We start from the raw sequence: 144,179 nt of genomic DNA, 5'->3' as shown, positions 1-144,179 counted from the left end.
CCCGAAGTCACAGAGCGGAAGCTCCGCAATCACCTTGAAGAAAAACTCAAAATTGCTAAAGAAACAGCTGATGCCATGCGTTTTGAGCGTGTGCACCGGTCACCATCACATCCGGTCCATGGTAAAGTGCGAAATATAATCGCAAAGTTTACGTTTTTTAAGGACAGGGAATTAGTAAGAAAACAGTGGAAACATCTTACAGGTACAAACTACCAAATGCACGAACAGTTTCCACCGGAAGTGCTAGAGAAACGGCGCAAACTGGTTCCCCACATGAAAGATGCCAGAAAGGAGGGTAAACGTGCGTGGATCGCATACGATACCCTGTACGTCGATGGCAAGCCGGTACGTCCCTAGGAACACGGCGAGGGTGAGCTATCGATACTTTCGTGGAACGTACATAGACTGACGAGAGACAAAAAAAAGTATCTGACGATTTTGTAAATATTCTTAAAAATTATGACATATGTTTTCTGTATGAATCTTGGTGTGACTCGACAAGTAATGTTCAGTTTAACGGATATTTATCTCACAATTTTTATCGTAAATTCAAACATAAAAATGCCAAACGTAATAGTGGTAGAATTGTTTTACTTTACAAAGAATATTTAAAGAATGGAATACATATAATAAAAAACCATTACGACACTATAATTTGGTTGAAATTTGATCGGTCCTTTTTTAATACTGCAAAAGATATATATTTATGTGGATCATATATTTGGGGTGATGATTCGCCTATATATAATATTTTTAACGTTGATTTATTTGAGATTTTAGAGCATGATATATGTTTATATGATAATCTTGGTTGTGTGTATATATGTGGAGATTTTAACAGTAGAGTTGGTGATAAGAAAGATTATATTGTTTGTGACAAATTTAATAGTTGTATCGATAGCAACGATTATACTTCAGATTGTATCCCTGACAGGGCCTCATTAGATAAATCACTCAACAGTCACGGGATAAAATTGCTCGATATTTGTAAAGGCTCGTCTTTTCGTATTGTAAATGGTCGCATTGGTAATAGTGATCAGTATACATTTTTGTCAAATAACGGCTGTTCAGTGATCGATTATCTTTTAACAAAAGAAAACTACTTTTCACACATACAACAATTTTGTATACAAAGTTTTAATGAATGGAGTGACCATGCACCGCTCTGCTTTTCATTGTTATGCAATAATAGATTTCATAGCGAAGAAAGCCAATCAGGTATTAAATATAAATGGAATGATTCCCTGCGGGAACAATTTCGATCAGGAATTATTCGAATTATACCAACTTTTAATGATATTGTGCGTAATACCAACTGCCCTGACAGGGACTCAATTAATGTTTTGATTGATAAGTTTTCAAATACTATCCGCGATGTTGCGGATCCATTGTATGCCAAAGAATGTTTTTATTCAAATGATGTTTATTTTGAGGGTTACAGTAAAAGAGATAAAGATTGGTTTGATCATGATTGTAGAGTTGCGCGTAATATGTATTTAGAAGCGCTAAGGTTGTTTAATGTAGACAAGAGTAATACAAACAGGTCTATTTTGTGTGATGCAAAAACTTATTACAAAAATATTGTTAGAAAAAAAAAGCACGCCAATTATAATAAACGTATGTCCGAGTTAGCTAATCTACGCAAAAGTAGGCCAAGAGACTTTTGGAAACATTTTAAATCTAGATCTTCCAAAACATCTTCCAAAATTTCTCTAGATGAATTTAAACATTATTTTGAAAATTTAAGCGCAGACATTGCTACGGATAAGAATAATGATGCTGAAAGTTTTAATAGTTTTTATAACTTTGATAATCCTAATACTGTTTACCCGGAGCTTGATGATCCAATTACAGTTCAAGAAATAATAAATGCTGTTAAGCTACTGAAGCGGAACAAATCTTGTGGCAGTGATAATCTTTTGAACGAGTATTTTATTGAAAGTGTTGATATATTAGCCTTACATATATGTGATTTATTTAATTGTGTATTGAACTCAGGATATTATCCTGAAAAGTGGACCGAGGGAATTATTGTCCCTCTACACAAGAAAGGTTCAAAAGAAGATGTAAATAATTATAGAGGGATTACTTAAGTAAGCTGTTTATCTAAGCTCTTTACAACCGTTTTAAACAATCGCATTGAAAATATTTGTTACGAAAATAATACTATTTCGGACGCCCAATTCGGATTTCGGAAAGGGCGGTCTACGACAGATGCAATATTTATTCTTCATTCTCTTGTTCAAAACTTTTTATTTGAAAATAAGAGATTATATGTAATTTTTGTGGACATGATGAAATGTTTTGATACTATATATAGAAATGCATTATGGTTAAAAATGTATAAATGTGGCATACAGGGTAAAATTCTTAGAATTGTTAGGGACATGTATCAAAAAGTTAAATCTTGTGTTAAGTCATTGTCTTCATATTCTGACTATTTTTCTTACGCAGTGGGGCTCAGACAGGGCGAAGTTATGTCCCCCTTATTATTTTCTTTGTTTGTAGAAGATCTTGAGTTGTTTTTACAAAATGATTTACAATCCGGATTGAATATTGACGACATTGTATTGATTTTACTGTTATTTGCTGATGATATGGCTATTGTAGGTAAAACGCCCAATGAAATTCAAAACCACTTAGATAATCTATATTATTATTGTAATTTATGGGGATTGAAAGTAAATACAGAGAAAACAAAAATTACAGTATTTCGGAAAAGAGGCGGATTATTGCCAAATGAAAAATGGACCTACAATGGCCATGACATACAAGTTGTGAATGATTTTAATTATCTTGGGGTTGTTTTTAATTATACTGGGAGTTTCACATTGAATCAGGAACACCTAACGGGTAAAGCTTTAAAAGCAATGAATATTTTATTGTCTAAATGTAATGACTACGATTTAAAACCCAAGATACTTTGTCAATTATTTGACGCATTTGTTGGATCCATTTTAAATTATGCTTCGGAAGTCTGGGGCTATACTAAAAGTAAGGAACTTGAAAGAATCCATTTGAAATTTTTCAAACGATTACTAAAGGTAAAACTTAACACATGTAATGCTTGTGTTTATGGTGAGCTGGGTAGATATCCGATGTATATACATAGATATGTACGTGTAATTAAATATTGGTTTAAGATATGTAGATCTGAAAATATCATTATTAAAACCATATATAATTTGGCCGTCTCAGATTATCATAAAGGCTGTCATAATTGGATATTTAATGTTAAAAAAATGTTTGATGACTTTGGTTTTAGTTATACATTTGATGATATAAACACTATTAATATTGAGATTAACTCATTTGTAGAGGAATTTAAACGGAGAGTTTATGATAACTTCACACAGGACTGGTATAGAACCTTAAATAATAGTTCGATGTTAGATGTTTATCGAAATTTTAAAATCAATTTTGAATATGAGTCGTACTTAGACATTTTACCAAGAAGTTTAAGATACTTTTTTACCAGATTAAGATTCTCAGCCCATCCACTGCATATTCAAACCGGTCGTTATGCAAGAGACGTCGCTAGAAATCAGCGTCACTGCATGTGTTGCAATTCGACCGATATTGAAGATGAATTTCATTTTATTTGCATTTGCCCGGCGTTTAGAAACATTAGAAAAAAATACATAAAACCATGTTATTACAAAAGGCCATCTATGTATAAATATTTAAGTTTACTGCAATCGAATAATAAAATAGAACTTATAAAAGTATGTCTCTTTGTTAAAGAATCACTTAAAGTTCGAACATCTATTATTAACGCAATAATGCTTTAGATCATCATCCTCTTTTCTTTGTTCTTTTTCCTTTTTTCTGTCTTTGTTGTTTTTATATTTAATTTACTTTGTTAGCTAAGTAGATCATTTGTAAATACGTGTAAAAGTGTGTACCTATCACAATTGACATTGTACTGTTTTCATAATGTGTTGTTGACGATGTACATTGTATAAGTCAAAATAAACTGTCTGTCTGTCTGTCTGTCTATAAAAAGGATCTCGGTAATTCTTGAAGCTTCCATTCGCTCTTGTAAAGACCGCATTGCCGCGTTGGAAATGGTATAAATTAAATTCATCTAACTTATCTTTCTGGATACCAAGTGTCAGAGTTGCATTAACCCTTTTTACACCGTTTTTGCCATATTCCATTTCCGTTTTTCAATCCGAACAAAATAAACGAAACTCGTTTATAAAATGAGATCTAGGCATTCGAGATCCTAGTGTGGATTAAAAGCGTTTATTGGTGACACCACATGAATGCAAATGTGTAGATACCGTTAATAAGATAATATATCACATGTCACCTTCAAATAACATGTATGAGGTCAATTAAGTGCATTACTATCAGAGTAATAAAACACAGCATGAATTAGGCTTCATGCTGGGTTTTATATCTCTTTAAGTAATGCAGATGAACCTCGCTTCTGACCTAGTAACTGATAAAACTATTTTTAAAGAAGTGAAATATTATGTGATAATCAGATCGATAACATAAACTATTTAAATCTGCTAGTATATCCAATAAAAATATATTATAATTGTCTTTGACAGTGTTGACGTTAAGTTGTTCGTGGTGACGACCGCATGTATTTATACATCTCTTGTATTTCTCAAGATCTCTTTTCGGCTTTGGAAACGATATAAATTAATTGTCACCAACAAATCTTTCAGGATATCGATTGTCCGAGTTACATAATCCCCATTGACACCGTTTAACCATTCTTAATCGTTTTTTAAGAGGAAAACAAAAGAAACTCGTTGGAATAAAAGTGAACCTAAACATGTAGCTTGTCTAGAAAATGGCGGACAGGTCGTTGCTAACGAGTGCGCCCGATTAATCGATCGCTGATTGGTGGATCAATTCTAGTGGGCGGAGCGATCCTAGATTAGGCGTCATGTCAATTCCCCGATAGTTATTTGGATCTGATATGTCACCACGTTTATGAATTGGTATTATAATACCAGATGACCAGCTGCGCGGAAAACGCTTTTTATCAAGTATGTAGTTAAACAATATTTCTAACGGCCTGACGATTACATCGATTGTTTCAGTAAAATATTCATAAATGATATTGTCATGCGCATCAGCTTTATTGTTTTTCAACCGTTTGGTTGCCCTTATAATTTCTTCTGTCGATATAGGATTATCGAGTTCGGGGTACGAGGGTTCTGTGTTTAACCTATTGTAAAATTCATGTAAAAAAAGTATCGGAATCAAACGAATTTATATTTAGGTCACCTTCGTCCGCTAATTTACTGAACTAATCGTGGAATTCGATTAACGGTATCGTATTTGAGTTTTGTGTTGTAGTTTTACGTTTAAATATTTTCCAAAACTCACGGGTTGATTTCCTTCGCATAGTGTTCATATGCTTGCTTTGATCAGTGTTGTACTTTAATTTAGTTTTTCTACAAGTATACTTAAAATCCTTTTTCGATGCAATCATTTGTTCTCGTGTACGCTCGTTTTGTTAAGATTATACTCGTATATAGCTCTGGTACATGAGATTGTTTGGTTTTACATTCTTCGTTAAACCACCTTTGTTTATTTTTATCATTATCTATAAACCATTTACTTTCAAGATTTATAATGCGCTTTAAATACTTCTCTCCTTTAGAATTTAAGTAATTCGAAAATTCTCCCACTAGGATATCCGGATCAGAGTTTGAATTAATTTTTGATAATAACATGTGTTCCAGATTATGTACATCGCACGAAACAGCACGAAGAAAGTCGCTTTTGTTCTCGGGTTTCCATTTAAAATAAACAATCGGATTAATATTACTAGTTGAAACAGCGTTATTCGTGCGGAGAGCAAATGTAAGCGGCGCATGGTTTGAGAATTCCGTGAAATCGTTAACGGTTTAATCTAAAATTGGTGTGCGCAGTTAATAAATAATCAACTAAGCTTTCACCAGTATGTGTATAGCACGTCATTTACCTATATTTTGATCGTTATGTAAACATCCATTCACAATACAAATATTAGTCGCTTTACAAATATCTCCAAATCGATTCGTATTAAGGTCACAAGTTGAGCGTGGGATTAAGGTTTCAATATCTGGGACAGTATCAAAATCGTTTGTCCGGATACCGTTTATTTCGTGGTCTATTTGTAGAAAATCATCATCGTTTAGTATTTTTATTTTTTCTAGAGAAACATAAAGCAACCCTAACATAATGTCATCGTCAGTGCTTGTTAAATGTTTGGAAATTTTAAGCCATAAGTCGTATTCACTATTAGATTTGTTAGTTTTTGTCGAATGAAGAATGTCATTTTTTATGAATACTCATTTACCACCAGATTTTCTCTGGTGGGGTTGATTTCATTTTTGGCTATAAATATGAAATTATTCTCGGTTTGATAAATACGGTATAGTATGGTTTATTACGTGTTATTCAGAAGAGAGATTATGGTAATGGTTTAGCGCGAATAATGCACGGTTTTGTGTGCATGTTTTAGCGCGAAAGCGCACGAGTTTTTCGTTTTGGGGTAGATATGATATGCACATCTATTGAGTCGCCATTCGAGGGTGTATTTGACAGGCAAACGTTATGGAACAAGAAAACAAAAGGGTGATAAAGTAGTTTAGGCGTTCATTTGCGAAATACATAGTATTCGGAAGAAGATTTTCGATGAGAGGACTGATTCCTTGCTAGAAGCGGAATGGTGAGCTGGAACTTCGAACAAAGGTCAGACTTGTTGGTTCTGTTTATTGTAATAACACTGGCAACAACATTCCGATTGAAATTAACACAGGTTGTGTTCCTTGTTAACTTTTATGATAAGTATATTCAATAACATGCTCCATATCTTTTTTTGTGCTGTTGTTTTTGTTTAGTTCCAACTATTCAGATACATCAATTGATTTGATTATTGGGTAAAAATGAAACTATTTAAGTTCAAAAAGAGGTCGCAAATGTAATGGTCTGGTAGGATTATATATAGGTAAGGCCACATAGTGTGTCACTCCAGGTTGTTTTGATAGCAGAGTTATCTCACTCTCCCTCATGTTTTTACGAACACCTTGCTTTATTTTTATTGTTTTTAAGATATAACACTTTATATGGTAATACAAGTGTTACAAGTTTGTGTATTAGTTCCAAACGTATAATTCAACAAACGATTAATAACAATTAACTGCCGTTTTCCTTATAATTCAGCACGATGGTTGTGTGCGATATATGACGTGGTATGATAATGAGCGGATGAAAATTTATGCGAACATATCTTTAAACTATTCAGGTATTCCAATTGTGAATTAAGAATGTAACATCAAAAATCGATACATTACGGAAATATATATTCTATTCATCTATGAAACAGCTATAGTGACTTGTCTTGTAAACTTTTTTCGAAACATGTTTGTGTTTTGCATATATTACATCTCGTTCGCTGGATATTGAATAAACAGTTTATATGTTATTGTTGTATACAATTAAAAAATTTCTCTAAATTGAATTAAAACATTAAGAGTTATTATATTTTTCATAATAATTTAAGACGTTAAGTTTTTCCTGCAAGGTTGGTGTCAATAATGGTGCATGCATATGTGCTAATCAATTTACGATATTTTGGATAAACTGTGGTATAAATTTGGTTTGAAAAGAGAGTTAACAATAAGACTGTTGTTTTAAACTTAGATGAAAGGCATTTATCGGTTTTGTTAAATTTAGTTTCGTCATAGTTAAATGCATTTTTAGCTCATCTATTTTTTGAAAAAAAAATGAGCTATTGTCATCACCTTGGCGTCGGCGTCTGCGTCGGCGTCGTCGTCCTGTTAAGTTTTGCGTTTAGGTCCACTTTTCTCAGAAAGTGTCAATGCTATTGCATTCAAACTTGGTACACTTACTTACTATCATGAGGGGACTGGGCAGGCAAAGTAAGATAACTCTGGCGTGCATTTTGACTGAATTATGTGCCCTTTTTATACTTAGAAAATTGAAAATTTTGGTTAAGTTTTGCGTTTAGGTCCACTTTTTTCAGAAAGTATCAAAGCTATTGCATTCAAACTTGGTACACTTACTTACTTTTATGAGGGGACTGGGCAGGCAAAGTTAGATAACTCTGGCGTGCATTTTGACAGAATTATGTGCCCTTTTTATACTTAGAAAATCGAAAATTTTGGTTAAGTTTTGTGTTTAGGTCCATTTTATTCCTTAAGTATCAAAGCTATTGCTTTCATACTTGCAACACTTACTAACTATCATAAGGGGACTGTGCAGGCAAAGTAATGTAACTCTGACTGGCATTTTGACAGAATTATGTGCCCTTTTTATACTCAGAAAATTGAAAATTTGGTTATGTTTTGTGTTTAGGTCCTCTTTATTCCTACCGTATCAAAGCTATTGCTTTCATACTTGCAACACTTATTAACTATCGTAAGGGGACTGTGCAGGCAAAGTTATGTAACTCTGACTGGCATTTGGACGAAATTATGGGCCCTTTATACTTAGAAAATTGAAAGTTTGGTTAAGTTTTGTGTTTTGGTCCACTTTACCCCTAAAGTATAATAGATATTGCTTTCATACTTGGAACACTCTCAAACTATCATAAGGGTACAGTAAGTTGCATAACTCTGGATGTCATTTTTACGGAATTATGGCCCTTTTTTACTTAGTAACTTTGAATATATGGTTAAATTTTGTGTTTCGATCCACTTTACTTCTTAAGTATCAAGGCTATAGCTTTCAAACTTCAAATACTTTTATGCTATCATGAGGTTACTGTACCTGGCAAGTTGAATTTTACCTTGACCTTTGAATGACCTTGACTCTCAAGGTCAAATTAATAAATTTTGCTAAAATTGCCATAACTTCTTTATTTATGATTAGATTTGATTGATACTTTGACAAAACTACTCTTAACTGACATACCACAATAGACTCCACCCAAACCATTGCCCGTGCCCCCCAGCCCCCCGAATCCCCCCGCCCATTTTTTTTTAAACATCATCTCACAAATGACCACCACACCCTCACACTATACCCCCCCCCCCCACCTCTCCCCCCCCCCAATTTTTTTTTTGAAACGGTTAAAAAACACAAATATTTATTTTTATTATTTTATGTTTGAAATACCGTCTAACCATCGCACCCAAGAATCCCCACCCCCACCCCCCCCCACCCCGATTTTTTTTTTCCTTTTTTCGCATTTTTGGAAGATAATGTAATAAATGTCCACACCCCCACACAATGCACCCCTCTTCACTCCACCCCTCCCTCCTTTGTGATTGAAAATGAGAGTCCCTTCACCTTTAAAAAGAAAATAGATGAGCGGTCTGCACCCGCAAGGCGGTGCTCTTGTTAAAGATTAGGTACTGTAATGATAACAAAAGAAGACCGGATTTATTTGCAATATAAGTCATTTTGTTTTCGTGATAGTTTTTGTTCTTGTTTGGTGGCCTGTTGGCTTGATGTGTAAAGAGATTTTGCTTTTATGGTGTTTGGTCGTTTTTTGAATGCCAGTTAACATGTGTAATTTGTTTATTGTTTTGGTGAAAGCCAGTTGACCAGATGTGGATAAACCCAGTTAGCGCGTGTAGTTTGTTAACCAAACTTGTTAAAAAAGTGCGTTTACATTTACATTTTTGTTTTTATTTAATGTTAAGATTGTACTGTTCGAAGAATATTATATATTTTGGAGAACATTAAATGTATGTTATTAAGGGCCAGATTGGCTTATGTAAATTAACCGGTTGGCTCGGGTTGTCCGTTGAAAGTTTGTTGAAAGCAGATTTTTTCAGATGCGTATAAGCCAGTTTGCTTGCGTGTCAGTTTACTAAAATGTCTCAAAACACATGTTGAAATTGCATTTACACATGTTTGCGAAGTTTATTTTTTCAGAAGCTGGACAGTTCGAAGAATAAATAATGAATAGTGTAACATTATAGTAAGAGGGCAGCTCGAAAGGTATAATTTGTTGTTGTTGTTTTTTTTTGTAATTATGTGTTAGAAAATAACTTGTTAAGATTAATAATGATGATTTTATTGATGATTATGTTATAAATGTTGATGATTATGCTAATGTTATTGATGATGAGGAGGAATAGTTGACAGTATTTTGTGAATGGATAATACTACATTAACGAATTTTGAGTGAATGAAATTATTTTAGGTTTGATAAATACCGAATGATGTTGGTCTATACATATTATTTAGAAGAGAAAGAGAGTATGGTTATGGTTTAGCACGTAAAAATGAATGAGTTTCTAGGTTTTGCGTTCAATTGAACAAAAACAAATAACGGTTCAGCAACAGGGATTATTCTCAGATGGTACATGTATTCCTTTTAGAGTCACAGAAATTCAACTTTGCATCAATATCGGTTTTCTTTGAGATTTGTTTGATGGGTTAAAATTCCAAAAATTGACGAATTTTGCAGCCGACCAAGTACCTATAGCTTTGTATTTGAGTGTGTTAAGCATTTTGTTGTTTTCAAATTAGTAAATCAAAATTAATACGGTGTTCTAGTATATCAATTGAGCCTATGCTATTGCCATGGAAATTTGAGCCAGGGTTCGATCAGTAGCTTAAAGTATGTCTGTGTTGGTGAATTGAACCTAAAAACAAATGTCAAGTCGGTAGTTTTAATTTTAAGAGCAGAACATACGTATTGATTGTGAGAACATTAGTAAAATGTGTTTGGTATTTGTGCATGTCTCTTGTGGTCATTGGACCAAGTTGTTTAAGGCCAATTGGCCTGATTTTGAAAGCCAGTTGGCTTGTATGGTCAGTTGACCGTTTTTAAAGCCAGTCTATATGATGTGTGAAAGCCTGTTGGCTTGTGTTGTCAGGTTACCGAACTTTCTTAGAACGAAAGTCTCATAGAATTAACAATATTTGCAAGTTTATTGTTTGCAATGCAGTAACTGGACAGTTCGAATAGTATATTAAGTATTGAAGAACATAAAGGTATGGTTTATGTAGTATGTTATTATTAGTACTAGGATTATTATGATGTATTTTATTTGGGTGCATTCGGATAAATGCAAAGCCGGTAGTTAAAAAAGAGCCTATTACATCAGATATATTAAAGAAATTTTATCACACTTTTGTTTCTGAGAGCGATTGTTCTTTGGGGTATTTAAGAGACGTTACAATCTTTTTCTTATCTTATGCTGTTTTTTTAGGATAAGTGACATTTTGTCTGTTAAAAGATCAGATGTTGTATTTTTATATACGCATTGTGATATTAAAGTCGAAAAGTCAAAAACGGACATTTTAAGAGAGGGTAATACTGTTCTGATTGCAAAAACTAATACAGACACATGTCCTGTGAAATTGTTTGAAAAGTATTTGTGGGTTGCAGATATTGCATGTTCATCTACTGATTATGTGTTTAGACCAGTTTATTTGTGTAATGTTAATACTGTTTCAAATTGATTTCTAATAATAAGCATATGAGTTATTCTACTATAAATGATAGTTTTAAGAAGAAGTTAAGTCTATTGGGTTATGTTTCTTCTAAATATGGACTTCATTCTTTTCGTGCTGGTGGAGCATCTATAAGTGCCAATAATAAGACTGTGGATAGACTTTGGCAAAGACATGGTAGATGAAAAAGTGTTCCACTAAGGACGGATATGTTAAAGATTCTTTGAAAGACAGATTATCCTTGTCGCTAAATTTAGATTTGTGAAAAGTCATTATTAATGTATGTGTGATTTGAAATGTATGATGTGTTGTTCGTTGCACATTTAAAGACACTAGAATATATTATTATATAAATGGTTTGGAAATGCTTTTGAGTATTATTAAGTTCTGTGTTTGTGTTGTGTGTATGTTCCTTGGGGTCATTGGACCAATTTGTTTACGGCCATTTGGCCTCATTTGGTAAGCCAGTTGGCTTGTATGGTCAGTTGACCGTTTTTTAAAGCAAGTTGATCTGATGTGTGAAAGCCGGTTGGCTTTTGTGAGTTGACCTTATTTTCTTAAAAAGCATGTTCACATGGAATTAACAATCTTTGCAAGTTTATTTTTTGCAGTGCAGTAACTGGAAAGTACGAATGGTATAATATAGGGGTTCCGCTGTCGATCGCGATTGGCGCCAAATGGTGCTATTTTTAGCTCATCTATTTTTTGAAAAAAAATTATGAGCTATTGTCATCACCTTGGCGTCGGCGTCGGCGTCGGCGTCGGCGTTGGCGTTGGCGTTGGCGTCGGCGTCCGGTTAAGTTTTGCGTTTAGGTCCACTTTTCTCAGAAAGTATCAATGCTATTGCATTCAAACTTGGTACACTTACTTACTATCATGAGGGGACTGGGCAGGCAAAGTTAGATAACTCTGGCGTGCATTTTGACACAATTATGTGGCCTTTTTATACATAAAAAATTGAAAATTTTGGTTAAGTTTTGCGTTTAGTTCCACTTTTCTCAGTGAGTATCAATGCTATTGCATTCAAACTTGGTACACTTACTTACTATCATGAGGGGACTGGGCAGGCAAAGTTAGATAACTCTGGCATGCATTTTGACAGAATTATGTGCCCTTTTTATACTTAGAAAATTGACAATTTTGGTTAAGTTTTGTGTTTAGGTCCATTTTATTCCTTAAGCATCAAAGCTATTGCTTTCATACTTGCAACACTTACTAACTATCATAAGGGGACTGTGCAGGCAAAGTAATGTAACTCTGACTGGCATTTTGACAGAATTATGTGCCCTTTTTATACTTAGAAAATTGAAAATTTGATTAAGTTTTGTGTTTAGGTCCACTTTATTCCTACAGTATCAAAGCTATTGCTTTCATACTTGCAAGATTTATGAACTATCATAAGGGGACGGTGCAGGCAAAGTTATGTAGCTCTGACTGGCATTTGGACGGAATTATGGGCCCTTTATACTTAGAAAATTTAAAATTTGGTTAAGATTTATGTTTTGGTCCACTTTACCCCTAAAGTATCATAGATATTGCTTTCATACTTGGAACACTCACAAACTATCATAAGGGTACAGTAAAAGGACAAGTTGCATAACTCTGGTTGTCATTGTTATGGAATTATGGCCCTTTTTTGACTTAGTAACTTTTAATATATGGTTAAATTTTGTGTTTCGATCCACTCGAAGTATCAAGGCTATTGCTTTCAAACTTCAAATACTTACATGCTATCATGAGGTTACTGTACCTGGCAACTTGAATTTTACTTTGACCTTTGAATGACCTTGACTCTCAAGGTCAAATTATTAAATTTTGCTAAAATTGCCATAACTTCTTTATTTATGATTAGATTTGATTGATACTTTGATGAAACTACTCTTACCTGACATACCACAATAGACTTCACCCAAACCATCCCCCGTGCCCTCCCCCCTCCCCCTCCCCCCCTATTTTTTTTTCTTTTTTTTTAAGATCATCTCACAAATGACCACCACACCCTCACACTATACCCCCCCCACCCCCCCCCACCCCCCCCCAATTTTTTTTTTTGATTTTTTTTTTTTTTTTTTTTTTTTTTTTTAAGATCATCTCACAAATTATCACCACACCCTCACACTATACCCCCCCCCCATTTTTTTAAAACGGTTATGTTTGAAATACCGTCCAACCATCACACCCAAAACCCCCCCCCCCCCCCCCCCCGATTTTTTTTTTTTTTTTTTTTTTTTTCGCTTTTTTGGAAGATAATGTAATAAATGTCCACAACCCCACACTATACACCCTTCTTCACTCCACTCCTCCCTCCTTTGTGATTGAAAATGAGAGTCCCTTCACCTTTAAAAAGAAAATAGATGAGCGGTCTGCACCCGCAAGGCGGTGCTCTTGTTTTTTAAGTGGCTCCAATTTTTTTAAAGTGGCGAATTTCAAAAAATCGGTAAAATCCTATCCGAAAATGTACTGCGAGTCGAAAAGCGCGCGACCGAGCATAAGCGGCCAGCGTCTGTCAGTTGTAAATATTGATTTACGACGATGTAAGCGACCTACAGTGTAGAGTGCACTGAAATCACGGAAGCGTGAAAGTGTTACAGTCGGTGTTCTTACTGCTATTGTCAAGTTTTATTGGGGTTATTATCGGATTAACGGTTCTTTTATGATAAAGAACACTCAAATATGTAACACTTAGGCCACAACAAATTGATGATTTGTTCTACGGATTTTTGCTACCCAAAAATGGAGCGAGCGAGCGAAATAAAAATAAATTTATTTTTATTCTATTTTTTGTTAAATCACAGGCGAGCGAAAAGCGAAAAATAAAAATACATATATTGTCTATGTAAATTGATATATTTTGTCTAATATATGCATGATATCTGCAAAATACCATTACAAGATCATTGAGAAGTATTAATTGAGTTTAAGCCCTTATCAAATGTTTGTAAAAATATATAAAAAAAAGTCTCTAATAGCTGTTCTGCTCACTCACACGAGGTAGTGATTACTTAAAGTGTACATGGTACATGTAGTCTTCATTATCAAAGTTATATAAGAAGCTTAGTTTTCTGTCAATGATGGTTTAATAACATGACACAATAAATAATAAATTAAATATCAAGCATAAGCAGTGATTTTTCTTCGCGTCATGTTTTACAGCCTGTTCCATTTTGAATGGGGATAACGTGCGATAAACCATGAAATTGGGAATATTTAATAATATATATTATTATTATGATTATAGATAACAGTATTCCAATTGTTAATAAGTGCATGTTTAACTGCTTTCTGAAGTGTATATTATAAAGTGCTAGGGCATTAAATTGCTGTATGATAAACTCAATAAACCCATTAAGTTTATTTAAAAAATGTGATTTATGTTTTGAAAATTTTGGCGAGACTTTTAAAAGAAAAAAGTTTCTTTTTGCGAAACAGCGTCTTTACCATTTTCAATTTGGACACAGCCTATAAGAGTCTGTAATTTGGGGCAAAAAACACGGATACGAAATATCTCGAATTTGTATTAGTTCTAAATATCACAGGTTATGGTATTATACAATACTCGATGTGTTACTTTTGTTATTTTAACACTGTTAAATGAGAAATGAGAAGTTTAAAGTTTTGTAAATTAAAAAAACAACAACTTCCTAATGAAAGAAAAATAAGAAATGGGTAGTAAAAGTTTTGTATTTTAATATAAAAAAGTCAATCAAATGCCAGTAAAGTTGTTCAGGTCAAGAAAGTGTCTTCACTTTCTTACTGATGTTAAATTATGTTTTAGGAGCATAATGTACACATTGCATTCAGCCATCAACAGTTTGAAATAGTAGATAGGTGGCTCGTACAATTTATATAATACTCGACATTTTTGTCCAGTTCAACGGCGACCCTCCTTTGAATGTTAATTTTTAATATTTTAACTTAATCAATACCAACAAGTTTATTGCAGATTTTTACCAATCGAACGCATACCGGCGACATTTCATATACTGATGTTGTAACACTTTTTCTGTCCTAGTAAACTATCATGCATATAAGAGTACATGCACCGTCATACGCTGGGATGATCTATACATGTAGGACTCGGACCATCATAGGATGAGGTGCTCTAGGCGGTCACACTGGTGTTGACCAGGACATACACTGGACATCAAAGAGACAGACCCATGTTTACTGAACTCAATTTGAACTGTGTTCCGTCGGAAGCGGACATGAATTTTTTGCTGCGGGCGCAAAATAAAAATAAAAATATTTTTATTTAGTTTTAAGATTTTTAGGTGCGGCGAATCCATCGAACATTTAATCAATTTGTTGTGGCCTTAGAACAATTATTGAAAGAACGACATATACTTATCAAAATAATTTACGATAAGTGTATCCGGTTTATACCAGAGTTCCAAATTTTGTTAAAGCGGGTAAATAATGCTTACGCAAAGTTAACCTTGATCCGCCAGTTTGTAACCCAAACGAACGGATTATTTACAAAGGCACACATGGCTTATTAACGGGATATTCCTTAAAGCAGTTCACATTTTATCGACTTTCACGTGCTTTTCATGAATCTCAGAAGGCTATGAACACTTTTTGTCAATTAATAACTGATTGTCGATTGTATATTCTGTATCACAAAAGATATAACCTGTCAATCCTTAGGCCACAACAAATTGATGATTTGTTCTACGGATTTTTGCTACCCAAAAATGGAGCGAGCGAGCGAAATAAAAATAAATTTATTTTTATTCTATTTTTTGTTAAATCACAGGCGAGCGAAAAGCGAAAAATAAAAATACATATATTGTCTATGTAAATTGATATATTTTGTCTAATATATGCATGATATCTGCAAAATACCATTACAAGATCATTGAGAAGTATTAATTGAGTTTAAGCCCTTATCAAATGTTTGTAAAAATATATAAAAAAAAGTCTCTAATAGCTGTTCTGCTCACTCACACGAGGTAGTGATTACTTAAAGTGTACATGGTACATGTAGTCTTCATTATCAAAGTTATATAAGAAGCTTAGTTTTCTGTCAATGATGGTTTAATAACATGACACAATAAATAATAAATTAAATATCAAGCATAAGCAGTGATTTTTCTTCGCGTCATGTTTTACAGCCTGTGCCATTTTGAATGGGGATAACGTGCGATAAACCATGAAATTGGGAATATTTAATAATATATATTATTATTATGATTATAGATAACAGTATTCCAATTGTTAATAAGTGCATGTTTAACTGCTTTCTGAAGTGTATATTATAAAGTGCTAGGGCATTAAATTGCTGTATGATAAACTCAATAAACCCATTAAGTTTATTTAAAAAATGTGATTTATGTTTTGAAAATTTTGGCGAGACTTTTAAAAGAAAAAAGTTTCTTTTTGCGAAACAGCGTCTTTACCATTTTCAATTTGGACACAGCCTATAAGAGTCTGTAATTTGGGGCAAAAAACACGGATACGAAATATCTCGAATTTGTATTAGTTCTAAATATCACAGGTTATGGTATTATACAATACTCGATGTGTTACTTTTGTTATTTTAACACTGTTAAATGAGAAATGAGAAGTTTAAAGTTTTGTAAATTAAAAAAACAACAACTTCCTAATGAAAGAAAAATAAGAAATGGGTAGTAAAAGTTTTGTATTTTAATATAAAAAAGTCAATCAAATGCCAGTAAAGTTGTTCAGGTCAAGAAAGTGTCTTCACTTTCTTACTGATGTTAAATTATGTTTTAGGAGCATAATGTACACATTGCATTCAGCCATCAACAGTTTGAAATAGTAGATAGGTGGCTCGTACAATTTATATAATACTCGACATTTTTTGTCCAGTTCAACGGCGACCCTCCTTTGAATGTTAATTTTTAATATTTTAACTTAATCAATACCAACAAGTTTATTGCAGATTTTTACCAATCGAACGCATACCGGCGAAATTTCATATACTGATGTTGTAACACTTTTTCTGTCCTAGTAAACTATCATGCATATAAGAGTACATGCACCGTCATACGCTGGGATGATCTATACATGTAGGACTCGGACCATCATAGGATGAGGTGCTCTAGGCGGTCACACTGGTGTTGACCAGGACATAAACTGGACATCAAAGAGACAGACCCATGTTTACTGAACTCAATTTGAACTGTGTTCCGTCGGAAGCGGACATGAATTTTTTGCTGCGGGCGCAAAATAAAAATAAAAATATTTTTATTTAGTTTTAAGATTTTTAGGTGCGGCGAATCCATCGAACATTTAATCAATTTGTTGTGGCCTTACAAATAACACTATTTTGTATAACACCATGCAGATAATATCCATACCTCTACAATTTCAGATCTGCTTTGTCAGGTATGCACAGCCCATAACGTTTGTTTTAGAAATACAATGCATATTGTTTTACTATGTATACCGATATTTATACCAACTTTTACTCAGTAATCCTCAATGCAATTTTGTTTCATTATGGGTGAAACGGCAGCTTGAAAAACACTTCCTTTTCTTATAATGAGTGAACCACCGGTATTACATATTGTTTCTCTTAATGCCCAAGGCTTAAGAGACCGCTCAAAACGTGCAAGAGTAAACCAATACCTACTATGTCAAAACACGGACATTGCATTTTTACAAGAGACACATTTTTCATCTGATCTACACTGTTCTTTAATTGAAGATTTTTCAGACTGGGACATGTATCACTCATACGGTGAACGAAACAGTAAAGGGGTCTAATTTTTAATAAAAAACAATTACAATTCGAAATCCTTGACATATATAGTGATACGAATGGCAGATATGTTTTAATGAGCATCGATATTAAAACTAATATATATACATTATTAAACATATACGCACCTAACGAAAAGAAATCGCGAAATGTCTTTTTTGATACATTATCTGAATTATTAATACAAAAAGCACAAGGAGTAAAGGTGATAGGTGGAGACTTTAACGAAATAAATGACCAAATAGACAGGAAAACTATATCAAAAAGTAAAATAACACTTAACACGCATTTAAAAAATCTAATTAAAAATAATAAATTAACAGACATATGGCGAGTAATAAATCCTTCAAAGCTGCATTTCACATGGAGAAGAAAAAACAAAACCGAAATGAGTCGCATCGATTTTTGGCTTATAGATTCGAATATTGTCCCTTTAGTATACTCCACCGATATTAGACCAGCAATAATCCAGACAACGGATCACATGGCTATTTCTATTAAACTTAAATTGCCTGGCACTAGAGGGCCTGGATTCTGGAAACTAAACAATTCATTACTATCAGATACTGGCTACATTGTATTGATAAACAAAATAATTGACGATTGCTCGAATTTAAACATATTTAATAGTTCCATTTGTTGGGAAATTTGCAAACATGAAGTAAAACTAGCTTCAATTCATTATTCTAAATCAAAAGCGCGCGAACGCCATGAAAAACTAGTATTCCTCGAGGAACAACTCAAAATCCTTCTAATTCAAAACTCGAATTCCCAACATGATAATTCGAGAATAGTTGAACTTGAAAACGAAATTAAACAAATATACGACCTTAAAGCGACTGGAGCACGTATACGATCTAGATTGCAATTTATAGAAGAAGGCGAGCGTAATACAAAATATTTTCTAGGTATAGAAAAATCGCGTCAAAACAAAAAACTTATTACATCCCTGCGAACTGAAAGCAAAACAATATATAACTTGAATGACATTTTAAAATACGAAGTTGAATTCTATGAAACACTTTATAAATCCTGCGCTGCCGATAGTCAGGAAATAGAATCGTATTTAAACAACTCGTCCTTCGCAAACGCATTATCGGACAATGACGCTAACCTATGCGAAGGAAATATATACTTAAATGAACTGACCGATGCACTTAACTCAATGAAGCTAAATAAAAGTCCAGGCTTAGACGGACTAACTGTTGAATTTTACAAAACATTTTGGGAAAAAATATCACCACTTCTTTTTAACTGTATTTTTGAAAGCTCTGCGCGCGGCGAATTATCAAGATCACAAAACAATGCATTTTCTCACTACTTTACAAAAAAGGTGACCCAGAAAACCTGGAAAACTGGCGCCCTATATCGTTACTGAACACCGATTATAAACTAATAGCAAAAGTACTAGCACAACGTCTACAAAAAGTATTACCAAAAATTATCAGTTTGGATCAACAAGGTTTTATTAAAAATAGATTTATTGGATGCAACATACGCCAGATCCAAGATATAATCGACTATGCTGATACTTTTGACATAGATGGCGCAATCCTATTTCTAGACTTCAAAAAAGCCTTTGACACCGTAGAATGGAATCTTATGGTAGAGACATTAAGAAAATTTGGTTTCAAACACGATTTCATCCATTTGGTCAAAATCTTATACACTAATATTTCCTCCTCAATTACAAACAACGGCTGGATTTCAGATTTCTTTAAAGTATCTAGGGGAATCAGACAAGGTTGTCCACTTTCATCCCTATTATTCATAATTGTAGCTGAGGTTCTTGCACATATGATAAGATCAAGTGACGATGTCCAAGGCATACACATTACACAGGAACATAAACAAATAAAATTAACACAACTAGCCGACGACACAACTATATTCCTTAAAAATGTTCATGAAATTCCAAAAGTACTTAAAATAGTCGACACATTTGGAAATATGTCAGGTTTAAAACTTAACAAAAATAAAACAGAGGGCATATTAATCGGTAAATCTAAATGTAACTCAATCACTAACATACATGATGTAACATTCAAACCGACTGTTAAGGCTCTGGGAACTGTTTTTGGAACAAACCGTGACGAATGCGAACTCCTCAACTGGGAAAATAAAATATCTGGTTGTCAAACCTTAATAAATGAATTTAACAAACGAAACTTAACTATCTTCGGAAAAGTAACGGTTATCAAATCTTTATTGTTACCAAAGTTAGCATATTTAGTACAAAACATATGCATCTCTAAAAAAAGGCTAAACGAAATCAACTCAATGCTGTTTAGGTTTTTATGGAATAACAAACCTGAAAAGATAAAGCGATCAATATTGATTGGCAACAAGCAAGAAGGCGGTATAGAAATGCCTGATTTTGAAACTTACTCCAAATGTTTAAAAATTAAGTGGATTAAACTTTTATGTCATAACGATGAGGCCAATTGGAAAGTTATTCCAAAATTATTTTTAAACAAATTCGGAAATGACCTTTTAATCTTTAAAATGAATTTAGATTCGTTTAAATCATTACCGAGTGTCCATAAAACAATTCCACCTTTTTACACAGATCTTATTAAGAACTACATTGAACTAAACAATATTAAACCCAAATCGAAACCCAAAACCTTTCATGATATAAGATCTGAAATGCTGTGGGGTAACAGATTTATTAAATACAAAGGAAAATGTTTACTATTCGTTAACTGGATCGAATCCGGGATATTATACATAAACGACATTATAACAAACAATGGACATATCTCAGAAACTGTTATCTTACAAAAACTGATATCAAAACGACACTGGTTATCAGAAACGAACATCATTAAATTAGCTATACCTACACCATGGAAGGAAATACTCAAATCAGATGAATCGATTAACTCAAACGTAAACATTAAAACTACATACCCTTACGGCAAAAACCATGACTTGAAGACTCTTAGCAGCAAAGACATAAGGTCTGTACTTATAACAAAACACTTCAACTCACCTTACCTGCACAAGTTTTGGGAAACAAGGTTAAACAAAAAAATAAACTGGCACTCACTATATTTTACTATACACAAATTAATTGTAAATACGAAAGTTCGACAACTGAAATACAAAATTTTAAACCGAATAATCCCCACGAATGAAAATCTTTTTAAATGGCACATATATATCTCTCCATGCTGCTTATTTTGCCAGGAAGTAGAAACATTCGAACACTTTTTCTTAGAATGCCCGTTTATCACCCAATTCTGGACATATATTAATCACATATTTAAGGGTATAGGACTAAACAAACCTATGAATACTATACACAGCATAACTATAGGTTACAAAACACAATACGCCGCATATAATGATATAAATATAATTTTAAGTGAAATATGTTACACAATCTACAAAGCGTATATGAAAAGTGAAAGACGAGCACGTCAAATTAATATGTCCAGCATACTCTTGGACGGTCTACTAGTATTGGAAATACATAACAAAAAAAGTGATACCAAGCACCAGTTATTATCTAAGTTCATAGCCCTTCTAAAAGAACTGATGAATAATTAACGCATAATGCCTCATTAACCTATAGTGCTTATTTATATATATATTTTTTTTAAATCCCAAAACAGGAACTCCGCCCTAACCGAAAGACACTATTCTTTTTCGCTTTTGCTTTGAATGCTGCCGTATTTCGGTTATAGGATGTTTTGTCTAAATCTTTTAAATTGTAGCATTGTATACATCGCTGTTCCCTATGCTACCACATAGGGCTTACGCAATGATGTAATGGCTTGATGTGCTTTACATTTTGACATATTTCTTACTTCTATATGCATCATTATTGCTTTACCATAGTTTTTTTTTTGTATTTTTCACATACTTTCTGTTGCTTGTTTGTTCTTTTTTTTGCATTATTCCAAGACAATATGCGTTATAATGTGAAGCCACTTTAATACGATTATTTATATTGCTTTGCTATGTCAACGTGATCTTTGACCTTACATACATAATCACTCTTCTCTGTTAATGTACTAATTTTAATAAGCATAATGTAAACCAACTGAAATTGATCTTGCAAAGAAAATTATGTTTGTGTATGTAATGTGTATAAATATGTTCTTGTTTATTGTAAACCTTGTTAATAAAAGTGTACAAAGTCAAAAAAAAACAAAAAACAAAAAAACCTCTTTCCACTCTGTTGGGATTTCTTATTCTTCCCATATCTTGCTGAAGAGCGGGTGTAGTAGGTTCACACTGTTCTCCACCTCAGCCTTAAGCGCTTCTGCCGGTATGCTGTCAGGTCCTGCAGATTTGCCGTTCTTCAATTGTTTGATGGCGCTGCTGATCTCTTCCTTTGTGGGAGTGCAGCATTTGATTGGCAGATCGCTTGTAGCTGGCAGAATCTCTGGTGCGTTCACAGGGGCTGGCCTGTTGAGTAGCTCCTAGAAGTGCTCAATCCACCTCTTCTTCTGCCTTTCATCATCTGGTATTACTCCTCCATTTTTGTCCCTTACTGGCCTTTATGGCTTGGCAAACTTTCCTGCTAATCTCTTGGTGATGGAGTACAGATCTTTAGTTCTGTTCTGATAGGTTGCCTCTTCCGCCTCTGTTGCATGCGTCTCTAGGAAGTTCCTCTTGTCTTCTCTGATACTTCGCTATACGCTCCTATTTGCTTCGGTGTACTCTTCTTGTGCTTTTACTTTTGCGGCTCGTCGACGTGTTCTGCTGTTGTTTACACTTGCCTTCTTTTCTCGTCTTTCCTCAACTTTCTGAAGCGTCTCTGCTGACATCCACTACTTGTGGGTGTAAGACTTGGGGCCCAGTACTTCTTGGCATGTTGAAATCACTGCTTCTTTCACGTTCTGCCACTTCTGCACTATTGTCCCTTCTTCAAGCAGCTCCTCTAGGACCTGAAACTTGTTGGAGAGAGTGACCTTGAACTCTTCTTGCTTCCAGGTGTCTTTCATAGTAGCAGTGTTGTACCGTTGGCGTTGGTTGGGCCCCCCTGTCCAACTCTTCTTCAGCTTTAGTTTCAATCGGGCGACAAGGAGATGATGGTCCGAAGCAACGTCTGCTCCTCGCTTGACACGTACATCCTGAAGAGAGCGACGAAAACTCCTTGCGATGCACAAGTGGTCAATCTGGTTCTCCGTTGACAGGTCTGGTGACACCCAAGTTGCCTTGTGTATCCTTCTGTGGTGGAAAACATTTCCTCCAATGACCAGGTTACTTGTGGCGCACAGGTCGGCGTATCTCTTCCCGTCGTCGTTCATCTCGCCTAACCCTTGCTTTTCCATGATCTCCTCATATCCTCGGTTGTCACTGCCGATCTTTGCGTTGAAGTAACCCATTAGAATAATGATGTTTCTCTTAAGTCTGTCTTGTATGATGGTTGACAGTCTATTGTAGAAGTTGTCCTTCTCATCCTCTGTACTGTCGTTTGTTGGGGCGTAGCACTGGATTATGTCCATGTTGATCCTCTTCTTCTTTGGAAGGAAAAAGCCGTCATGATCCGAGGTCCGTGTGCCTCCCACCCTATGAGCGCTCTCTGTGCCGACTTGGAAAGCATTACGGCTACTTCCTTTGTGTGTGCTGCATCCTCCTGCTCATGCCCCGAGAACAACAGTTACTCACCGGAAGTCAGTCGCTTCTGCCCAGAGCCAGTCCATCTTGATTCACTGATCCCTAGGATGGTGAGGTTGAACTTCCTCATCTCTGCGGCCACTTGTGCTGTCTTCCCGGTCTCATACATGGTTCGGACATTCCATGTACCGATGGTGGTAGTGGTCCTGGTGGAGATGATGGTCTTCGGTCTGATGGCTTCCAGTTGACACTTGCTTTCACCGTCTGGCGTCATACGTCCTCCAGCTGGATGTCCACCTTCTCCCAGGTCCGTGATGTCTGTTGTTATTCTGTTTGGCGTTTCTGTAGCAAAAAATAAGGTTTCAACAGGGTAGGGTAGCTAGCCCTACGCCCAACCCTCCTCCTTTTTCAGCGCGGGCTTGTGACCGTTCTTGGCGGAGTTCACTTAAGCCAAGGGTAACCAAACGAACAAATATTATTGTTGCTATATACAATAGTGTGAATTCCGCATTGTGAGTTATGCAAACAAATAGAAGAACGTTGCATTCAAATTCTACTACTTAAACTGTACTGTGTACTTTAAAAATGTGAGGCAATGTAGTTTTTAAAATATCAATATTGAGTTCAGTATTCTTGCGTTACATTTGCATATCATAGACTATTAGGTTCTTATATTTCAACAACTTGTAATAGATAAAGAAGTTTGTGTATGTAGTGAATGTTTTTGCTGAATACATACATCTCATTTGTCTTCTGTAGTCTCTAGTGACATAAACACTTTTTAATGTATGAAAAGTTTTCATAAAAAAATGAAATACTTGTGTTTGATTATGTTTATTTCGTACACAAACAGTGTATAAACAAGTGTTTTGTGTATACATGTTGTTTACAATTCTAAAAATATGTTGTTGCTAATATGCATAAATATGTAATATGCATTGGTCATGTCTTTTCAATAATTTAATTTTATACCGTTGATATGCCCCTTTAAGTTTTTGTTATACATCTTGTTTTTAGTTGGCTACACTATCAATTTACTTAACTGATCTAGCTACACATTATTAATTATTTGTGTTTTTATTGAAATTCAAATATTCTTTTGAATTCGCATACAGTAGTAGATTGGTCAAGTTGTGTGAAGAATTACACTTAATACCTTTGATATGCCCCTTTAATATATTGTATACATATTGTTTTCAGTTATTTACTGTATTATTCTTCTTTTACTCATCTTGCTACACATAATTAGTGTTTTCATTTACATTTAAATCTACTTTTTCATTGGCATACAACAATACATGTACTAGTATGTGTTTGACCTGCAACATGTACATGGTTTTCACTGTGTTTTTAAATTGTATTTTAATACATGCAGTTAAACTGCATTTGTGAACAAACGACCCTGGTGACCTATTGTTTTCTTTTTATATTTGTATTAAATCATAAATCATTTAACATTAAGGTAAATTTGGAAAAAATCTAAGTGGAGGAAGGCATGTTAAAATAAAAATGACTTTGATGCATTATATTTATTTTCAAATGTGAAATTCTGTTGTTTTTGTTTATGTTTTAAAATTGATAATAAAAACATGAATCAATCGATTCGTGTTTAATTTTTTTTTAATTTGTAGTCAAATTGAATCAGTATTACATATTTTGTGAGAAATAGAGGTTGTTTTCAACACATTTCTCATTAATTTACTCTAGTTTTTATGTTATTACCTTATTTGTGAATTGTTATTGTGCTGAAATATGCTTGTTGTTCAAGTGCGAATAAAAATGATCAACACTCAGGTGACCCATGTTTTTTATTTTATTTTTCTATCCACAACAGATGGTTCTACCTAAATACCAAAACTTATCAAATTCTAAGTGGTGCAAAATTTCCATTAAAACTGCAGCATACGTCCTAAAAAGTGTAATTTTGTAACGAGTCGAGGATCGAGTATAATTGATCAAGTTATTTTTACACCGTTGTTATTTTAGTGTATAGGTCAGTTAAGAGAACTTTATCCGACTTTATAATCTACGGAATCCGGATAGTGCCATCTATAATCTCGCTTTTCTTTCATCAAGGGCGACACTAGACACATGAAGCGATACACGATGTTTTTCGCGACAGTCAAGGCAACGCACGATATTTTGCGCGACAGTCGCGGCGACGCACGATATTTTGCGCGAAAGTCGCGGCGACGCGCAATATATTTAACACGATATATCGTCCTTGTGTAGGTATCCCAAAAGGCGATATATCGTGATTAATATATCATGCGTCGCCGCGACTGTCGCGCAAAATTTCGTGCGTCGCCGCGACTGTCGCGAAAAATATCGTGCGCCGCCGCGACTATCGCGAAAAATCTCTCTCTCTTAGAGAGAGAGAGAGAGAGGAGAGAGAAGCGAGCGAGCGTATCGCGCGCGCGCTTAGCGAGAGAACGAGCGAGCAGATGAGCGAGAACGAGAATAGCATAGCGCGAGAGCAGTGACAAGAGAGCTATATTATAGTCATATATCGATCTATATCCTTCCTTCTTCCTCTATATAGCTCTCTCTCTATCCTCTCTCTCTCCTCTCTCTCTCTCTCTCTCCTCTCTCTTCTCTTCTATCTCTCTCTCTCTCTCTCTCAACATATGGGACCAACAAAATGGAAATACGAAAAAAGTACGTACTGGTCCATGATAAAAAATAAAGGCCATTTTGAAAAATATTCTAAATGGTTAAGATCAACTCCAATGGTAATACCAAAACATTAACAGAAAAAAGAAATACCGAATGAAAATATCGATCAGAAATCAGTTAGAGAAAGGGCCGTATTGAATGACTTCAATATCCAAACAGAATTGCAGTCATTACGTGCTTCTTCAAACTGTGAGAAATTCAAGCGCATCGACGAAGAAAATATTCAAATTGATAAATTCAAAATGCAACGGAAGAACAGCACGGACCACTGTCAGAACTTGGAAAACGGAAACGCAACGAAATGAAGAAATTTCACATAAAAGATGGGGAAACAATGAAAAATGGCTTTCAAAATACGAAGAAGAATTCATAAAGGAACATGAAAATAAAAATCCATTCTTTAAAAAACAAAACTTCGTAAACAAAAATCAACCCTCTTCATATGCGGATGCTGTCCGAAAAGATACCACCAACTACCAAAATCTGAAAACAACATACAACTACAACAGTCAAGAAAGAAACACCAATAAACAATATTCGCAAAGAAGAAATCTGCAACAAAATCAAACAAGCTGTTTACAAAATATAGATGTGGAAAGTATTGTAAGAGAAGTTCTTTTAAAAATTAATAATACCAACATCGAATTACATAACAATTTCCAAAGAAACAATTCCACTTCAAACAGAAGCAATATAAGAGATAACACAAGGTCTTCATACAGAAGAAACTATAGAAACAACAACAATACGAGCGACGACATATTGCAAAATAACGACGACAAACCAAACGAATTTAACGTTGATTTTTTAGAAGGAGGCAGGGAGTGGAGCAGTCCAACATAGAAACTTTAGGTAACCTAGCTGAAAATTCAAAATTATTTACAAAAATTTACAATTTTTCAAAAAGATCATTATCTCAAACTGAAATTGACGTCTTATTGAGGGGTTTTAAATTTACACCAACACCTAAATATAAAAATGATTCTTATGATCAAATAAAAGATGTGGATGATTTTCATAGATCACTTAGGCTTAAAGAGTTTTTTAATAATAGTGATCATAATAATACAAACAATTCTATTGTAAAAAATAAAACGTCCTTTTATCCACCTAAACATAGAAATAATACACTAGACCATTATATAAATGTTACTCGAACACTTTGCCTTCAACATTCTCAAATGGAAAATGACACTAAACATAACATATCATTAAAAGAAAGAAAAGCTATAGATTTATTAGCAGAAGACAAATCCATAACTATTAAAGAAGCAGATAAGGGTGGCGGAATTGTTATAATGAATACAGACTTTTATAGAAGAAACTTATTAGCAATGTTAAATGACGTTGAATATTATAAACCAATCCCTGATAATGGTAGTCAAATAACACTTTCAAAAATACGCAATTTACTAAAGGAAAATAATAAACTAACTAAACAGGAAAATGATTTCTTAGTAAAATTCGAATGGAAAACAAGCCTATTTTATGGTCTTCCAAAAATTCATAAAAGTAAAATCATTCAGGATGCAATTAAACACAGCAATTCAGAATATATAGAGTTAATGGATCCAGACGATTTAAACTTTCGCCCAATAGTCGCTGGAACTAACTGTGAAACAAGTCGTTTAAGTTCTTTATTGGATATCTTGTTAAAACCGTTTGTAAAATATGTCAATAGCAATATAACAAATAACATAGATTTCCTAAAACATATACCTTCACAAGTTCCAGAGTCAAGTACATTAGTATCATTTGATGTAATTAATTTATATTCTAATATACCGCATACTCTTGGTTTAGAAGCTATTGATTATTGGCTTCAAAAATATCCAGATTCGGTTAGTGAAAGGTTTTCGCAACGGTTTATAAAAGAAGGCATAAAAATAATACTTGAAAATAATAACTTCAATTTTGATGATAAGTACTACAACCAATCTAAAGGGACTGCAATGGGTACTAAATTCGCGCCAACATACGCTACATTGGTAGTGGGATTTTTAGAACAAAAACTATATGCAAGAATTGGATCAATTTATAATGATGAATTTCTTTCTTTTATAAAAACATTTTGGAAAAGATTTCTAGACGATTGCTTTATTTTCTGGACAAAATTTCCCCATGAACTTCAAAACTTTTATACTATTTTAAACAACTTACATTCGGATATCAAGTTTACAATGCAAACAAGCACACTCGAGTTACCATTTCTTGATATATTGATTATAAAAAACAATACTGAAATTAATACTGATATATATTACAAAGAAACTGATTCTAAACAATATCTTAATTTTACCTCGTGTCATAATAAACACACAAAGATAAATATTCCTTTCACTTTAGCGAAACGGATCTGCACCATAGTTTCGAATGATAAACTTAAACTAAAACGTTTAAATGAACTTAAGCCTTCACTTATTCAAAGAAAATATCCACAATCTATTATAAATACAGGTATTAAAAAAGAACTTTCCATCCCTAAACTTGAATTACTTTCAAAATCAACACAAAAAGACAAGAGTAATATAATTCCATTTATTTCAACACAAAATCCAAAAAATAAAGAACTGTTTGGCGTATTAAAAAACAACATTGACATTTTACAAACAGACCCGGTTATGAATAAAATAATTTCAAATCAGAAGATAATAAAATGTAAGCGACAGCCACCTAATTTAAAACGTCTGTTAACCAAATCTTACTTTTCATCTCAAGAACCAAGAGTATCCAAATGTAATGACTCTAGATGCGCCCTGTGTGGTTATATTATTGAAGGGAATTCTTTTGATTTTAATGGCAAAATGTTCAAACTAAAAAAACTAATATGTCATGTGATATACAAAATGTGATTTATGTATTATTATGCAATGGATGCAAACAATATTATATAGGTCAAACTGGCGATAAACTTAGAAATAGGCGATCTGTCCATGAACAACAAATGCGAGACCCCTCAACAAGACAGATGCCTTTAAGTAAACATTTAGATGAATGTTCACATAATGAACCAAAATTTAAAATATTTCCATTTTATAAGCTATTTTCGAACAATATTTCAGCTAGGTTAGCAAAAGAACAACATTTTATACATGTATTTAAACCCAAATTAAATTTCATTTAATATTTATTGACGTTATGACGTCATAATTGATATGACGTTATCTCCATGACATTTTGACGTTGTAATATATTGTATTATGCCCTGATGAGCTATGCGAAACGCGTTGGCTAAATCAATATATATTTAAAATCCCAGACACGTGTTTTTACTTTTATTATATATATATATATATATATATATATATATATATATATATATATATATATATATATATATATATATATATCCGCTGATAAAGACCGTGAGGTCAAAAGCTTCGGCATAAAATAAATACAGCGTTTTGGTTTAAATAATACAAGGCTTATAGATATATATAAAGGGCAGGTCGGATGAAAAGAGAATGTTGATGGTTCAATCCCGGAGCAGCTATAAATGTTAGTTAGAAAAAACAAGGGCTGTTTGTAAAACATGCATGCCCCCATACGGGTTGTCAGTTGTAGTGGCAGCCATTGTGTCAATACGTTTTTTGTCACTGTGACCTTGATCTTTGACCTAATGTAAGTTATCATCCGGAAACCATTGTACTATTTCGAGTCACTGTGACCTTGACCTTTGACCTAGTGACCTGAAAATCAATAGGGGTCATCTGCCAGTCATGATCAAGGGGGAGTGAGAGGGGGGTATAATGTGGGGTGTGGTAATTTATAAGTTAAAAAAAAAAAAAATGGGGTTGGGGGGTGGGGATGAGATGGGGGTATAATGTGGGGTGTGGTAATTTATAAGATGTTTAAAAAATGGGGGGTTGGGGGTGGGGGTGAGAGGGGGGTATAATGTGGGGTGTGGTATTTATAATATGTTTTAAAAAAATTGGAGGGGTGGGGGGGGGGTAAGTGGGGTGGGGGGTGGAGAGGGGGTGTAATAATGTGGGGTGGGGTTAATTTTATTAGATGTTTAAAAAAAATTGGGGGGTGGGGGGTGGGGGGTAGGGGGGTTGGGGTGAGAGGGGGGTTTATAATGTGGGATGTGGTAATTTATAAGATGTTTAAAAAAAATGGGGGTTGGGGGTAGGGGGGTGAGAGTGGGTGAGAGGGTGGTAATAATGTGGAGTGTGGTTATTTATTAGATGTTTAAAAAAACTGGGGGTGGGGGGTGGGGGGTGGGGGTGGGGGGTTAGGGGGGAGTGAGAGGGGGGTATAATGTGGGGTGTGGTAATTTATTAAATGTTTAAAAAAAATTGAGGGGGTGGGGAGGGTGGGGGGTAGGGGGATGAGAGGGGGGTATTATGTGGGGTGTGGTAATATATAAGATGTTTTAAAAAAAATTGGGGGTTGGGGAGGAAGGGGGGGGGTAATAATGTGGGTGGGTAATTTATAAGATGTTTAAAAAAAATTGGTGGGGGGTGGGGGATGGAAGGGTGGGGGGTAGGGGGGAGTGAGAGGGGGGTATAATGTGGGGTGTGGTTATTTATAAGATGTATAAAAAATGTTTTTTTTTGGGGGGTGGTGTGGGGGGGTGGGGGGTAGGGGGGTAGGGGGGTAGGGGGGGTGGGGGGTGGGGGGTAGGGGGATGGGTGGGGGGGGAAGGGGGGGTGAGAGGGTGGTATATTGTGGGGTGTGGAATTTATAAGATGTGTAAAAAAAATTAGGGGGTGGGGGGGTGGGGGGTAGGGGGTGGTTGAGGAGGTGAGAGGGGGTAATAATGTGGGGGTGGTGTAATTATTAAGATGATTAAAAAAAATAATTTTTTTTTGGGGGGGATGGGGGAGTTAGGGGGATGGGGGGTAGGGGGAGGTGAGAGGGGGGGTATACTGTGGGGTGTGGTAATTTATAAGATGTTTAAAAAAATAAAATTGGGGGGAGGGATGGGGGGTGCTGGGGGGTAGGGGGGGGGGTGGGGGTGAGAGGGGGTAATAATGATGGTTGGGGTAATTTATTAGATTTTTTTTAATGGGGGGGAAGGGGGTGGGGGTGGGGGGGTGGGGAGTAGGGGGTGGGGTTAGAGGGGTAGGGGGTGAGAGGGGGGGTATAATGTGGGGTGTGGTAATTTATAAGATGTTTTAAAATAGGGGGGTGGGGATGGGGGGTAGGGGGTTGGGGGTAGGGGGGTAGGGGGGTGGGGCTAGGGGGGGTGGGGGATAGGGGGTAGGGGGGGTTGGGGGTGAGAGGGGGGTATAATGTGGGTGTGGTAATTTATAAGAGGTTTAAAAAAAATTGGGGGGTGGGGGGGTAGGGGTAGGGGGATGGGGGGAGGTGTAGGCGGGGGTGAGAGGGGGTAATAATGTGGGGTGTGGTAATTTATGAGATGTTTTAAAAAGGGTGGGCGGGGGGTGTGGGGGTAGGGGGTGGGGGGTAGGGAGGTGGGGTGAGAGGGGGTAATAGTGTTTGGGGGGGGGTAATTTATTAGAAGGAAAAAAAAAATTTGGGGGGGTTGGGGGTTGGGGGGTAGGGGGTAGGGGGGTGAGAGGGAGTATAATGTGGGGTGTGGTAATTTATAAGATGTTTAAAAAAAACTTGGGGGGTGGGGGTGGGGTGGGGGGTTGGGGGTAGGGGGGCTGAGAGGGTGGTATAATGTGGAGTGTGGAATTTATAAGATGTTTAAAAAAATGGGGGGTGGGGGGTGGGGTAGGGGGCTGAGGAGGTGACAGGGGGTAATAATGTGGGATGGGGTAATTTATTAGATGTTTTAAAAAAAATGGGGGGCTTGGGGGGTGGAAGGGTGGGGGGTAGGGGTGGGAGTGAGAGGGGGGTATTTTATAATGTGGGGTGGGGTTATTTATAAGATGTCTAAAAAAATGGGGGGTTGGTGTGGGGGTGGGGGGTAGGGGTGGGGGGTAGGGGGGTAGGGGGTGAGAGGGGGGGTATAATGTGGGGTGTGGTTATTTATTAGATGTTAAAAAAAATATTTTTTTAGGGGGGTGGGGGGGGGTGGGGGGTGGTAGGGGGTGAGAGGGGGTATAATGTGGGGTGTGGTAATTTATAAGATGTTTTAAAAAAAATGGGGGGATGGGGGGGTAGGGGGCAGGGGGTGAGAGGGGGAAATAATGTGGGGTGGGGTAATTTATTGGATGTTTTAAAAAAAATGGTGGGGTTGGGGTGGGGGTAGGAGGGGAGTGAGAGGGGGGTTATAATGTGGGGTGTGGTAATTTATAAGATGTTTAAAAAATATATATTATTTTTTTTTTGTGGGGTGGGGGGTTGGGGGTGTGGCGGTAGGGGGGTGAGAGGGGGGTATAATGTGGGGTGTGGTAATTTATAAGATGTATATAAAAAATTGGGGGGGTGGTCGGGGTGGGGGGTGGGGGGGGTGGGTAGCGAGGTCGGGGGTAGGGGGTTGAGAGGGGGGTAAACTGTGGGGTGTGGAATTTATAAGATGTTTAAAAAAAATTAGGGGGTGGGGGGTGAGGGGTAGGGGGGGTGGTGGTGAGAGGGGGTAATAATGAGGGGTGGGGTAATTTATTAGATGTTCAAAAAAATTTGGGGGTGGGGGGGTGGGGGGGGTAGGGGGGTGGGGGTGGGGGGTAGGGGAGTGGGGGTGAGATGGAGTATAATGTGGGGGTTGTGGTATTTATAAGATGTTTAAAAAAATTGGGGGGGTGGGGGGTGGGGGTAGGGGAGTGTGGTGTGGGGTAGGGGGGTAGGGGGATGAGAGGGGGTTATAATGTGGGGTGGGGTTATTTATAAGATGTTTAAAAATAATGGGGGGAGTTTGGGGGGTGGGGGGTAGGGGGTTGGGGGTGTGAGAGGGGGTCATAATGTGGGGTGGGGTAATTTATTAGATGTTTAAAAAAAATTGGGGGGTGGGGGTAGGGGTTTGGGGGAAGGGGGGTGTGGGGTAGGGGGGTTGGGGGTTAGGGTGTGTGGGGTAGGGGGTGAGAGGGGGTATAATGTGGGGTGGGGTAATTTATAAGATGTTTAAAAAAAATGGGGGGTGGGGGATGGTAGGGGGGGGGTGGGGGGGTAGGGGGGTGAGAGGGGGGTATAATGTGGGGTTTTGGTTATTTATAAGATGTTTTTTTAAAAAAATTGGGGAGGGGGTGGGGGGTGGGGGGTAGGGGGTGGGGGGTGGTAGGGGGTGGGGGGTGAGACGGGGTAATAATGTTGGGTGGGGTAATTTATTAGATATTCAAAAACAAATTATTATTAAATTAATTTGGGGGGTGGGGGGATGGGGGTAGGTGGGGGTGGGGGTGAGAGGGGGTATAATGTGGGGTGTGGTAATTTATAAGATGTTTAAAATAATAAATTGGGGGGTTGGGGGTGGGGGTTGGGGGGGTACGGGGGTGGGGGTGAGAGGGGGTAATAAAGTGGGTTGGGTAATTTATTAGATGTTTAAAAAAAATTGGGGGTGGAGGGGTAGGGGGTGAGTGAGAGGGGGGTATAATAAATTTATTAGATGTTTAAAAAAAGGGGGTGGGGGTAGGAAGGGGTAGGGGGGAGTGAGAGGGGGTAAAATGTGGGTGGGGTTATTTATTAGATGTTTAAAAATTGGGGGGGTTGGTGTGGGGGTGGGGGGATAGGGGTGGGGTGTAGGGGGGATGGGGAGGTAGGGGGGGTTGGGGGTAGGGGGGGTGTGGTGTAGGGGGGTGGGGGAGTGAGAGGGGGGTGGGGTGAGAAGAGGGTTTAATATGAGGTGTGGTAATTTATTACATGATGTTTAAAAAATAATCATTAAACATGAAATTCAAACTTATTGCATTTGTTTCCCCTGTATATAAGAAAGATATTATAGTGTATTATCTCCCCTGTCCTGCTTATATTTATATTAATAAACAAAATTAAACATTAACACAATATTTAATATACAAAATATACAAAAAATCTCATATTCTGATAATATTTTTACTGATCCACTGTATTGTACTCAAAGGATGATGTTACATTGGACTGATAATTATAGATTTAGGATTACAGACCAGTTGCTTCAGTAATATTGTTCAGAGTTTGCCCTGTTGGCCGCGTATGCATTCTTGAGTTATCATTCAAAAACCATTTTACTATTTCGGGTCACCGTGACCTTGACCTTTGACCTAGTGAACTCAAAATCAATAGGGGTCATCTGCGAATCATGATCAATGTACCTATGAAGTTTCATGATCCTAGGCCCAAGCGTTCTTGAGTTATCATCTGACAACCACCTGGTGGACGGACCGACAGACCGACAGACCGACAGACCGACCGACAGACCGACATGAGCAAAGCAATTTACCCCCTCTTCTTCGAAGGGGGGCATAATAAATAAAATGTATGATTCCGAGCAGACAAATATTTTAGAACATAATCGATTTTTAGATGCAAAACATATTGACTGTTATTAAAAGGATCAATAAAGACTTGCAAGTCAGAAAAATTAAAGACTGATTTTTTTTTGCGATACCTTACATCCATTTATTATCCTGATACACATTTTTATCAGCTAGATAAAGACATTCTGTATTATAATGAAAGATACTTAAATGAGGAAATTCAAGTTATGTCTGATGATTTAATATTGAAATACCAGAAGATAAAATAAAAAAGGCATTTACAACTTAAAAAAGAAAATCTGCTGATCCTGATTACGTTTAAAACGAGTTTCTTAAACACGGTGTTCGTCATGAACACTTTCTAAGGGTATTAGATTAACTTTTTGATAATGTTTATACTGTTTGCGTTAACTCGTTTTAGAGTATCTGCCCAAAGATTTGAAGTGGAAGCAGGGAGATGGTACAAACCTGCAATGACACTGTTTTAAAACAGAAAATGCAAACACTGTAACTTTCTTAATTACGAATTTCATTTTTTACTTGGATTTCCAATGTTAATTTATTCACGCGAGAAGTACTAGTATATAAATAAATTACTGGAAGAACACAAACATGATCAAGTTTGTTTTCCTCTTACAGGCTGACAATGAAAAAATGTACGAAATCTATCCATTTTTGTTGTTAAGGTTTTTAAATTGAGGGCTGACTTAAAGCATCAATAGTTTCTCTCCTTGTACTTACATTTATTTATCTATCTAATATACAAAATACGATAGAGTGTATACAAATTTTTGTATTCAGACATTGATCTAGGTTATTTTAAAAATTCTTTGCGTCATTGAACATTTGTACATATATTTATTGTGTTGTAATATGTGTGTACATACGGGCTTAAAGCCTAATGTATGTTGACGTCATAGTCAAAGTTGCTGTAACAAGAGTATTTATACATGCCAGAAAGCATTATCAGCCCATAAAATTACACTGATGATACCGCAGTATGTTCATATCTGCAATTCATACACGTTTCAAAGTTGATACAAATTGCTCACATAAACAAGGCGACAAACTCTAGCAAACGCTATGATCGAATAAATAACTCGATATGTATAGGTCGCCGTGGCGTAGAGGTTCTGGTGTACGCCTAGCGACCGGGAGGTCACGGGTTCAATTCCCATTGTGGGAGCGTTCTTTAGATCTTCCCCATAGACACCAAGAACTAGTTTTAGGCCCATGAAACGAACCCGTAAGCGTTTCAAATAAGCCGATAAGCGGCAAAATGGGTCAAAATGTGAAACAACAAGCAGATTCAAGTTAGGATACATAATAAGGTGCACGTCGTTCTAATACCTTTTCAAACGTGTCTGTTAGATAAATGTTTTATTGATATATACTGTATTACAAATAAGCGTGCGAAGTGGTACGTAATTTTTACGTGACTTTATTCAATAACAATTATTAGCAGAATGGCTATGTTGTTTAATCTACTACAATAGCACTCAAGAAAACAATAAAAAGGGCATTATCACTTCATTCAGTAAAACCACAAATTGTGAAATTGAAAATATGAGCACAATTGCAATCGCACGAAAGCAAATAATCTATCACTGAAAAAACGTTATGTGAAAGAAATGAGCAATGGTTCGAATTGCCTAGTCGCCCGTTCATGTATAGAGACCATTGTAAACGGTCGACTTTCACTGAATGGAGTGATAATGCCCATTAATTGTTTTAATTATTTTAAGTGAGTGTTATTGTAGTAGATTCGTCTTTTACAGGAACCACATTTAAATGGAATCAACAGTTAAGAGATCACTTTCGATCGGGTGGTATTGCAAATCTATCAAAGTTTGATGCGGTTGTTAATAGCGAATAGAAAATTCGGTCGGAAAACAGCATAAACTGGATGAACAGTAAACATTTCAACAAAATAAAACTACTTAGAAATATTGCAAGAAATTGTTTGATATTCCAGCATGTAGAGTAAGCTCTGTGCTTTAAATACTGAACATTTGATAGTATTCAATGAAACATTAACGAAGATAGAGCATGTTTTAATATGTGGTATTCATGAAGTTTCGGATTCTTTGATTCCCGATATAGGGCAACAAATTGGGCACTCTGATTACCGAGTTTTATCTTGTCCCTGAAATGCATATATGTATATTATGGCTATTCTTACCAAACATTTTGAAGTACGAATCAATTTGCATTGTAAAGCCCGACACATTGTGAACATACGCATAACGTAATTACATGCACATGTAAAATATAACATATGGCGTTGTTCGTTTTCAAAAATCTTATTACTATTAATTTATATAATTAATATTTTAAGTGCAAATTTAAAAAAAAAAGATTAAAATGCTTATTTCTGAAGTAATATATTTCAAGTGATGACCGAAAATAATTGTCTAAATAATAAACTTGTTTTTAAGTGGTAAATTGAGAATTGAAAATACAACGGTTCATGTGGATCAACACGACTGTGTTCAATTGAACTTATAGCAGGGCTCTAGATAAGGGGAGCAAGGGGTCTTGAAACGACCAATACACCTCATAAAATCCTTTGTCATTGGTGCTCATTAGAATCGCATCATGAAGACGATACTAATGCGTAGCCACACAATTTAAAAAAGATTGGAAAACTCGCTTTATATTGAGCTTTACACTTCCCTTTCCCTTTTATTATCATATTCCAAAGGGATAAGAACATGTTTCAGTAATTCGTTTTTTTTAACGTCAGAACATACATTTTTATTTATTGCCTGCTTACTATAGCATTATTCCACAGTGAATTCTGCATTTCTGATTCACTAAATAGAGTGTGCTATATCTGGTAAAAAGTGTCGAGTTATCTAGAATCGAATTGCCATTGTCTTTGAGATGATCGGAAAAAGAAGTATCCATGAAAATTTGATATCCGACTCTTAAAACATTTGAATTTCCTCAAATACGTTATTCACCTAAAATTTAACATGTTGTAAAGTTAATGGACATATTGATCTTTAATTTCGATAAGTTGACACGTTCTTGATTTATTTCCAAGTATTTTTATGTTGTTGAAATACGTACTTATCATCGAATTCATGGCGATTATCGATGAAATTTTATCTCTTTTTATATAATCCACTGTTTTTCTTCACGACTTTCTTGCTCCGCAATACGAAGTACTATACCATTAATCGACCAAACAATGTTAAGTGTCTGAAAACCAAATAAACAGAACATATAGGCAAAAAAGCTGAAGAACTCAACTCTCGCGCGTGGCTTGTGTTGTTATCTGGTATCGAAGTGTCATCTGTTATCAAAGTATCCGCATACCCGGCGTGAGACAGCACGTATTTTTATGAGTGTAAGCGCTTTGATAATAATAATAATAATAAAAATAATAATAATTATTATAATAATAATAAAAGCTTTATTTACAGAAGGTAACACATTAAGACAATGACACATTATACATATTATGCAGATGAATCAATACTTTTTTACAATCTGGCCTTCTTACACTAACATACATAAATAGGTCTTTAATAAGTAAAACATTCAAACAATATTTTCTTACACCAATAAATAACACACATTTTACCTTTTAGACAGACACACATGAAATATCATTGATTAGAAAAAACAACAACAACAACACATGACATATTATTGATTAGAAAATAAATGTGCTTTTTAATGCATTTTAAAAGAAGAGATAGAGCATGCCGTTCTTATTCCAATTGGTATACTGTTCCAAATATCCATGCTATGGTATGAAAAAGCTCGTTTCTTATAACCTGTATTAGCTTTGGTATTAACAATATCGTTATGGGTGGCAGATCTTAAGTTATATTTGTGATTTTGAGAAAAAGTTATAATATTATTTAAATATACTGGAGTCTGATTGTTGACACATTTACAGTCGTCGAAATTCGCACTAGTCCGTCAGCAAAAAACTAGTATTTTTTCTTTCGGGCTTGTAGGAAGTCCACTATTACAAGCCCGACGTGCTTGTACAATTCATTAAACAGAAAACGAGTTCCACTGTGACTTTCATTTTCAATATTTGTAAACAAAGTTTTGAGCAGCTTAAATCAACAGCCGCTTATGTTTTATCACACACTGCACACATGTGCTGGGCAATCAGCTGATAATTGGATTACTGCGCATAAAGCGCATGTTTTGTGGTTCCCGGATAACTATTATAATGTAAAATAAATGTTTTGCGTTGCGTTCGGGACAGAGAGTAATGGTCGAACAGTTGTCATTCAAGTACGTTGTTGAGGAATGCGAATCTGAGGTAACTGTGATTGACGCATTTGTCAACTGGCTTTTTGTAGAATAACCTGGCACTTAATTGCTTATATATTTTCTGGTGGTTCAGGTTTGCTCTCTCTTTCACATAGATATATGTGATACATTTCTGCTAATTTTTTACCTAAACTTTATGTATATATTTATAATTGTGATTTGATTGAAATCTTTGTGTAAAATTAATTTCTTCTTATTTCAGGATCCGAAACAGGCTGGCTCAGATGATGAGGAAGCTAACTTGGATGAAGATGAAATTAAAAAGAGATTTGTATTGAATTCTAAAGATTGAATAAATGAATGCTTCTTTGGATGTTTTATGGTATGTTTATCTGCATTTTTAACAAAAATGTTTGGGCTAGTAAAATCTGACTCGGGCTTGTTCAAATTCCCATAGTACTAACCCGACTTGCTTGAAGATTTAAATCTGAATTTCAATGACTGCATTTATATATCAAGATTGCCGCGATACAAAATGGTTTGATACTGAATGCACACTCGATAGAGATATTTATATTAACGCCTTAAATAGTTTTAATAATGAAAATCGGAACTGAATAAAATTAGTTTATGTGAATGTAACACAAATTATAAACAAATAATACGGAAGAAAAAGAATGCTGACTTTAAGGAGCAAATGCGTGAACTTGAACGTATGACAACCAGTCAACAAAAGAATTTTTGGAAACACCTAAAATCATTTTCAAGTAAAAACAATGGAAAATACAGTTAATGATTTTCGAGATTATTTTACGAGTTTAGGAGAAAGTGGCATTTATTCGATTGTGTAAATGAAGAGGCAGAGAATTCAATATTTACAATGATTTTAATATACTTTATATACCCAATACTGTTTACCCTGAACCTGATAATCCTGTCACCACAGAAGAAATCATAACTGCTGTCAAATCGCTGAAACGCAACAAATATTATGGATGTGATAACTTGTTAAACGAGTACTTTATTGAAACTATTGATATTTTATCAGTTCATCTGTGTGAGATATTTAGCATAATTATTGATTCGGGCTTTTCCCCGATAAAAAGGAACTTATCGACAAAGGCGTTGGAGGCGTCATGATTATGGTACGTCCAGAACTTCCCGCTGGGGAGTGTTTAGACTTCCGACTGACTAATGAAGTTGTTTACCCTCGGGACTTCGGTTAAAACCCATTTCCCGAACACACTGCGTAACATAAATACTATGCGTTAAAACGGTCGAATACGGCCATATGGTCAGTCCGATTTTACTGGGCTGAACCATAAATATAATAGGGTACTTTGCAGTGTTGGTGCGGTGCTTTAATAAAAATCTAATAATTTTTGGCATGTATTAAAGCATATCATTAAATTCTTTATATTGAAAAATTTAAACATTTTACCTAAAAATCTCCAGTAAAAAATACAATTTCAAAAAAATAAAAAAAGGTAAACCTCAACAGGGCTCGAACCACTGACCCATGGAGTCCTGGAGTAAAAAGTCTCCCGCCTAAACCACTCGACCATCCATGCTTGTGCGTAGAGCGTATGTATTTTTATACCTATATAAGCAATCCTCGTAGTTTCCCAAAATATGACTACAACAACAGAACTTTCCAAATTATTAAATCGTTTCGCGCGTTTTCAAATCGTCAAAAGATGCATATAATGGATATTTAAGAGCATGGTAAATTGTCAGTATTACTATTTCCTAAAAAATATAACAGAATGAATATTTGAAACAACTTTTTTTAATTTTGTCAATTTACCAATCTGTTGGACGGCCCCTTAAAACCAATTATCAGCAAGAAAACCCCAAAAACTGTCTTCAACTACAAAGAAGCAGATTGGATTAAAATACGGAAAGATATGTCAGATTTTGGTGTCACTTATCTCCAACCGGCTTCAACCCAAAATGTAGAAGAAAACTGGACTAACTTCAAAGATGCATTATTCTTGTCCATGGAAAAAAAACATTCCGAAAAAAGTACTAAAAGGTAAACCAGACATACCATGGATGACACATAAATTAAAACGCATGATACGTAAAAAAACTAAAACTGTACAATAGGGCCAGGGATTCCCAAAGCGACCAAAACAAAGAAACCTTTCTTAAATACAGCAAAACTGTCAGAAACGATTTACACACATCTTACTATAATTACATCAGTAGACTGATAGACTCGGAAAATGACAGAGCTGGTAAAAACTTTTATAAGTACATTAAGTCTAGGAAACAGGACACTATGAGCATAGGAACTTTATAAAACAACGGACGTATTGGTGAAAGACAAAGCCGAGATGCTCGACGAACAATTCTGCTCTGTATTCACTAAAGAAGACCTTGATAACATTCCAAAGAAAGGCTGTTCACCACACCCAACCATGCCAAATATCCAAGTTACCGCCCAAGGAGTGTCAAACTGCATCAAACGGCTGCACGTAAAAAAGCAAGTGGTCCAGATAAAATGCCAATCATAGCGCTGAAAGAAACATCGGAGGAGATAACACCAATCCTACAGAACTTATACCAACAATCACTACATATCCATGATATACCAAAAGACTTGAAGCAGGCCAATATAGTACCAATCTTTAAGAAAGGCGACCGAACAAAACCGTCAAATTACAGACCTGTTAACCTGACTGCAGTTGTCTCAAAAATGCTTGAACACAAAGTTGTCTCTCAAATTATGAAACATCTAGATAGTAACAACATACTTCATGAAAATCAACGCGGGTCCCGTGCTAAAAGATCGTGCGACTCTCAATTACTACTGACAACTGACAAAATTTCCAGATATATTAACCAAGGCCTCCAGGTGGACATGGCGATACTCGATTTTGCTAAAGCGTTCGACAAGATACCCCATCGTAGACTAGCCGAAAAAATGTCTTTCTACGGCATACGTAACAACACCTTGTCCTGGGTGAGTAACTTTTTAAATGACCGATTACAACAAGTTTTCATAGATGGCGAATCTTCTAACCTATCCCGGGTAACTTCAGGAGTACCGCAGGGAACCGTTCTAGGACCAACATTATTTCTTCTGTTTATAGACGACATTTCCATCAACATATCTTCGTCCATTCGTCTATTTGCCGATGACTGTCGTATATACACCCATAAGATCCCAAGCTGTTCACAGTTTGCTTCAGAACGATTTAAACACCCTGGTCGATTGGAGTACTACCTGGCAGATGCAATTCAACATTGACAAATGTGCAATTATGAATATAACTACAAAGAGAAACATCTTAAAATATGACTATATAATGCAAGGTAAGGCCCTTGAAAAACTGAAATTTAACCTGCACATTGACAATATGACAGCAAAGGCCTCCAGTGCCTTAAGATTCTTGAAACGCAATCTAAGCCATTTCCAAAACAAGTTAAAGAACGTGCCTACCACACATTAGTGAGACCGAAATTGGAATACAGTTCTGCAATTTAGAATCCTAAACAGAAATCGCGAGGTTCACAAATTGAACAAATACAACGAAATGCTGCCAGATTCGTCCTTGGTAAACCTTTTAATTAACAGAATCCTAGTAGTGTTACATTAATGACCCAGCAGTTGAATTGGTCTTCTATGGAAAAACGAAGATATAACGGTGACTTAATACTTATGTATAAAGTTGTGCACAGCCTAGTGGCAGTACCAACATTGATTCTGTCCGTCCCATCGGCTCGACACGATATGAAATTCATCCCTTACCACTGTAATGCTAATCAACATTCTCTCTTCCCGCGAGTAAATGTTCCGTGGAATTGTCTACATGACCAAGTGCTTCAGCTAGACGCAGTAGACAGTTTTAAGGCTGCTCTACAGCCGGCTGTGGTGGTGCAACTTCCTATCATTAACAGTGTATATTGTACATACAAGTTGGACATTTTAAGTCACGTTTTATTTTGGAAGCACATGTACAGTCACCCGCACCTTTACCCGATGTCCAATAGGATTTTGTAAAGTATTTCATTTAAGTAGCAGTCGAAGTAGACAAATGGAATTATTATCCCATTACATAAAAACAGGCTTAACTGCTGACGTTAATAATAACAGGTGCATAACTCCTATTAGTTGATTATCTAACATATTTACTACAGATTTAAATAAACGTTTCGAACATGTACGAGAACAAAATATTATAATTTCCTACGCTCAATTTTGATTTTGCATGGGGCGCTCTTCAGTTGACAGTATATATTTTCGTGTGTAACTTGTTCAGCATTATTTGTTTCAAAATAAAAGGCTTCACGTTATATTTATTTATATGATGTTTTGTTTTGGTTTTTAATCAGAGTTTATTTACAGGTCCTACCGACCTCTTCACGAGGTCTTTGAGGTCCGACCTGCATTTTATTTATATGATGAAATGTTTTTATTCAATTTATATAAATAGTATGTGGCTAAAATTGTATAAGTCTGGAATACTGGGCAAAATTTTAAGAATTGTTAAGGATATGTATTGTAATGTAAAATCATGCTCTAACTACTCTGATTATTTTAATTACGCCGTTGGTTTACGTCAATGGGAGGTAATGTCCCCGTTATTGTTTTCCCTATTTGTTGAAGATTTAGAAATGTTCCTTCAACAAGATGTTCAATCTGGTATGCCTATTGATGACATTGTTTTAATACTTTTTTCGTTTTTTTGCCGATAATATGGCGATTATAGGCAAAACACCTAGTGAAATTCCGTATCTTTTAAATAAGCTATATCAATATTGTGATTCATGAGGTTTCTATGTTAACATTGAAAAAAATGTTTTTTTTGGAAACGTGGAGGTCTATTAGAATCTGAAAATTGGCATTATACTTGGCACAAATTGAAGTACTTAATGCTTTTAAGTACCTAGGTAATGCGTTTAACTATACTGGTAATTTGTATCTGAATCAAGAGCACTTAGTGGGTAAGGCCTTTACAGCCATGAATGTTTTATTAAGTATGTGTAATAAATTTGATGTGAAAAATAATTATAATAAAAAAATGCATTACAAAATAATAATTATCCAATAATTTCTTAAATGAGCTTTAACAGAGGCGATCAAGACATAATTGCCGATCATAAGTAAACAAAACATAAATAAAAAGTACATGAACAACACAATAATCATCAAAACAAGCGGAGAAGCTTTTAATAGAGGCGATCAAGATATAGTTGCCGATCACTCAGTATGAGCATATAAACGCATCATAATTTTCTTTGTACGTTGGATACATTGAAACGTATGAAAAAAACAGTATTATGAACACTAGCAAAACATAGATAAGTCCTTTTTTATATTAATTTCTTAATTATACAGGGTAAGTAACTTAAGTTAAGTTAAACAATTCGTAATGAAATATGTCGAACTATACATGTATAGGAGCTTTAATTTAACGAATGACTACTTATATAAATGATTAAGGTGTTAATTCTTAACTTTAATACCAAGAATGTTACGCACCAGTGCAATTTCATCTTCATTAAAACATGGGTTTCGACGTGGTTATATGAAGTGACATAAAATAATACATTATTCAACACAACTTGGAATATGATATATACAGTCAAACCTGAATTCAGCGGTCAGTCAAGGGAAATGACCAAAGTGACCGTTGTCCACAGGTGACCGTTGAATTCGGATCACAATTTTAAGATAGTTTGTCAATTGGTAGTATTGCTACGTCGTTACCCCACCCAGTCGTTTGCATACAGTGTTAAACAAATGCTCATGCCGTTAACTAAGCATAATAACAGAATTTACTTACATTGAATAATACAAAATAATATTTTATAGATTGATTTATTTTTATTGTTATTAAATTAAAGCAATGACTTTATCAACGCTAGTATAATTGTTTAATCATGCATCTCGATCATTCAGTTAATAAAACTTGTCATGTGCTGTTGACGTCACGTCCGTACAAGTCTAAAAAGCGGATTCGCTTTCATAAACTGATAGTACGGTGATATTGTACCGTTCTAATTCAAAGAAAAAGACGCAACAAGTTTGTTTAAATTTATTCGTACGCAAACATCACACAAAAAGCATTTTAATTCAACAACCTCATACAAAACACAACGCTTCAAACTCACATTTGCATTCGAATCATACTCCTCCATAATTTCTCGCTTACGCTTCAGCACACTCTGCATTTGCGTACGTCCGACACAGAGCTCACTTGCTATTACACGTGAACTTTTTCCAGATTCAAATAGTTTCAAACACTTGACTCGCTCCTCTTATGTGAGGAACTTCCCAGCAAACATGCCCATATCGGCCCGATATCGGCTAAATGATGGAATATCGGCAGAGATTTGCCGATGTTGGGCCGACATCGGACCGACATTTATGTTAAACAAAAAATATTTTGTTAAGAGATGAGAACTTTTTGCAATTTTCCATTTTAGTGAATCCATCTTGTTTAATAACGTTTAATTAGGTCGCATATTATTCAATTTATATTTATAGGACAATGTCGGCCCGATGTCGGCCCGTTGTTATAAAAAATACTTATAACTCCACAGTTCAAAGTATGATATCGGCCCAACATAGGCCCGATATCATAATTAACACTCAAGAGAAAAGGTAACTTTGATTATTTTCTTTTTAATTTCTTGTTGCGTTAAATTTAATTGTCTATGTCTCTTTTAAAAACCGTGAAAGATAGGTCGCATATTATACAATTTATATTTATAGGACAATGTCGGCCCGATGTCGGCCCGTTGTTATAAAAATACTTATAACTCAACAGTTCAAAGTATGATATCGGCCCAACATAGGCCCGATATCATAATTAACACTCAAGAGAAAAGGTAACTTTTATAATTTTCTTTTTAATTTCTTGTTATTAAATTTAATTATTATGTCTCTTTTAAAAACCGTGTAAGATACTTGATATAAAATCAATATTATCATGTCCAGGAAGAGTAACCGTTGTTAAAAGGAAATACACAGGTTGCTTCCCTTGGCTCTTGTGCAGTGAATCTGCCCAGGCTTATGAAGTAAACAAAATAAAGTATGTCAACTAAATTTATATCACATAATGTTATAAAATACCTTTCATTTAATTAATATATTTGTCATATTACTTTTTATGTAAATATGCGTTTGAAATATTTGACTTTAAAATATATTCATTCCTGTATGATCATACAAATAGGGGGCGCGCGACAAAGCTGCATTGACTCAATTTCGAAATTATCAAGGTAGAACTATTCTGTCCTGGACTTTTTTATTTATTTTTGTTCGGAAACAATTTTATTTCTTTATTCACAAGATCAGACCATTTTTAGTGTGCTTTTTTTCTGAAATTGCTATCTGTCATCAAATGTCACATGTTTTCGCGACTGTTCAATGTTTGTTTAATTTCATGAATGAATAGCTAGTCAGCTATAAGTTGTTTCATAAAATTCTTTCTAATAAATTTTGGTGAAACTGAGAACACTCCGTGTATTATATTAGCAATGTCAAAATCAAGGGATAAAACATACTGGCACTCGTACAGACAGGTAAAAAAAATGTTTCACTTAAATCATGTTTACAATGCTAAGGGAATCATGTTCCAGTACACCCAATGCAACAGGCCATTTGGCAGCTATTTCTTAGGTAATTACTTATTGTTCTTTTAGTATACAACATAAATTAATGAACTGAGAACTGTGTACAGATGCTTTGTGTTTCTTTTCAGGTGAGCCATTTGTCTGTATTGGGTGGCCGAAACCGCGCTGATGTGTGCCGGCGCATTCTGAAGCATTGCATGTCAAATGAGGTGGCCAACCAGTACAGCTGGCATGGGAGGAAGAAAAAGGCAGTATTTGGAAAACTTTCTATTGGCTGATGCTGTGCAGAGTAAGTTGTCATAGTATGTGTAAAAAGATAAGGTCACAGTTAGAACTAATTCATAGTGCCAGTTACGCGGTCTTGGTAGTTTTCAGACTATACCTAAGGGGTCAATATAAAAAACCGGGTCTGTATACAACCACGCGTTCTAGGCACCTTTAATTACTATGAGGGGGGTGTAGGGGAGGTAATGCAATCAAATGTCGCAATAAGGTCTTATATCGAAAACCACAATCACGTCTGAAATTGAAATTTCATGAACCTAGCAATTAATGTCGCTATATATTTCCTTGTATGAGACGTAAAATAAATGACGTATTTATATATAATACTATATAAGGTACCCCTATACACCTTAATTCGTGTTAATATCGGGTAAAAAAGGGTATGGAGATACATGTATTTAAAGTGGGAACCCCATGACCTATTTCTTAATCAGAGACCCCGTAACTGGCCATATGTGTGAATATATATATACATACAGAATTACATCCGGCTGTTTTCCTTTTTCAAAAGTAGTCTTCATATTGTAATTTAAAAAGGGTTAAGAAATAATATTGGTTTATAAACTGCCCAGTATCGTTAATTCTTGCAACACTGTTTGAACATATAATGGATATAGAATAATATGAGCCTACATGTCATTACCATTTTCAGAAGCTGTCATGCGGTCCTTGAAATGCACAGCTGCAGAAGTTGAACATGAGTGCAGGGAATGGTTTAGAACAGCCTCTGACCGTGACGGTGGAAGAAAAAAGAGGACAGCCAAAATAAGTGATGAACCGTCCCAATGAATTTTAACTCGTGTGTGTTTTAACTTTTAATTTAGTCTCCTGCTGCAATTTGTTATGATGTAAAGGTCTCTTTGAACTTGAAATTAATGATTTTACACAACTTTTCTTTTAATATGTATACTGATGGAAGCAGTGTATATTTTTTTTGTTTTTTTTTTTGCCTTTATTACCTAAATAGCTGTAACTCTGTGTGTTACTTAGGTAAACGTAACTTTTCAATATATTCTTGTTCTAATTGTTTCATTTGTCATTTTTGAAGAAAACAAGTTTCATGTAGTTTGTATTAATATTGAAGACAATTTTCTTGTAATATTTTTTATTCAAAACTTTCTAGAAATGCCCATAATTTATGTCTAAGTTCAGGGGACATACAAGGTGTTTATTTCTGAAAATACTCAATTATAAAAATCAATTCCCTCAATTCATTTTGAATTTGATAAGTGACAGAACTCAATTATTTTTATTTTCAAGTGATCATTTCCTGGTGAAAACAACAAATAATTTTAATATATGTTAGTTTAAGGTATTTATAACCATATGTAAATAAGTCCCAGTAAACTACTCAATTATATATCATTCAGCAATATATTGCTCTGTCCTACTGCAATGTATTCATTAACAAATACTGGCTGCTTTATACTGCATATCATTATTAGTTCTCTTTAAAGGAATGGTCTGACTTAATGGCTTTTTTTTCAGTATTTTGGGGATGTGATCCCATTCCATGAAATTGGGAAATGTTGTGTCAATATATATATTTACATGCAATTCAGAAAAAGTACAACTGATAACTACAAGTCTTATTCCACATTTCATAGCTAGTATTTACCATTTAAGACTATTCAACAATGAGGAATTGCTTGACTTGATTTAGGGGGAAAAAATGTGTTCTGCCATTGACAACATGGCCCATTACCTTAAATTGAGATTTCTAGTCACTTGTACATTTACATTTTGTGCCATTACTATGTTTTGTTTTTTTTGCTGGATAGCAATTTCCTGAATTTACTTGTTACAATTTTTGTGTATTGTATGACTGCTATGTTGTATTTTGCTGACTAGTCTTGTTACTATTTTTTGTGTATCATATGACTACATTGTTGTATTTTGCTGACTAGTCTTACTTGTTACTATTTATTGTGTATCGTATGACTACTATGTTGTATTTTGCTGACTAGTCTTATTTGTTACTATGTTTTGTGTATCGTATGACTACTATGTTGTACTTTGCTGACTAGTCTTACTTGTTACTATTTTTTTGTGTAAGGTATGACTACTTTGTTGTATTTTGCTGACTAGTCTTATTTGTTCTTATTTTGTGTGTATCTTATGACTACTATGTTGTATTTTGCTAACTAGTCTTAATTGTTACTATTTTATGGGTATCATACGCTATCCATTTTAAAGAAAGGGTTATTTTATTAATTGCCAGGGTATATAGACCAGTTTTGATAATATGGGTGATATGAACCATTTATACATGCATGTTTGGTAATTTTCCATGTATACAATATGCGTGTTGGATACGTTGGTTTTCTTCATAATTCTCTTATTTTATTTTCATTTGCTGAATATTCTATTACCAAAATACAAAACTCAAGTCATTTGGTCATTTAACATTTTGTTTCAATGTGTTACTTTTTCAGTTTCTGTACCTGTAGAATTATAGAGTCTGTTTAAATAATTTCTTTTACATTTGTTGTTAGTCAATGTATATATTAATTAATTTTACCCCATTAGAATAAAAATGTTGGAATTAGTAATAAATAAGTTTAATATTTTCAGTTTCAAGACAGTAGTATAATTAGCAAATACTGTATTCCAGTTTGGTTGAAAAGAATGTAAAAATAAAATGTTGTCTGAAGAAAATGTTCTTTCATTTATTTAAGAAACTGTTTTAGGCCCTTAACACTACCAACAACAATTAAAAACAATTGAGGCTAGACAGGGACTGAGGAATGGTTAAAAGTATGTCGGCACCATGCTGGCTCAAGAAGGTATCGCCGATATACATACCAATGTCGGGCCAACATCGAGCCGTGTTGCACTCCCGATCTCGGGCCGATATACATACCAATGTCGGGCCAACATCGAGCCGTGTTGCACTCCCGATCTCGGGCCGATGTAATTACCGATGTCGGGCCGATATACATACCGATGTCGGGCCAACATTGCGCCGTGTTGCACTCCCGTTGTCGGGCCGATGTAATTACCGATGTCGGGCCGATATTGAAATAAATATCGGGCCGACATCGGACCGATTTAAAATGTTTGCTGGGTTACGTTTACCACTCATTGTTATTCCGTGATTTATTATTTCGATTGCTTTTAGAAGTGTTGTGAACGCTAGAAAGCTCTTTTAAAGAATGATCCGAAATGGTATTTTAAAATCGATACTCAATGTTGTAAGTACAATGTACTAATTAGCGGTCATTTAATTAGCGATTATTACTTTAAACGTGTCAAAAACTCTGACATATTTTCTGTTCAAGAAACCCCCACAATTTTCCCCGAGAAACAAAACTTCTCAACACCTTATTATTTGTTTACTCGCAGCGAGCCGCTTTTATAATATCAAATGCAATTACCGCTATAAAACGCTTTAACCGCAACATAGACGGACAAATGATGTGCAGTGTTTTTAATTTTCGCGACTCGAGACGACTGACGCGTGACCGTTGATTTCAGTTCAAACATGAATTTCGGAGTTGAATAACTATGGCCGTTGGCCGTTATGGACAGGTGGCCGTTAAATTCAGGTGTAATATAAAGTGTTTTTCGTCGGGGGGATTCAAGACTGACCGTTGTCTGCAGGTGACCGGTAAATTCAGGTGGCCGTTAGGTCAGTTTCGACTGTAAACCATACCTAATATAAGTACCCTACAGGTGTAGCCGACTCGGGGAGGATTATAGGTTAACCCTCGGTACGGCGACTTGTCTGTTGGTCCATGTGTCCGTCTGTCCATCTGGAAATGGATCCTGTGATCAGTTAAAACGTACGTAACTATGTTGATGAAACTTGGTATAAAAATATGTCGATATGAGGAAGGCGGTATGAGGAAAGAACGTTATTTAAGATACTTTGTGGATAAATGTCGATCTGGTTACGGAAATTATTGAAAACTACTACTCGTTAGTAAGTAAACGATCTCCATTAATTTTATATTGCATACCCAAACAAAATCACGTGTATATATAACTACCCGGTATATGGCATCATATCAACATGGAGAGTTTCACTCAACTAGCGTACCTATTGTAAGTGTCGTCACTTGTTGCTTTGTAAAGATTATATTATTGTTGCTATAAACATTGATTGATTTTACAAGAGTGTAACATCTCATGTTGTACATTGACCACTTACTTTTCAACGGATATTGACGTATAATTGTACTGATATTTTCTTTAATGAATACATAGGTCGCGCAGTTGTTAGTTGATCCACAGAGATTGACCTGCTTATATAAACTTTTTTTAAAGGAAAAGGATGGATGCATTGTATATACCGCATGCATAATTTCACCTAATTATGGAGGCCGCAAAGAATAGACAAAACAATAGAATGATAGAATACAAAAACTTTCATATATTTGATCTTGCTAAGCTCAAATGCAAGCAAATTTAAGATCAGCATGTAAGGTGCATACACATGTTTTTTTAATGTCTCCATTTAAACAGAAGTTATACAACACAAACTTTTATATGGAAGCAGCGACCTTGACATTAAACCGACTGGCCCCAAATGTAAGGTCTCCATGCAAGCTTGACATATCTTAGAAAGGTTTCATCAAGATTGATCAATGCAAACATTGGTTTTTATATTTTAACACAAACATATACCTATATTTTTATACGTACTTTGTAAGTTTTAACGGAACAGTATTTTGATATATTGCAGGTCAATAGTAAAATTTCAAGTTGATGATTGATATTTTCAACCTTCATAATTCAAGTTATCACAGTGGCAAGGTTCTATTAAGTGCCGATAGAAATGTTTTATCAAAGACAGTGACCGACCTGGCATGACAATCACAAAGACATGTGAGAAGTTTCATTCTAATATAAAATTTTCTAACATTTTGCGATTTTTTCAGACGGCCACTGCATGGGAATGTTTAAGTTTTTCCTCAATTGGAGAAGTAACTAGATACAAAGCCTTTTTCGAGTACATCATCATCATCAGCATCATCATCATCATCATCATCATCATCATCATCATCATCATCATCATCATCATCATCATCATCATCATCATCATCATCATCATCGTCGTCGTCGTCGTCGTCATCATCATCATCATCATCATCAATCCCTTGACCCCTCGACCGGTTTGCCGTTTTGGGGAGATGAGGGACGACGAAACAGAAACTTCATCCAGTCAGTTAATATTTGCCATATTTTCTGATTGTATATACAGTTTAAATAATAAGAAAGCAGTGCGTTTCTACTAATGGATACCTTTGAGTATGTGTGCATGTTTTAGAAAATGACACAATGAAAACACAGCGTGGCAATGTACAATGTAACAGAATTGCATTCACTTATTACGTGGTCCGTTTATAAAAGATCTATGAATAAGCAGACAGATCTTTGTTTCATAACGCGGGTTTGTGGTGGGTCCAAGCTAAAGCTTATAGCCTAAAAAGTACTACTAATCAAGAAGTATAGTTGGATATCCAGATTCCAATTGACAATCCCAGAAATTGATAACTCCCGGATTACCGCCCCTGAATTTTTGAACGCGCCTCGAGTACGGAACTGCTAGCATAAACGCTTTTATTAATCCAAACTTGGGACATCGCCTCCCATTGAGCGAATGCATTCACTCATCTATCGCAGATATGTTTTTCTTTCAAGATAATTATCTTACTAAAATTGATAATCCGTAATTAATAAATTAATAAAGAAAAAAATCACGTATTTTTTCGTTCTTTTAAGTTTTGTATCGCAATTTTATACTGTATAACGAAAATTTAATAAAGACATGTTTGGGAAATGTAGACAGTTTACTTTAGGCTCCAGTTATTCTTGCTGAACATTTTTATCGTAAATTAAGATTTTATTAAGATATTAGTTTAGTAAATATTGAGAATATAAACAAAATTCATTTTAGGCTATTGACTCTGATATAACATGTTATACTCAATTTAAATGATAAACGAAAAGTAGATTAATAGACAAAAGCTGATAATGTACTTTTATACAGTACATGTATTTAAAAAAGTTTGACACCTTACACCGCTTTGCTAATGAATAGCTCATATTATTAATTTAACATCACAAAATTCATTTTCGGCTAGAGATTTTTGTATAAGCGATAAATAAAAAACATCAACACTTCAGTTTTAGACTTATGTAGCAGGGTTCGGTATAAGGAGAACTTTTATACTGCCTTGCTATATGAGCTAACTTTTATAGCGACGCAGTAGAGTGTCTGTCTGATTTGGAACCGGGAGGTTCCGGGTTCGATCCCCATGGTGATCGGGGATTTTTCTGGCTTGGTTAACCTTAACTTGATATATACTCTTAATAAAAAAATTTGCTTCTACCAAAAAAAAAAAAAAAACAACAAACACCAACTTGGCATTAGTAATCCCGGGAATATTTTAGCACAGTTTCCGTACCCGGGTATATTGTAGTATACTTAAGAGTACCCGGGGTACTTTTAAGTAGTACCTGAGCTGAGAATAACCCATCGAACCTGACTGTAGGTCTCGTCTTACTATTTTGTTTTTTGTTTTAAATTATAAATTGGCAGGTAGTGATAACCTTTCATGGAATGATGACGCGTATCATCGCCCGAGCAAGCATTTGTATCTTCAGCCCCATAATGTACGGCCAAATCGTACCCTGTCGTCGATGAAGCCGATTTGTCACAAAGAGCGGCGTTCATACCGCACAGTGTAGATGACATTTTACCATTACCGGTAATCATAATGCGCAGTATTTCGATCAATATTTACAGACATTCTCGTCGCTCTGGTATGTAGCTGCGTATGTTGTGCGTGGTGTTTTCGCTCTTTCATGATGATCTTCGTCTAGTTCTTTATGTTCAGCAAGATTTATGGACTATCTAAACAGGACTTCCATTATAGAGATGCTCGGTCGAAAATGTTATTACAGAAGATTAGAAAGATAGGCAATATGTCAGACTTGTATAACTATTAAGACTCATACATGAAATCAGTGAAGATACATTTAAGCCAGAATTTAAGACTTTCTTAGCAAACTGGCAGGTTTTTCTGGGTTATAAGGTTTATTATTAACGTTAGTAAGGTATTGTGACATTAAGAGAGCATAGTAATTATTTTATTTAGTGATCTCTTACACATGCGCAGTCCACAGCCAATACGAGTGCACGTGATAGCTAGTACGTACGTGCCCACGCTATAGTAATGAAGAGCGCACGCGATACGTATATTTGCAATGTGAGCGCGCGATTGCTATTTACGTGCCTTAGCGATAGCTGGCCAATTAGAATACGTATCCGATCACCAATTATAAAATATAAACTTACGGTCTTAGTGCGCATTTTTAAAAAGTGATGACATACTCACCCATTATCAAATATTAACTTAAGGTCTTAGTGCGCATTAAACAAAAGTGATGACATTATCATTGTGACGACATGGGTGATGACATTATCACCCATTATCAAATATTAACTTAAGGTCTTAGTGTGCATTTAAAAAAAGTGATGCCATTTTAACAAGTTCCATCGGTAAAATACGATTGTAGACCTGTTAGCTATTGTGTGCGTATGGGATACATATCGCGTACCTGCGAACCTGAGAGATGCCGCAGGCATACGACAAAACAATCACGTCCACGTTTGAAAGCGTGAGCGTGCGCGCATTATACGACCACGCCGATGTTATCATTGAGCTAGTTGACAAATGGCTAACAATTCGAACGCACATCATATTCACGGGTGGTTAGCGTGTGGCTATGATATTAATTAGTAAAATCATCATTTTAAATACAAAAAAAAAATATATAACGAAAACTCAACTTCTCTGAAAAAAAATCACTATGTATATATATTTGATAGTGAATTTGTTTTTCAGAACAGTTGAATTTTCGTTATAATTTTATTCTTTTTCATTCAAAATGATGGTTTTACTAATTAGTATCATAGACATACGCTAACCACCTGTAGTCCTAACTATTGCGTCAACACGTCATATATCGAGTGCGCACGTTACAGATCTCGCTTGTGTGCGCAATAACTGTCTCGTGAGAACATAAGGGTGATATGTCCTTTCACTCCACCGTAGTAAGCACTTTGAAATTGAAATTGAATAGCTAGTAATCAGCAAAATTCATGGTGCACTGTCGTACAGCCTTCTGTATAAAAGCGCCATAAATTCAATAAGCAGGTATATTGGACAGTAGAAAGGGAAGCTACTGTTATACACTGTATATCTTCAGGATATTTTTCTTTTTTCATTTATGAAAATTCTATTTTGGCTTCAGTTTTTTTCATTAAATTTGTAATGCAGCTTAAATCTGACACTGCATATTGTGTAAACCACAAAAGGAATTTCAAGAATGGGATTAATATGTTCTAAACAGGTTATTTAAATGTTCTACTTTCGCTTTACAAACATTAATATCGATATGAATCTTTATAATTGATGATTAACCAATAAATAATGATGTTTCCGTTTGTCTCGAAAAAAAGTTATATTCATATGATATTGCTTATTTTATATCTGAAACTTTTAAATACTGTGTATCTATATTCTTGTTACATGAACTTAGCAAAACTTGTTACCTAGCTGACACTGACATAAATCTTAAGAAAATTATTATTTGCCGGACGAATGTCATTAAATGTGACAACTAGAATATTAATGATACAGCCATTCATCTTTAAATTGTACTTGCAATCGTCTGAACATTTAATGTTGAACATAAGGCTTTTTATCTATAACACAAAAGATTATAAAACTGCGCAATTAGAAAATATATCATCAACAATGATTGCAATGAACAAGCTGGCTCTTAAAACATGATAATACTATTATCACGCCGGGTATGCGGATACTTTGATAACAGATGGCACTTCGATACCAGATAACAACAAAAGCCACGCGCTAGAGTTGAGTTCTTCAGCTTTTTTGCATTTATGTTCTGTTCATTTGGTTTTCAGACACGTAACATTGTTTGGTTGATTAATGGTATAGTACTTCGTATTGCGGAGCAAGAAAGTCATGAAAAAACAGTGGATTGTAAAAAAAGAGATAAAATTGCATCGATGCTCGTTATGAATTCGATGATCAGTACGTATTTCAGCAAAATAAAAATACTTGGAAATAAATCAAGAACGTGCCAACTATTCCAAATAAAAGATCAATATGTCCATTAATGTTACAACATGTTAAATTTTAGTTGAATAACGTATTTGAGGAAATTAAAATGTTTTAAGAGTCGGATGCCAAATTTTCATGGACACTTCTTTTACCGATCATCTCAAAGACAATGACACTTCGATTCCAGATAACTCGACACTTTTTACCAGATATAACACACTCTATTTAGTGACTCAGAAATGCAGAATTCGCTGTGGAATACTGCTATAGTAAGCAGGCAATAAATAAAAATGTATGTACTTACGTAAATTAAAAACAAATCACCGAAACATGTTCTTATCCCTTTGGAATATGATAATGAAAAGGGAAAGGGAAGTGTAGAGCTCAATATAAAGGGAGTTTTCCAATCTCTTTTCAATTATGTGGCTACGCATTAGTATCGACTTCATGATGCGATTCTAATGAGCACCAATGACAAAGGATTTAATGAGGTGTATTTGCCGCTTTAAGACCCCTTGCTCCCCTTATCTAGAGTCCTGCTATAAGTACAATTGAACACAGTTGTGTTGATCCACATGCTCCGTTGTATTTTCAATTCTCTTAATCCTAGTTTACCACTTAAACACAAGTTTATTATTTTATTATCTTCGGTCGTCACTTGATACATATTACTTCAGAAATAAGCATTTGTATCTTATTAAAAATTTGCACTTATAATATTAGTTATATAAATTAATAGTAATAAGATTTTTGAAAACGACCAACGCCATTGGTTATATTTTACATGTGTATGTAATTCAGTTATGCATAGATTCCCAATGTGTCGGGCTTGACAATGCAAATTGATTCGTACTTCAAAATGTTTGGTAAGAATAGCCATAATATACATAAATGCATTTCGTGTAGAAGATAAAACTCGATAATCAGAGTGCCCAATTGTTGAAAGTCTCTGGTATCCGAAGTGCCCTATATCGGGAATCAAAGTATCTGTAACTTCATGAATACCACCTATTAAAACATGCTCTATCTTCATTTATATTTCATTGAATACTATCAAAATTTCAGTATTTGAAGCACAGTGATTACTCTATATGCTGGAATATCAGAAATTTCTTGCAATATTTTTAAGTAGTTTTATTTTGTTGAAATGTTTACTGTTCATCCAGTTTATGCTGTTTTCCGACCGATTTTTCTTTTTTTGGGGAAAAATCTACCATTCTTTTGTGATGTTTTTCTTTGCAATAGAAAAGGACACACCATTTATAAACTCGATCATGCGCCTTGTCTAAAAAACTAATCTTTATGATGCAGCTTAAACAAAACTGATGAACTTACCTCTCGCGCGTGGCTTTTGTTGTTATCTGGTATCGAAGTGCCATCTGTTATCAAAGTATCCGCATACCCAGCGTGATTATTCGGACCAATATGTTATCACGAAGATTTAAGGATATGCATGGAAGTTCGCCTTAATCTTTAATATAAGTAAGTATGCTGGACTTGCTTTTTCTATTTAAGGAAAACATGTAATTATTTCCAGTGGATGGGTAGATAGATACATACATAATGATACACACAATGCATTGAAACAACATGTACATAAAACAATATGAAGTAAAAAACAATCATAATTGAAAAGTACATGCATAGAATGCACTATGACATGCACACTAACGCCAAGGATTACACAAAAAAGAGCAATATACCTTATTTCCATTGTGGTCCTTGAAAGAACCAAGGTGTAAAGAATACTATAAAAATGCACTCAAAAGCATATGGCTGTACGATAATGTTTCCAATTATGGTTTATTGTTATATCATGATTTGACAAAACGAAGGACCGCGCACAATATTGTGAATTTGCAATAGTAACTTAAGTTTGGAAGTTTCATTCAGTTTATGTATCCATATCTAGATAATGCAACTTTAGTAACATTTCAAATGAAGCGCGTGTTAGTGTTTTTATTTAAATAATTTTGTCTCATTGGTAGTTTATTTTTCTAAAGCGTATAGTGTTTTTATATGTAAAATTATTACTTGGTAATGATATTTTCTTTGCATATTAAGCTTAAAATTCTGAAATATTCATTTGAAATAGTACGATGGCATATCTTAAGCTTAAAATCTTGAGATATTCATTTGAAATAGTACGATGGCATATCTTAAGCTTAAAATTCTGAAATATTCATTTAAAATAGTTCGATGGTATATCTTAAGCTTAAAATTCTGAAATATTCATTTGAAATAGTACGATGACATATCTTAAGCTTAAAATTCTGAAATACTCATTTGAAATAGTACGATGGTATATCTTAAGCTTAAAATTCTGAAATATTCATTTGAAATAGTACGATGACATATCTTAAGCTTAAAATTCTGAAATACTCATTTGAAATAGTACGATGGCATATCTTAAGCTTAAAATTCTGAAACATTCATTTGAAATAGTACGATGGCATTTCATTTTCTTATATATAATGCGCTTATAATTGTCAGTGTTTTCGAATCAAAAAGACTAAACCTGTGAAACTGTTATGTTCAATAAACAAGTTATTTTTTTAAATATAAAGTATATTATCATTTTAGTAAGGAAGACCCTTTTCTAAACGTATTAAAATTGTTTTCTTGAAGTCATAAAAGTAAGATTACTCTTTAAGTCTTCGACTATTTAAGTCCCGGTCATAGCTATATATATGGGACAGAATCGTAAGAAAACGTGTTTTATTGAGGATATCACTGAAAATCCGGTTGAAATCGGTTGAACACAAACAATATAGCGATTTTTATTTTGGGGTCGAGTACGGTAAAGTACGAAAACGACCCAATTAATATTCATGATTCGACACGTTAATTCAAACCTAAACAAACAAAATTGCGGATACGGGCGAATTTAGCGGAGAGAATATAAGAACAAATGCAAATACATCTGTTACAGACGGAAACTGAGATGCAACGCTACGTTTTTGCTTAATCTATGTATTTATCTTCCATATGTTAAAAATGTTCTATCCTTCTATGAAGATGTTATGGAAAAGTCATTCCATTTTAACATGGAGCAAATAGTTAAGATCCCAACTAGAGGCCATAACATACTTGACCTATTTTTTACAAATCAGCCATCACATGCCAATTAGATTCAATCTCTACCAAGCCTTGCCACCTCAGATCATGATATTATTTTTCATGAAATGAACCAAAACAGGGACCGCCATATCCAACCTAGGCGTTTGATCAAAATCTATAAGAAGACTAACCCTGACTTAGCTTGGAACTCTTGTAAGGACACACCAAATGAGTCCTGCTCCAAAAATATTCCTTCCAAAATGTCTAAGCCCGAGGCTGACATGCCATGGCTTACTCCCCGCATAACTAGGCTTATCCACAAGCGTGATAAGCTTTACCATGAGACGAAACAGTCGCTAAAAAGACCGTAAAAATACGTTCAAACTTCTCAAGCCATCTATACAGAAACAATCAGGGCCCAATATTGGTCTTACAAGGAATCTGTCATATTTGACCATGACTCTAAACCTGGGAGCAACAGAAGGTTTTACAGCTTCATAAAGCACAATCAAATGGAAAATGTAGGTAAAATCCCCATTAAATCAGATGGTGTAACCCATACTGATCCATTCAACAAAGCTAATATCCTTAATAAACAGTTTGAGTCAGTATTCCCCCCCCCCGAAAAAAAAAACCCACTAAGCTTAAAGCAAATATGCTCTAGAATACTGTCATCCCCGGTCTCTTAGATGGACAAAATAGAAGCCACCACAGCAGATGTGGATAAATTGCTTGCAGGTCTATCCCACCATAAAGCTTCTGGACCAGACGAAATATCAACACGCAACCCCAAAGAGCTCCACTTTGAAATTGCCCATATCCTCTCCCACATTTTCAGACTGTCCATTTAAACTGGTATAGTACCCAATGATTGGAAGAAAGCAACTGTGTTCCCAGTATTTAAAAAAGGTCAAAAATCGAAAACGTGCAATGACAGACCTATCTCACTTACTTGCATAGCATCCAAACTCCTTGTAGTCTCTAACCTCATGACCTACTTTGATAAGCACCAGCTCCTTAGTCAGTACCAACATTGCTCCAGGTCAAGCCACAGTTGTGAAACAAATTAATAAATTTTACCCAGGAATTCTTCAACAACACTGAACAAGGTCAACAAACAGATGTAGTCGTCATGGATTTCTCCAAGGCTTTCTACAAGGTCGATCACATCAGGCTAAATTATTAACTCCAAAGCCTTGGAGTCGATCCCCAAACCACCCACTGGGTCAAATTTTTCCTCTCAAACCGCTCGCAGAAAGTCGCCGTTGAATGTCACGTCTTCGATGAACTGCCAGTTCTCTCTGGAGTTTCTCACGGGTGTCCTCGGGCCATGTCCTAGCCTACATAAACGACTTACCCGACTCCGTCAAATGCAACGTAAGGATGTTCGCAATGATACCATTATTTATCTTACCATTAATTCCAACTCTGACAGCCTATCCCTCCAATATGACCTCAAACATTTAGAAACCTGGAATGAAAAACTTGGTCAATGGAGTTTATCTCGGACAAATACGAAATCCTCAGAATTACTATGAAAAAGAACCCAATCATCTTCCCCTACAAACTTCACAACACTGAGTTAAAACCCACTAAAGCTGCAAAATATATAGGCGTCACCATCTCCAAAGATTTAAACTGTCAAAACAAATAGACAGTATTACTTCTAAAGCAACCACCACCCTCCGATTCATCCAACGCAATGTCACAACTGAAAATCAAAAGGTTAAAACTGCTGCATACAATACTTTCGTCCGCCCCCAACTTGACTACTGCTCTAGCGCACAGGTGGTTAGCGTGTGGCTATGATATTAATTAGTGAAATTATCATTTTGATTGATAAATAATCATATTATAACGAAATCAACTTTTCTGACAAAAACTATTTCACTATCAAATATATATATAACAAGGTATCCATCTCAAAATCACCCGTAAACGGGATGCATCGCTTTAAACAGTCATAACTTTATCAATTGTGCAGCGATTTTCACGATCTCGGTCTTATTCAACGCAGAAATGAATTTGCCTTACTGGAAATGTACATGTCTTGCAATATTTTAACAAATGCTGGGTCAACTTTTAAGAACTAACACGATACACAACTAGCATGATCTACTTAACATCGATCAGACAGGTTAAATGAATGAAATCTTCACAGAGTAAAGAGCATTTTCCCTGCAAAGTTCACGGACCTCGATACCATAATTCAATAAAACGTATGAAAAAACATTCTTACCGTGCTGGTCGTTGTATTATGCATCAAAACTTACTGTCCAGCGCCGTTTGAAACCTTTGTTTACATACATATCAACTAACCGACATTTTAAACACACGAACGATTTGATTCATTGGTCCAATGCGAAGGTGTGTCTTTACAACTGAAGATTGAATTCATTAATTATGTCTGATCGGTGTCAAGTAGGTTACGCGAGTTGTGTATCGTGTTAGTTCATAAAATTTGACCCACCATTTGTAGAAATATAACAAAATATATACATTTCTAAAAAGGAAATTCATTTCTGCGATGAATAAGACCAAGATAGTGAAAATCGCTGCACAATTGATGAAGTAATGGCTGTTCAAAGCGATGCACCCCGTTTTCGGGTGATTTTGAGTTGTATACCTTGTTATATATATATATATATATATATATATATATATATATATATATATATATATATATATATATATATATATATATATATTTGATAGTGAAATATTTTTTTTCATAAAAGTTGATTGTTCGTTATAATATGATTATTTATCATTCAAAATGATGTTTTCACTAATTAATATCATAGCCACACGCTAACCACCTGCAGTGCTCTAGCGTCTGGCATCCATGGCAGAAAACCCTTACCAACAAATAAGAAGGTGTCCAAAGGTTAGCCGCTAGATACGTCCTCAATAAGTTCAGTTACACCAGTAGTGTCACCATCATGCTACAAATATTAGTTTGGAAAACTCTCCAATATATAAGGTCATATAACTCCCGGGTCATGTTCTACAAAGTAAGTGCCCGCCCAGCAAACATTATATATTGGACCCATAAGGGCCCCATCAGGGCGTCTATATGGGTCCCAACTGGGCACCCCATATGGGGCCCACGTGGGATTTGCAACCGGGAAAAATGAGGTACCCATGTGGGCTTGCTATATGGGTAAAATATGGGTCCCTTAACTGCCATCTGGGTATAATATGGGCCCTATATGGGTCCCTTGCCTGACATCTGGGTATTATATGGGACCTATATGGGTCCCTTAACTGACATCTGAGTATAATATGGGTCCCTTGTCTGTCATCGGAGTATTACATGGGCCCGATATGGGTCCCATAACTGACATCTGGGTATAATATTGGCCCCATATGGGTCAACTTGTCTGACATCTGGGTATTATATGGGCCCTATATGGGTCCCTCGCACGACATCTGGTTGGTAAATGGGCCATATATGACATCCGGTCAATAACAAGGTTCAATATGGGTGTCTACAAAGGACATATGGGTCTCCATTGTTATCCCAACCTAAGAATGAAACTGATGTTAAAATGATAGGGATTCTATTTAGATACAACAAAAATAATAATTTTTTATGACATTTAATAAGTGAAAAAAATGTACATAACAAATGGTTACAAGCAAATCTGTCAAAGGTGTGATTCAAACATCACAACTATAAGTCACTGCAGCATTTTGTGCACACGGTCTTTGCATATACACGTACAGATGCATTAACACCACTTACAGTAAGAATGAAGACTTTTTATCAAGCATATGTCATAAATTACAATGCAACAAACACAATGGTAAACATACACGCAGACATTACACACTTAAAGATACACAGGGATTTTGACGTATATACATGTATGTTTTAAAAACGCTCACACAAATGAACTTGATCGAAGCCTTAAATGTACATGTATTTAATTGAGTCTATCATGAGATGACTTACTACTAACCGTTCAATTAGATAAATATGATGACCAACTTTGAGGATCAGTGTATAGACAAAGGTTGCCATATTATATGATAGAATCAAGACTTTTAAATCTAATTTTGCACACAAAAATGTTACTAGTATTTCCTATATCAGTCTATACGAAATATTCATAAAAGGTTGCTAACAATTAAGCCCAAAACAGCTATTTATAACTAAAAAATCAAACTTTTTAATTTTATAATTAACAAGACATTAAACCAAGTTTATGTAAGATTTTCTATGGTGATCTAGGTTTTTTTTTACCTAGATTCAAATTCGCCTTAGATATTGTTAGACTAATATTCTAATTACTTTTGCTGCTTTAAAGATATGTGAACTATGCATGTAGCCCACAGAGTCCATTGGAGCTAATGTGTTGAGTCAGTGTCGCATAGGTTAGCTGCAAAAATTCCTATGCACTATATGAACACGCAACAGTTCGGTGGTAAGTTGTAGCGATCAAAACAGTTCAAGCGCCGCACCACGCCGTCCATCCGAATGCGCCCCAGTTGTACACAAACTAATGTTGAACCCATATCGATCGCTTGTGAGAATGGTGCCGGCGCCGGCACGCTGAGCCTTCAATTACTTGGAATTACCCGAAAAGACTAGGATGATAATCTAAGCATTCAGTCCACCGAGTACATTCGAGCAAATGTGCTTAGTCATTGTCGCTTAGGTAGCGGTAAAAGTTCTGTGCACTATATGAGCACGCTACAGTTCGTTGGTCAGTTGAAGCCACTCAATACATTCCAAGTGCCGCGCCATGCTGTCCGCCGGAATGCGCTCCAGTTGGACAGGACCTAATGTTGGACCCATCTCGATCGGTTGTGAGGAAGTTGCCTGGCCCCGGCACATACATGCGCTTGGAAGTCGGTTATGGGATTTTAGGAGCCCGCCAGTAGCCGGTGTACATTTACTGGAAATAAAGAACTTTTCGGCAGAATCATATATCAAAAACATTTAAGAAAATGTCATCTCTCTAGCGACAGAGCACATTTAATCTTAAACAAACAAACTCTCTCTCTCGAAAACTGAAAGCTGTGTTTCTTCACATTGGCCTGTACAGTCTGTTAATTCGGACAAATTAAAATAAAACTCTCCAATTTTTTTACAGAAGTGTGAGGAATCGAATCACTTCCTTGGTAGATTGCAGATATATGACCTTCGACATAAGAACGATCTTTTCTGTACGAATACCAATAAGCAGCTTTTCGTTTGTCCGCCATTGCGAAGCAATGTTGAAATTTCTGATTATCGCGAAAATATGTGACATATACATTTCATAGTTCTTCTTGAATGCTCTGAGCTTTTATGAGTACATACGTACAGCTCCCAGGACCCGAAGGGTCAATAGCTGGGAGTTGGATTATTGCAACTAATACATTACAACGCTCTTACAACTGCAATTACAATGGAACAGCCCTTTAGATATTTATTTTTCTAAAAAAGAGACATGCCCAGCAAACATGCACATATGGGTCCCATATGGGCTGTTTCTGGGCAAACCCATATGGGTAAGCCCATATGGGAGTCATTTGGGACCAATATGGGCTAGCCCATATGGGAATGCCCACAAGGGTCCCATATAGGTCCCATATGATTGCGCTATCGGGAAAAATATGTAAACTTGTATTTATTTGATAAAAAACTCATTTCTTAAAACGTATGTAGGACTAACATGATCTAAACTGCTAATATTCTACCCAAAAATAGAAAATCAATGCATAAGCAAATAATATGCGGCCCATATGGGTCCCATACGGGTCCCATATGGGACTCATTTGGGAGCTATATGGGCTTGCCCATGTGGGAATGGCGATAAGGGTCCCATATAGGTCCCATATTATTGCGCTATCACGAAAAAGATGTAAACTTGTATTTATTTGATTAAAAACTCATTTCTTAAAACGTATGCTGGACTAACTTGATCTAAACTGCTAATATTTTACCCAAAAATAGAAAATCAATGGATAAGCAAATAATATGCTGTCCATATAGGTCCCATATGGGTCCCATTTGTGCCGCCCAACAAAAGACAAAATCAGCTACCGGGCTGTTCCTGGGCAAACCCATATGGGTAAGCCCAAATGGGAGTCATTTGGGACCTATATGGGTTAGCCCATATGGGAATGCCCTTAAGGGTCCCATATAGGTCCCATATTATTGAGTTATCAGGAAAAAGATATAAACTTTTATTTATTTGATTAAAAACTAATTTCTTAAAACGTATGTATGATAAATTTGATCTCAACTGCTAATATTTTATCCAAAAATATCAACTCAATGCATAAGCAAATAATATGCAGCCCATATGGGTCCCATACCGGTCCCATTTTGGCCGCCCAACAAAGGACAAAATCAGCTATCGGGCTCACTTTTTTTTTTGAAAATTCTGTTTTTGATATGGCTTTGTTTTAAATAATGTATATACTATGATTAATATGAAGTTATTTTCAAGAGATAATTTCAATTTAAATAATCGCGCAGAAAAATAAAGAATTTAAATAATATGCGCATGCGCAGATGTTAATTCCGCCTCGCAAAAACATTCAAAACAAAAACACTCGAAACGGTAAGTTGTTAAATTGTGATATTATACACGTAATTATATATTTCTTTTGAAATCAGATATATATTGCTGATCACTCATTATTTATTTATCTGTTACTTCAATGAATGCCTGTGTGTTTAATAATTTAAATTGCAAATTATTAGATTTCTTCATCGCTTTGCCTTTGTCATGTATTTTCGCGACGTAAGTCGTAACGTTCGTTTGTCGCCATAGATCAATCTCTTAGTTAAACTGCTTAATTCAACTTGATTCTGCCTAAAATTCAATACAAACTATTATAGCAGACAGGCGCATGTCTGAAAAAATGGAACACTAAATTAGTAATCATGCTAATGCATGAGAATCTTACTTATCTCATACATTGATAATATTATTATTAATTTAAACGTATAATATAATGTTTTTTTTATAGGTCTTTGATTACTTGCACGCAAGCCAAGGTTGTCTGCCTGTGGACAAATTTTAATGATTATTTAAACACATATTTGCAGAATATTTAAAAAGTCTCTGTATTAAGAAATAATTAAATTCGTAATGTTTATTGTACACATTTATTTCAGAAAATAAAATATTCACCACCACCTGGTTTGCCAACATCGTCTTTATAAGGAATGTCCAGCAGTGCATGACAGAGGCCGGTCACTCCCATTAAGTCCAGCTGAAGAGCCTTCCCAGTTCATAGGACAAAGTAACTAATTTTTGTGCTTGAAACTTTAACTTAAAATAATTTCAGTTTTGGAATTACTGCTTATAAAATGATAGTTAATTACATAAATAATTAATGTAAACAGATAATCCAACTGAAAAAAAATATAAAATACACAGTCATTTAGTGATCTATAATAATACATACTTCTACTAATAAAAGAAACAAATTGAAGTTGACCGGCATTTAGGTGCAAGTTGCTATAATCAGCCCTAGCCGTACAACAGCTGTTGGGACAAATCGGGCCCGCCGCCGTTATATCGGCACACATCCGATATAATTATATAAGACCCAGCTGTGATATATATTATTGTCAACATAATTTTAGGTAAAGTTTTTTTTACTCTGTCTTCAGATGTAGTTACACAGATTTTAACGGTGTTGGAAACAATGAGAGACGAGAACAGGGAAATGAAGTGGATGCTGCAGCGGCTCTTGGCTAGGTCAGCTACTGATGACGAGCCAATGCAACTGCCAGAGAACATCAGTCTTCCAATTGGAACATTTGAGCAAATGGATGAGTTTGAAGAGCATCTTGGTGATGAAGCTACGATCCATCTTTTCTAGGACTGCTGCATAGTTCAAGCTTTTTTATCAAATATATTAAGCAATGTTGTAAATGTATTTGACAGTTCTTTCTCCATTGATCCTAAACCATTCCAGGGGTGGCGAAATCAAATGTCCGAGTTGCCCGAGTCGTACATTTGCTTGTCTGGGCAACTGATTTTTTTCAATTAAGTTGTCCGTGGACAACAAGTTTTTTTAAAGTCTGGTCCAGGTATACAAAAACAATACACTGTATTAAAGCCGTAATTAAGTTTTAAAAAACCGGATGTTGACACGCGATAACATTGTCAGTGCTATTTGCGGAGCGATCAAGCTAAAATACGGGCACTCTCCTGCGCAGTGATCTCCCTTATTCTATAAGAGACCGGGAGCATGCTGTATTTTCAACATTCGGCCTGACTGTTAGACAGTGTACAGACTGGTCTCTTTATATTTACAATCAGACGGAAATCAAAAGTATCAAACTAAGATAATCAAAACACGGTCTACCTTGTTATTTGAGACGACTTTAATGGTAAAGATGGAACATTTTGTTTGTTTTTAATCTTCAACAACAGAGCAGAAACACGAAGCTTTGAGCAGTCCACCTCCCATAAATACTAAGAAAGATTATGATACAAAATATGATCTAAGTAAACGCACCAGAACTTTAAAAAAAACTTGGCTAACAGATTTTCAATGGTTACCAGTTGATGATAATCAAATTGCTACCAGTAGCGTTGCAGAGCCTCAGTCTGATGAGGTCGACATATTGGACTAGTTTAATTTGTTAAGATTACCATGTACTTTTGTTCAACACATGTTTTAATAGCACTAGCTTTGCAAGATTAAAAGTTTGATAAAGTCTTTATATTGTTTATAATATACTGCTATAATGAATGTACCATTGAAATACAACTATAAACAAAACAAGCAAATCATACTCATTTTGATATATTCCACATTATTTTACATTAATCAATAAATGCGTTTATAATTTAAATAAACATTAACGGACAAGTATAGTTCAGCAACGGACAAGTTAAATTTCCTAAATGGTTGTCCGTGGACAAGTATAGTTTTTTTAGATTTCGCCAACCCTGCATTCCTTTAAGGCTCATCTTCTAAGAAAGCATACAATCTTTTTTATCTGGAAATGAAATGGTATATATTCCTTTGCAAAAGAAGAAACAGCATTCCAGTTTTTGAAGGTTTTAAAAGACATATATATATATCATGTGCAATTATGAAATACACTAGAATGTATGAAGATATCAAAGATAATAATATGGACTTAATCTTGAACAAGGATTTGCCATTTATTTGAGTTTTGGATTTTTTTGCAGGGTTTTTAATTTCTAGTTTTTATTTAATGCTTTCCGGTGGTTTATAGAGAAATATCAGTGAATTAAAACTGGTTCAAACAGTGAAAATTATCAGTGAGAATTATCGATAATTTTCATTGTTTACTGTGAAATGATGTCATTTTTTGACGAAATGACGTCATTATCCCAGCAAAATTCTTTAGTTAAACTCTTTAACAATGTATATAAACGGTGAAAAATGCATTAAATAAAAAGAAAATTTGTTGGATTCGGTGGATTATCGATTTTAATTAACTCGTGTTCATAGAGAATATATATTTTCTATGATCACTCGTGAATTAAAATCGATAATCCACCGGATCCAACAAATATCCTCTATATAAAATATTTTGTTTAGTCTTGCAAGTATGTTTTCTACAAATGTTCTTTGAGTACATGGTGTATTATTTGTATTTATTTTATACTTTCCGGTGGTTTATAGAGAAATATCAGTGAATTAAAACTGATAATTTCACTGTTTCAAACAATGAAAATTATCAGTGAAAATTATCGATAATTTTCACTGTTTATGTTAAATGACGTCATTTTTTGGACGAAATGACGTCATTTTCCCAACGTAATTCTTTAGTTAAACTCTTTAACAATGTATATAAACTGTGAAATAAAGCATAAAATAAAAAGAAAATTTGTTGGGTTCGGTGGATTATCGATTTTAATTCACTCGTGATCATATAAAATGTATATTTTCACTCGTGGCTGCGCCACTCGTGAAAATATTATTTTCTATGATCACTCGTGAATTAAAATCGATAATCCATCGAATCCAACAAATATCCTCTATTGGTTAGAGATTTTATATGCAAGGGTATGCTTTTGAGTAATGTGTAGTACATCAGGAAAATACTTGAAGGTATTTTGTATATGTAATATATATTTATTATCAAAATAATAGAAGTCCTTAATTCTATAGTTGTGTAACTGGTCAACATATATAATGTTATAGAAAAACGTCTTATTGTTTCAAGTTATGTCTTTATTGTTCCATGAAATAGTTTTACTGTTGGTTTGGGTTTATAGATTATGAGTTTCATTACTCCTTGCAGATAGAACATTAGATAGAAACATGTGTTTGTAAGCAACTTCATGTAAAAGCGGATAGAACATTAGATAGAAACATGTTTTCGTTAGCAACTTCATGTAAAATATTTTTGCTGATGTTACATTCAAAAAGTTAGGAATCACCATATTATTTTAGAATTCTCTGGTAGAATAGTTAACTTGGGATCCTCCTGCTATGTATGTATGTATCCATGTATATGTGTGTAATACTTTATGTGAATAAAAGTTGAGAGTACTTTAATAAATTGTTAAGTCTTTTAACAAAAACCTTGTATTTCTTGCAGGATAATGCTATTTAGCTCTTGAACCCTTTGATATCGCTCTGTTCCAGCAAGAAGAAATAGATAAAACATTAAAAAAATGAAATTGGAAGTACATGTACAAGAATCTTTTGTCTTATGTTCAATTTGAACACAGTATTTCATGTTTGCAGCCTACATATTATTTCTAACATGACCTGAATTTCCATTAATGCGTTGTCCAAAATTTTACAGGCTCTGTGTACCCATATTGAATACAATGCTACCAGTTTGTAGCCCATATTTAGTACAATGCTGCCCGTATGTAGCCCATATTGAGTAAAAGGGCTACCCGTATGTAGCCAATATTGAGTAAAAGGGCTGCCTGTATGTAGCCCATATTGAGTAAAAGGGATGCCCATGTTGGACCTATATGGGTCCCATGTGGGCAACTATATGGGCCCCATGTGGGCTGCCAACATGGGACCCAGATGGGTAGTGCAACCGGGCTCCACATGGGTCCTATCTGGGCTTCCCCATATACTTTCATGGGGCAGCCCAGATGGGACCCATGTGGAGCCCGGTTGCACTTCCCATCTGGGTCCCATGTTGGCAGCCCACATGGGGCCCATATAGGTGCCCACATGGGACCCATATGGGTCCCATATATATTGTTTGCTGGGTGGTGCCAGAAATTCGTTAGAAAACATATAGGCCTACTGTATGTAAATTCGTTCATAAAGCTTTCTTTTTTCGCAATTTCACTGCCAATTTTCTCCAACAGACATCTAGTCCATATAAACGGACTCCCAGAGCCTTTGATAATATTTGCTATGGCGGCTCTCAGCCTAAGCTAAGAGTTGAATTATTGCAACTAACAGACATACAACTTCCAAGAACCGTTAGAAAGAGCGCCCAGACAGAACTTTCGCGCGCAAACATGTTTTTTTTTATAAACTTGTGTTTTTTTAAATGTCGATTTCATTATATAATATTATCATAACATACCTCTTTTAATGCAATCGAGGCGCCAGAAAAAGCTATTTATATTTTTTTTAAAGACAATCCATCTTTCATTAAACACATGCTTAATTACGTCCCTTACAGTACTGTAACGTGTAATATGGGTCCTAAATGGGCACATATGGACAAGCCCATATACATTTGGGTAGTTCAATTGGACATATAAAGTACATGGGTCCCATATGGGTTCTGTATGGGCAAACCCATATGGGCTTGCCCGGATTTAGCCCATATGGGACCCATATATGCATGTTTGCTGGGCGGACTGTTGCAGTCGATCAATATCATCTAATCTCCATTAGAAATATGAATTATCTCATCCCTCATTCCCAAACTCAGTACCATTCTAACTCTTACTTCCCTAGGACCATAAGACTCTGGAATACTCTACCAACCTATGTCAAATCCAGCCCCAGCCTCGATATCTTCGCAGAGAGGCTGGCGGTGGTCAACATGTAATCTATCTGTTGTCCTATTTTAACTGTGAAATACTGTTTTAAGCTTTTACTTTTTAACTTACTAAATTTTCTATTTAACAACTGTTTCTCTGACAGCGGCGCCCAGTGATAATCGGTAATCGATTGTTGGGACGTAAACATGTAGATGTAGATGTTTAGCGAAATCTTGATATAGATGTAAGTTGCATAACTCGCGACGCTGCAATGATTTTCGCCTATTGCATGTATTTATGATCATTTATATTTTATGTTATCGATTCAAAACCGATTTTGACCAGGTTTTCGATGTCAACTTCGATCAAAAATATATTTCAATGAATTTCTGTAAAGTTAAAATCTCGCTTTACGAATTATATGCAAAACAACGATCTATTCCGCGAACTGAGACTTTAAAAGATGCAAGCTAAATAACTGCTATTCTGTTTGCACCACACTGTTTACACACGCATACAATCATTGTACATTTCACGATGTTCAATTAACAACAATGCCATTTTTTGCAATAACTTTCTTTGTAACCTAATTTTCACAGCAGTTTAATCTTATTACGGTTTCGAGTGGTTTTAGCGCATATACTAAAATCTGATAAAGACATACTTATGTGTAACCTCGTGAAATAACATCTAGTTATCTCCCTTCGTTCTTTCGATTCGGTTTGTTACTGAATTTTTTACTTGTTTTGATTTTTGAATGAACGAAGCTTACTGTCTATTTGATGGATTTTAAGTGTTTCAAATGCCACTGATTTATTTGGAAATGCCTATATAAGCACATCAGTTTTTGTAGATGTTCAATATTAAACGATTAAAAAAAACGATATATCTAAGTCAATACTGTCGTAATTGCTCAATAACAAAAGCAATAAGGCCGCTTGTGTTGAGGCCATTTTTCTTAATATTGACAAAAATATGAACATTATTACACTGTAGCTCCAATATAACGCGGATGACTGGGTCCAAGCCACGCAACAGCGTTATAAACGGACAACGTTATAAGTTTTGAGCTTATTTATTTAAGGGGCTATAAAATCAGGTAAAGTATAGCCTATAATATAGGTCCTGTGTATCGTCATGCTGTGATGTCATCCGCAAATACATGCATGTAAACCGAATCGAACGATAACAGTATAACTACCGCTTTTCTAATGTGCACATTTATCCGATAATCCAATATAATTACATCACTTACGAAAAAATAATGTTTAACATTTATGACAAGAAATATGTTTACGAACTTCGTAAACAAATTCATATGCCTACGCCATTTTTCAGAAAAATGAGTACAGTGCATTATGGGACACAGCTTTCATTGGACTAGCGAATTTTAATTTAGATTGAATGCAATACGATACATGTACAAAGAAATGTTTTATTGCGTCATACCCAGCATGTAAAAAAACGTGCTTTCCGTGGACTTTCTGATAACGGGCAAAAATTTTAGTGCATCTCTGTTAACTATTACACTGCGTTAGCATGTAAATAAATAGTCAGGATTTTAACATTTATTATTCGTATACGTACTGAAACATTAAACACACACAAAGATATTTTTATTTATCAAGCATGTGTAGCATATAATAAACGATAACACACTTACACAGCCATAGTTTATACAATGAAATACAATTCACGATAAATACAAAACATAAACAGGTAATCGTTTTAAATAACTTTAATTTGATAATTATTCCGCTTGCACTTGCCTTATTGAAATTAGCGCATTGAACCGCTCTAATAGGGAATACATGTAATAAACACCGACTCACGAGTTTTCACACCTTTATTGACATTACAAAACAGATTAACACCAATTAGCTGTCGAGTGTCGTTTAACCTCTAATCGTTTAAAATCAGTTAAACGGACGGATAAAGCAATCAAGCTGTGATCGCCGGCTTCTTTGAATTTATGAAAATACATGAAGTTGCTTAACATGGATTTGAATCAGAAATGAAAGGTTGGAGAAAAAACGGGATCCAAGGACCCCCCGCGTTATATTGGACACAGCGTTATAACAGACCGCACTATATTGGAGTTACAGTGTAGTTTGAAAAAAAGCCCGCAATGACCAATTTAGCGTTACCATTCCTGGGTATGTTTCAGTATATTCTATGTACAAGGGGTACATTGTAGTATACTTAAGTGAACCTAGGGAACATTTAAGTAGTACCCTAGCCAGTGCCCCAGATAAGCTGTGTATCTGCATCTTTCACCCTATTTAAATGTGTACAAACGCAAAGAAATACAATATCATGCATATTGAAAACGCAACCAATTTGACTTTTCCGCAATTTCGTCAAATTTAATGCGTACAATACAATAGCTGTGATCAAAAATGCTTTGCTTATTTTGGGTAGTTTCTCTTTGGAATTATTATCATAATGCGCCAACATATCATTCAGCAAGCGCGTGGATGATGGAGTAGGAAAACAGTCAAAGTTATTCAAACGCTCTGCAGACTAGATTTAATAGTTAAATAAAGCGTCTGACCAAACAAATTTAAATTATGGACAGTTTCAAGGATTAAAGATGTTATGAAACATCAGTTTATTAAAGTTAATAATGATAGTTTATAGTTCTATTGAATCAATACCAGTATGCAGCTTCAACTGAAGCAAAGCAGAAATTATTTTAAGGTATGCATTTTTATAACTCATTTCATCCTATTTCAAGAATGAAATCTTCCTATTTTTCAAAATCAATGGGTGAAAACCCTATTTCCCATATAATTTATTATCTGGAGCTCTGCCCTAGCCGACCATGACCAATTGAGTGTCACTTACCATGTTCTGTAACTTATACCTGCAAATTAGCAGAGTTGAACAATTAATTGTTTGTGATTTCAAAATTTATTGAGGCAACTGTGCAACAACTTAATATCACTGTTTCTACTATAGGTATTAATTGAAACTTCATAATTCACCCGCTAACTATCATAAGGGGACTGTACAGGACAAGTTGCATAACTCTGGTTGGCATTTTGATGGAATTATTGCCCTTTTTTGACTTTGTAACTTTGAATATTTGGTTAAATTGTGTGTTTAGATTCACTTTTTTTCTAAATTATCGAGGCTATTGCTTCCAAACTTCAAATACCTTCATAATATCATGAGGGCACTGTACCTGGCAAGTTGATATTGACCTTTGAATGACCATATTATTAATTTTTGCTAAAATTGCCATAACTTTATTTATGATCAGATTTGATTCATACTTTGACAAAACAACCCTTACCTTACATACCACAATAGACTCCACCCCAACCATCCCCCACGCCCCACCCCAGAATCCCCCCCCCCCCTCACCAAAAAAAATATACTAGGGGACATATTGTTTTTGCCCTTTCTTTTGTTTGTTGGTTTGTTTGCGTCAGACTTTACCATTTGCCATAACTTTTGCAATATTGAAGATAGCAACTTCATATTTGTCATGCATGTGTATCTCATAGAGCTGAACATTTTGTGTGGTGAAAGATCAAAGTCATCCTTCAAGGTCAAAGGTCAAATATATCGGGGGGACATAGTGTTTCACAAACACATCTTGTTTTTTCCATTTCTTCCTTATTTTTGAAAGATCATCTAATAAATGACCACACCCCACACTAAACCCCCCCCTCTAAAATCCCCCCACAGTTACGCATGTAAAAAAAAAAACACAAATATTTATTTTTATTATTTTATTTTTGAAGACCGTCTAACCATCCCACCCAATTTTTTTTTTGCCCCCGGATCGAAAGATCAGGGTATATTGTTTTTGGCCTGTCTGTCATTGTGTCAGTCATTGTATGTGTGTGTCACAAAACTTTAACCTTGGTTAAACTTTTATAACTTTTGCAATTTTGAACTACAAGCAACTTCATATTTGGCATGCATGTGTATCTCATGGAGCTGCACATTTTGAGTGGTGAAAGCTCAAGGTCATCCTTCAAGGTCAAAGGTCAAATATCATTGTATTTTTCGTTCCTCAAACTTTAACCTTCGTTAAAGTTTGGTCATAACTTTTTGAATATCGAAGATAGCAACTTGATATTTGGCATGCATGTGTATCTCATGAAGCTGCACATTTTGAGTGGCTAAAGGTCAAGGTCATCGTTGAAGGTCAAAGGTCAAATTTATGGCTTCAAAGGGGCGCAATAGGGGGCATTGTGTTTCTGACAAACGCTTCTCTTGTTTTTTATTTTTGAAAGATATTATGTAATAAATGACCACACCCCCACACTAAACACCTCTCTCCACCCTTCCCCGCTTTTTATGCCCCCTGCAGGGTGGCATAAAGTAGTTAAACTGTTCGTCAGTCAGTCTGTTTGTCTGTCCAAAAAAACTTTAACATTGGCAATAACTTTTGCAATATTGAAGATAGCATCTTGATATTTGGCATGCATGTGTATCTCATAGAGCTGCACATTTTGAGAGGTGAAAGGTCAAGGTTATAATTCAAGGTCAAAGGTCAAAAAACCAAATCCAAGGGAAGTTATAAGCTAAAAACTTTTTATTAAAGGGAAATAATTTCTATTTATCATTTGGCTGGTTCAGATCATTTTTACAAGGGAAGTAATATTTTTTAAAGGGATGTAATCAAAAACAAAAATAAACTAGAAATGGCGCAGCAGAGGCCGACGCGTATCACCAAGCAGCATGTTTGACCCAGGGGATGCCCCAGGGTTGGTAACTGGTCCATGCAAAGTTGAGATTGACTGTATTGTCATAAGAGATGTTCATAAAAATTTTAAGTAAATCGGTGAAGAAATGAAGAAGTTAATGTAAAATAACTTTAAGAAATGAGTGAAAATCTCTGACGCGGCCCCACCCCAACCCCCATAACTTTTGACCCAGGGGTCAGATCACAATTCCAAGTAGTGCAGGGTTGCACATATGCTCATAGCTACCATGTTTGTAAGTTTCAACTGAAGGTTCTAGTGCTAATAGTGTAGGAGGAGATAGTGGCCAGGACGGACGGGATGGACGGACAGCGAATAACCACAATATCCCCACGCATTTTAAAAAGTGTGGGGATAATAAATCAAAGCAGCTCAGTAGGGGGCATTGTGTTTCTGACAAACACATCTCTTGTTTATTGAAGTACATGTAGTGAGATAGGTCCCTTCACCTTTAAAAAGAAAAATAGATAAGCAGTCTGCACTGGCTAGGCGGTGCTCTTGTTTATATTACTTTATTTGGATGGGATTATTTTCCTATAATTTTCTGGAAAGGTAGCACACTTTCAGACTAAGCCTGCAATTGCATTAGAGGCCAGTCAAGGTCAATGTATCAACAATTAAAATAAAATTATAAAACTAATTAACTTGATATGTGTTTTGGGTATTTGCTGAAATTTTGTGTGTAGCTAGCATGCATGCATACTTTGCAGACTTAGCCTGGGATTGCATTTGGTTAGTAGTAGTAAAGGCAAGGTGGTGGTCATTGTTTCTAAAACTATAACTACAGTTCCTTTTCATGAACTAAAGTGTTTATAGACGTTTTGCATTGAACTTGTGTACTCAGCTTATATGCTGACATTGTTTGAGATTGTACTGTCATTTAAATAAAAAAGAATTAATTGGTGCGGTAAAAATTGAAATCTTGATTTTTGGCCACATATTTTTTTTCTCAATTTACTGGTCTAATTGTAAATTATAACAAAAGATGTAACTTTTTCCTGTCTCCAAATAGAAATATTAAACAATTTCTGAAAAATATTACCATTCAAATATTTCTTCAAATTATGTTAGCAGCTATAAAAGTCCGGGTGACTGATAAAATGTGCATTACATTGTAGAAGCAAAAAAATAGTTGAGATCACTGCCTCGGAACAGCTCTTGTTGGATACACAATTGAATATTTTTTCCAGTAGCCCTACCCACAAAGTTTGTAATCCTTGATAACTCATAGCTTGTGCCAAAGTTATGGCTTAACTTGGCTACATATGTTACTTTCTAAAACTGGTTGCTTAAGGCACAGCTTTGGCTGCAAATGAAGCATAATCAGTGTATCCTCTTACACACACAACTCAAACCTTTGATTATGTATCATGAACTTAAAAGTATGCTGCCATGGAGAGACTATTAAAAAAATGTCTTATCAAACATAAGCCAACTCGTGCAAGCATATTAAAGGAGTCCTTCAATTTGGCTAAAAAGAAGCAATTAGAAGACAAAGAAAAAGGTTTTATTCAAACGCACACACATTTATCTGAAGCGTCTCCACAGCCTAGGTCGAAAGATGACCCGGGTAATAAAACGGCGAAACAGTCAAAAGTTTCTACACCAACAGTTACTAATAATGTTGGGGCAGCTTTTCAAATTGGTGATGTTGTAAAGACAAGTGGGCAGCCTAAAACACGGAAGGCAACAGGTCAAAGGGTAAGTCACTAAATGCGAATTATAATAATATTTGCCACTTTATAATTGGTTTGCATATCTATGTCTTGGTCTAACCAAATAATTAGCTTCCTGTAAGCATTTGCAATAAATGTCTTGATACATGTACAAGTATGGATTTATGAATTCAAGGTAAATCACCCAACCTGAAATGCCTTGTTTTGGGATAAAAATCCTTCTGGCAAGTCTCCCACATACTTATTTTGAAGACTTCACATTGCATGCTTAAAAGACAATTACATGTTTTAATTCAGGCGATAACGCCCAAATCTACAAGAACGAGGGACAATCTGGACTTCTACAGCAATTCACTGCGAGCTCAACCATCGGGTATGTCCATCTGGGTTGCATGCTAACTATGCAAACATATAAGCAATAAACCTGCTGTTGGCCTGATACTTTGAATATTGAAAGCCTCAACTTGATATTTTTAACCAGTTTTTCTGAAGGAAAAAACTGGTTATTAGATTGGCGAATGCGGGCTGGTTGACGGGCGGGCGGGCGGAACAAGCTTGTCCTGGCCATAACTATGTCGTTCATTGTCAGATTTTAAAATCATTTGGCACATTTGTTCACCATCATTGGACGGTGTGTCGCGCGAAATAATTACGTCGATATCTCCAAGGTCAAGGTCACACTTTGAGTTCAAAGGTCAAAAATGGCCATAAATGAGCTTGTCCTGGCCATAACTATGTCATTCATTGTGAGATTTTAAAATCATTTGGCACATTTGTTCACCATCATGGGACGGTGTGTCGCACGAAAGAATCACGTCAATATCTCCAATGTCAAGGTCGCCACGACTAAAACAGGCTTGGCGAAATTGCCGGTCCGCCGGTCCTGACCGGCAGATTTCAATTTGGTCCGGCAGGTTTAACAAGAATGTCGGTCCTGGTGACCGGCAAAATGTGAAATGATTGCAAACAAATCTTTTTTTTCAAGTTGAAAATTCGAAGAGCAAATCGCTAACTACATCATGAAAATGAAATCGCTCGTTGTTTTGATGTTTGCTGTAGGTTTGTTACGTACAATTAGCAAATCCAACTTGTTACACAACACCTACTTTAAACTCGTTTGCAAAATCGCCAACTGCGTTCTAACAAAAAAGATCTTGATAGCTTTTACATATTTTTCGAGTAGGATAAGGACAATAAAATATGGTATCGTGATCAACACAACCATATGCATACGCCATTTTTCATAAGTGTAAAGAGTACAGTGCATTATGGGGCAGAGCTTTCATTGGGCGAGCGAATTTAAATTTAGATTGAATGCAATACGATACATGTACAAAGAAATGTTTTTATTGCATCATATGCAGTGCCATGTAAAAAAACGTGCTTCCCGGGGACTTTCTGATACTGGTCAAAAATGAAAATGAATCTCTGTTAACAATTACACTGCGTTAGCATGTAAATAAATCGTCTTTTTTATTTAATTAATTACTAGTAAACGTTCTGAAAAATGAAATGCCTTAATCATTAAATGTCAGGTAACGTGTTTTGTACTGTGCGCAGTATATTTTAACAGCCGCTCCAAACTGCAATCATATTAAAGTAAGAATGTTTAAATCGTTTCGAATAACTTTAATTTGATAATTATTCGGCTTGCACATACGTTATTGAAATTATCGCACCGAACCGTTCTAATAGGGAATACATGTAATAAAAACTGACACGCGAATTTTTCACAACATGATTGACATTACACAACCGATTAACACCAATTAGCTGCCAGTGTAACCTCTAAGCGATTAAAATCAATTTAACGGCCGGTTGAATAAAGAGATCAAGATGTGATCGCTGCCATTTTTGAATTTTCTAGTTAAGTTGTTGTTGCTTTACGGTCCGGCTAAATTTTCTCCGGACCGGCACATTTTCTGAAATGCCTGTCCGGATGACCGGCAGATTTTTTCTAATTTCGCCATGCCTGCTAAAAATAGATTTTTTTTAAAAACAAACTTACAAAGGGGGTTAATTTTGTTTGTTCATTTCAAAAGTTCAGTTTGAGTTTTCTCCCTTTATCAGATTTTTTTTTCACAATGAAAACCTGGTTTTGTGACAATTTTGTCCCTTGTCATCTATAAACTTATGACTCCATGTGTGCTTCATTTCCTACAAAAAACAATATCACTTATATATTGTACTATTTCTGCTACTACATGTAATACTTTTACTACTAATACTACTACTGCTGCTTTTGCTATGCTACTGATACTACCATTATCACTGATATAACTGTAACTAATTCTACTACTACTACTACAGCTACTGCTACTACTTCTACTACTACTACTACTGCTGCTGCTGCTGCTGCTGCTGCTACTACTACTACTACTACTACTACTACTACTACTACTACTACTACTACTTCTACTACTACTACTACTGCTGCTGCTGCTGCTGCTGCTGCTGCTGCTGCTGCTGCTACTACTACTACTACTACTACTACTACTACTGCTACTTCTATTACTACTACTACCACTACCACTACTACTACTACTACTACTACTACTACTACTTCTACTACTACTTCTACTACTACTACTACTACTACTAATACTACTATTACAACTACTACTACTTCTACTACTACTACTACTACTACTACTACTACTACTACTACTACTGCTACTACTACTGCTGCTACTACTACTGCTACTTCTACTGCTACTTCTACTGCTACTTCTACTGCTACTGCTTCTACTGCAACTACTAGTACTACTACTGCTAGTACTACTACAACTATTACTTACATTACTTTTGTTGCATCTGCTACTATTTTCGCTTCTGCTGATTCTACCTCTTCTGCTGCCACTGCTGCAACTGTCATCACCAATGCCTCCACAACCACCATTACCGCCACTACAAATGGTAATTTTAATTGTTTTATTTGTATTATTATTATCGCTAATTTCATGTTTTACTACCTAAAGGAAAAACAATAAAAGAGATTCTCCAGTGGCGAGGTGATTACAGAAAATTGGAAAGTAACCATGGCTACATTCAATGGTATTTATTTATCAAGGCATCTTTATTCAAAAAAATGATATGTTATACCTTTCAGACTATATTATATGATGAATATACACTAAATGCATGTGATTTTCTGATTGATTTCAGGATGATTAGAACAAAATGTTTGAATGAGAATATTTTTTCATCTGACATTTGTTCATTTACATTAATGATCTTATTAAGTATATTACAGACATAAAATAAAGAACGCCAATCTCATTTAAACATGGACATGATTGTTTTTTTCACTCACCTGAGCACTGCATGCTCATGATGGACTTTTTATGCCCCCGAAGGAGGGCATATAGTGATCGGACTGTCAGTCCGTCCGTCTGTCCGTCGGTCCGTCACACTTTGCGTTTAGGTTTCGAAAAAAAGCTCATAACTTCTATGTCGCTTCAGATAGCAACTTCATATTTGGCATGCATGTGTATAGTCTGTTCATCTGTCCGTCCGTCACGTTGGTTTCGAAAAAAAAGCTCATAACTTCTATAACTTATATCAAAGCATTTATAGGGGGCATATGTCATCCTATGGTGACAGCTCTTGTTGATATTGCTTTTGGTCGATGCCTCATCCATAGTGCATTTTCAAGATTTTTGTTGTTGATGTTCAGATGAACTTGGTCAGAACATTTGTTCTATTGATATCTTTTGAGTTCGAAAATGGTCCTGGTTGGTTAAAAAACATGGCTGCCAGGGGGCGGAGCAGTTTTCCTTATGTGGCTGTAGTAATACCTGTTAACACTATTTTTTAAATCTTCATGAAACTTAGTCAGAACATTTGTTCTAAAGATATACTGGATCTGGTTAAAAGTGGTTCTGTTCTGTAAAAAAAACATGGCTATAAGGTGTGGGACATTTTTCCTTATATGGACATATTAAAACCTTGTTTACATTTTAGAAGTAACATTTTAAGTTAAATCTTAATGAAACTTAGAACACTTGTTCTCATGACCTTTTTGTCGAGTTCAAAAATTCTTGATGGTTAAAAAACATGACCGCCAGGAGACGCTTTTATATTGCTAGTATAGTGAAAACTAATTCATGCTATATGAGCGTCATTTATTGGCCAATCTGCATGAAACTTCTTCAGTACATATGTCCCAATCAAATCTCAAATGAGATGGAAACTGGGTCATGTGAGCTGAAAGACTAGGTCTCTATGTGAAGTTAAGAAAAAATCATTTATACTAAAGAAGTCACTTTTTAGGTCCAATCTGTATCAATCAGCTCACATTTTTTCAGAATAGTCTAGTTTCTTTAGGCCTCAGGTGAGCGACCTAGTGCTCATGGCTCTCTTGTTTTAATGCTGCTTAACAGGCCATTTTCACCCTATGCCATGGGGCAGAATATATATCGGCCTCATTCCCAATGCAAATCTGGTTGTTGTTTTTTCCCAATTGAAAATAAAATTCCCAATACTGACTTGCAATTAATATCTGAACAAGTTTTTTTTTCGGCCACTAATAAACGTTATCGAACAGTATTTTATGACCTTGTTTTTGTTACGAATTTTGTTTACATAGGGTTAATTTTCGTTGTATTTTTTACATGTGCATCATAAGATTGGTTAATCAATTTTTAGCAATATATCAATATTTTCATTCACCAGTCAGTTAGTTGATCATGTGCTCTGAATTTTTAGCTCACCTGACATGGTGAGCTTTTGTGATCGCCTTTTGTCCGTTGTGCGTTGTTCGTCGTGCGGCGTCAACATTTGCCTTGTGAACACTTCAGAGGCCACATTTATTGTCCGATCTTCATGAAACTTGGTCAGAACATTTGTCTCATTGATACCTCGACTGAGTTTGAAACTGGGTCATGCTGGGTCAAAAACTAGGTCACTAGCTAAAAAAAAACAAAAAACTTGTGAACACTGTATAAGTCATATTCGATGCCCAATCTTCATGTTACTTTGTCAACATGTTTGTCTAAATGATATGTTGGTTGAGTTTGAAAATGGTTTCGTTCCGTTGAAAAACATGGCCACCAGAGGACAGGGCAGTATTCCTTATATATCTTTAGAAAAACCTTGTGAACACTCTAGAAGTCACAATTTTTGCCCAATCATCATGAAACTTGGTCAAAACATTGGTTTCATTGATATCTCGGACGAGTTCGAAAATGGTCCAGATCGGTGAAAAAACATGGTCGCCAGGGGACGGGGCAGTTTTCTCAATATGTATATTCTGAAAACATGTGAACACTCTAGAAGTCACATTTTTGGTCCAATCTTCATGAAATTTTGTCAGAACATATGTTTTCTGGATATGACGGTTGAGTATGAAAAGGGTTCAGATCTGTAAAAAAACATGGCCGCCAGGGGGGGGGGGGTCATTTTTCATAGTTATACAGTAAAAAAAGCTTGTGAACACTCTAGAAGTCACATTTTTTGCCTAATCATTATACAAAATTTTCTAAACATTGATTTTAAAGATATCTCGGACGAGTTTGAAAATGGTCATGATGTGTGGAAAAACATGGCCGCCAGGGAGTGGGGCAGTTTTCTCTATATGTATAAAGTGAAAACATGTGAACAGTCTGTTAAAGAAAGATAACCTGTACATGCATACTTTCTAATAATTAACTCCCTTGTTAAAACCTTGTAAACACTCTAGAAGGCACATTTATTGTCTCAATGATATCTTGGACGAGTTCTAAAATGGTTACATTTGCTTCAAAAACATGGCTGCCAAGGGGCGGGGCATTTTTCCTTATATGGCTATATATGGCTATAGTAAAACCTTGTTAACACTCTAGAGGCCACATTTATTGTCAAATCTTTAGGAAACTTGGTCAGACGATTTTCCCCAATGATATCTTGGATGAGTTCAAAAATGATTCCAGTTGGTGGAAAAACATGGCCACCAAGGGGGCGTGGCATTTTTCCTTATATGGCTATAGTAAAACCCTGTTAACACTCTAGAAGCCATATTTATTGTACGATCATCATGAAACTTTGTCATAAGATTTGTCGCAATTATATCTTGGACAAGTTCGAAAATGGTTCTAGTTGCTTGAAAAACATGGCCACCAGTGGGCGGGGCATTTTTCCTTATATGGACTTATGAATCTTCATGAAACTTTGTCAGTATATTTGTTTAAATGATATCTTAGATGTGTTTGAAAATGGTTCTGGTCTGTTGAAAAACGTGGCTGCCAGGGTGTTCACTAGTCATGAAAGTTGGTAAGAACATTTTGTTCTAATGACATCTTGGGCTGCACAGAACCGTTCAGTTCCTTTGAATCTCAGGTGAGCGACTTTGGGCCTTTCAGGCCCTCTTGTTTTTTGAAAAACAGCAACAACAGTATCAACAGTTATTTTTCAATTTTAGTTAAAATTTTGCGAATCTTCCAAATTCAAAGGGACCCGGCCCCATTCCTAAAATGATGAAAAAACACTATGCTTCACTTCATGTATTACATGCTACTGATTCAGGTTGTTTCCTATCCTAGAAGGAGGAGGTGTGAACAGGTTTGCACAACCTCTGCAAGAACACGAGGCGCTGGTAGGTTATTGAACATGTGGACTGTAGAAATCCAATTAGTCTGTTGTGTACAGAGTTGTCATTAGTTGCATTGCTGTTGAATCACTGAAAATACAGAAGATATAATACGATTATGATAGTTAAAAAAACTACTTTAGTATCCTTTTTAGCTCACCTGAGCACAACGTGCTCATGGTGAGCTATTGTGATCGCCTTTTGTCCGTCGTGCGTCGTCAACATTTACCTTGTTAACACTCTAGAGGCCACATTTATTGTCCAATCTTCATGAAACTTACTCAGAACATGTGTCCCAATAATATCTTGGAAGGGTTCGAAAATGGTTCCGGTTGATTGAAAAACATGGCCGCCAGGGGGCGTGGCAGTTTTCCTTATATGGCTTTAGTAAAACCTTGTTAACACTCTAGAAGTCACATTTTTAGTCCAATCTTCATGAAACTTTGTCAGAACATGTGTCCCAATAATATCTTGGATGAGTTCGTAAATGGTCGCAGTTGGTTAAAAACATGGCCGCCAGGGGGCATGGCAGTTTTCCTTATATGGCTATAGTAAAACCTTGTTAACACTCTAGAAGTCACATTTTTAGTCCAATCTTCATGAAACTTGGTCAAAACATGTGTCCCAATAATATCTTGGACGAGTTCGAAAATGGTTCCAGTTGAATAAAAAACATGGCCGCCATGGGGCGGGGCAGTTTTCCTTATATGGCTTTTTACTACAAAACCTTGTTAACACTCTAGAAGTCACATTTATTATCCAATCTTTATGAAACTTGATCAGAACATTTGTTCAAACAATAGCTCGAGTAAGTTTGAAAATGGTTATGGTTCGTTGAAAAACATGGCCGCTGGGGGGGGGGGGGGGCAGTTGTCCTTACATGGCTTAAGTGAAAACTTGTTGACACTATATTAGCCATATTTATTGGCAAATCTTCATGAAACTTGGTCAGAACATTTGTCCCAATGAAATTTTGCCAAAGATTGAAGCTGGGTCATATAAGCTCAAAAACTAGGTCACAAGGTCAAATATAAAAAAAAACATGTTAAAAGTCACTTTTTTGGTTCAAAATAATCTTCATGAATCAGCTTGCATTTTTTTCAGAATAGTCTAGTTCCTTTGGCTTTCAGGTGAGCGCCTTAGGGCCTGATGGCCCTCTTGTTATTGAATCAGAGTGGAAACTATTTGGTCCAAACATAGTCATAAGCGTGTTGTCCACCTTTAAGGCATTAAACGGCTCGGATACAGAATTTAAGTGAGAATGCATAATAATATATAAGGAAAACGTACAAAAATGATGTACTGATGTATTTTCAATGTTAAGATACGTTGATCAAACAATGCAATATTGTTGAAAGCATTTTTAGCTCACCTGAGCACAACGTGCTCATGGTGAGCTTTTGTGATCGCCTTTTGTCCGTTATCCGTCGTGCGGCGTCAACATTTGCCTTGTTAACTCTCTAGAGGCCACATCTATTGTCCAATCTTCATGAAATTTGCACAGAAGATTGGTCTCAATGATATCTTGGATGAGTTCGAAAATGGTTACGTTTGCTTGAAAAACATGGCTGCCAAGGGACGGGGCATTTTTCCTAATATGGCTATATATGGCTATAGTAAAACCTTGTTAACACTCTAGAGACCACATTTATTGCTGAATCTTCATAAAACTTGGTCAGAAGATTTATCCCAATAATATCTTAGACGAGTTCGAAAATGATGCCAGTTGGTGGAAAAAATGGCCGACAGGGGGCGGGGCATTTTTCCTTATATGGCTTTAGTAAAACCTTGTTAACACTCTAGAGGCCACATTTATTTTCCGATCTTCATGAAACTTGCTCAGTTGATTTGGCAGTATGATATCTTGGATGAGTTTAAAAATGGTAACCTTTGCTTGAAAACATGGCTGCCAAGGGGCGGGGCATTTTTCCTTACATGGCTATATATGGCTATAGTAAAAATCTTGTTAACACTCTAGAGACCACATTTATTTTCCGATCTTCATCAAACTTGGTCTGAACATTCATCCTATTTATATATTGGACGAGTTCGAAAATGATGCCAGTTGGTTGAAAAACATGGCCGCCATGGGGCGGGGCATTTTTCCTTAGATGGCTATAGTAAAACCTTGTTAACACTCTAGAGGTCACATTTCTGTTCTTATCTTCATGAAACTTGCTCAGATGATTTGTCCCAATGATATCTTGGATGAGTTTGAAAATGGTAACGTTCGCTTGAAAAACATGGCTGCCAAGGGGCGGGGCATTTTTCCTTATATGGCTACAGTAAAATCTTATTAACACTCTAGAGGCCACATTTATTGTCCGATCTTCATGAAACATGGTCAGAACAAATTCAAATGATATATTGGACGAGTTCAAAAATGATGCAGCTTGGTTGAAAAACATGGCCGCCAGGGGCGGGGCATTTTTCCTTATATGGCTATAGTAAAACCTTGTTATACCCCCCCAAACGAAGTTTAGGGGGGTATATAGGAGTGAACTTATCTGTCGGTCTGTCTGTCGGTCCGTATTAAGTGTCCGCTCTCTAATTCAAGTAGTTTCCATCCGATCTTCACCAAACTTGGTCAGAAGTTGTATCTACATGATGTCTAGGCCAAGTTCGAACATGGGCCTTGCCGGGTCAAAAACTAGGTCACGGGGTCACTTAGTGCATTTTAAACATTCAGCATGTTGTCCGCTCTCTTATTAGAGTAGTTTTCATCTGATCTTCACCAAACTTAGTCAGAAGTTGTATCTAGATGATCTTAAGGCAAAGTTCGAACATGGGCCTTGCCGGGTCAAAAACTAGGTCATGGGGTCACTTAGTGCGTTTTAAACATTCAGCTTGTTGTCCGCTTTCTAATTCAAGTAGTTTTCATCCGATCTTCACCAAACTTGGTCAGAAGTTGTATCTAGATGATCTTAAGGCCAAGTTCGAACATGGGCCTTGCCGGTTCAAAAACTAGGTCATGGGGTCACTTAGTGCGTTTTAAACATTCAGCATGTTGTCCGCTCATTAATTCAAGTAGTTTTTATCTGATCTTCACCAAACTTGGTCAGAAGTTGTATCTAGATGATCTAAAGGCCAAGTTCGAACATGGGCCTTGCCAGGTCAAAAACTAGGTCACGGGGTCACTTAGTGCGTTTTTAGCTCACCTGATTGCTCAGGTGAGCTTTTGTGACCGATCTTTGTCCGTCGTATGTCCTTCCGTCCGTTAACATTTGCTCGTAAACACTCTTTACTGAGGCCACATTTCTTGTCCCATCTTCATGAAACTTGGTCAGAAGCTTTGTCCCAATAAAATCTCGGCCAAGTTCGAAACTGGGTTGTGCCGGGTCAAAAACTAGGTCACTAGGTAAAAAAAAAGAAAAACCTTGTAAACACTGTAGAAGTCACATTCCATGCCCAATCTTCATGTAACTTTTTCAAAATGTTTGTCTAAATGATATCTTGGTTAAGTTCAATTGTGGTTCCGATCCGTTGAAAAACATGGCCGCCAGTGCGCGGGGCAGTTTTCCTTATTTGGCTATAGAGAAACCTTGTAAACACTCTAGAAGTCACAATTTTTGCCCAATCATCATGAAAGTTGGTCAGAACATTGGTTCAATTGATGTTTGGGACGAGTTCGAAAATGGTCTGGATCGGTGAAAAAACATGGCCGCCAGTGGGAAAAACATGGCTGCCAGTGGGCGGGGCATTTTTCTCTATATGTATATAGTGGCAGTTTTCCCTATTTGGCTATAGAGAAACCTTATTAACACTCTAGAATTCACAATTTTTGCCCAATCATCATGAAAGTTGGTCAAAACATTGGTTTTATTGATTACTCGGACGAGTTTGAAAATGGTCGGGATCGGTGAAAAAACATGGCCGCCAGTGGGCGGGGCATTTTTCTCTATATGTATGTAGTGAAAACAGGTGAACACAGTAGAAGTCACATTTTTGGCCTAATTTTCATCAAATTTGCTCAGAACATTTGTTTCCTAGATAGGAAAGTTGAGTTAAAAAATGGTTCCTGTCAGTTGAATAACATTGCTGCCTGGAGGGGGGCAGTTTTCTCATTATACCCCCCCCCCCCCCCCTTGCAAAGAAGAGGGGGTATATTGTTTTGCTCATGTTGGTCTGTCTGTCCACCAGATGGTTTCTGAATGATAACTCAAGAGCGCTTATGCCAAGGATCATGAAACTTCATGTGTACATTGATCACGACTCGCAGATGACCCCCATTGATTTTCAGGTCACTAGGTCAAAGGTCAAGGTCACGGTGACCCAAAGCAGTAAAATGGTTTCCGGATGATAACTCAAGAACGCTTATGCCTAGGATCATGATACTTCATAGATACATTAATCATGACTCACAGATAACCCCTATTGATTTTCAGGTCACTAGGTCAAAGGTCAAGGTCACGATGACCCAAAATAGTAAAATGGTTTCCGGATGATAACTCAAGAACGCTTAGGCCTAGGATCATGAAACTTCATAGATACATTGATCATAACTCGAAGATGACCCCTATTGATTTTCAGGTCACTAGGTCAAAGGTCAAGGTCACGATGACCCGAAATAGTAAAATGGTTTCCGGATGATTACTCAAGAACGCTTAGGCCTAGAATCATGAAACTTCATAGGTACATTGATCATGACTTGAAGATGACCCCTATTGATTTTCAGGTCACAAGGTCAAAGGTCAAGGTCACGGTGACTTGAAATAGTAAAATGGTTTCCGGATGATAACTCAAGAACGCTTATGCTAAGGATCATGAAACTTCATAGGTACAATGATCATGACTTGCAGATGACCCCTATTGATTTTCAGGTCACTAGATCAAAGGTCAAGGTGACCTGAAATAGTAAAATGGTTTCTGGATGATAACTCAAGAACGCTTATGCCTAGGTTCATGAAACTTCATAGGTATATTGATCATGACTCGCAGGTGACCCCTATTGATTATCAGGTCACTAGGTCAAAGGTCAAGGTCACAGTGCCAAAAAACGTATTCACTCAATGGTTGTCAAGGTCACGGTGACTCAACTTAGAAAAATGGTTTCCAGATGATAACTCAAGAATGCTTACGCCTTGGATCATGAAACTTCATTGGTACATTGATCAAGACTCGCAGATGAAATAATGATGAAAAATGACCAGGATGTTTGTCTGGACAATATCTAGGTCAAGTTTGACATTTGGTAAAGATTGAATGAACCGACTTCTCTCAGGTGAGCGAACTAGGGCCATCTTGGCCCTCTCTCGTTTAACATTCAGCATGGTGTCCTCTCTCTTATTCAAGTAGTTTTCATCCGATCTTCACCAAACTTGGTCAGAAGTTTTATCTAGATGATCTGAAGGCCAATTTCAAACATGGGCCATGCCAGATCAAAAACTAGGTTACTTTGTACGTTTTACACATTGAGCATGGTGTCTGCTCTCTTTTTTAAGTAAATTAAATCCAATCTTCACCACACTTGATCAGAAGTTGTAAATAGATTAAGTGTAGGTCAAGTTCGAACATGGGCCATGCCGGGTCAAAAACTAGGTCACGGGGTCACTTAGTGTGTTTAAAACCTCGCCATGTTGTCTGCTCTCTAATGCAAGTAGTGTTTATCCAATCTTCACCAAAATATGTCAGAAGTTGTATCTTGATAATGTCTAGGGCAAGTTTGAATATGGGTCATGCCGGAGCAAAAACAAGGTCAACGGGTCACTAAGTGCGTTTTAAACATCACAATGTTGTCCGCTCTCTAATTCAAGTAGTTTTCATCCAATCTTCACCAAACTTGGTCAGAAGTTGTATCTTGATGATGTCTAGGTCAAGTTTTAATATGGGTCATGCCGGGTCAAAAACTAGGTCACAGGGTATCTTTATGCGTTTTAAACCTCACCATGTTGTCCGCTCTCTAATTCAAGTAGTTTTCATCCAATCCTAACCAAACTTGGTTACAAGTTTTATCTAAATGATCTATAGGACAAGTTTTATGGAGATGATCTTATGGCCAAGTACGAACATGGGCCTTTCTGGGGCAAAAACCAGGTCAAGGGGTCACTTAGTGCGTTTTAAAAATTGAGCATGGTGTCTGCTGTTTTTTGTGAAGACAACATGCAAAATATGTGTCAATGCGGCATGTGGGGGTATTCGTCACGTCTGTTACAAAGCTCTAGTTAACACTCTAGAGGCCACATTTATGTTCCAATCTTCTTGAAACTTGCTCAGATGATTTGTCCCAATTATATCTTGGATGAGTTTGAAAATGGTAATGTTTGCTTGAAAAACATGGCTGCCAAGGGGCGGGGCATTTTTCCTTATATGGCTATAGTAAAACCTTGTTAACACTCTAGAGGCCACATTTATTTTCCGATCTTCATGAAACTTGGTCAGAAGATTTTTCCCAATGATATCTTGGATGAATTCAAAAATGGTTTTGGTTTCTTTAAAAACATGGCCACCAGGGGGCGGGGCATTTTTCCTTATATGGCTATATATGACTTTTGTAAAACCTTGTTAACACTCTAGAGGCCACATTTATTGTCCAGTCTTCATGAAATATGGTTAGAAGATTTGTCTTATTGATATTTTGGATGAGTTCGAAAATGGTTACGTTTGCTTGAAAAACATGGCTGCCAATGGGCGGGGCATTTTTCCTTTTATGGCTATATATGGCTATAGTAAAATCTTGTTAACACTCTAGAGACCACATTTATAGTCCTATCTTCATGAAACTCGGTCAGAAGATTCATCCCAATAATATCTTGGCCCAGTTCAAAAATGATGCCGGTTGGTTAAAAAACATGGCCACCACGGGGACAGGGCATTTTTCTTAAATGGCTATAGTAAAACCTTGTAAACACTCTAGAGGTCACATTTATTTTCCGATCATCATGAAAGTTAGTCAGAAGATTTGTCCCAATGATATCTTGGATGAGTGAAGAAAATGGTTTTGGTTGCTTTAAAAACATGGCCACCAGGATGTGGGGCATTTTCCTTATATGGCTATATATGGCTATAGTAAAACCTTGTTAACACTCTAAAGGCCACATATTTATTGTCCAATCTTCATGAAACTTTGTCAAAAGATTTGTCCCAATAATATCTTTTAATCTCAGGTGAGTGACTTTGGGCCTTTCAGGCCCTCTTGTTTAAAATTCCACATAAGGGTGAATACATTTGCATGCATGTTTAGACGCCTTCACTAAGGCCGAATAAACCCTTTTTGCCTTATGTTTGCAGGCCATAAAATCTAATGAAGCCATGCGAATGCGTGTTCAACAAGCTTACCAAATGATGCTTGACTTCTATGGCATGGAACTCGCGCGAGATGACGGCTCTATACGACGCTGTAAAGCGAACTGGAAAGATAGATATGCCCATTTAAACAGGTACATTGTGCATTCATATTATGGATGTAGAGAGCCAGAAACATCACTGTTCCTTTGAAAATTAAGTATATTGTGCCATAAGGTGTCTAAACAATGTGATGTTGTTTTTATTATTTCTCAATCAAATAGAGTTGAGGAGACCTATTTAGTAGCCGCCATGTGTTTGTTGGTAAGTTAGAAAGATGGTTGGTTGACATGTTGGTCAAACCATCTTTTGCGGCATGCCTGTAACTCATATACTATTTAAGCACAATGAGGTTTTGAAGTACAGGGTCACACGTGAAAACCATAACAAGACGATGTATGACATGATAAAGAGTGTCATTTTCTATCATGGACACAAATAATGATCACATGTAGCTGATCTGTAAAGCACAATGACTGCCAGACCACTCAAAGTCACATTGTAAAGGTCATTGCACGTCCTGAATATAATTCCCTTATAGATAGTTTAGTTGTGCACAAATATTCTACTGTGAGGCAAATTACAAGTGTAACTAAGCAGCACTTTCAAAGACACAGTCTCTTTTGAAGTTTAAATGTGTTGTTTATAGTCAACATTTCGCTTTTTACTTGTTTTGCTTAGAGGGATTTAGCTCGATTGGTGGAGACATCAAATATATCCGTTCAGAAAACAAATGTTTAGTTATAGATTATTTATAAGAAAATAAACACATAATTGCAGATCGAGACATAACTATTTGAGGATCACGCGAATAATAAAATCCCTCGGCCTCCTGGGATATGAACATTTTCAGCTGCCTTGGGTAAAGTTCCTTATTGAAGAGGCCTTCAGTGATTACGGCGAACTTCCGGGTGTCAGGTCAAGTGTGTTATATTGGGTGTACGCCATAAATGATGAGACTGAACAAGCGACAATATGCACTCAACTAGCCAGGTATGGGATTTATGGACCTGAAGAGGGGCTGAACTCTGAACCTGTACCAGATTATGATTCAGAGGATGACAGTGAAGGTGAAGATGAGAGCCAGGCGGAGTATGGGGCCACCGGAATAGGTCACATGGAGGCACAAGTTGAAACATCTGAAAGTTCAAATGTGAAGGCGTCGCAAAAATCGCAAACTTTAACTGGTGACATAGATAACGTTAAAGTGACAACAGTATAAAATTGTTTTTAAGTATGCACTTAACACAAATATGCACATGTTTCGACAAACACTGTTAATTACATGCTATAACACTCTTGAGCTACTCAGTGTTTGTGTCAACACATTAAATACTGATATGAATTGTTTAACTATTGGCATATTAAAATGTTCGTCGTCATGATATATAATTGAAATAAATTCCGATGTACTAGTTTGGAAGTTGCTAAGCAATCATCTATTATTATATTGCCTTTGAGAAGGCGCGCATGTATTTCTAACTATTGATGTCTGCAGGTTTCATTTTGCTTCTGCCAGCCACTATTCATGATTTTTATCCGCTCTTGATCTCATGAAAGCGAATACATTAACTCGAAAAAACATTAATACTTATGCATGTACAAATTAAATGTAATTAAATGTAATATCATCAGTTTTAAAATGGAGTTACGTTTCAAAGTGGAACTTGGCAACTTTGCCATAAGGTAAATTAATGGTAATGATGTCTACTGTTTTACTTCCTCTACTATTTGGAATCCGAAAAATATAATTATTCGGCAATGTTTAAAAACTTTAACTCAGACCTTATTTTATACTGATTGCTAGTAAGTTGGCGCATGTAATCTATGAAAAGATGTTTTTTTCATTTGTAAGTGCAAGTTGCTGTATCAGGTGTGTGTATTAATCTCCTTAATGATGTCTGTAAACAAATTGTAAAAAATGCTTTAATAGATTGTATGTTTTGAAATTATATGCAATTCATGACGTTACTTTGATTGGAAAGCATACATGCTTAATTACAATAATCTGTGATATTTTGCACACAATTGTTATGCACAGTATTTTAACTGGTTATGAATTTTACTATGTTTATTATGCCCCCGGTAGGGTGGCATATAGCAGTTGAACTGTCAGTCCGTCTGTCTGTCTGTGTGTCCGTCCGAAAAATTTAACATAACCAAACAAAGCCTTAACTTTTGCAAAATTGAAGATAGCAAGTTGATATTTGGCATGTAGCAAGTTGATATTTGGCATGTATGTGTATCTCATGAAGCTGCACATTTTCAGTGGTGAAAAGTCAAGGTCATCCTTCAAGGTCAAAGGTTAAAAAAACAATAATTCAAGGGAAATAACAAGCTTTAAAGGGTGATAATTTCTATTTTATATCATTTGGCAGGTACAGATCATTTTCACAAGGGAAGTAATATTTATTATAAGGATATAATAAAAAACAAATTTTAAGGTCAAGGTCATTTTTCAAGGTCAAAAGTCAAAAAATACAATCCAAGGGAAGTAATAAGATTTAAAAGGGAGCTAATTTCTAAACCTGCCAAATGATATATTGAAATTTTATTTCAAAGCGGCACTATAGGAGGCATTGTGTTCCTTACAAACACATCTCTTGTTTTTGTTTCAAATTTACATATGATTGATATTACAGCATAGTGTACACTTCGTATAAATGGCATTGAAATAAAATTATATATGTCAATTGTGATAACGGAAATGTTTGAACTTACATGTTCGAACTTGAGGGACTTGTTCATCGATTTGCACATTGTAAAGTTTCCTACATTTTGTCACGAATTCAAAAATTAAAGAAATGTGTAAACAAAGCAAAATTACTGTACTTACATATACATATCATATAATGCAAAAACAAGATAACGTTAATAATTACCGGTAATAATTGTTTGAAATTGGGAAAAAAAAATAACGATTTAACGGGTTTTAAATAGAACCGAATGGAAAAACCATAACTATAGTCTGCATCAGTAATCCATGTAAACAAACAGGTCATTCAGGCCAAAGGAAAAAAATGCTTATTTCTCAGGTCAACATCATCATTCCCCCACTCAATTCAAATGTATGTCTCATATCTTTTTTCATCTCCACTTCTCTTTCTCTTTTCTATTTTCTATGTAAACTTTAACACCATGTCACAATTGTTAATAACTCTTTGTAAAAGATGCATTGTCACTGTATACTCATGTGTCACTATATTTGTGATTTGAGCTTAATAAAGGTTATGTTTTTGTTGCTGTTGTAAGAATGTTGTCTTCCTTATTGTTTATTTTGACGCATTGTGCTGGAAAGTGAACTGAATCCCGGATTTAACGTTGATATTGAAGAAATAATAATTATCGGATACAGTTTGAAGACGTTAAAAGTTTGCATTACACTGAACTTTGAAACATAAACAGACGTCGCTGTATTTTAAAAAATGCAGCTATTTCCATAATCAACCTAGATTTTTGGTTTGCTAAACACACATGAATATCGAAAATAAATTATTTCAAGACTGTTAATTTTACACATAAATTATTTGAGTACAAAACAAAGCAATTATTGACATATGAGTCAACAATGTGATATACTAGTATAACAGGACAAACGCAAGTACACGTTGACTTCTTCCTAACGCTGAATTCGTCAACAGCTGATTGTGACGTCAATCTCCAGTGAGAAATACATATGCATCAATACATTTACCTTGATGTGTCAACTTTTTATTTCCGAACTTAGTCGTTTGGTTATGAACGCGATTCACGGTTTGTTTTTATGTAGGAACACATCAGATGCAGTGGGATGATGTATATCCGAAAGTAGTGAGTAATGATATTGAGAACACAGACTGGCTATTAATTATATGAGAATGGTTTACATCCTGACACGTAAAGGATACTGTAAACTTTATGATGTTCAAATTTTATTCTTCAAATAAGTTGATACGTATCAATTGATTTGTTTCGCGTTTCCTTTTCTCTATACAATAAAGCTTCGTGTTAAAACTATCCAATGAACAACACACAAAGAAGTCGAGATTTCAGTGAAGAATAGTTCAATTAGGTTTTTATGATGACTGAAAAATATTTGTCTAAACCGATAGGAATTAAAATTAGGTTGTCTTGTTCTTGTTAAATTACCTTTAAACGAATCTATGCCGAGTATGCGTGCATTTTCAGGTTGATGATTGTTAATTTTTCAATATACAACGGTCAATATGATATAATTAAACTGTTCAACATTTTATTTTGCTTCTGCGACTACGTATAAATTGATTTGATCCTTGTATTACAATGTGAACGGTTTCTTACATGTATAGAATTAGTTCCACAATTTAAATTAAAGTGTTATGTATAATAATTGTATACGTATACTGAATAAAAATTATCCTTATAATTGGTAAATTGCCGCATCATAGAAAGTAACTGAAACAATCACTGACTGCTTAATAAAAAGTATCTTACAATTAAAAAAAAAGAGATCAAAAGTGGAAAATCACAAGCATCAAAGACGACAAAATTAAACTGGGCAACCGTTTTCTGTGCAGTCCGTAACATATAAACTTACGATTGTCGGACAGTGTTTGCTTTATCTGTTGTTTTCCATACAGTACCAATACATCATCTTAAGAAGATAGTATTTCTCCAAAATTTGTCATTAATAAGACATGAATAACAGATAGTGTTTAAATGAGACAAGATTTATGGTGATAATTGTTGTTAATGTGTCATCGTTAAGTATCCAGCAAAGACGTGGGACGTTAACGTCACGTGAACCTTAGTAACCGTAGCCGTTATTTAAAACGTCTATAAAAAGGCTAATCGTTCATCGACATACGTTAAATATTTATCAAACAACGAAAAGAGCAAGTAACTATAGAGTAGACATAGATACAGAATTTACCAACATTCATATATGTGTGATTTTTCTTCTATAAAAATGTCTTCGATGGAATACAGGGTTTGGTATATTTTGAGTACGTACCTTCATTTGATGATTTTGGCCATGCCTGCAGTGTATGGACAAACAACTGCCATTAACCAAGGTATGTTCTTTATCAGTACAAGATTTAATCAATTTTCTTAAAATATACAAAAATGATATGGAAGTCCGTGTCATATTGGACCAGTGCAAAAACTCACAACCGTCGACATATTCAACGTCCTTTATGTTTATAAATAGCGATCAGACAATGAAGCGAGTTCCCATATGCAGAATAGTTGTACTTTTCCTTTGGTAATGGCACAGATAGAAACATCATAAGTCGGAATGAGTGTTATATTTATCATTAAGTCGTCGATTAAATCAGATATTGATAAATCTTTGATGTAATAGATGTGATATACAACGCGTAATACCGACGTCTTTTGTCGAAACCCACGTTCACTAAATACGGTTTGATTCTGCTTCTTCACATAATGTATTGACAATTGATTACAGACGTAATTTTGACTATTGCTAATTTTACACTCAGGTCACGAGTTTTATTATAATCATTAGTATTATTGTCATCAAAATCATCATCATATATTATTATAATTCCACGCCCATAGCTCCCGTCGACCTAGCGGTGGTGGACGACTCCACGCTGCATGGGGCGCGTCGGGCGGCTGACGGTTTGCCGCTGGAGGTGCACGTGGACGTCGAGGTGACAGGGAAACCCGTACGGCTTAGTCTCAAGCGAAACTCAAAACTCGCCAGTGCCAAAGACACCATATTCGTGATACGGAAGTCGCCATCGGGAATGTCGACGCTAGTGGCGGAACATTTAAACGAAAAGGAGGTTGGTCTAGTTGTTATATTATTTTACTTATTGCGATGTAACCCATACCAACAGGTATGGTAGTTGTATTAACGTCTTTACTGATTATTTAAATGTCGAATACGTATCGAGCGCTATTTTGGATGTTGTTATGTTGAATTATTTTAGGATTCCGACTCTTTTTTAGTACAGTTATATAAGGTAATTTATTCAGTATGTGCGTTAATTAGTAAAATTTGTTAGTTGTAAAACGCGATCAGACAATTGAGCGCGTTCCTATATGTATTGCATTGACAGTATCATTATCGTGTTCATAATAAATTAATAATGAATAAAAATAATACTGATTAAGCCCTTGAGGACGACGACGATGGTGATTATAGTTATGTTTTTTTTATGATTTATGATGATGTTGGTGATGCACTGTGAGTTTAAGCAAATCTGTATACATGTAAATATGTCTTCTTTTTGCAGTTGTACGCCGAATACCAAGATCCTATAAACGGCGCCATATTTACCTTATCGTGTCCAATCAAGGACGACGTGAACGCTTCCAAGGCATGTGACGCCACACTGGTACGTTGGGAATTGGATTCACTTTGTCGCATAATTCACGGTACAAATAAACGGCTCAAACATCGTATAAAGGGGAAAATAAAGGATATATAGAAGAGAAATGCGAGCAAAAGCAACACACGTTTTTGTAGACGTATATGATATACATCCGTCTATTTTCGTATACGTATGCTATATTATATTGGCTGAGTTTGTTCGTGGGTTTATAAACTGTTCAATCTTGACATAAAGTATCATATTTGATTTGTCTGTCGTTAAAACTTAACAGTGCTCAAAATTTGCTTTTGGCGAAACAAAACTATAAATCAAGAGTTCGTATGAAGCATTAATAATCGATATCATGAAATACGGAAAACTATTATACATATTGCAGGAAGGGACATTTAGGATCGGAAACGAAGAATACCGGATGTCCGTTATGGAGAACAACGCGCTCAGCCGGATGCGACGAGCCGTGGATCTCGGAAGTTTGTGGCGCCGCGCAAAGAAGCTTGCACGGGCGGCGACGGCTTTAAGTAAAGTGTACGGAATATACAAAACTGAATCGACTCCGTTCACGCCTACTGACTTTAAAGTTGAAGGTAGCAATAAGTAGTTCCCTTTTTTATATCGTAAATGAAGCTTGAATAGAAAATTGTTGTTTATTTTATTCCCTTGTATTTTTCTGTTAGTCCGTCTGGAAAAAGTTTATTGTCTTGAAAAAGTTTCCAATGCATGTACATATATTCTAGGTAACAATTTACGCGTCATTTAAGATTGCCGTCACTTTTTTTAAATAGAGCCCATCATTCGCGGTCGCGTGGCGGAAGCGCTGACCACTGAGCCCCGGTTGTTGCGCGAAAACGTGCTTCCCGGTGACCGCAAGTACAACGTGGAGGTGTTAGCCGTGCTCGATTACGGACTTTATGAAAGGTATTAAGGTGTCGCAGAGTTTTCGTTCCTGTTTCTAACATACAATCTCTGCCATCGTAAGAAAATTCTACCAGATTTGGAAGGATGTTATTGTATTGGTCAAAGTATTATTTTATGAAAATTAGTATCATTTTTAACCAGGTTTTCCGAAGGAAAAAACTGGTTATTAGATTGGCGAATGTCGGCGGGCGGGCGGGCGGGCGAACTGGCGGGCGGGCAGAACAAGCTTGTCCGAGCCATAACTTTGTCGATCTTTGTGAGATTTTTAAATCATTTGGCACATTTGTTCACCATCACTAGACGATGTGTCGCGCGAAAGAATTACGTCGATATCTCCAAGGTCAATGTCACACTTTGAGTTCAAAGGTCAAAAATGGCCATAAATGATCTTGTCCGGGACATAACTATGTCGTTCATTGTGAGCTTTTTTAAATCATTTGGCACATTTGTTCACCATCATTGGACGGTGTGTCGCGCAAAAGAATTACGTCGATATCTCCAAGGTCAATGTCGCCACAACTGAAAATATATTGAATTTGAACTAAGAGGGGTAACTTTGAACAATCAGTATCAATGCACGTTTGCAGTTGTTCCCTTTATCGGACTTTTTTTTTCAAATTGAAATCAATGTCGCCACGAGTAAAAATTGATTGAATTTGACACAAGGGGTTAACAATGCACATTTTGAATTGTCTTCCTTTATAAGACTTTTTTTCAAATTGAAAACCTGGTTTTGTGACAATTTTGTCCCTTGTCTTTTTCTAATAGTAGGGACACGGATCAGCTATCAACACTCAGTCATCAACAGAAGTTTAGATTTCTAGACTCATTTAAACGAAATATTTGAAAGTTCAGTTTTTCACTTTATATCTGGCAATTGGGTAAACTTAAATTATTTACCAACTGGGTTTAAAATGATTACGAGAATTTGTGATGCCTATTTAGATCTAATAAAGATGGCGGATTATTGTTCACCCGTGTTCAACAAGCGGTAGATCTTTACACTGGTGAATGTGTATAGTAATTTATAAAGTATATGAATTTTAACCTTGAGTAGTATATACATGAATAATTTTAAGTATAATCAAGAGATCTCCATTGCAGATTCTACAAAGCCAGCAAGCTTCCGACTGAGTCTGAGCGCGACAACGAGGCTAAATACAACCTTAAAAAGTATTTTTCGCACGTGTTCAATGGCGTAGACATGCTGTATAAGAACATTGACGACGTCGACTTTACCATGAGCGTTGGCGTGTCTGGTTTCGTCATAGCTGACGTAAGAATTTAAGTGATTTGTGTAAGAGAGATCCCACAGGCTTAAAATAAAATGTAATTTTATGTCCGCTGACTTCGCAGAAAACATAAAGCATATTGTCAAAGTGCATAAATTACCTTTAATAAAAGTTTCGCTAAGCGACTTGTATTTAAAACACAATGCTTCGGAATTGTGGGCCTACAATTTCAGTCCCCCGAAGCGTCCGTCTGGACGACGCCGCACATCGACCGCACTTCCGATCGCCACGAGCTGCTGGTCTCCACGCCCCTGGAGGAGCTGCTGCGCTGGAGCGTCGCCGTGCGCAATTTACCCGAGAACGACCACATCATGCTGCTGACTGAGTAAGCAATGGCTGCTTCATATGCATAATAAAAGTGTATGTTAAACAGCTGTCTCATATACACAAAACATGAATATAAATAACTACTGCTTCATACACACAAAACATGTACTGTGAAACCATTTATTTTCGTCAGCACGAAATTTCGTCCTTTTAAAAAAATTGACTTTTTTTCGTCAGCACTTAAATTCGTCCATTTCTGGTTTTGAAAAAAAAAAGCGTCCGATTTGTTTGTAATGTTTGTAATACATGTAATACGCGGTTGCGATAAATTCGTGCTGGGGAAACAGGGGTGACAATTGGAAGTCACTTTCAGGAGGTGGGCCTTGTTTGGCATATGCCAATTAACAAGTCTGTTATTTCAGGTGATAGTAACTGTCACTTATATTTTTAATAGTATTGTCTTTAATCCGGATTCGCCGCGTGTTGGCTGTATAATCTGCAACACCCCTGAAAAACACAATACACACAATGGGTAATAAAGTTGTTAACAATTAGCGCTAATCAACACTATTCTACATAAACGAAGTCGATGCATTCGATACAGCCTTATTGCATTCGCGTTTTACAGGAAATGTCAGTTGTCAATACACTGTATAATGTACACCCCTTTATGTCAAAACCGGATTTAACTTGAGTGTGAAAAGTCGACTGTTTCATGTTCTTTGTATCAATACCATCCGGGTATCTGTACTATAAGTATACCAGTCTACAAACAAGGTGCGCGCTTCCGCATATGGGTATTCGGACGTTCAAAAAATTGACCTACGGTTTAGCGTTCATGCCGTCGAACGCATTTAGCATTATAACTCGTTTTTTTCACTATATCTTTACTTGCAAAAAATACTAGTGGCTTATAACTTACCTTGCAATCTTTTTCACTCGCAGTTTGCGAGTGTGCGTGTGCTAATTTCGAGCCCTGTGAATGTGCGTGGATTACGTTGTATTTAAATGCCTCATGCCTACGGTAATTCAGTCTTATTTGTTTCAAATATGGGACATGATTGTTCGTTAGGATCTTGAATTCGTCCATCGGTCGAAGGACGAAAAAGACGAAAATTAATGTCTGACGAATAATAATGGTTTCACAGATGAATAACTGCTGCTTCATACACACAAAACATTTATATGAATAACTATTGCTTCATATACACATAAAATGTATATGAATAACAGCTGCTTCATATTCACAAACCATGTATATAAATAACTGCTGCTTCATATTCACAAAACATGTATATGTACATCTGATCGCGTTGCCTATGCTACTAAAGCAAAAAATACAACTTCCGCTCGTACAACGGCATATCTTCATACAGCAATTTGTTGAATAATTTTCTATCGATTATACTTCTTCTGTTATTGAATGATGCGTGTATTATGTTTCAATGTTAATTTAGAAGCACCGGTTACCAGTGTTTCTAACATTGGCAAAGCTGTTTTTCTTTCACATTTTTCTCATGAATATAACAACCGCTTAATAAACTGCGTGTGTGTATCCTTGCGCTAGCATTTATTTCTTCTCCATAATACATCATTCTTAGATTTCTCATAACCAAACTTAACATGCGTCTACAGCGATTTAATGTTTTATCTGCGTTATAGATACGACCTTTATTCAGCGAACGGATGGGGACGCGCGGGTGGTTAGCGACTGCCACATCAGCACACATTTATTCTAAAGACGAACTACTTTCTTTACATCTACCATTTTTTATAACATTGTGTTTCTATCTCTAGCTATGACCTTTACTCAGTCGACAGCGGGGCGATTGATAAGCGGACTGCCGGGTACGCCCGGGTTGGCAGCGTGTGTCACATCGACAGCGTCTCCGTTGTGGAGGACCACGGCGGGTTCCAGGGGATCAACGCAGCGGCGCACGAGCTCGGACACGGGTAAGTTGTACTTGCTGTTGTTGGGCAATATGTTGTTAGTGTAACTGTTATACGTGGCTCAGCTTATTTTTCATGTATTTGTATGATAAAAAGGAAACACGCAATATTTGTGAATGTTTACTGATTGAAATAATTACGTTACCTTTTTGCAGGTGATGAATATTATCTTCTCAAAAACCAATACTGTTTTCATGTTTGTGTTAGACTTCATATGTGTATACATAACACAAAGTATATCTGTATGAAGTAGGTACTGTTACAAATCTTGTTCACAACACCTTATTTTATTTGGTTCAAACAATTATGCCACCGTTAAAACCTCAGCCTTGGCGGACGTCATGACGGCGTGTCTAATGCGTGCGACCCCGCGGACCAGTACATCATGACGGCTCACGGGGGGTTTGAGTCCGCCTCCACCAGGACTAATCCCTGGCGCTTTTCCTCGTGCTCGATGAACTACTTCAAGCAGTACATATCCACCCTGTAAGTAAATATACCGTAAATAATATCGCTCAGTACTTAAATGTATTTTATTATGCCACTATTGCACAATTTTATTGGGACGCTGACATGATATTTTAAGTGTTATCGGATACATCATCCGATAACGCTTTTCAGCTCCGCCCATGAATAACATTTTTAACTCCGCCAAGTTCATCATGCTGATTTGTAGCGTTCAAGGTTTGTTTAGTACCGCCCATAATGAGAACTACATTTTTGTAGGCATGGGATGTCGCTTACATCGTCAAAATGTCAACAGACTTAGCGACTCATATTTTATATAGAAAGTTAATAAACAATAAGTATGGAAAAAAAAACTTATCGTTTAATAAGTATGCACTAAAAAGGAACATATGAATGATATGAGCATTCATCAATAAAAAGTAAAACAAATACAATTTCGTGCCGCTACCATCATATTCTTCACTTATGACTAACACAAATTAAATCGGTTATGCAAAACATTTAACTCAGCACAAATACCTTATACGTTTAAATTTAACAATTAACAAATTTATCAAAAGAAGAATTTAGGAAAACTAGTACTTTAAAAACACAAACGTGACCCTTTTAGTGTCATTCTTATAAATAGTAAGGCAAGTATGAGAACGTTGTACAGAATTAATTAATATCGACAACGAAAAATACTTAATACTTAATTGAGATGCTTTGTCAATTTCTGCAATGCATAACACTGCATGAACATTTCAATTTTTAAGTGTCTGAAATTAAAATTGCACAATCAAAATGGCTATGTCTTCACAACTTTAATCAAACCGGAAATTCTTGTTTGCACTGGTAGTCAACCTGAAAATGAATACAAAAAAAGCCATTACAAAGAAAACAGTACAGACAACTGCTTTAATTATTCAAACAAAGTTTTACCTTTCCAAGATGGGTTGATGCGAAGCTGTGCCGTGATGCAGAGGTATACGGATATCTTGAGTTGGTTAAGAAGAAGATAAAGACGACCGGTGCAACTTACGAGACTAGAACTGTGCCGCCAAGAATTGGGGCGAAAAAACGTGGCAAATCGAAATGTGTGGTCGCAACTTTCTGCCAGAAAAATATGTTTAAAACAATATTATAATTACATGTAACACACAAATTGCGATTAAATATCTTATAGAATTTTATAGCACAACTTAATCATATTTCAAAAAAGACAAAATAATTATTATTAAAAAAATAAACTGGCGAAACAACACTATTATAAAAAAAAAATAAGAATTTCTTTAAACTTAAGAATTATTATTATAGACTGAATGCTTGTTTCCTTCTTAATCTTAGAGAATGGCAGTTGTTCACATTTGATACGTTTATTTACAATTTAAAGAAAAGCTTCACCTTTTCATACGCCATATCAGCCTGGCCATATCAGCCTCGTCTGATATCACAAGATTTCAAAAAGTCACAAACCATAATAGGTAAAGGGTAAAGTCAATATTGCGCCAATAAAAATTGATAACACGCAGCCAAATCAACATCATCATCATCATCATCATCATAATAATCATCATCATCATCATCGTCGTCGTCTTCGTCGTCGTCGTCGTCGTCGTCATCATCATCATCATCATCATCATCATCATCATTATAATCATCATCGTCATCGTCTTCGTCGTCGTCGTCATAATCATCATCATCGTCATCACCATCATTATCATAATAACTTTCATCATTATAATCATAATTATCATCTTCTTCTTTTACTTCTTTCTCCTCTTCATCTTTATTATCTTGATCATCATCATTTATTAACACCACCTTCATATTCAGTGTTCGCATCATTATCGTCAATCTTGTCACTCACAGCATCGATAAAATAATCAAAATTGTAATCACAATACTAATACTATTGATAATAATGATAGCAAATACTAGTAATAAAATTGTTACTATACGTCATTGTTACAGTGGTCTTGTTTTTACAACTTGTCATTGCTACATTTCATGATTTTAATCACGAACTGATTGGCTGAATCCGTGTACGTAAAACTTAAACAAATAACGCAAGACTACTTTAAATTCACGACCAACAACTTTATTTCCAAAATGCGATATTTTAATCCCCCAGTCCCCGAGCAAACTGCCTCACCGACCCCGTCAACCTGTTTGATCGGACCGAGTTCCTGCAGTATGTGGAGCAGTATCCAGGCCAAGACTTCACTCCCAACGAGCAGTGCCAGGACATACTGGGCCTCGACTCCTTCTATGGATGGGTAAATGATTGATCCTCGTTCAGGGAAAACTGGGTTTAATGCATGTGCGTAATGTGTCGTCCCATATTAGCCTGTGCTGTTCGCTCAGGCTTATTAGGGACGACGCTTTCCACCGAATTTGGATTATTTTTTAAAGGAGCTTCCTCTAAGAAAACTTCAATAAAAGCGTAAAGTTTCGTCCCTGATAAGCTTGTGTGGACTGCACAGGCTAATCTGAGACGGAACTTTACGCACATGCATTTCATCACCCATATCTATTTGCGTTTAATGCGACACAATCATTTTGCTCTTGACGTTTTATATGATGAAATAGTTTAATGTGATTGTACAAAAACATGTACATATAGTTCAATAAGCCCACGAAGAACTCTGGACCACCTCGTGCATACGGCAATGATTGCTTCGTTTGTGTTTTTCGTTCTTCACAAGAGCATGTCATCCGTGCATATATTGTCGCATTTAAGCACATCGAAAGCAACTTGACTTAGTCGAAAAGATAGTGTACATAACACCTTTTGTTTTGTTAGTTTAAAGAAAAGAATATCGACTCCGATCAATTCGTCAACTATGGAAAAGTTATTACTGGTTAGACATCGCGCAAAACGAAGGATCTTTCAAACAACAACAACAGCTTGGAAAGTCCTTTTCGAACATTGTACGATGCACGGATATGATTAAATTCTTCCTATACTGACCTTCAATGTTTAACACTAATGTACCAACATGGTGTTTGGTTGCACATGCATTAAGCTTTCGTCGAGTACAAGTATGACCATCTGTACACATGTGTCTTAATGGTACGGATAAAACTAATTTACATTGGAAACAAAATAACAAAAATCGATCATCTTTGATGACGGTATATTCACTTTCACTTAAGCTCGTTCTCCCTCTACTAAAGGGACAGGAATTGGGAACGTTCAGTTCCATCTGCAGTGAGATGTCATGCAAGGTTCCGGGCTCAGCCAGTTCCTACCGCGTGTACAAGGCGGCAACAGGAACATCCTGTGGGGACAAACGGGTATGTTGAACGACATGACTTCGGTATCAATAGGTAACTTGTACATGCTGTTGATTTTAAAACTTCAAGTATACATATTGAAGACTTCAAATCATATGATTAACAAAAATATATGCACCAACCATCATCACGTGATGGGGAGATTTGGAAAAGAGTAATACAGGTATGTTAGGAACAGGTAATTTTTCTGCACGTACGTTGGTCGGTTCTGAATATTAAGCCAATCTAAGCTCGTCTCGGCAAGTTCCGTAGATAGTGAAGAAATCCTCGAAAGAACGCACATATCCGCATGTTAATCAATATTTAAGCCTTTACACGTTAGGGTAAATTGACAAAATTGAAAATAAGTTGTTTCAGATTCGCAAATTTTCGTTTAAGTCATGATTTTTGTGAGGAAACAGTAATACTAAATATTATCCATGCTCTAAAATAGCCATTATATGCATCTTTTGACGATTTAAAAAACCTGAAATTACAAAGCGTTTCAACGCGAAACCAATACATAATTTGGAGAGTTCTGTTAATGTCGTTATATTTTGTGAAACTACGAGGATTGCTTATATAAAGATTAAAATACATCTGTCCTTGTATCAGGACGAATTGCCGAGTGGTCTAAGAAGTAGACTTTTTACTCTAGGACTCCAGGGGTCAGTGGTTCGAGCCCTGTTAAGGGTTACTTTTTTTATAGTTTTATTCTTGATTTGTTACTGGAGATTTTAAGATCCAATTTTACATTTATCAATATAAAGCATTTAATGAAAAACTCCAAAACATGACAAAATCTGTGAAAAGGCCCCTCTAAAATGATTTCTCTCCTTGCAGTGGTGCATTAATGGAGCATGTGTCTTTGACGAAAAGGCGCCAACAAAAGATCGTAAGTATATATATACTTTTGGATCAAAACATGTTACCCATGAAACATTTAACATTATACCTGCGTACGCATGAACACTTGCAGTTATTTATAAATATTTAAATACACTAATTTCAAGTGTTTTTTTAAAATTGATGGAGAAACACATCGTTGGATACCCACTGAAAGGCATTAAGCTCTGGAAGTTTAAGAGGTGAAGTGGTCACCTCTGGCCGCACCTTGAGTGTTGTGGTGAACAGTTTTATAATCAATTAGATGGCATAATAACGTAAACGAAACTTCTCTTTAACATCAAGTCACCTATATTTTGGTATGTCCGATTGCGAGGCTATTCTGCAAGTTTTGTTCCGATATTGGCAAATATCTGGATTATAAGCAAAATTTTAATTGTGTAGCACCCTTCCTTGTTTGTAGCCGAGTGCGTCTTCGGGGATATAGAGAGGCGGTTCGGGAGTAACCAGTCGTGCCGGGAATACATGATAGAGCGACCAATGCGATGCTACCAGTCCTTCTACAGCGCGCGCTGCTGCGACACGTGTGCACGACTGCACACTGGTGTGGCGGGTAGGTTTCACTTGGATGACACGTGGCAAAGCGTGCATGACATGTAACCGACCAGTAAATAAGAAACGAAGTTAATAAGAAAACAATATTGCACAGAACAGACAGTTTGAAAAAGGCCATTAAAACATAGCTATCAGAGTATTACTGGGTAATAAAACACGAAGTTTCACTACCAGAATTTGTCACTTTGGAGTAATATCAGTCAGCAAAAGTTTGATGGAATGTACAACTAACTTGTTGTCATAGCATTTAATATAAAGATATCAATTACAGAGAAATGATCTTTCTGTATTATTCTCACATATATAATTATGTCAATGTATGTGGGTGATGCAATCGTTGACATTCCCCCTGTGTTCTGTAGTTGCATTTGTTGCTACCCTGTTGGTACAGTTTATTTTGTTTTCTAATGGTCAGACTGCGAGTACGGTGACCAGGCGCTAGGGTGCGACCCACAAGGTTGTTTCGACCCCAGCTACGCCCGCCAATGCTGCAGCACTTGTGGTCTAGCGCCACAGCCTGTCGTGCGTAACCTGAACGTAACAACAACATTGACATCCACTACATCTGCAGCCACAACTTCGACAACAAGGAAACCTACGACGCCACGCAATGTAAGTTTCCTCAAATATTTCTTTAAATATTGTTTTATTTTTTTATCATTGTTATCTTTGACATACATGTATGAATGGATTATACATATGTGTTTGATTTAGTTTTGGCAATCGTACATGTGTTTATGCTTGAATTACTGATGCTGATTTCGAAAATTAATTAAAACAAACCGCAAGTATACACAACACGTCTTTAAGCATATTCATTTTTTAAATCGTCATGCGACATGATATTCAATAAAACAATTGAACAGGCTCCTATCACGTCCACGCTGAGTCCAACGAATCCAAGAACAACGTCTAGACCTGTGACTTCCACAACTAAACCTACAACGTCTTCGCCCAAACCTTCAGCCTCTACATCTAGAACTTTCAATTCAGGAGAGGTACATTGCAGTCTAACATTAAATAACGAGTAAGAGGTTAAAAGTCGATTCTTAAATACTTGACATGAACATGTGTGGACTCTTTTCGGTAAAACTTCGGTCTCGGTATAGTAGTGAAGTTGTTCAAATCGACCTTAACAAAAATATTAACCTAGTTAGCAAATTTATTTGGTTTTGGAATACGTTAGGAAAATAAAGTCACTTTTATTTATATTCATTTTAAAGCCATTTTAAGGCGATGTCGCTGGCGGGCGACTGGATGGACGGGAGGATCTTTTTTGTAAGAATTTAAAACGCCAGAGCTCGGTCGGGAATGTACACAACTAATATGTATTGGAAACTTGATTGGGATATGAGATTTTACGAATAGTAATGTAAATATCACCATGCATTTTGTTAGATTTAGGCATGAGGTTTGTTAATATTGAAATATTTAGTTTGGGAACAGCATTATATTTCAAATGTTGAATTGTTGTTCTTTATATCTGCTTAGGTGCCTTATTGTTGTGTAATTGATATTGTGTCCGCCATGCGACTGGGCCATCCCGTATCCAATCCAGATGCTGTGGTTTGCGTTCTTAATTAAACTTAACCTAAAAATCTGAACGTGTCTTGAACAGGTAATTGTTGTCGGAAATGCCGACCTGACGCCATCCGGAAGTGGCGGCCAATGCCTCCGTAATGACGACACGATCATGCTGATCTTCAAGTGTTCCACGTTCCTGTCCTTATCATGCGACAACTTCCTCGTCAAGAGATCCTGTTGTGAAAAGTGCCCCGCCCCTGGGAATCAGTGTAGGTCATATCTTATGTGCAGAGGTCGCCGTTGTTTTAGAGATTGTTAAGGTGTATACGGAATATATAATGTGTGTTTCCACTACTGTTTGAAGTACAGTTAATTTAAAATATATCTAGATAGTCGATACAATTGTATGATGGTATGAAAATCTTTCTCTCAAACAGACTTTACAGACTACTAGAAAATAGCATCTTTGTTATAGTTTTCCTTAATCACAATGTAACCTACTTAGGTTATCATACTTAATGAAAAGATTCCATTGTGTTTCCAGTTTGCAAGGACGAAGCGATTTGTCCAGTGAACTACGCGCGAGAGTGTTACAGCGAACAGAACCGGAAACAGTGCTGTAGGTCTTGCCAAAAGTTCGAGACCAGCGTATCTGGTATGTGTGTCAATAAACTGTTGAAAATCAATTATCAATCAATCTATCAAACCATTTTTCAATCAATCGTTAAATCAATCAATAGCATTACGATGTGCAATGAAGTTTAGTTTAAGGTTAAAGTAACGTTAAGGTTGATGTTAAGTTGTGCAATATCTAATTTGTCAACTTTGTGATTGACAACATTTCGCGATCACGTTCCTTTCTCGGGTACAAATACAAAATTAAGTCTCTATTGAATTAACTTGACCTTTGTTCCAAGTAAAACCCAAATGTGATTTAAACATTCGCCACAATCGTGCTGGAATAAACAAAATTCGATTTATCACAATCAATAAATACTCAATGGCATAACAATAAAGCATATTCAACCACAATTAATCTGTTAATCACACGTTTTATGTTTTGCTTAATACCTATGCTCTATATTCGTATTGTGTTCGTTTACCTCCAGGATGTGAGTACGGCGACAGGATCAGGAACTGCGATTACTACGTTCGCGTACTGGGCTATTCGGAAGTATGCAAGAAATACGCGAGTCATTGTTGCGGAGTATGCGGAAACAACAGCTCAACTGCATTGAGCAATCAGCAAAGTCAAGGTCGAAACGCAGCCAGTACAGCAGTTGCTGTAGAAGCAAAGTCCAATATTGTATCCGACGCGACTGGACTGTCAGAGGCAAACTCAATTCCTGTTCCTTTAAATGACAATGGTAAAGTACGAGGGCGCGGTAAAGATAAAGGTCAAGGTATATCAAAGGAGAACCCAAAGAAGATCAACAAGCAGGATCAAGCTAACGACATTAATACGAACACTATTTTATTCGGAACCTCTCGTATACCTTCGAACACAGTTCTTGTCCGAAGGGGTCCAAGACGGAGTAGACAGGGACTGACTTTCGTTTTAAACTCTCCTGAGCAGCGACAGTCGGCCTTTGATAGTTTGATTTCAATGGTTGCCAATGTCGCAGGTTAAAAGTTTGATCCATACATTGCTGTCTCTGGTCTATTAGGTATATATGTATAAAATGTGCTTATTTTTTGTGTGTATGAATTGAATATTCATGTAAAAGAAAATAACGGTTCTTTCTATCAGCTATCGACATTTATTGCATGATTAGTATGTGTAGACTTTAAGTATTGTCGTCTCAAACAAAGACCCACGTGGTATCGATTACACGTGCATGATATAATTATAATATACCTTCGATTGTTTATTGCGTATTATAGGTAAAAAATAAACTTCTTTCTTACGAAAAAAACAAAACGATTTTTGCCATTTCGTATAATTTAGTGTAACTTTCTAAAGAAGAACATACCATAAACATAAATTGTCTTCTCGCATTATTATTCGCATTGAAATAATACATTAAAAAAAAACACATATACACGAAATATACATGTAAAACTCTAACAGCACGTCGAACACCATAAACGTTTGTTCAATACTATTATATAACAAAGAACAGCGCTGCTATTAGTTTTATACTACAACGGCAACACTACACAAAACATCGAACAAGCATTGACAATATCAGTTATTTTAATATTTCAAGGGAGACAACATTATCGACATACAATACTTTTTTATCTCTAGATTATTTTCCTTAGATGACGTGTTCTTTAGTAAAATAACTTTTGTAGGAAATGTTGAAGCAAATTGCTTGAGCAATCAATGTTGTCTTTTTTTTCTGGATCCTGGAAATAAAGATCCTGGCTGTTGTTGAAACAAATGGTGTTTGTCTTCTTTATAATACACATACATGAATCGAATTAGATAATTATGAATATATTTGTCCGAAATTTAATTGTATATTTTTGTTTTATTTTATATCTTTGTGTATTTCATCACTGACACTGGGTACAAGTTGTTTCGTTTGCAAATTAATTATTTTGGACGTGGTAAAAAGAGTATAAAACGCAGGAACAAAGAGTAAAACGTCACTTTTTTAATACTAATATGGTGGTTATTTTAATAATACTTGTCTCGTCATTGTTCCCATTCCCCTACTGTATAGACAACAGGTGTCAGACTAACAACATCTTTTAACTAGCACAACGTTCGTCGTCAACATCATAAAAAGGTTGTAGACCGTAACTAAGGCTGTCAAGCGGAAGTTTTACGACCGTGTTATGAAATCAGTTTTATCAATACGAAACATTAACTATGACATTTTAACTGCTTTAAATGCACCATTTACTATACACTAACTATCGATAATCTTAAAAGCTTTTTACCCAGCGTTCCCATGTGAAAATTGTATGAATACTAACTACTTTATGACTCTAAATAATCAATTGAATGGGGTGAATGTTCTGATAAAAATATAGGTTGCTATGTAATTTACTAATTTCACTTATTTGAGATATTAATATTTGAAAGCATTGGTCCAATCCATATTTGTTGATGAATGCAAAATGATTGGTCGTTCATATTTAATACTGTTTAAAGAAGCGTTCTGTATCATCTGTGCGGTAGCATCTATTATGTGCCTCAGAAAACTTTTTTTATTTAAAGCATGCTTTTGATAAACTGAAGAAAACGCCCAATTTTCTTGGACCACATCAAAGGCCAATACTGAATGTAGTCTGGGCTGTCAAGCTTAGGTCCCCATTCATGCCCTTTTTGCATTTGTTTATTTGATTACGAAGGCTCTTTATTGACATACCTGCTTGTTTACGCGGAAGTGGTTTCCCATTCTTGGTTCTCTCATGCACTTCGATGCATCTAATAGAGTGCTAACTCGTCGTTATTTGTACCGCCCTTGTGTTTTGCATGATGGCGAATTGGCACTTGTTGTCCATGGGCGCTGAGTGGCTATGAACGAAATCTTATCATTGGCAGACCTATTAGATAGCTAAGAAAGCTGGACCGTGCCAAATATGCGTCTTATATCAAGGGGATTTTTTTTACCGACAAAAATGAGACCAAAGTGGATTTTTTTATTAACAAATAATAAACAACAGGTCTTTTCCTAGTCATTGTGGAAAAACTCATATAAATGCTAGTAATATATTGTGTAGGGTGTTTAAAATTAAATTGAGATATAGAGTCTTATAAGCTAAAGACATAAAACACTTCTTCCTAAAAAAAAATAATTTATAATTACGGTTTGGGATCGGTTCCGTTTTACGGCTTTTTTTACGTAGCAGAAAAACCCCTGTGCTATCACACTGTTTTGTTCTGTTCATAAAAATATTTTCACCACATGAGGATTTATAAGGGAGCGGGAACTGTGCAGAGCTTCCACATCAACAACTTATTGACCAAGAATTGCACCTGTTATGGCATAAGCACCTCCCATTTATTCGGCTACGTTTGGTCTTTGAGCTGAGGCCGTTGGGCTCATTTGATGCTCTCGCACAACTTATATACTAAGTATGTAGACAGGTGGTTGTTTACACAAGCAAAGACGCCATTGGGAACAACACTTACAACGCCTTCATTATAAAAAACAAAATATATCGCGCATAACAGCCGTGATCATTAATTATTAATTACAAAGCAGCAGTCATACCACTGCCAATGCTCGAACATCATATGGAAATGTTGTAAGAACTTTATGCTCCAAATGTGTAATTATAAAGTAATTCGACGCAATAGATTCTGATATTACTTTATAATTATCAAGGTGATTCAGTGGTTCACAAGACATATTATCAGTGAGCAGCAAGTAATTTTGCCAGTAGTCTCATGAAATACATAATATCCGCGAGCAGCAAGTAATTTTGCCAGTAGTCTCATGAAAGACATATTATCAGTGAGCAGCAAGTAATTTTGCCAGTAGTCTCATGAAAGACATATTATCAGTGAGCAGCAAGTAATTTTGCCAGTAGTCTCATGAAAGACATATTATCAGTGAGCAGCAAGTAATTTTGCCAGTAGTCTCATGAAAGACATATTATCAGTGAGCAGCAAGTAATTTTGCCAGTAGTCTCATGAAAGACATATTATCAGTGAGCAGCAAGTAATTTTGCCAGTAGTCTCATGAAAGACATATTATCAGTGGACAGCAAGTAATTTTGCCAGTAGTCTCATGAAAGACATATTATCAGTGAGCAGCAAGTAATTTTGCCAGTAGTCTCATGAAAGACATATTATCTGTGAGCAGCAAGTAATTTTGCCAGTAGTCTCATGAAAGACATATTATCAGTGAGCAGCAAGCAATTTTGCCAGTAGTCTCATGAAAGACATATTATCAGTGAGCAGCAAGTAATTTTGCCAGTAGTCTCATGAAAGACATATTATCAGTGAGCAGCAAGTAATTTTGCCAGTAGTCTCATGAAAGACATATTATCAGTGGACAGCAAGTAATTTTGCCAGTAGTCTCATGAAAGACATATTATCAGTGAGCAGCAAGTAATTTTGCCAGTAGTCTCATGAAAGACATATTATCAGTGGACAGCAAGTAATTTTGCCAGTAGTCTCATGAAAGACATATTATCAGTGAGCAGCAAGTAATTTTGCCAGTAGTCTCATGAAAGACATATTATCAGTGAGCAGCAAGTAATTTTGCCAGTAGTCTCATGAAAGACATATTATCAGTGAGCAGCAAGTAATTTTGCCAGTAGTCTCATGAAAGACATATTATCAGTGAGCAGCAAGTTATTTTGCCAGTAGTCTCATGAAAGAAATATTATCAAACAAAACAAAGTAACTGTATTTTACACACTGTTATAAATATGCAAAGATCGGAAATTGTTCAAAGAAATAATACAGTGAATTGGTCATCAAAAGTTCGCGATATACTTAACCATTCAGGATTTGGAGATGTATGGTTATTCCCAGAATCTATTAATATCGACAAATTCAACCCTTTATTAAAAATAAGATTGCGAGATCAATATGTAGCTGAATGGAGGACTAACATTGATTCGTCAACATCGTTATATTTGTATAAAGAATTGAAACCTACATTCGAAAGGTCATCATATTTAGATTTAATTGAAAACAAAAAACATAGAAGGATTATTGCCAAAATGCGTCTCTCATCTCATAAATTGTTAATTGAAACAGGCAGACATCATAATATTGACAGGAACGAAAGAATATGCCCCTTGTGTAGCTGTAACGATATCGAAGATGAGTACCATTTCATACTAATATGTCCGTTATACCTAGAAGAAAGAATCAAATATATCCCAGAATTCTATTACAAGCGACCTAGTATGTTCAAATTTATTAAACTCCTTAATAGTAGTAAGAAAACGACACTTAGAAAGTTAGCCATCTATTGTATATCATGTTTCAAAAAAAGAGATAACACTTTGTTTATTATCACATGATTGTTAAGAAGAACTATAGCTTATACTAACAATTGAGTGTACTTTGCTAGGTACACGTTGTTTGTTAACCATGGATGTATCAAATGTGGTTATGTTTTTATATGTATTCCATGTCACATTATAACTTGCAATTAGAGCACTCTCACTCTCCAGTGATGAGTGATTTATGAATTGATGAATGTAATTTATACAATGTTATTATTTATATTCAGCACGCATGTCTGTAACATTATCATGTATTTGTATATGACGATAAGCTTGTTATGCTTAAGTCAAAATAAAAAATAAAAAATTCTGTTCGTATTATCAGTGAGCAGCAAGTTATTTTGCCAGTAGTCTCATGAAAGACATATTATCTGTGAGCAGCAAGTAATTGTGCCAGTAGTCTCATGAAAGACATATTATCAGTGAGCAGCAAGTAATTTTGCCAGTAGTCTCATAAAAGACATATTGTCAGTGAGCAGCAAGTAATTTTGCCAGTAGTCTCATGAAAGACATATTATCAGTGAGCAGCAAGTAATTTTGCCAGTAGTCTCATGAAAGACATATTATCAGTGGACAGCAAGTAATTTTGCCAGTAGTCTCATGAAAGACATATTATCAGTGAGCAGCAAGTAATTTTGCCAGTAGTCTCCTGAAAGACATATTATCAGTGGACAGCAAGTTATTTTGCCAGTAGTCTCATGAAAGACATATTATCAGTGAGCAGCAAGTAATGTTGCCAGTAGTCTCATGAAAGACATATTATCAGTGAGCAGCAAGTAATTTTAGTTTAAACCTATTTATTTTAGCTCGATTGCATCGAAAGCCTAAGGCTTATATAAACACTCTCGAGTCCGTTTCCTGGGCCTAGAACCAGTACTTGGTGTCTTTGGGGAAGATCTAAAGAACGCTCCCACGGTGGGGATCGAACCCATGACCTCCCGGTCGCTAGGCGGACACCATATCCAATACACCACAGCAAGTAATTTTGCCAGAAGTCTCATGAAAGACATATTATCAGTGAGCAGCAAGTAATTTTGCCAGTAGTCTCATGAAAGACATATTATCAGTGAGCAGCAAGCTATTTTGCCAGTAGTCTCATGAAAGACATATTATCAGTGAGCAGCAAGTTATTTTGCCAGTAGTCTCATGAAAGACATATTATCTGTGAGCAGCAAGTAATTTTGCCAGTAGTCTCATGAAAGACATATTATCTGTGAGCAGCAAGTAATTTTGCCAGTAGTCTCATGAAAGACATATTATCTGTGAGCAGCAAGTAATTTTGCCAGTAGTCTCATGAAAGACATATTATCTGTGAGCAGCAAGTAATTTTGCCAGTAGTCTCATGAAAGACATATTATCAGTGAGCAGCAAGTAATGTTGCCAGTAGTCTCATGAAAGACATATCATCAGTGAGCAGCAAGTAATTTTGCCAGTAGTCTCATGAAAGACATATTATCTGTGAGCAGCAAGTAATTTTGCCAGTAGTCTCATGAAAGACATATTATCAGTGAGCAGCAAGTAATTTTGCCAGTAGTCTCATGAAAGACATATTATCAGTGAGCAGCAAGTAATTTTGCCAGTAGTCTCATGAAAGACATATTATCAGTGAGCAGCAAGTAATTTTGCCAGTAGTCTCATGAAAGACATATTATCAGTGAGCAGCAAGTAATTTTGCCAGTAGTCTCATGAAAGACATATTATCAGTGGACAGCAAGTAATTTTGCCAGTAGTCTCATGAAAGACATATTATCAGTGAGCAGCAAGTAATTTTGCCAGTAGTCTCATGAAAGACATATTATCTGTGAGCAGCAAGTAATTTTGCCAGTAGTCTCATGAAAGACATATTATCAGTGAGCAGCAAGTAATTTTGCCAGTAGTCTCATGAAAGACATATTATCAGTGAGCAGCAAGTAATTTTGCCAGTAGTCTCATGAAAGACATATTATCAGTGAGCAGCAAGTAATTTTGCCAGTAGTCTCATGAAAGACATATTATCAGTGGACAGCAAGTAATTTTGCCAGTAGTCTCATGAAAGACATATTATCTGTGAGCAGCAAGTAATTTTGCCAGTAGTCTCATGAAAGACATATTATCTGTGAGCAGCAAGTAATTTTGCAAGTAGTCTCATGAAAGACATATTATCAGTGAGCAGCAAGTAATGTTGCCAGTAGTCTCATGAAAGACATATTATCAGTGAGCAGCAAGTAATTTTGCCAGTAGTCTCATGAAAGACATATTATCTGTGAGCAGCAAGTAATTTTGCCAGTAGTCTCATGAAAGACATATTATCTGTGAGCAGCAAGTAATTTTGCCAGTAGTCTCATGAAAGACATATTATCAGTGAGCAGCAAGTAATGTTGCCAGTAGTCTCATGAAAGACATATTATCAGTGAGCAGCAAGTAATTTTGCCAGTAGTCTCATGAAAGACATATTATCAGTGAGCAGCAAGTAATTTTGCCAGTAGTCTCATGAAAGACATATTATCTGTGAGCAGCAAGTAATTTTGCCAGTAGTCTCATTAAAGAATCGCTGCCCATCAGAGACATAACTGACCAAAATTTGTTTGGGTTGAAAGCGGAGGTTTTTGCAGTGCGCGAATCAACCTGTAATAAGTCATTCGAGATAAAATAATCAGTTTATCCGGAGATTTGTGTCCGGAATTAATGCTGTTGAATTTGGCTGGGACAGCAGAAACATAATATTATGACCTAATATATAGTAAATAAATAAGACTATGTTTTGTATAATATGTTAATGCATATCTTTGAAACTATTTTCTGTTAGAGCAAACAGCATAATGGGGTTAGTGAAACAAAAGACATAATGAATTATCCGTTTTATCAATAGGAATAGGATAGACTTAAACACTAACGAATACAAAACTTCAAATAAAGACACGATGAACTCAGTAATAAGGAAATGCCAGTATAAACGTGCAACCTATCCAACACAAATCTATGTGATATGTGTAGTGAACATATTGAAACAATAGAACACCATTTCTGGGAGTGTAAACATTTTAAATCTCTATGGAATCAATTGACAACCTTTCTAGAGAAACAATTCAATGTTTAAGGGGCCTTTTTCACAGATTTTGGCATTTTTTAACTTATTCATTAAATGCTTTATATCGATAAATGTAAACATTGGATCGTAAAAGCTCTTGTAAAAAATCAAGAATAAAATTTAAAAAAGGAAACAGTTTCGAACCAGTGACCCCTGGAGTCCTGCCAGAGTCCTGAAGTAAAAACGCTTTAGCCTACTAAGCAATTCCGCCGAGTCCACATACTTGAGTATTGTATACATTATATAAGCAATCTTCGTATTTTTACCAAATTTAACGACAAAAACAGAACTCTCCATATTATTCAATCGTTTCGCGTTGCAACGCTTTATAATTTTTAGGTTTTAAAATCGTCAAAAGATGCATATAATGGCTATATTAGACCATGGTAAATGTTCAGTATTACTGTTTCCTCACAAATATCATAACTAAAGCGAAAATTTGCGAATCTGAAACAACTTTTTTCAATTTTGTCAATTTACCAAAGCGTGAAAAGATCCCTTTAAACAATCTCTCTTAGACATCAGTTTACGTGTAAATACCTTCAAAATACAAGAGGTTAATAACGCTGTGAATTACATAATTATATTAATGAAATATTTTATATTTTAGCATGAACTACAGAAAACAAAAACATACAATGAATTGTTTTATCAATTATTTAAAACTAAAGATTCAAATTGAAAAGGAAAAAGCCCTAAACAATGATACTCTTCTGTCTTCATATATTATAACAAAAATGGAAACACATTAAACTTTCATAAACAAGTCCAGTATGCTTTCTACCTTTTTTATGCTACTCATCCTTATTTATAACTATTCTGTTGTTTTTCTTTCCTAAAAATCACAACGACCAAAGAAAACAATACATATTAAGCTTTTTTTAATAAAAAGGAAAACCAAAAGGTCAAAAAAGTATATATTAGCATATCTTGTATAACATGTTTGAACATTATTGCTGCAACATGGTTTCACTTTGTTTTTATGATCATATACATGTATACCTTGTATGTCTTTACGTGAATAAAAATAAAAATAAAAAAAAATAATAATAAAAATAAGCGTGCGGATATATGAAACCCTGGATATAAACGTGCGGATATATGAAACCCTGGATATAAACGTACGGATATATGAAACCCTGGATATAAACGTGCGGGTATATGAAACCCTGGATTGTGAAAACTGCATATGAGCCACGCTATGTGAAAAGCGGTTTAATGCATGTTCGTACAATGTCGTCCCAGATTAGCTTGCGGTTTAATGCATGTTCGTACAGTGTCGTCCCAGATTAGCTTGCGGTTTAATGCATGTTCGTACAATGTCGTCCCAGATTAGCTTGCGGTTTAATGCATGTTCGTACAATGTCGTCCCAGATTAGCTTGCGGTTTAATGCATGTTCGTTCAATGTCGTCCCAGATTAGCTTGCGGTTTAATGCATGTTCGAACAGTGTCGTCCCAGATTAGCTTGCGGTTTAATGTATGTTCGAACAGTGTCGTCCCAGATTAGCTTGCGGTTTAATGCATGTTTGAACAGTGTCGTCCCAGATTAGCTTGCGGTTTAATGCATGTTCGTACAGTGTCGTCCCAGATTAGCTTGCGGTTTAATGCATGTTCGTACAGTGTCGTCCCAGATTAGTTTGCGGTTTAATGCATGTTCGTACAGTGTCGTCCCAGATTAGCTTGCGCAATCCGTAAATACTTATCAGGGACAATACTTTCCGCTTTAATGATATTTTTCGTTTCATAACAGTCTACTCTTAGCAAAAATCAAGTTCATGCGGAAAGAGTTGTCCGTGATTAGCTTGTGCGGACTACACAGGCTAATCTAGGACGACGCTTTACGCACACGAATTAAACCCCCTTTTCACAGAGCGTAGCTTATATATTAAAGAAACGGTGTAGGTAGAATTTACAATACAGAATCTAGATGGGTTTACCATGCATACTAAGATACAACATCGAACAATATAGTCGATAAACGCTTTTATTTGCTTTGTTAAGCCCAATGTTTGAATAGTTTAGCGACATCATCATCATAAAACGCGCATCAGACTGCTAAACACCCAACACAGACGAAGGCTTTGTCAAAGTTCAATCTGCGGATGACGAGTAAACGAACCACTACACTCCCCTACATTTTAACGACTTCGTCTACAGAGAAGTCAGATGTGTCCGAATCGGAAGTGGAGCGCTGGATCCTCTCCGCAGAACCGCCCCCGGGCTGCTTCATCTGATGCACATGACGCTTTACTTCCGGGCTCTCATAGAGGCCTTTGTCGCTAATGTGGTTGAACCCGTAATTGACATTTCCTGGAAATCAGACAATAGATTGACTGATATGATCTAGTAAAATTATTTGCCGTTGCTCATGATGTCAGAATATGCTCAAGTCTGATAAGGACATCAAGAAGCCAGTATATACAATAACCTTTCTATGGCTAATAGGAAATTGTTCACAGTTGTTAAAATGGCGAATAAAAAATTCTTAGCATTGATTTTTTGTAAACAATATGTTTAAACAAGCGAAATATCACTCATGACTAAAGAACTTTTTTAATGGACTCATTTATGAATAATACTCATTTGAAAACGGTAATATATCAAAGTGTTCGTAACGCGTTTTTTTCGATGCATTCGATATGAGGAAAGATTCGGACAGTAACGCTTATGACAAAAAACATCGTAAGTAGGATATGCGTGGCTTATTTCGGATCAATAAGTATTGTACGTTTATCGAAAAACAGAAGTTCTGTTACATTGAGAAGTCAGTTTAGTCAATCGTAATTCATTGAAATATTTCATATTATGGAATCAAGAATCAGGAGACGCAGAGGGATTGACACAGTGGTTAAGCTTCCAGTGATATTACCTGGAGTTCGATTACGTTATCGTTCGAATTTTTATTTTATAAAATATATGTTCATTTTATTAGCTACGTTTTACATTACTTACCATTTTTCCCCTGTCGTTCATAGACTGAAAAAATAAAGATGAACACAAGTGTTATACATTTTAACGTTCAGTATGACAAAACAAATGTCTTCGATTTCATTTATAAGCTACCCCTTGATTAATTAAGAGCTTCGCATATCAATGCGATTATAACAACTTAATATGTTCTTAACGACGTTAACAATACAATAAAGCTTATCACAAAAAGGTCGAACTTTTGCAGTAAACCTATTGTAACACAATATACACATTGTTGTAAGTGTGTAAATTCTGATCCCTTTGGTTTTTCGATCGTCGATTGCTTTTAAAAAATAGAATAAATAAATAGGAATACATTTAAAATTAAATATAACGGAGGACAAAATCTCAGCCTAAATATATGCGCTCTTTAACATGTTTGACAGCAATTATATACATGAAAGCATATGAATGTTTTGCGTGCATGTGTACGTGTGTGTGTGTTTGTTTCATCGTTCAGTCAGCTTAGTTTGCATCGTTGATTCAATGACCCAACTAAATATGCATCTTTTTTTAAGTCAATACTTCTATAGCAATAAGGCGCTCGTTAAAATGCCTTCGAGTTTGGGAGAAAGAGCTTGGACATAAAGTATGATTTACTGACATACTTAAGAATGTGCTAACGAATGCATACACTTATATATTTGAAGGACTTGTATAGGTAATAAGCAAACAAATGTATCTAAAAACGTAAAAAGTGAATAAAGAAAAGGTTAAGTAACATAAAATTCGTACGTAAATTGTTCGTTAAAGAGGTCACTTAAGGGTGGTTTCTAAGGCTCGGACAATCAAACTAACGGACAGATAAATGTTAACATTTGTAAAAAGGGGTGGCACGTATATTCACACGTACATACATTATGTACAAATTAAAAGGATCAGACGGACATACGTATGCAAGGTTATATATTAACGTTACTTCGAGGGAAGAAAGAGGAAATTACAATCACGCACGCTTACCTTGCGTCACAATGAACGGACCGGAAGTGTCCAGAATCTGCATGAGTTTCTCGACGTGCCCATGACCATATGCCTCCACCGGATATGCGGGTTCGGCGTGCTTGGGGATGTCCAGACCTGTGGCAGCAAATACGTCATGAAACTGTCACGTGACTGATACATGTTGAATTCTCACATACCAATCAATGCTTAGTGAGCAATCACGATGAAATAAATGTATGTCGATCGGATTATAATTGTATATATATATATATATATATATATATATATATATATATATATATATATATCGTGAGTTGGGGAAAAGAAGGTCACACTATTGTTTGTTTTTTTAAAACGTTTAATCGACTATGCGGTATGAAAATATTCATACCTGTTTAACAACTAAATAATGATTTGCGTTGTATATAAAGCATTCGCCTATTGTTTTCTTATAAAAAAACAGCATGTTTGTTCGACATTCTTAAATAAATGACATAAGTTTGCCAATATTCATCCCTCGACTAGTAAAGCATATATCACTTCCATCTGGATGCAATAGTTTCTATACCCCATAACTGTTTATGATATTAATTCATGTAGAATGCACCGTTCTATGGTATGGGTTTTTATTTTGGAGAATCTATATGTTTCGTATCAATTGATTCAACTATCGTCTACCTATTTGTTTCTATATTATGATGCGATAATATGCGAATTGTGTGACAGAGTGTTGGGTACATTGCCTAAAATGTGTTTTTATCACAATCTGTATAAATCGTCAGGCCATTTTGTTCATTGGTTCAACGTTTGCGTACCTTATTACTTCCATGATATTTCCTCATTATGCACGTTTGACAGAATCAAGGTAAAGTTACTTCAAACCTAACAGAAACATTAATACATTGTGTGTACCTCGTAATTCTACATCTCGCGGTACTCTCAGTATTTTAAGGAGCCGAAGTGTTCCGAAGATTATCCCCATTGTAATTGCGGACCACGCGCAAATCGTGGCGAGTCCCGCAAGTTGCCAGCAAAACACCTAAAACAATTTAATATTGCGTAGAAGGAAAAGCGACAAAGAACGCAAAGCAAATTACACGCATCGAAGTACGTATGTTCCAAATTGCTCTATTAATCATATTTAATCAGAAAGATCTCATAAATAGTTTTACTACTTATCTGGCAACTGGTTTAACGATTTGGTAATCAACACCAACCAATTCACCCCATGATTTATACGCAATCAGATTAAATATGTGTAACGTTTTTCTTTCATAATTGTCAAACGTCTGTTCTGTACATACTAATATACAGGCGTTATATATTTATACGCTCGAGTTGGGATTAAACAGAAACAATGGGCATCTTAAATCACTGTATTAAACTGACGTGTTAAGCATGATACATACCATGCCCGATTTCTGGTCCCAGTTAAACAAAATGCCGTCTTGATTATTGAAAAACGCTAGGGCCATCACTCCCCACGAACCGCCTCCGAAATGTACTGCAATGAAGAGCAATGTATAACAAACAAAGGACGAAAAAAAAAGTGAAGTGAAGTCGTCGAAGATGATTAAATTGTGTTACACGCTGACGCGGCTAACCATACAGACCATTCATAAGGAAATTTTGCCGCAAAGTTTTGGTTAAACAACAAAATAAGCTTAACATGTAGACAATCTTCAATGTAAAAATACACACAGGTTAATTACTTTAATAACTATTTACCATGTTATTCAAACTTATAATGGAAAAAGATATGACACTGCCATCTTGTGTTATATGGACAAACACATTAAAAACATGAAAAACGTTGTTTAAAGCTTACCGTGGGTAAAATTAAAATGCAAATATATTTGATTTGATTATCCTTGTAATAACATTTCAACAGCATAGTGTTAATTAGTTCTCAAGAGATAAGTCTTCATAACGGTTTGCGAGAAAGTAAAGAAAATAATACACACATATACTTTCCCAAACAATAACCGTAGTTGATTTGGCTACTCGTATCAGTAAAATATTTGTGTCTTGCTTTTAAAATAAACGACAAGAGCCCTCCTACCTGCCACTGCGTCCAGTGGGTCGTCGACGAGCATCCATCGTACGAGCCACGAATAAAAGTGGAACACGATCCCGGCGATGGTGCCTATAGCGGCCGCCCCCCAGGGGTAATAGAGGTTACATCCGGAACAAACAGCCACCTGATATCGTATCGTAAGATGTTATGCGAATATGTTTTTTTACCATCAATAATACGTTTATGCATAAACATACATTAAGTAAAAAGGAGATACTGTTTCTTACATTTTTTGAAAAGAAAACAATAAGATATGAAATGTGTGATAACAAATTAAAACATAATTATAATTATAAGGACAAAATTCATTTCTTTCTGTCATGAAAGTCTTGTTGTTTTCCCAAAACTACTCCGACCTTGAGTCAAATATAAGGTACATGATTTCTTTTAAATCATAATAATAATCGCAATAATAATAATGATTAATTCTCCAAATATATTGAATAGCGCTCTAATTAAAATCTTTATTACCTTGAATAGCGCTCTAATTAAAATCTTTATTACCTTGAATAGCGCTCTAATTAAAATCTTTATTACCTTGAATAGCGCTCGGATTAATGTCAGATTTGTCTTGAGAAATGCTGTTATTAATTTCACATGTGTCTTAAATAAAAATTTGTCTTGAATAACTCTCTGATAAAGTTTACATTTGTCTTGAATAAAGATGTCATGTATTTCAAAATTGCATCGAATAGCTCTCTGACTTGCGTCAAATTTGTCTTGAATAACGCTCTTGTCAATTTCGAAATTTTCTTGAATAACGTCCTACTTTATTGCAAATTTGTATCTAATAACGCTCTGATAATTGCATCATTGTCTTGAATAACGCTTTTAGAAATTTTTTTATTGTATCGAATAACGCTCTCTTAATTTCACATTTTTCTTGAATAACGCTCAAATTAATTTCAAAATAACGTTATGATTTATTCCACAATTTTCTATATAAAACGCTGTGGTAGATTTCACAATTGTTTTTAATAACGCTCATATTAATTTCAATATTGTCTTTAATATCGATCTGATTAATTTCGTAATTTTCTCTGAAAACGCTCTGAATACGTAGACAGAACCTACCATGCCGCACAACGCGCCATTAATTATTATGAGAAGGCTCCACCTCTTGTTTCCGACCTTCGGCAACCTGTTGACAAACATAGAGGAGCAGGCAGCAAAGGAGCCGGAAATGACAGTATTGACCACGGCGATGCTGATGGCGGCGCCGTCACCCGGTTTAGTGATAGAAAGCTGGGAGCCGCCGTTGAACGCCAGGAAACCGAAAAACAGGATGAAGCCCCCGAGAGCCGCGATCTGATGGAACATTATCCGAAATAAGAACAAGACGCTTACCAGATGAGAAATACAAATAAAATACAAACATGTTAATCCTTCTGGAAGCAAAGCGACATTTAAGTGTCTAGTGGTTCCTTTGCAAACTATATTGTGATACACACTGAGACGATCTCGAAGCAAATGCCGTTTGACTATTTTATATGTGAATGCTTTAAAGCCACTTAACTTTCTTGAATATGCACTGACTATGTAGTAATAATTATATGTAGTACTAATATGCAGGTCATGCATTACCGGAACAGAATGCCCTCTGATAGTCAACACCGTTTTTGTTTCCTTGTCGAAGCGGCCCAGACGAGGACCAATTATGGAGGCTCCCACGAACGCTGCCGTGCCTCCAAGCAGGTGAACAACACCACTTCCAGCAAAGTCCTGCGTAAGTAGCGAAGAATCATAGCAATAATGATGCATGTAAAATGGTATTTTGCTTAAGAAATAAGCATTCATTAGGTGAACATCGTAAATTATTGGTAAGCTACTTATAAATGATAACTGGTACACGTCAAAAACTACAAATTGTAACAAATAAAAATTCATCATCTCTAGCCTCATACAAGACAGACTTATTTTATTGTGCTTAAAGAGTAATAGCCCCCACTCCCCGACTAATATCACAAAACCATTGAACACACTTAAACATTATCACTAAAATGAAAACATGCATGTTTATTTCCATTTTCGAAATTCTTATTGTAATCGCTTCCTGGATAATGCTTACAAGAAACGGACACGGGCATTAACATAACATAAGTTTGCCGCCAGTTATAACGTATGCTTTAAAGCAGTCTATATATTATTGGACGATTTAATTTTGAAAACATTCTGCATGGGGCTGGCAAACGAAGGACGCCGGCAGTTACATGCTGTAAGTACTAAATAATATAATCCAAATCAGTCTAGATTGTTACCCTGAATCCCACAACGCCTATGCTGCCACCGTAGTCCATACCGGCGGACAAGAAGCCCCCGGCCCACACCCAATGGGTCACCACCGGATATATGAACGCTGTAAACATGTTAATGAACGTTGAAAATATGGTGTGTAGCGTTATAAATAATGCTGAGCAAGGTTGCTTAAAACTCTAACCGCCAGTAAAGGAAACAGACTATATGCTTCAGACCTATATTAACTTATTTTTAAGAGCAATTGTGTTATCTAACATTTTCAAATCCTGCGAGTAAAACAAATTTAACTTGATTTATTTTTACAAAAAGTTGATAGAGCTAAAGCACAGTTATTATTAAATTGTTGTATACTGGTATTTTGAGATATACCGGTAGTGCATCTATTTTGCAAAAATATCAATTTACATAGACAATAAGCAATGTATGTATTTATTTTTTTTTGCTTTTGGCTTTGCTTTGAAACAGTCATTTGAACGCAAGATCATGTCCAAGCGCCTGGGGATTGTAATAATGAATAAGAGTTTAATAGCCCGAAGCATTTGTGATTGGGAGACAGGTAAATTATAAGAACACTACATTTTTTTACGGGTTATCTTCAAGAGGAAGCTCTTCTTAAGTCAATAATGTAATATTTATAAATATGAGTCGTGTTATGAGGATTGCACAGGCTAATCTGGGACGACACTTTACCGATATGCATTATGCCCAGTTTTCTCAAAACGCGACTTATCAGAAACCATCAATATTTCCATCAGTTAATGTTCAGACATAGTTTCTCATTATTTTGTGTATGTGTTGTTAGCTATTTGATATATTTTTGAACATTTTGAATTTGTTTTCGAAGCTAACATATTACATGATTTTTGAAACAATATCTTTTTAAATCATATACACGTATAGGTGGCATTGTCCACATTTTCCATACTTAAAAGATTGACATTGGACAGGACCCCACAAAACAGACATGCATGTGATTCACAAGCTAGCTTGATCTCGGCAGAAACATACAAAACAGACATGCATATGATTTAAAAGCTAGCTTGATCTTCGACAGGCATACAAAAGACATACATATGATTCAAAGGCTAGCTTGACATTGGACAGGACCTTACACTACCGACATACCTATGATTCAAAAGCTAGCTTGATCATAGACTGTACCATAAAAAAACGAACATGACTGTGATTCCAAAGCTAGCTTTACCTTCGGCAGGATCACACAAACAGACAAATCTGAGTTTCCAGATAGCTTGATATTCGGCGGTACCATACAAACAGACATTACTTTGATTCAAAAGCTAGTCTGACCTTGGACATGGCAATACAAATAGACCTACATGTGATTCCAAAGCTGTAAATGAGGAATGCAATGAAGTCACAGCGTTCAGCAACCGCTCCGGAGATGATGGTCGACGCCGTCGCAGCAAAAGTAAATTGGTAAAATAAATTAGCGTATTCGGTGACGGGGAGGTTGTGAGATGCGAAATGCGTATATCCGATGAATGTGTTCCCCTTTCCGTATGCGAAGGCGTAGCCGAAGAGCCAATAAGCCACGCCACAAATGACTGAAATATGAAGTATTCTTGTCATATGTTGAGTCAACATTTCAGAGATCTCGTAATCCAGAACAAGCCAATGAATTTCAAGTAAAGTGTATGTTCATACAGGAGGCCAACCTTACACTTTTACGCAATTTCTTTAATGAAGAATTACTGAATTGAAGTAAACATATTTCGTATGCCATAATTAAAAGACATACAGTTAGCAAATTTTTTAATGTTAAAACATGACAATAAGCAATAAACTATCAAGTGAATTGCTTGCGAATAATTGACTCTTTTCTGAGCATAACTATTGGCATGTGCATACGTTCGAATGTTACTATTGTTCTCTACACTGCATAATATATACGGTCATCTTTTATTCAATACGAATACATACATAAGTCCAAGACGTTCTTCATGAGGATATTAGTAACATTTTTACTTCTGACAGCTCCCGCTTCCAAAAAAGCGAAACCGCCTTGCATAACTGTGAAAAAATATATAAAAAGAATGCAAAACTGCATAAATGTCATCATTAAATAAAATTAAAAATGGTATAGTTTAAAATTGTGGCCCGTGTTGATTAAATGCATACATAGAATCAAACAGTATATATTAAAATGTAAATACATGTATTAGAAGGGCACTAGTTCGTTAGTCAACACACACTGTATAACTGTTAAGGATAATATACACCGTATATTTGCATAATCGTTACAGCATAGCAGACCTGCAATATCATTCTGCATTACTGTAAAGCTAAAACTGAAGTCCATGACTGTAAAGACTAAGAACACAACATGATTGCTTAACCGGAACCTCATGGCATATTTTTAAGCAGCAGAAACTGTGATTAATGTTTTAAATAACTTTGTTCGATTGTTAAATATATGCGGAATTGCGTTATATAGAAAACACAACATTTTAATTCAAAATGTATAAGTTGAAATAAAATGTTCCTATTTATGTACATGTATTTGATTTTAACTGAAAGACAGTCACAGTTGGTGTGTTTGTAATGCTGTGCGGACAACCGTAGTACCCGGTGGAAACCACACCTGTTTGGTATGGTGACCACTTACCCCGATGGAAACCACACCTGTTTGGTATGGTGACCACTTACCCCGGTGGAAACCACACCTGTTTGGTATGTTGACCACTAACCCCGGTGGAAACCACACCTGTTCGGTATGGCGACCACTTACCTCGATGGAAACCACACCTGTTCGGTATGGCGACCACTAACCCCGATGGAATCCACATCAGTTCGATATGGCGACCAGTTACCTCGATGGAAACCACACCTATTCGGTATGGCGACCACTTACCTCGGTGGAAACCACACCTGTTCGGTATGGCGACCACTTACCCAGGTTGAAACCACACCTGTTTGGTATGGCGATCACTTACCTCTATGGATTCCACACCTGTCCGGTATTGTGACCATATACCCCGGAGGAAACCACACCTGTTCGGTATGGTGACAACTTACCCAGGTGGAAACCACACCTGTTCGGTATGGTGACCACTTACCCCGGTGGAAACCACACCTGTTCGGTATGGTGACCACTTACCCCGGTGGAAACCACACCTGTTAGGTATGGTGACCGTTTACCCCGGTGGAAACCACACCTGTTTGGTATGGTGACCACTTAGCCCGGTGGAAACCACACCTGTTCGGTATGGTTACCACTTACCCCGGTGGAAATCACACCTGTTTGGTATGGTGACCATTTATCCCGGTGGAAACCACACCTGTTCGGTATTGTGACCACTTACCCCGGTGGAAACCACGCCTGTTTGGTATGGTGCCCATTTACCCCGGTGAAAACCACACCTGTTCGGTATGGTGACCACTTACCCCGGTGGAAACCACACCTGTTCGGTATTGTGACCACTTACCCCGGTGGAAACCACACCTGTTCGGTATTGTGACCACTTACCCCGGTGGAAACCACACCTGTTCGGAATGGTGACATCTTACCCCGGTGGAAACCACACCTGTTCGGTATTGTGACCACTTACCCCGGTGGAAACCACACCTGTTCGGTATGGTGACCACTTTCCCCGGTGGAAACCATACCTGTTCGGTATTGTGACCACTTAACAAGTTCAATAAAAATATAATACAATTCAAATAAAGAACACAGATTTGTATTGCTTTAGTGTTCTAATTATTTTTTAAACGTTTCCGAATGGTTTTATTTTCTTTTCGCATATCTCTTACATCTATTTATATTTAAAATATATATTTTATCAGACAATACCCCACTGAATAAGAAATCTGTTAAACATTAAACAAGTAAATGGATATAAATTTACCATTTTAATACGTTAACTTAAATATAATTTGTTTGTTTTTTATAACCGAAAACAATTTAATGTGTGCAACATGCTTCACTTTGAAATGCTTTAACTTTAATTAAAGGGACCTTTTCACAGATTTTTGCATAAATTGAATTGTCATTTAATGTTTTATCTTAATAAATGTAAACATGGGATCTAAACAGCTCTAAACAGCTCCAGTAAAAAATATAAGACTAAACTTAAAGCAAGAAAAAAAGTAACCGTCAGCCGGGCTCGAACCACTAAACCCTAGAGTAAAAGTCTAAGGCTTAGACGATTCGGCCATCCGTGCTCATACAATTGCTGATGTATTTTATACGTTTTACAAGAAATCCTCGTAAAATCACAAAAAATAACAAAATATAACAACAGCAACAGAACTCTTCAAATTATTCCATCGTTTCGCGTTGCAACACTTAAAAATTTATAGTTTTTTAAATCCTCAAAAGATGCATATAATGGATATTTTAAGGCATGCTAAATGTTCGGTAATACTGTCTCCTCACAAATACCATAACTACAACGAAAATTTGCTAATCTGAAACATTTTTGTTAATTTTGTAAATTTACCAAAACGTGAAAAGGCCCCTTTAAGTGTATGTCGTGGATAAGAAGTGTATCAAGTTGAAGTAATTCAATAGTGTTGTTTGACTCATTCAACTCGCGCTACACGCAGCTTTGCTAGACGTTGTACAATATTCGTATTTTACATCGTCAACGGCTATGTTTGGGGACAATATGACGTACGGCGCTACGTCACCGTTACGTTAGGCTGTTTTTAAAATTTAAAGTGCGTCAGCTGTGAAATTGTACTCGTACTTTTCGTAACTATGTTACATACAGTTATTAGAATGAATAGAATGATGATTGAACATATGTGCAATGCCAGAAGTAATTATCAGTTGTATTAAACATGACTTTATTGATACTTCGTATATCATCTTACAACAGATGTTGTAATGACTATATGTCGACAGATTTGGCGTTTAATCGCATGGAAATAAAATGCAAACTTGTATATATATATATCTATATGTATATATACAGTAATATTCAGTAATATATTCGGTTTGTCAGTAATATTCATTCGTGTGGAAATCACTTACTCAGTAAATCGAAACGCCGATATATATATATATATATATATATATATATATATATATATATATATATATATATATATATATATATATATATATATATATATATATATATATATATATATATTAAAGCCTATATACCCGGGAATATTGTGACTATTTAAAAACATATTTGTTTCGTTTTATTGCTGCCCGATAACAGATAATAGATAGTGAGAACATTTATGAAAGATATATTTTGCGTTGTATTGCTACTATGCTACTGCTAACCAATACAGTCATATAGTCCTACGTTTAAGTTGATAATATTTTTAAAAAGGTCAATCTTTCTGTTAACACACATTGCTAGAGCATTAAAAACAATGTAACGAGAATAAAATAATGTAGAGTGTTTGTATAAGGTTTTTACAGACAGACAGACAGACAGACAGACAGACAGCAGACAGCAGACAGCAGACAGACAGACAGACAGACAGACAGACAGACAGACAGACAGACAGACAGACAGACAGACAGACAGACAGACAGACAGACAGACAGACAGACAGACAGACAGACAGACAGACAGACAAAAGACAGCAGACAGACAGACAGACAGACGCCCCGCTATGTTATTAAAGTTTTTTTTTTAAAGAAGCTAATCCATCTGTTTTTATAAGCATCATTTTAGAGAAGTCGCCTTGTAAAATTGCATTTTTTAGGGGATCACAATGAAAAAACCAAATATATCTAAAAATCCGGTAAAAGAATGAAAAGAATCGATATTTTTCACTGCTATTTTTTACTGTTTGAAACTGTGAAATATCAGTTTTAATTCACTGATATTTCATTATAAACCATCGGAAAGCATATAATAAATGTTCCAGCACTTTACATTAACATATAAAATAGGTATGCTTGATAATATCATGATTCATTATCGTGTCATACTTTAAACCAATCATCAAACACTTTTGGGATCGCTATTGTGAGTTTGATCAATAACATCGCGAATTCAATTGTCTACGAATGTTTGGGTTAAATGAATGATTTAGAATTATCAAGTGATGGCTTAACATGAGAACATGTTTAAGGTTACGAATAAAATGTCGCGAATCGCTCGAAAAGTATAACTGATTTAGTAATGAAACTCTACGAATAACGAAGCATGTGAATAGCATACCTAAGTTTATTCTGATATTTCTTTTGTTCAACAAAAACCGGAGGCATGACCTTTTAGTAAATAAAGCACGTTTGGACTCGTGTCACATGTAATATTGAAAGTATTATCGTTATTTTATAATAATTTATTATCAAGCGATTTTGTATAACCATTTATATCCAAAATATCATGCTTTGTTAAGTATATTTATTTATTTGTTATCATCCTGTAAAAATGTTCAATTGAGTTTTTTTGTTTCATTTTTTTTGTTGGCAAAAATGGAATCTTGGCATCCGAATTCTATAGACACATGTTTAGTTGATTAACCTACTTTTAAAATACATCGTAATCTAAATCACAGAACAATATAAATGTATTATTGGAATGCCAATGTAACCGGAATGGCGACATAGGCTGGCAGAGCACTGTACTACAACACCGAGGATCGCGGTTAGATCACCGGCCCAGCCACGTAACTCGTTCGCGGTTAGATCACCGGCCCAGCCACGTAACTCGTTCGCGGTTAGATCACCGGCCCAGCCACGTAACTCGTTCGCGGTTGGATCACCGGCCCAGCAGCGTAGCTCGTTCGCGGTTGGATCACCGGCCCAGCAGCGTAGCTCGTTCGCGGTGTGGTTATTCAATACTTTGTAACAGGGTGATATTACCTCCATGTATGTTATGTGAATTTCCTTCCTTTAAAAATGTTCTTTCACATATAAAATTATGTTTATGTGTTTATATATAATATTGATGTCAACAATACTATGCCTATTGTCTAATTTTGTAACTATTAAAAGTATATAGTTGTAACTAAATAAAGTTTATATATTTTTATATACATTGTAAACTTTATTTTATAATGTAAGTTTAAGACGGCCTTCTCACCAACTTAGGCAAGGTAATCAATTTTCTCCTGATGACAAGTTCAATGTACTCATAGTACATATATATTTCAGTGGTAAATACTGTGATATTATTTAGTATATACCTTAACATAAAATAAATTAATTAAAACGACCATTTCCAAGTTATTGTTTATTTAAACCTTCTTCAAGGTGAATAGTAGCGGAACCGGGGCACGAAAAGATTCTATCACAACTTTATACGGCGTGTCTCACATTATAAACCTCCGATTCTAAAAACGTCAGTTATAATTGAAAAATACTCGCAAAAGTATGTGCACCTTGAGCTGGTAAACCAACTAGCAACGGAACATTGTTGGTTAATTAACTGAAATATGTGATAAGACCGAAATACTATTGAAAACAGCGAAAAATAAAACTTAACAAATTAACGCACACAATTGTTGCCGGTGTCATTAAAGCCACACACCTTGAAATGATATACATATTAATCAATGAATAAAGATGCAATTTGAAAGTGTGCAAAATTGTCATTAAATCTATAGCCTAGTTAGAAAGTTTTCTTTTATATTTTAAAACCGAAAGTAGGATTCCTATACGTATACGTATATTTCGACAAACGCGAATATGTTTAAGGTTTAAAGCGCAAAACGGTTTTCTACCTTGTTACCACCAGATATATTCTAATTGTAATAGATAAAATTAAATCTATAGCCTAGTTAGCAAATTATTTATTATTTTTCAAACGGAACCGCTTTTAAAACCGAAAGTAGGATTTCCAGACGTATACGTCCATTTCGACAAACGCGATTAGTTTTTAAGTTTTAAAGTTTTAAAGCGCAAAAAGATGGATTTATACCGTGAAACCACCAGATATATTCTAATTGACAAAGATAAAATGTGTTTCTTCTTTATAATTAAATTTACTATGTTATATGTAGTTCATTTCAATGTGTGTGGCTTTACATTGCACATTTTTGCGGGTATTCTCATATTTATTTTAACGCACGTATGTAAATGTGTTATAGGGATGATTCTATGTGGTTGACTGTTTTATTGTTTAAAAAAGTAATTTCGATGAAAGCGTTTTTGTCTATTACGCTTCGGTGCATTAGTTATTTAATAGTTATATAACTTGTCATTTTCCCGCTTCCTTCAAATGTGATTGTCATCAACCTTTACGTGAGCTGTTTGTGGTAGTTATCTGATGGCAACATTAAGAATCCGTGTATGTTTAAATGATCGCCTAGGTACTTGGAGACTTTCTGTCTGGAGTTAATTTTCGACAGGACGCAGAGTTATATGTATTGTAATTAATTCAGAAGTTAAAGGGTGACTCGAAGTTTGTATTAATATAAAAATCATTCGACTAAGGAAAAAACATTACTTGCTTCAATTACAGTTGGGACCTTTTCAAAAATAATTAAAATAATTTTATTTTTTGTTTGCCACCCAACGCCGTTTTTCGTGTTTGAGAGTTTAATTAATGTAGCACAAAATTACCGAGGAATAACACTAAATAATATACTAGCTAAGATATATTCACAAATTCTTTTCAATCGGCTCTCAATATGGACAGAACAGAATGAAACAATAATAAAAAATCAGTTTGGGTATCAAAAAGGCAAAAGCACTACTGATTGCATTTTCAAAATTAATTCACAGCGGACAAAAAGTGTACAGCGCAGTCATAGATTATGAAAAATGCTATGATAAAATAAATCTTCCATTCTTATGGCAAAAACTTGTCTCACATAACATAAGCACCAAAATGATTAACGCTATTAAAGCGAAGTATTCCATTGTCAAATCAGCAATAAAAAATAATAACACGATATCGGACATCATATACTCTTACCAATGAGTAAAGCAGGGCGACTGTGGATCATCCTTTTTGGTTATGGTATTCGTAAACGATATTTTAGATAATATTAACTCGAATATTAACGATATATTTTCAGTCAATGAACTTAAATTATTTTTTATTCTTTACGCGGATGATCAGGTTCTATTCGCAATATCACCCACCGCTTTACAATCCATGCTAAACGATATCGAGGTATACTGTAACACATGGAAACTAAAGATAAATACAACAAAAACAAAAATAATGATATTTGAAAAAAGTACAAGACATGCAAATATTGACATTTTCCTATATGGCGAAAAACATGAAGTAGCCTCATCCTTAAATATTTAGGAGTTTATTTTTTCAAAAACGGAAACTGGAATAGAACTCAAAAGTGCATATCAGAGCAGGCGTCAATGGCAATTCATAAACTATTTTCCGTTTTTAATCAGTATGAATTTCAAACACAAGAAAAAATAAAATTATTTGACGTCTCAATAAGTCCAATTTTAAATTACTCAGCTGAAATATGGGGTCAACATAAAGCTAAAGACATTGAACAAATCCATTCGAAATTTTTAAGAAAATTACTATGCGTAAAAACATCAACTAATCTAATGGGTCTGTATGGCGAACTTGGAAGAATCCCTATGAATGAGCACAGAAAAAATATTATGTTTCGATACTGGATAAAAAAAATAAACTTACAGGAAAATAACATAATAAAAAAGGTTTATCTCATGCTAAAAATGGACGCAGAAAATGGAGTCAATTACAATAAAAATAACTGGGCATTACAAATAAAGAAATGTTGGAACATATGGGCCTTGCGGAGTTATGGATAATCAAAGCATTGCTAAACCATCACTAGATACCATCAAACTCAGGATACTAGATCAATTCAAACAGAACTGGAAAAGTAATATTAATCAATCTGGAAAGCTTAGCGCGTATTACATTCAAAAGTAATTTTGAATTCGAACCATACCTAAAAATCATAAAACAAAATAAATAAAGAATAGCATTAAGTAGATTCAGACTATCTTCACACAAACTGGAAATTGAACAAGGGCGTTATTATAATTTAAAACAGAGAAGACAGAAAATGCAAAATCTGTAATTCACATTTAGTTGAAAACGAATATCATTTTATCCTAACGTGTCCCTTATACTCTCACATAAGAAGAAAATACTTAAAACCATACTATTGCAGATGGCCAACGATACAAAATTTAAAATCCTTATGTCCACAAACAATAAAAGTGAACTGATAAACATAGCAAAATACATATATCACGCAAACAATTTACGAGAAGAACTTGTAAGTGATTAATCGATCAATAAATTCACTCATTCACACTACCGAGTTGTGTTCATATACCTACTATTATATATATCTTGTTTTATTATTAAATAAAATCCTTGTATATGCATACTTATGTCTATCTAAAGTATACATGTTATGATTCATATTTACGTGTTGTCTGTCATACAGGTATCTCTCTCTATCTCTCTCTCTTCTCTCTCTCCTCCTCTCCTCTTCTCTCTCTCTCTCTCTCTCTCTCTCTCTTCTCTCTCTCTCGCTCTCTCTCCTTGCTCATCGCTCTCTCTCTCTCGCTCTCTACTCTATCTGCTCTCTCTCGCTCTCTCTCTATATATATATATATATATATATATTTATAGATATATATATATATTTATATATATATATAATATATATATATATAGATATATATATAGATATAATATATATATATCTATATATATATAATATATATATATATATCTATAGTAAAGAACATGTACATTATTGTTTCACGCATGTATTATTCAATGAGAACTTTAAAACACTATCTCTTACTTTGTTAAAATTGTTGATTAAATCTTTAAGGTTTTTTTCAATATGTCAGCATCATATCCACATTGCAGGTTTTACATCCAATCAATTAATACATAAACACTGACATTTTTCAGATATCAGACTTTATTAAATGAAAGAAAGAAAATTTTTAAAACATTTCTAACGCTTCTTGCGCTCATTTATACAAATGTCATTTATTATATACGAACTAACAGTCTAAGGGAAGCAATCGCGATATATGAACACATCGGGACTTACTGATTTTCGTCCCTTAACGATCTTTTCACCTTTATACTTTAATGAATGAAACACCAAAGCAATCGATCAAAAGTTTTCTTTCCTCCCTCTATCAGATACTTAATGCAATCATCTTAACCAGAAGTATATTTGTATTCACTTATGTAGGCTAGAAGCTTTATTGTAAGCTTTATTGCTGAATAAATGTTGCTGTTGTTGTTTGTTGTTGTTGTTGTATTTAAACATAACGCGTTTAATATTTTAATTCCCGTGCAAGTTATAAACTAGTCACGGTACGCAAGAGATTAAATACGTTGATTGAATAATATAATTATATTCATTAATGTTAATACATACGAGTTTGTTTTGCTTTAGGCTCTTTATAAACTTTTAAGTGCTGCATCAATTACTTTTTTGTTATTGTATCTCGTCGAAATCTTATGCATTAAAGGGATCTTTTCACGGTTTGGTAAATTGACAAAATTGAAAAAAGATATTTCGGATTCGCAAAATGATATTTGTGAGGAAACAGTATTACTGAACATTTACCATAGTCCAATATAACCATTATATGTATCTTTTGACGATTTGAAAACCTAAAAATTATAAAGCGTTGCAACGCGAACGATTGAATAATTTGTAGAGTTCTGTTGTTGTCGTTTAAATTTACGAAACTACGAAGATTGCTTATATAAGGTATAAAATACTTATCATGTGTATACCCGGCAGAATAGCCAAGAGGGCTAATGCGTGTTTACTTCAGACTAACTCCAGGACTCCGGGGGTCACTGGTTCGAGCCCTGATACCGGCTATTTTTTTTTCCTTTTTTAAATTTTATTCTTGATTTTATACTGGAGCTTTTAAGATCCAATGTTTACATTTATCAATATAAGGCATTTAATGACAAACTTCAAAATATGCCAAAATCTGTGAAAAGGCCCCTTTAATAATACCCCCGGGTAGGCATATACAAATAGCATCGTCCGTCTTTAGGTTTTCCCGTCCGTCATTCTGTCATATTTCTTGTACTGATCATCTCTCGGACAAAAAATTAATGGATTCAAACTAAACTTCACACAAAGATAAAGGGCATTAAGGGAAAGTGCATAAGTACAAGTATGGCATCTCTTTCATAAGGATTTGCAGTGTTTTTGTCATTTTGAACATTTTCTCGGGCAAACTCCTTGAATATTGAAGAACCAATTGAATATCTTGATACAATATAATCCCGTATCCTTAGACATTCTCGTATCCTAAAATGGTTTGCTCATCTCTTCACATTTAATCGAAATTACGCGTTTAATTAAAATTCTCTATTTGATGCAAATAATTTTGAATTATTAACCCATTTATGCCTAGTGGACTATCACATCCTTCTAAATTGGATCAATTTATTTCCAAAGTTAGGGATGTTTAGTATATTTATTTCTATATTAAGAATATTTTTTACAGAAATTACTTTAAGCAAACAGCGCAGACCATGATGAGACGCCGCATCATGCGGCATCTCACCTGGGTCTACGCTGTTTGCCAAGGCCTTTTTTTCAAGACGCTAGGCATAAATGGGTTAAAAGATATAGAGAGAAATTCTTTAAAGCGAGATTATACGAGTTTGTTAAATGTGTTAAATTGTAATATATTGATACAATGTGTTACAATAACACAAAATATGCAAAAAAAATTGTACATTGAAGACGAATTTCATAAAATGCAACAAAGACAAATTAGCGCCCCGAGCCGATTGTGACGAAGATATTTCGTACATATTTTCCAACAATAACCGAAGCATTCGTCTTTTAGTAAGTGTTCGTGTGTCGTATGAATAGATATCGGTACAGGAATTAAAAATAAACCGTTAAACTAAATTTAGAGTCCCATCGTACATGCATGATATACATGCTGGCGAATTCGACTGTAAAGACATGTTCGATTTCAGAATTAAATACCTGGGTTATTTCGCATTTTTCGACACTTGTTCTTCTTAATTTATATTGAAATATATGTTTAATAAGTTTTTTACACATTTTATATAAATTAATAAATATTTGACAAAATCGTATAATCTCGCTTTAATATACTCGTATACTGAGTTTTAGAACACAAAATACTGAACATTGAAATAAAACAAAGTGACAAAACCATAACGCATCATATAACAAAAATAAATGTTATACTTACATATCACACACATCCCCATGATGATAAGGAAAAACTGATCCAGATTTGTCGCCAACGTTTCTAACGTCATCCCAGATTCCGTCATCGTAGAATTTGGCATCGATGAGTTGTCATTATCCATGGTCGATAATGTGGAATTATCCATGATATCAGTGATACACTTGCCTCTTGCCTTGTTGCGTTTATATAAATAAGCTCGCCAAGAGTGATCGACTGATCGTTTCAGATTGTTTTAGTTTATTTTCTTTGAACAATATAAAATATTGAATTGAATCAAATGCTTATGAACTTATTTTTCTGTAAGTATTATGTTTTTAATTGTATTCTAAATTCAAATTTATGCACTGAAGTCACTTTTTTAAAGTCTGCATTAGTTAGTACTGTACATCATTTGGTATATCGAAATTTATTTAAGCTTTATAAATCATGTCCTTGTTTAAAATACAATTTATGAAGTAAATATCATCCTGTTAATTTAAATATTGTTTTAAACGTTTTGATCCAAACGTATCACACTATGAATCATAACAAGAGTACAATCGAGCCTTTATACCTTTACGTAACGTAGAAGAAATTATCAACCGTCAAATGATTTTCCTAAATTTATTAATACGTATGTCGCATGTCGTTGTCGTTTTATACTTCGCTTACTGAAATGCAAATCATAATGCGTTGAGTATTGACAGCTTTCGGTAATCAAAGCGCATGCGCAATGGATGAGTGCGTTTCTCAACCAAGCAAGGCTTTTTTAAATGTCGATGTAAAGTATGGCGTGTCAAACGTTGCAAAATTTAATGTTTCCATATTTATGTGGTATATTTGTATATAAATATGTTGTATATTTCCATTTTTGTGTTGTATAATTGCATATATATGTTGTATAAATTCATATATATATGGTAAAATCCGATATATGTATTGCATAGCAAATATATGTTGTATAATTTCATATTTATGTTCGATATTTTCATATATATGTTCTAAAAGCTCATATATGTATGCAATATTTTGATATACATGTGGTATAATTATGATATTTGTGTTGTATAATTTTCAAAATATGTGTGTGTTATAAACTTTCATATTTGTGTGCAATAATTCAATATGTTTGTTGTAAAATTGTCATATATATGTTCTATAATTTGCATCATGGGAAATATTTTTAACGGGTATAACTAAAACGCGGATATGGCTACTTCGAGCGTTAAGCGTTCGGCGGAATCTGAGTAATTCAACTGAACCCAGCATTGACATTAACATGCCGAACCTCTGAGAAAATACATTATGTAGTTCCATGTTTTTGGTGTTTTCGTTGATTAATATTTGTCAATATTTCAAGGTAAGATACATTCTAAAATTGGGTTCAGACGCATAATTCAAAACATATTTTTTTAATCCTATAGTACATGGTATGGTAGCATATTGGTCGCCTTTCTGTCAAAATGCTGCCTATCTGTTCATTCTTCGCTTCCTCTCTGTCAAAAACAACAAAAATGGATGCTCGGAATTCATAAAACAGGTAAGAAAATCTAAACGTAAAACCCGTAAACACATTTGTGCATAAAAAGAGGTGGTCCATGAGTTGAAGCATATATCCAGCTACAGGTTCACAGTATTCCGCAGGTGCAAACACTTATCACAAACTCTATCGAAGATGGAATGATGACGAGGGTGGTGGAACAATCGTGCATACATGCCACTTTGATGACTTTTCCGTAATATGTCAAATACCTAAAATGTCATTGATATCATCTTTATGATCAAATTTTTACGTTCAATGCACGCTATATAGTAATTTTCATCAATTTTACTTTAAAAAATGCCTACTTTGGCTTTCGTTGTGGCACGGAAAGCCTCTCGATCGGCTCATTTTTCTCGCACGGGAAGCCAAGTCGTCGAACTAAACCGCTTGATATATCAAAGTTCTCTTCTCGAGTGGATATGACTTATTACAGGCTAGACTTTTACAAATTGAATCTTGTATGTATGCCCTTATTTAGCTGTTAATATTTAATATTTAAATATTTCTGCACACAAGTTTGTGTTTTGGGCTATTGGTGAAAATTGAAAGATAAAAATTGCTATCAAATGAATTAATTTTGATACCAGGGTTCAGTGAACCAGGAAGCAACTATTCCGTGTCAATGGCCAGGGACGGAATGATACTTATTGACTGGTTCATCCACTTGTAAAAAGCCGTTTTAGAAGGACCAAATATAAAATGGGCCTTTTTGATAATCTGAGCCTAGCCGGCGACAAGTTACTTGACTTGCACGAGAAAATCCATGAACTCGTGGCAGTTTACCGAATCTTTGGTTTCCGAATAAAGTACTATAAACGCGTTGCAACCAATATGTGTACATTATTTCTGCAATTCAGCTGCAAATACTTTTAATAATTTTACTGAGAAAAATAAACATGTCAATCGACGACTAGGCTTCCCGTGCCAGAAAAGTGAGCCGATCGAGAGGCTTTCCGTGCGACAACGAAAGCGTATGATTAAAAATGTATTCATGCCTAACCATACAGTTGAAACACGGAAACATTTCAAACCCAGGATAATTAAATAGTCTTAAATAGTTTGACAACTGGGCCCGTTTGCTCAAAGCAACGTTAAGTCATATTACAGACCATTAAATGATAACGGGCCTGTAAAAATCAGCGTAAGCGTTAAGATTGGGTTGCTCAAAATAACGCCGGCTTTTAACGGCCAGTTTAACCGCAGTGAATTAGTAAATACTTTATTGCACGTTATCGGTTTACGAAAAATGGAGTCTCTTTCTAAGAAAATCTACTTAAGGACGATTTGCAACGGCAAACAAACAGAAATCATGCGCTGACATCAATTCAGCAAATACCCATAATTTTAAGATATTTTGGTACTGGAGCAGTTTATTCTGTCATTGAAGACACTCTCGGATTCCACAAATGTACATTATGCAGAGTTGATGAAAATGTAACCGACGCCATTATCAAGCACTTGCACGAGTTCGTTGTGTGGCCATCACCGGCGGATAAGGAAATAGTAAAAAAGGCTTCTATGCAGTTGCTGGATTCCCGAACACACATTCGCATTCAGGCACCGCACGATGATGAAGCTTTGTATGTAAAGCGGAAAGACTTCCACAGCATTAATGTCCAAGTTGTCTGTGCCTTTTAATGTGTTTTGATCGTATTTAACTATAGTGGTATAATCTAATAATTAACATAAAAAATTTTTGATCAAAACTGTTATTGTTATTAAACTTTAATTTCAATATTAGCATTCATAATTTGTATAAGCATTGTTAGTATTGACATTTCTACTTTAATCAAATCAAATACTCAGTATATTATAAACGTATATCTAGTTATTTAATAAATATACAAAGTTTCACATGTACAACTAATCTTTTTCAATTTTTCTTCATCACATGGTTGCATGTTTATTTCGTTTGATAAAAAGTGATTGAACTGTTACAAATATGGGAGATAATTAATTGCAGCATTTCAAGAGTAAAAATGGTCGTTACTTGAAACGATTATTGAAAGGAGTAAATTATGCTACATATAAAATAACATTGAATTGTCATTTTATTTTTCAAATACAATGTCTTCATGTTAATGAATAGTTTATTTTGAGTTTGAGCTAAGTAAAACGTGTTATGTATTCATGTCAATGGAAAAGAGGTTTGAATATTATTAAGTAATCGCGGAAATATAATTGCATCTAGTGCGGTGTTCGACTAGGAGACTCTAATCTGCACTCATACACCCCCCCCCCCACCCCCCACACACACACCCACACCCCCCCCCACACACACACACACCCACCCCCCCCCCTCCACACACACACACAAATGTTGCATACATTTCTGATTCAAACATGATTGAAAAGGACGACGTTTCTCGGTTCGAACCATTATACATAATTTAACTAACAGGACACGCCTTTACAAACAGCTTTTCGCTATGAAAGCGTGATATTCCTTGTTGAATATATGATAACAGAGAAAGAGAAATTCTGCCGCCTTGAGTCAATACCATAATTTAATGACTATGATGACAACCGCATATCAAACTTTTGATGCAGCTCGCTACGATAACGATCAAAATCGATGGTAAGAAACTAAGATAAAGCATTACAAACTTTGTATTTCAAAAAATGATTTAAAAAAATAAAGCAACTATTAAAATTTCCCTAGTGGAATATGATAACTTCTTCTCCAAAAAGATTTGATTACGTTTCAAATATGTATCGTATTGGCCGTCCATTTAAGGTTTAAAAACTGTTTTGCCATCTAGTTTAAAGCAAATAAAATGAAACTCAAAAAAGTGTGCGTTCACATGGTTCAGATGGCTACAAAACACTATTTCCATATTTCAACTTTAATTTGAGTCCGCTATGAAAATATTCTTCATTTTTATAAATATAATTGTGTTTATTTAACTTGACAATTAGAGCCTCTTGTAATAAGGTATAAACGATGCAACTCATTTGATTTCAGTTGCGGTTTAATATACATAGCTACAGTACACTAAGTTCATGTATTTAAAGCCCATGAACTCAATTATGCGTGTGCTTACGCGGTTTAATTGCTTCACTTGGAAAACATGCACAACCCTATAACGACACTTACTAAAGAATAATTCACAAATATGTTGACACGATTTCGGTAACTAAGGATTGAGTTGATATATTGTAAACGAAGAAATATAAATGTAATCCTAAAAGCCAATTATCCGTATGTTTGCTCTCTTAACTTGTCTAGTTGTATCAAATCTGAACAGTGTAAAAAATTGCATAAAATAAGTATTACGCTCCATACCGCATAATTTATTTGGTTTATATCTTGTTTTAACTGTGACACTGAACGCGTTAGAAATTATGTCCCGACATCGTTATTTCATTAAAGTTTGCATATAAACAATTTTGAATGGTTCATAGGGAAAAATAAATCACGTCATACTACTTTTGAATTTAACGTGAACGTAGTTTTTAACAGATAAAACAAAATGCATGTATAACAAAGAAGTTCAAAGGTCGAACAAAACAACCCACCTACGAATCAACCAATAGACCGACAAGAATTGCGACCACAGTAAACTGCCGTTTTGTGAGAATATTATTATTTTTTGGACTTTAAGTACGTGCGTCACACGCCTCCTCAAAGAAATAGTAACGATACTCCAACGTCAATTGTTGCGCAAGATCTAAATGCATACATTGTTCGTGCGACGAACATGCATCCCTGTGGTTTATCAGGGACATTAATG

The 144,179-nt window shown here is 35.5% G+C and overlaps 4 protein-coding genes and 2 long non-coding RNA genes across 9 annotated transcripts in view; 5 read left to right on the top strand and 1 right to left on the bottom strand.

Annotated features, from left to right (window-relative positions):
• LOC127882142 (uncharacterized) overlaps window positions 1-357 on the top strand; it is a 741-nt gene extending 384 nt beyond the window's left edge. Inside the window, exon 1 of the mRNA XM_052430645.1 lies at window positions 1-357. This exon is cut by the window's left edge and continues 384 nt beyond it. Coding sequence (XP_052286605.1) covers window positions 1-357 — 357 coding nt within the window.
• A 45,735-nt stretch (window positions 358-46,092) lies between these two features.
• On the top strand, window positions 46,093-49,858 carry LOC127835486 (uncharacterized). The gene is made up of 3 exons (XR_008028542.1): window positions 46,093-46,149; window positions 46,632-46,792; window positions 47,441-49,858. It is a non-coding gene; the product is annotated as an uncharacterized LOC127835486 (long non-coding RNA).
• Window positions 49,859-54,976: 5,118 nt separating this feature from the next.
• Window positions 54,977-94,341, top strand: LOC127835416 (opioid growth factor receptor-like protein 1). 4 transcript variants are annotated; one of them, XM_052361868.1, is made up of 7 exons: window positions 54,977-55,152; window positions 77,131-77,283; window positions 77,556-77,631; window positions 80,237-80,312; window positions 83,760-83,829; window positions 91,051-91,199; window positions 91,885-94,341. In XM_052361868.1, exons 1-7 carry the CDS (start codon window positions 55,129-55,131, stop codon window positions 92,324-92,326), a joined length of 990 nt encoding a protein of 329 aa, XP_052217828.1. In that variant the 5' UTR covers window positions 54,977-55,128; the 3' UTR covers window positions 92,327-94,341. The 4 variants fall into 4 exon arrangements, with proteins under 4 accessions (XP_052217828.1, XP_052217811.1, XP_052217805.1 ...); XM_052361851.1 differs by having other exon boundaries at window positions 76,966-77,283; XM_052361845.1 differs by lacking the exon at window positions 54,977-55,152 and adding an exon at window positions 71,602-73,561 and having other exon boundaries at window positions 76,966-77,283.
• On the top strand, window positions 65,920-69,443 carry LOC127835530 (uncharacterized). Its single transcript, XR_008028550.1, has 2 exons — window positions 65,920-66,200; window positions 66,574-69,443. It is a non-coding gene; the product is annotated as an uncharacterized LOC127835530 (long non-coding RNA).
• A 2,183-nt stretch (window positions 94,342-96,524) lies between the features above and the next one.
• LOC127866424 (uncharacterized) lies at window positions 96,525-110,840 on the top strand. Its single transcript, XM_052406939.1, has 17 exons — window positions 96,525-96,875; window positions 97,329-97,430; window positions 97,804-98,011; window positions 98,210-98,342; window positions 99,447-99,618; window positions 99,808-99,959; window positions 101,699-101,854; window positions 102,179-102,337; window positions 104,433-104,577; window positions 105,479-105,598; window positions 106,421-106,472; window positions 106,887-107,036; window positions 107,454-107,650; window positions 107,905-108,036; window positions 108,657-108,831; window positions 109,107-109,217; window positions 109,672-110,840. The coding sequence occupies exons 1-17, from the start codon at window positions 96,837-96,839 to the stop codon at window positions 110,190-110,192; spliced, it is 2,724 nt and encodes a 907-aa protein (XP_052262899.1). The 5' UTR covers window positions 96,525-96,836; the 3' UTR covers window positions 110,193-110,840.
• An 8,685-nt stretch (window positions 110,841-119,525) lies between these two features.
• On the bottom strand, window positions 119,526-127,829 carry LOC127866417 (putative ammonium transporter 1). Its single transcript, XM_052406926.1, has 11 exons — window positions 127,742-127,829; window positions 127,138-127,365; window positions 125,803-125,900; window positions 125,129-125,266; window positions 124,619-124,852; window positions 123,530-123,668; window positions 122,877-122,971; window positions 122,380-122,506; window positions 121,486-121,602; window positions 120,508-120,531; window positions 119,526-119,865 (listed from the first exon to the last, which is right to left on the bottom strand). The coding sequence occupies exons 1-11, from the start codon at window positions 127,827-127,829 to the stop codon at window positions 119,687-119,689; spliced, it is 1,467 nt and encodes a 488-aa protein (XP_052262886.1). The 3' UTR covers window positions 119,526-119,686.
• Window positions 127,830-144,179: the final 16,350 nt, after the last annotated feature.

The sequence above is a fragment of the Dreissena polymorpha genome, chromosome 1, assembly GCF_020536995.1.
Source record: "Dreissena polymorpha isolate Duluth1 chromosome 1, UMN_Dpol_1.0, whole genome shotgun sequence".
NCBI classification, from domain to species: domain Eukaryota; kingdom Metazoa; phylum Mollusca; class Bivalvia; order Myida; family Dreissenidae; genus Dreissena; species Dreissena polymorpha.
The sequence above is the reverse complement of the archived record's forward strand: the minus strand, read 5'-3'. Positions and strand labels throughout refer to the sequence as shown.

Coding starts and splice junctions, on each gene's coding strand:
- LOC127835416 (XM_052361845.1), top strand. CDS start 73,523: ATGCAGCTTCAACTGAAGCAAAGCAGAAATTATTTTAAG. Junction 77,632..80,236: donor ACTGCGAGCTCAACCATCGG/GTATGTCCATCT, acceptor TACTACCTAAAG/GAAAAACAATAAAAGAGATT. Junction 83,830..91,050: donor TGCAAGAACACGAGGCGCTG/GTAGGTTATTGA, acceptor TTATGTTTGCAG/GCCATAAAATCTAATGAAGC.
- LOC127866424 (XM_052406939.1), top strand. CDS start 96,837: ATGTCGACGCTAGTGGCGGAACATTTAAACGAAAAGGAG. Junction 108,037..108,656: donor GAACTTTCAATTCAGGAGAG/GTACATTGCAGT, acceptor TGTCTTGAACAG/GTAATTGTTGTCGGAAATGC. Junction 109,218..109,671: donor GTTCGAGACCAGCGTATCTG/GTATGTGTGTCA, acceptor GTTTACCTCCAG/GATGTGAGTACGGCGACAGG.
- LOC127866417 (XM_052406926.1), bottom strand. CDS start 127,829: ATGCAAGGCGGTTTCGCTTTTTTGGAAGCGGGAGCTGTCAGAAGTAAA. Junction 127,366..127,741: donor GAAGAACGTCTTGGACTTAT/GTATGTATTCGT, acceptor TTCATATTTCAG/TCATTTGTGGCGTGGCTTAT. Junction 121,603..122,379: donor GCGAGATGTAGAATTACGAG/GTACACACAATG, acceptor TTGCTGCCACAG/GTCTGGACATCCCCAAGCAC.